Here is a 144179-nt window from a genome sequence, read left to right as displayed (position 1 = left end):
GTTGCCCCATCACGAACGCTCTACCACCGACTTACACGGTGACACAGACGAAGTTGCGCACGAGCTAGAAGAGGAGGTTATAGATGACCCAGTTGTTGACCCCGATTGGCAGCCATTGGGGGAACAGGGTGCAGGCGGCAGTAGTTCTGAAGCGGAGGAGGAGGGGCCGCAGCAGGCATCAACATCGCAACAGGTTCCATCTGCCGGGCCCGTATCTGGCCCAAAACGCGTGGCAAAGCCAAAAACTGTTGGAGGACAGCGTGTCCATCCGGTTAAAGCTCAGTCTGCAATGGCTGAAAAGGGATCCGAGGCTCGAAAGAGTGCAGTCTGGCATTTTTTTAAACAACATCCAATTGATCCGCACAAAGTCATCTGTCAAAAATGTTCAACTAGCTTAAGCAGAGGTCAGAATCTGAAAAGTCTCAATACAAGTTGCATGCATAGACATTTAACCACCATGCATTTGCAAGCCTGGACAAACTACCAAACGTCCCTTAACCCCTTTACCCCCAAGGGTGGTTTGCACGTTAATGACCGGGCCAATTTTTACAATTCTGACCACTGTCCCTTTATGAGGTTATAACTCTGGAACGCTTCAATGGATTCCAGTGATTCTGACATTGTTTTCTCGTGACATATTGTACTTCATGACAATGGTAAAAATTCTTTGATAGTACTTGCGTTTATTTGTGAAAAAAACGGAAATTTGGCGAAAATTATGAAAATTTCGCAATTTTCCAACTTTGAATTTTTATGCAATTAAATCACAGATATATGTCCCACAAAATACTTAATAAGTAACATTTCCCACATGTTTACTTTACATCAGCACAATTTTGGAACCAAAATTTTTTTTTGTTAGGGAGTTATAAGGGTTAAAAGTTGACCAGCAATTTCTTATTTTTACAACACCATTTTTTTTTAGGGACCACATCTCATTTGAAGTCATTTTGAGGGGGTCTATATGATAGAAAATACCCAAGTGTGACACCATTCTAAAAACTGCACCCCTCATGGTGCTCAAAACCATATTCAAGAAGTTTATTAACCCTTCTGGTGCTTCACAGGAATTTTTGGAATGTTTAAATAAAAATTAACATTTAACTTTTTTTCACAAAAAATTTAATTCAGCTCCAATTTGTTTTATTTTACCAAGGGTAACAGGAGAAAATGGACCGCAAAAGTTGTTGTACAATTTGTCCTGAGTACACCGATACCCCATATGTGGGGGTAAACCACTGTTTGGGCGCATGACAGAGCTCGGAAGCGAAGGAGCGCCATTTGACTTTTCAATGCAAAATTGACTGGAATCGAGATGGGACACCATGTTGCGTTTGGAGAGCCCCTGATGTGCCTAAACATTGAAACCCCCACAAGTGACAACATTTTGGAAAGTAGACCCCCTAAGGAACTTATCTAGAGGTGTGGTGAGCACTTTGACCCACCAAGTGCTTCACAGAAGTTTATAATGGAGAACCGTAAAAATAAAAAATCATATTTTTTCACAAAAATTATCTTTTCGCCCCCAATTTTTTATTTTCCCAAGGGTAAGAGAAGAAATTGGACCCCAAAAGTTGTTGTACAATTTGTCCTGAGTACGCTGATACCCCATATGTGGGGGTAAACCACTGTTTGGGCGCATGGGAGAGCTCGGAAGGAAAGGAGCGCCGTTTGACTTTTCAATGCAAAATTGACTGGATTCGAGATGGGACACCATGTTGCGTTTGGAGAGCCCCTGATGTGCCTAAACATTGAAACCCCCCACAAGTGACAACATTTTGGAAAGTAGACCCCCTAAGGAACTTATCTAGAGGTGTGGTGAGCACTTTGACCCACCAAGTGCTTCACAGAACTTTATAATGCAGAACCGTAAAAATAAAAAATCATATTTTTTCACAAAAATTATCTTTTCGCCCCCAATTTTTTATTTTCCCAAGGGTAAGAGAAGAAATTGGACCCCAAAAGTTGTTGTACAATTTGTCCTGAGTACGCTGATACCCCATATGTGGGGGTAAACCACTGTTTGGGCGCATGGGAGAGCTCGGAAGGGAAGGAGCGCCGTTTGACTTTTCAATGCAAAATTGACAGGAATTGAGATGGGACGCCATGTTCTGTTTGGAGAGCCACTGATGTGCCTAAACATTGAAACCCCCCACAAGTGACACCATTTTGGAAAGTAGACCCCCTAAGGAACTTATCTAGATGTGTGGTGAGCGCTTTGACCCACAAAGGGCTTCACAGAAGGTTATAATGCAGAGCCGTAAAAATAAAACAAACATTTTTTCCCACAAAAATTATTTTTTAGCCCCCAGTTTTGTATTTTCCCGAGGGTAACAGGAGAAATTGAACCCCAAAATTTGTTGTCCAATTTGTCCTGAGTGCGCTGATACCCCATAAGTGGGGGGGAACCACTGTTTAGGCGCATGGGAGGGCTCGGAAGGGAAGGAGCTCCATTTGGAATGCAGACTTAGATGGAATGGTCTGCAGGTCTCACATTGCGTTTGCAGAGCCCCTAATGTACCTAAACAGTAGAAACCCCCCACAAGTGACACCATTTTGGAAAGTAGACCCCCTAAGGAACTTATCTAGATGTGTGGTGAGCGCTTTGACCCACCAAGGGCTTCACAGAAGTTTATAATGCAGAGCCGTAAAAATAAAACAAACATTTTTTCCAACAAAAATTATTTTTTAGCCCCCAGTTTTGTATTTTCCCGAGGGTAAGAGGAGAAATTCGACCCCAAAAGTTGTTGTCCAATTTGTCCTGAGTACGCTGATACCCCATATGTGGAGGAAACCACCGTTTGGGCGCATGGGAGGGCTCGGAAGGGAAGGAGTGCCATTTGGAATGCAGACTTAGATGGAATAGTCTGCAGGCGTCACATTGCGTTTGCAGAGCCCCTAATGTACCTAAACAGTAGAAACCCCCCACAAGTGACCCCATATTGGAAACTAGACCCCCCAGGGAACTCATCTAGATGTGTTGGGAGAACTTTGAACCCCCAAGTGTTTCACTACAGTTTATAACGCAGAGCCGTGAAAATAAAAAATCTTTTTTTTTTCCCACAAAAATTATTTTTTAGCCCCTAGTTTGTTTTTTCCCAAGGGTAACAGGAGAAATTGGACCCCAAAAGTTGTTGTCCTATTTGTCCTGAGTACGCTGATACCCCATATGTTGGGGCAAACCCCTGTTTGGGCACACGGGAGAGCTCGGAAGGGAAGGAGCACCGTTTTACTTTTTCAACGCAGAATTGGCTGGAATTGAGATCGGACGCCATGTCGTGTTTGGAGAGCCCCTGATGTGCCTAAACAGTGGAAACCCTCCAATTATAACTGAAGCCCTAATCCAAACACACCCCTAACCCTAATTCCAACGGTAACCCTAACCACACCCCTAACCCTGACACACCCCTAATCCCAACCATATTCCCAACTGTAAATGTAATCTAAACCCTAACCCTAACTTTAGCCCCAACCCTAACTGTAGCCCCAACCCTAACTGTAGCCCCAACCCTAACCCTAGCCCTAACCCTAGCCCTAACCCTAGCCCTAGCCCCAACCCTAGCCCTAGCCCTAACCCTAGCCCCAACCCTAGCCCTAACCCTAGCCCTAACCCTAACCCTAGCCCTAACGGGAAAATGGATATAAATAAATTTTTTTAATTTTTCCCTAACTAAGGGGGTGATGAAGGGCTTTTTGATTTACTTTTATAGCGGGTTTTTTAGCGGATTTTTATGATTGGCAGCCGTCACACACTGAAAGACGCTTTTTATTGCAAAAAATATTTTTTGCGTTACCACATTTTGAGAGCTATAATTTTTCCATATTTTGGTCCACAGAGTCAAGTGAGGTCTTGTTTTTTGCGGGACGAGTTGACGATTTTATTGGTAACATTTTCAGGCACGTGACATTTTTTGATCGCTTTTTATTCCGATTTTTGTGAGGAAGAATGACCAAAAAACAGCTATTCATGAATTTCTTTTGGGGGAGGCGTTTATACCGTTCCGCGTTTGGTAAAATTGATAAAGCAGTTTTATTCTTCGGGTCAGTACGATTACAGCAACACCTTATTTATATCATTTTTTTATGTTTTGGCGCTTTTATACGATAAAAACTATTTTACGGAAAAAATAATTATTTTTGCATCGCTTTATTCTCAGGACTATAACTTTTTTATGTTTTTGCTGATGGTGCTGTGTGGCGGCTCGTTTTTTGCGGGACAAGATGACGCTTTCAGCGGTACCATGGTTATTTATATCCATATTTTTGATCGCGTGTTATTCCACTTTTTGTTCGGCGGTATGATAATAAAGCGTTGTTTTTTGCCTCGTTTTTTTTTTTTTCTTACGGTGTTTACTGACGGGGTTAACTAGTGGGCCAGTTTTATAGGTCGGGCCGTTACGGACGCGGCGATACTAAATATGTGTACTTTTATTGTTTTGTTTTTTTTTATTTAGATAAAGAAATGTATTTATGGGAATAATATTTTTTTTTTTTTTTCATTATTTTGGAATATTTTTTTAAATTTTTTTTTACACATTTGAAAATTTTTTTTTTAACTTTTTTACTTTGTCCCAGGGGGGGACATCACAGATCGGTGATCTGACAGTTTGCACAGCACTCTGTCAGATCACCGATCTGATAGGAGTGCAGGCTGCTTCACAGTGCCTGCTCTGAGCAGGCTCTGTGAAGCCACCTCCCTCCCTGCAGGACCCGGATCCGCGGCCATCTAGGATCCGGGGCTCGAGCAGGGAGGGAGGGAGGTGAGACCCTCGCAGCAACGCGATCACATCGCGTTGCTCCGGGGGTCTCAGGGAAGCCCGCAGGGAGCCCCCTCCCTGCGCGGTGCTTCCCTGCACCGCCGGCACATCGCGATCATCTTTGATCACGGTGTGTCGGGGGTTAATGTGCCGGGGGCGGTCCGTGACCGCTCCTGGCACATAGTGCCGGATGTCAGCTGCGATAGGCAGCTGACACCCGGCCGCGATCGGCGGCGCTCCCCCCGTGAGCACTGCCGATCGCATATGACGTACTATTGCGTCCTTGGGAAGTAAAGCCCACCCCACATGGACGCAATAGTACGTCTAATGGCAGAAAGGGGTTAAGGTTGTAGCACCCTCGGCCAATGAAGCTAGTCAGCAACGCTACATCCCTTCCGTCACTGTAAGGCCACCATTTTCCGCACCACCAGCAGTATCTGTGCAGGTTTCTTTGCCAGCCCAAAGCAGTCAGGTTCAGGGAATCACCAGTTTCATAGGAGGAAATACTGCATCTAGGGCACCGGCGGAAACAATACCGTCTCCAACCGTCTCTCAGTCTGCCATGTCCACCGGCACACCCGCTAGTTCCACGATCTCCAGCTCTCCAGTCCAGCTCACCCTACATGAGACTCTGGTTAGAAAAAGGAAGTACTTATCCTCGCATCCGCGTACACAGGGTTTTAACGCCCACATAGCTAGACTAATCTCGTTAGAGATGATGCCCTACCGGTTAGTTGAAAGCTAAGCTTTCAAAGCCCTGATGGAGTACGCTGAACCACGCTACGAGCTACCCAGTCGACACTTCTTTTCGAGAAAAGCCATCCCAGCCCTGCACCAGCATGTTAAACAGCGCATCGTCCATGCACTCAGGCAATCTGTGAGTACAAAGGTGCACCTGACTACAGATGCATGGACCAGTAGGCATGGCCAGGGACGTTACGTGTCCATCACGGCACACTGGGTGAATGTGGTGGATGCAGGGTCCACAGGGGACATCAATTTCGGGACAGTTGTGCCTAGCCACGGTCTAGGAAACAGTTGGCTGTAGGCGTTCGCACCCCCTCCTCCTCGTCCTCCTGCAGAAGCGAGAGCTCTTCCACAGACCGCAGTCGCCCAACCACTCCATCGGCAGCTGTCACTGTTGCACACCAGTTGTCCCATTATGGCCCAGCTACTGGCAAGCGTCAGCAGGCTGTATTGGCTATGAAGTGTTTGGGCGACAACAGACACACCGCGGAAGTTCTGTCCGAGTTCTTGCAGCAAGAAACGCAGTCGTGGCTGGGTACAGTAGATCTTGAGGCTGGCAAGGTAGTGAGTGATAACGGAAGGAATTTCATGGCTGCCATCTCCCTTTCCCAACTGAAACACATTCCTTGCCTGGCTCACACCTTAAACCTGGTGGTGCAGTGCTTATTGAAAACTTATCCTGGGTTCTCCGACCTGCTCCTCAAAGTGCGTGGAGTTTGCTCACATATCCACCGTTCGCCTGTACACTCCAGCCGTATGCAGACCTATCAGCGGTCTTTGAACCTTCCCCAGCATCGCCTAATCATAGACGTTGCAACAAGGTGGAACTCAACACTGCACATGCTTCAGAGACTGTGCGAACAGAGGCGGGCTGTTATGTTTTTGTGGGAGGATACACATACACGGGCAGGCAGTAGGATGGCAGACATGGAGTTGTCAGGTGTGCAGTGGTCGAAGATACAAGACATGTGTCAAGTCCTTCAGTGTTTTGAGGAATGCACACGGCTGGTTAGTGCAGACAACGCCATAATAAGCATGAGCATCCCCCTAATGTGTCTGCTGATGCAAAGTTTGACGCACATAAAGGATCAGGCGTCTGCACCAGAGGAAGAGGAAAGCCTTGTTGACAGTCAGCCATTGTCTGGTCAGGGCAGTGTACAGGACGAGGTAGCGGGCAAAGAGGAGGTGGAGGACGAAGAGGATGATGGGGATGAGTATATTTTTAATGAGGAAGCTTTCCCGGGGGCACTGGAAATTGGTGGCGTGGCAAGGCCGGGTTCTGGTTTTTTGAGGGACACAAGTGACGTAGATTTGCCTGAAACTGCCCCTCAACCAATCACAACCGCAGATTTGACAACTGGAACTTTGGCCCACATGGCGGATTATGCCTTACGTATCCTCAAAAGGGACACACGCATTACTAAAATGATGAACGATGACGATTACTGGTTGGCCTGCCTCCTTGATCATCGCTATAAAGGCAAATTGCAAAATATTATGCCACATGAAAACTTGGAACTAATATTAGCAACCAAACAATCAACTCTTGTTGACCGTTTGCTTCAGGCATTCCCAGCACACAGCGCCCGTGATCGTTCTCCCACGAGCTGCAGGGGGCAGCAGACCAGGAGTGTTAGGGGTGCACACATCAGAAGTGGCGTTGGGCAGAGGGGTTTTCTGACCAGGTTGTGGAGTGATTTTGCTATGACCGCAGACAGGACAGGTACTGCTGCATCAATTCAAAGTGACAGGAGACAACATTTGTCCAGTATGGTTACAAACTATTTTTCATCCCTTATCGATGTTCTCCCTCAACCGTCATTCCCATTTGATTACTGGGCATCCAAATTAGACACCTGGCCAGAATTGGCAGAATATGCATTGCAGGAGCTTGCTTGCCCGGCAGCTAGTGTCCTATCAGAAAGAGTATTCAGTGCTGCAGGTTCAATATTAACCGAAAAAAGGACTCGTCTGGCTACCCAAAATGTTGATGATCTAACATTCATTAAAATGAACCACAACTGGATTTCGAATTCTTTTGCCCCACCTTGCCCAGCCGACACCTAGCTTTCCTATGAAAAGCTCTTGCCTGTGGAGTACTGTGAATTACTTTTCTAATGTCTTAATTTGCTGCAGCTGATTGTCCAGCATACGACATGTTTAGACCTCCCTAAATGGCCAAACTCCCCACACGGGGGCATGGTATCGCGACTTGGCGCAAGCACCCGTGAGAGTGCTGTTTGTCTGAATAGGTGGGTGTGCCCGCTTTTGGTCGACAGCACTGCCACAGGGTCCCTCATAGTACAATAAAGTGTCTCTGGCGGTGGTGGTGCGCACCCAACGTCAGACACACTGTTGTAACATAAGGGGCCCTGGGCCTGTACCGCCGGCCACAAAAGAGTTCACCCACCCCCAGGTCAAACATTGCTCTACCACTTCCACAATTATTTCTCACACTTCCACCAATGTTTAGTCTATGCGCTGACATCCTTCCATTCCTGCCACTGACAATACCATTGTGTTGACATGTATGATGGTACTTAACATAGTCAGGGGCAGTGTCCTCTCTTTCCCCAAGTAAATACTTTGCGCCAAATTAGTAGGTCTGAAACTACGCAGAGGATCCCACCCCTGTACCTAATGATTGCACCCTTTAGTGTTTTCGTTTTGTTTTAATGCGAGACATTCACATTTATGTATTGTTTTGGACTACTAACTGGCAGACACTCATTACAATCGGCCTCCGCTGACCAGACCACTGCTGCCCGTGTACCCCTGGAACCAATTGTAAAGTGCCTACAGCCAGCCCAATTTTATTATGTTAGGCCTTCGAAGCCTGTCTGCGGCCCGTTCTTTCTACTACTCCTCCACTGACCAGACCACTGCTGCCCGTGTACCCCTGGAACCTATTTAAAAGTGCCTACAGCCCAATTTTATTATGTTAGGCCTTCGAAGCCTGTCTGCGGCCCGTTCTTTCTACTACTCCTCCACTGACCAGACCACTGCTGCCCGTGTACCCCTGGAACCTATTTAAAAGTGCCTACAGCCCAATATTTTATTATGTTAGGCCTTCGAAGCCTGTCTGCGGCCCGTTCTTTCTACTACTCCTCCACTGACCAGACCACTGCTGCCCGTGTACCCCTGGAACCTATTTAAAAGTGCCTACAGCCCAATTTTATTATGTTAGGCGTTCGAAGCCTGTCTGCGGCCCGTTCTTTCTACTACTCCTCCACTGACCAGACCACTGCTGCCCGTGTACCCCTGGAACCTATTTAAAAGTGCCTACAGCCCAATTTTATTATGTTAGGCGTTCGAAGCCTGTCTGCGGCCCGTTCTTTCTACTACTCCTACACTGACCAGACCACTGCTGCCCGTGTACCCCTGGAACCTATTTAAAAGTGCCTACAGCCCAATATTTTATTATGTTAGGCCTTCGAAGCCTGTCTGCGGCCCGTTCTTTCTACTACTCCTCCACTGACCAGACCACTGCTGCCCGTGTACCCCTGGAACCTATTTAAAAGTGCCTACAGCCCAATATTTTATTATGTTAGGCCTTCGAAGCCTGTCTGCGGCCCGTTCTTTCTACTACTCCTCCACTGACCAGACCACTGCTGCCCGTGTACCCCTGGAACCTATTTAAAAGTGCCTACAGCCCAATATTTTATTATGTTAGGCCTTCGAAGCCTGTCTGCGGCCCGTTCTTTCTACTACTCCTCCACTGACCAGACCACTGCTGCCCGTGTACCCCTGGAACCTATTTAAAAGTGCCTACAGCCCAATTTTATTATGTTAGGCCTTCGAAGCCTGTCTGCGGCCCGTTCTTTCTACTACTCCTCCACTGACCAGACCACTGCTGCCCGTGTACCCCTGGAACCTATTTAAAAGTGCCTACAGCCCAATTTTATTATGTTAGGCGTTCGAAGCCTGTCTGCGGCCCGTTCTTTCTACTACTCCTACACTGACCAGACCACTGCTGTCCGTGTACCCCTGGAACCTATTTAAAAGTGCCTACAGCCCAATTTTATTATGTTAGGCGTTCGAAGCCTGTCTGCGGCCCGTTCTTTCTACTACTCCTCCACTGACCAGACCACTGCTGCCCGTGTACCCCTGGAACCTATTTAAAAGTGCCTACAGCCCAATATTTTATTATGTTAGGCCTTCGAAGCCTGTCTGTGGCCCGTTCTTTCTACTACTCCTCCACTGACCAGACCACTGCTGCCCGTGTACCCCTGGAACCTATTTAAAAGTGCCTACAGCCCAATTTTATTATGTTAGGCGTTCGAAGCCTGTCTGCGGCCCGTTCTTTCTACTACTCCTACACTGACCAGACCACTGCTGCCCGTGTACCCCTGGAACCTATTTAAAAGCGCCTACAGCCCAATATTTTATTATGTTAGGCCTTCGAAGCCTGTCTGCGGCCCGTTCTTTCTACTACTCCTACACTGACCAGACCACTGCTGCCCGTGTACCCCTGGAACCTATTTCAAAGTGCCTACAGCCCAATATTTTATTATGTTAGGCCTTTGAAGCCTGTCTGCGGCCCGTTCTTTCTACTACTCCTCCACTGACCAGACCACTGCTGCCCGTGTACCCCTGGAACCTATTTAAAAGTGCCTACAGCCCAATTTTATTATGTTAGGCGTTCGAAGCCTGTCTGCGGCCCGTTCTTTCTACTACTCCTACACTGACCAGACCACTGCTGCCCGTGTACCCCTGGAACCTATCTAAAAGTGCCTACAGCCCAATATTTTATTATGTTAGGCCTTCGAAGCCTGTCTGCGGCCCGTTCTTTCTACTACTCCTCCACTGACCAGACCACTGCTGCCCGTGTACCCCTGGAACCTATTTAAAAGTGCCTACAGCCCAATTTTATTATGTTAGGCGTTCGAAGCCTGTCTGCGGCCCGTTCTTTCTACTACTCCTCCACTGACCAGACCACTGCTGCCCGTGTACCCCTGGAACCTATTTAAAAGTGCCTACAGCCCAATTTTATAATGTTAGGCGTTCGAAGCCTGTCTGCGGCCCGTTCTTTCTACTACTCCTACACTGACCAGACCACTGCTGCCCGTGTACCCCTGGAACCTATTTAAAAGTGCCTACAGCCCAATATTTTATTATGTTAGGCGTTCGAAGCCTGTCTGCGGCCCGTTCTTTCTACTACTCCTACACTGACCAGACCACTGCTGCCGGTGTACCCCTGGAACCTATTTAAAAGTGCCTACAGCCCAATATTTTATTATGTTAGGCCTTCGAAGCCTGTCTGCGGCCCGTTCTTTCTACTACTCCTCCACTGACCAGACCACTGCTGCCCGTGTACCCCTGGAACCTATTTAAAAGTGCCTACAGCCCAATTTTATTATGTTAGGCGTTCGAAGCCTGTCTGTGGCCCGTTCTTTCTACTACTCCTACACTGACCAGACCACTGCTGCCCGTGTACCCCTGGAACATATTTGAAAGTGCCTACAGCCCAATATTTTATTATGTTAGGCCTTCGAAGCCTGTCTGTGGCCCGTTCTTTCTACTACTCCTCCACTGACCAGACCACTGCTGCCCGTGTACCCCTGGAACCTATTTAAAAGTGCCTACAGCCCAATTTTATTATGTTAGGCCTTCGAAGCCTGTCTGCGGCCCGTTCTTTCTACTACTCCTCCACTGACCAGACCACTGCTGGCCGTGTACCCCTGGAACCTATTTAAAAGTGCCTACAGCCCAATTTTATTATGTTAGGCGTTCGAAGCCTGTCTGCGGCCCGTTCTTTCTACTACTCCTACACTGACCAGCTCACTGCTGCCCGTGTACCCCTGGAACCTATTTAAAAGTGCCTACAGCCCAATATTTTATTATGTTAGGCCTTCGAAGCCTGTCTGTGGCCCATTCTTTCTACTACTCCTACACTGACCAGACCACTGCTGCCCGTGTACCCCTGGAACCTATTTAAAAGTGCCTACAGCCCAATATTTTATTATGTTAGGCCTTCGAAGCCTGTCTGCGGCCCGTTCTTTCTACTACTCCTACACTGACCAGACCACTGCTGCCCGTGTACCCCTGGAACCTATTTAAAAGTGCCTACAGCCCAATATTTTTTTTATGTTAGGCCTTCGAAGCCTGTCTGCGGCCCGTTCTTTCTACTACTCCTCCACTGACCACACCACTGCTGCCCGTGGACCCCTGGAACCTATTTTTAATTGCATAGAGCATCCTTTTTTTAATAGTAGGCGTACAAAGTCTGTCTGCGGTCCAATATTGAAATTGTCCTCCACTGCCCAGAGCAATGCTGCCTGTGTACCCCTGTAACCTTTTTTAAACTGCAGTGAGCCACATTTTTGGTTTAAGGCCTACTACCTGTGTCTGTCTGCGCCACTCAATACAGCTGTGTTCCTTTGAAAAAAGCTGAGCGTCAATAGTCTTGTTTTCAGCCTCTAGGAATTTTAAAACTGCATTGGGGCTACAACTTTGGTAGGGCCTACTAACGGTGTCTGCCGCCCCAAGGTGTGCCCCAGGTTTCGTCCACATTGCTTCGATCTTCCTACTCTCGTTTAGTAGTTGTTGCAAACTACACTGCATTAGGCCTACAAATTTGGTATGGGGTGTAGAGAGACGGTGTGTTACACTCCAAGGTGTTCCCCAGGTTTCGTCCACATTGCTTCGATCTTACTACTCTCGTTTAGTAGTTGTTGCAAACTACACTGCATTAGGCCTACAAATTTGGTATGGGGTGTAGAGAGACGGTGTGTTACACTCCAAGGTGTTCCCCAGGTTTCGTCCACATTGCTTCGATCTTACTACTCTCGTTTAGTAGTTGGTGAAAACTACACTGCATTAGGCCTACAAATTGGGTATGGGGTGTAGAGACGGTGTGTTACACTCCAAGGTGTTCCCCAGGTTTCCTCGCCATTGCTTCGGTCTTCCGACTCTCGTTTAGTAGTTGTTGGAAACTACACTGCATTAGGCCTACAAATTGGGTATGGGGTGTAGAGACGGTGTCTTCCGCTCCAAGGTGTTCTCCAGGTTGCCTTTCCTGAGCTTCTATCTTCAGGCTCTTGTTAAATAGTGGTTAAATGGAACAACTGCATTTGGCGTACTAGTTGGTTTGGGGCCTACTAACAGTGTCTGCCGCTCCTTGCTGTTCTCCTGGTTTCCTGTCCTGAAATTCCATTTTCAGGCTCTCGTTAAGTAGTTGTTAATGTTAGACTGCATTTGGCCTACTAGTTGGGTTGGGGCCTACTATCGGTGTCTGCCACTCCTTGCTGTTCTCCTCCACTGAACAAAGCTGTGCCGCCTGTTTACTACTGTTGCCAATTTTGAACTGCATTTCGACTACTTACTGATTTGGGCCTACTCTCTGTGTCAGCCTCTCATTCCAGTTGTCCTCCACTGCAATGCCCCCTGGTTAGTCCTGTGTTACCAATTTTGAACTGCATTTAGCCCACTTTATTCTTTGGGCCTATATCTGTGTTTCCTCCTCATCCTGCCCATTGCCCAGCCAGTGATAGATGAGTCTGCTGGTACATTGACCCATAACGCAACATTTCCCGTGCACGCTACACTGCAAGATTGTGACCCTGCTGAAAGTCAGGTCCCCCTTCCCGCATACCATACCACCTTACACGGGGACAAAGAGGAAGGTGCAGATGAAAGTGCAGGTTCCTTCATCAGGTGGGGGGAGGAATACTAGTTGGCGACGTCACTGGCACAGGGCCTCTCATAGTACGCAAAAGTGTTGCTGCCGGTGGGAGGCGCCCCCACCGTGCAAACACACCGCTGTACTTTGAGGGGCCCTGTGCCAGTGCCAATGCCAACGAGTGGGCCCTCCCTGCTTGCTCAGGATCACAGCACTTGCAAAGTTGAAATACTTACCTCTCCCTGCTCCACTGCCGTGACGTGGTCCAGATTTACTGGGCCCACTAATTACTTGAACCAGCCCTACCCCCCACAACTTTAGCCAAATGACCCCCAATTTCAAATGCCTTCCAATTATTATAAGCTAAATTACGATTGACAAGCTTCTGTAACAAGAATGGATGTTTTTGCCATTAAAATGGGCAGTGTAGGTGTTTACCTGGCCTCCACTCACTGCCGACTATGCTCCCCCATTGACTTGCATTGGGTTTCGTGTTTCGGTCGATACCCGACTTTTCGCGATAATCGGCCGATTCCACTCGACTCGACTTCTAAGATAGTCGGGTTTCGCGAAACACGGCTCGACTCTAAAAAGGTCAAGGTCGCTCAACCCTACCCATTTATATTCATGGACTACCCGGTAAGCCCCATGTTTCTGGTGTGATGGGGTAGAATCTGTGCCCACGTGTAACTCCTGGCACCAATCTTCCATCTTTTCTGCAGAGCCATTGTCCTCCACCTGATAGGACGGGACCAAGGGTTCTGTTGCCTTTATTACATTATTATCAACAGTAAACAGTTTGACAAGTGTGGCATATCTGGTTAGGTGAACCTCCTTGTCTCCACAGTTAAGGACACGTACTGGTACCCTCCCCTTGCTGACTTCAACCACCCCTCTGGCTGTCAGGATTGCCTGGTAGTCTTTATCTCTGAGGCCTATTGCTGCCCGACACCATATTAACATTTCACTCCTAGGGGGTATTGCAATGGGGATCGGATCAGTCACTGTGACACGGCCAATTTCTCCACCAGATAGTTCTACCTGCTCTCTCTGCACCAGAGCTCTGATTTCTTTTTGCAGGACTCTCTGCTCACTGGAACCAGCAGTTTCAGCCACCTGTTGTAACCGGACAATAGCCTCTGCAAGCTCTGCAAGACAATTTTAAATGACATTAGTACCAGTGGTCATCATAGGGTTACATGCACATCGATCAATATCAACAATCACCATTCCTTGGGCCTTCAATTCTACCCGCCCCACCTTAATGGTGACCTCCTTGTACCTCACCTGTGGCAAAGGCTGACCATTACTGGCAACTATTGTTAAGTCACTATCTGGGCCACGGGTAATGTCTGTTTCAGCCCAATGACATTTATAGAGAATATGAGGCATAGTTGTAACCTGAGAGCCAGTGTCCAACAAAACGTTCATTGAGATGCCGTTTATCACAATGGGGAGAACTGGTCGTCCTCCGACGTACGTGGCTCACCAGTTTTGTGGGCCTGGTCATCCTATTCCTGGGGGTTGGCCCTCTGCCCCAGGAGTCGCTCATTTAAATGACAGTACCTTGCAATGTGCCCTGCCTGGTTGCAGCGTCGGCAGATGGTTCATCCGTCCTGATGATTGCGATCGTTGTCTCTTCCTCTGGTCGGCGGAATCCTCTTTTGTTGTCTCCAGAGGATGTCCTCTGGTCTGGAAGCCAGCTTGATCTTCTCTTTCGGAGAGTCCTGCAGGGACTGCACAGTTTTAGCTAGTGCAGCTACGCTTTTAGTCAGTTCCTGGACCTCGAGGCGCAGCCAGAGGAAGGATCATCATCCAGGATCTGTGCGTCAGCCTCAATGGGGTCCTGAGGCAAGGATGCCACCTCTTGGTGGTACGTGAGGGATGGACACCTTTGGGGCACTGTGCGGCTGGGTTGAGGCTCATACAGCACCCAGATGGCCTTGTCCTTAAATTGCGCAAAGTCCAGGTCAGGGTTTTGCATGGCCAAGATACGCAGCTGTGTCCTGTAGGTGTTGGACTGGAGACCCTCAATGAACTGTTCCTTTAAGAATTTATCTCCGCCCTGTACTCTGTTAGGGTCAATCTGTTTGATGGCCCGCAGTGCCTTTTGCAGATTAAGGGCATAGTCCCATATGCTATCCTGTGCTTTCTGCTTGCACCCTTTAAACTTCATTTTGATTTCTGCAGCAGTGCGCGTGTCAATGGTGGTTTTTAGTTTGGCAAATATCGGCTGCACCGTTCCTTTTTCCACCTTTGGCCAGGATTTCACTTCTCTTAGGGCTGCGCCTATCAATTGTCCAGTTAGAATGTTGACTTTCTGATGCTCGGTCAGAGGATATACCTCAAACAAGCTGCAAAGCCTTTCCTTAAAGTCAATTAATGTATTGGACTCTCCGGAATACTGTGGAAGCCAGGCTCCTCCAGGAACATAGGGCATGGACAGCGGCATGATGGGCGCCATAGCTGCAGCGAGATCCGGTTGGCTTGTTGGGACTGCGGGCACTGCAAGGTCTGGTAGCGGTATGGGGCCTGCGGCTGCATCCACCGCGGGGCCTAGGGGTATCACTGGGCCTGCAGGTGCGACGGCTACGGGGCCTAAGATGTGAATGCACAGACCACTCATACTGACCTTGAGAAAGACGCCTTGAGCGTCGATACGCGTGGGTCTCTGCACCCACACAGCTATCAGGATTCTATGAGCCTGCCGTTCTATGACCACTGAGTACGCTGATTACACTAGGTTGGGTAAGAGCCTCCCTGGGATCTAGGAGGATAGTATGTGGGAGGATTATCGAAAGCATGTTTATTCTGCGGCTCCCCCTCTGGGGATAGCTTGTTGATATTATCATAGGACATAGTATTTGTCATGCACTTACCAACCTGGTGGTACTCATTTAGTAACAGCACATTTTGTGCGTCTATATGCATATTTCGGGTCATTAATGGTCAGGTGTGATCTGTGTTATATTATGACTTGAGTATTAGAAATAGCTGTGTTATGTGCAATTCTTGTTGGTATTTAACCTAATATTGTTGTGGACCCGTCACCCTAATTCACGTTATGGGCTTTTAAGTGTTTTTAATTATGTTCTGTGTACAGTTCACAAATAAAGATTTTTTGATACATTGAAATTATTGCTGTGGTGATCCCAATTTCTATGCATACACTGTTGTCTGTCTATTGGCTACGGGGCCTAAGGGTACAATGGGGCCTGCGGCTGCGACCGCCGCCAATCCTCCTCCCGGGTCAGACATGGCTTTTTTCCCTTGGTAGCCTGGTAGAAGCTGGCGTCTCTCCTCTGGAGTCTGTAGCGGTTCCTCCTCTGCGCAGTTTGCAGTGGTTACGCTTCCCTCAGGTGAAGCAGGGTCCCCAGGGGTCCTAGGGTGTATGGCGATGATGGTGTATGCCGGTGAATGAGTAAAGGACACTGCGTTGTAGTCTTAACCTGGTTTACTGTAGTTGTAACAGGTCTCAGTCCAGGGTACCGGCAACAGGTACATTAGGAGTCCAGGCAGCCCGGAAACAAGTGGAATCCCCTTGGCAAGTCAGGTTGGGAGCCTTCCACTTTGCGCTTGATATAGTCCCTTGCTGCCTGAAGTGTCCTAACAAGGTCCCGAATCTTTCCCCTGTCCTGGGACAGGTACCTGTATGGTAGGCAGCTTGAGCCGTTCCTTCTGGGGTCCCTGCACGGTGACTCCAGGCTCTAGGGTGCTGCTGTACCACAGGCTTAGTTTGGGCAGTATACGTGTAGTCCTTCACCCTCTGGTTCTGCTAAGTGTCCTACAGTTCCACTCTAGCCTCGTGCTTCCGGTACCTGATTTTGGGCTCTGGCTCCTCGGAGGCCCACTCGCAGCCTCCTTGAGCCCTGAAATCTCTCCTCTGCTCCTTCCCTTTCACTGTCTGCTCCAGACTGAACTGAACTGAACTCACTGGTCTTCTGGGACCAACTGTCTAGCTCCTCCTCCAAACTAGGATCTTTATCCAGGGAAGCTGTCCTAAAACAGGGTTTTGAGCTATCCTGGCCTGGATTCAGAAGGTGTTGTGTGTGTGTGTGTGTTATTTACCTGTCAAAGAGACCCCTTTTGTTTCCAGGCATAGCACTGCCCTCCCCGAGAGGAAGGCAGCACTACCGTGGTACCTGAACTCCTGGGGTGACACATTAGCGCCAGACATAGCGTGGACCTTGGTGGCCACAGCACCTTCTTCCATACTGTTAGGGCTAGCGGAACAGACATTCAATAGGGTAGGGGTATCCAAGGACGACTTGCACTCACAACATACACACATTAACAATTGTACACTAGCGCATGGCCGTGCGGTCATGCGCAGTTTATATAGTTGCAGCACAGGAAGTGGCCACAGAAACTTTGCCCTTCCAAGACCTGCCAAGAGGACCAATGGAATGTGCTGCAGAGCCTGAGCACATGACCCTCGATCTCCAACGGGAGATCTTGCCCTGGGCATGCTCAGTGTGTGCAGACAAGGACTTAGTCCCAGAGAAGTCCGCTCGCTGCTGACCAGCACTGGCTTTAATGGCAGAAGCTGAAGAAGTAGCAGTAACTCTCTGTACAGAGTGAGACTGAGCAAGATGCTGGGACCGACATCCCTGCTGAGCAGACTCCACTGCGGCTGGATAAGAATGGGAGATCGCAGTGGAGATGGCTCGAGATTCCCCCTGTGCAGAAGCGGGAACTCGAGACCTAACACATACATTTGGGGAGTCTTCCACATGTCTTCTGGTAAACTCAAAACGAACCTTAAAATTTTTGTGTATAAGTAAAGGATGTTTTTTATGCCTACTCTTCCATAAAGGCAACCTCTATGGAGTGTACGGCTCATTGTGGTAGTATGGACATATATTCTAGTCTCTGTTTGGGAACTCTGTGTCACATCGGATTAAGGAAATGCCCGGTGTGTGTGGCACAAAAGAGGAGAAAAATCCAGGAAAAAAAGGTAAATGGAGCCCTGACAACAGGGAGATGGGAGGAGGTACATCTCTAAACACTCGACTGAGACTGCACCGTGCTCCCTATCATCCTTAGACAGGTCCTTCAATATGTGACGATCACGTGCCAAAGCCCTGACTAGTCCTGAGCTAACCCTGACTATTGTGTAGGGCAGCAAGACACTAGTCTCACTACTACAGTAAAAAACACAGGGAGGGAGACAAACAGGGAGAAATTAAACAACAAATGGAACACCACAACTTTAACAACTTCTCCAGGGAGGTCAGCATAGAAAACATATAAATGGCATAGGAGAGAGCTAGGAGTGAGTTTAAATAATGGAAGGCAGTGGCAGCAAGGTGCAGCAGCTGAGATTAGAATCCCAGCAGGATCAAAAAGGAAATCTTAACACTTTCACCACAAAGTGAAAATCAATTTGAATCACTCAAGTAAGGCTAGGGTCACATTGCGTTAGGGCAGTCCGTTTAACGCATAGCGCTACGGACTGCGCTAACGCAATGTCCCGAAAGGGATCTCGTTTGCCGATCCCGCTAGCGCAGATGCCCGATCTGCGCTAGCGAGGAACGGACCAATGTGGGCATGCGCTAGCGATGCGTTCGCCATTACAAACAATGGCGGCGTTAACGGACTACGTTACAGCGCGTTATGCCGCGGTGTAACGTAGTCCGTTAAACGGGTTCACATAACGTAATGTGAACCTAGCCTTAAATGCTGAGCATACTCCAAAGAGGACCTGCGATCTGCCAATCACAGGGGCCCTCTGATCCCAGATACCCCAAAGGTCTCAGCAGGACGCTCTACATTCTTGACAGTCTGCAGCTCCTTCAGGGTTACCTTTGGTCTGTGTGCTGCCTCCTTGCCCGTGTTGAGAGCTTTGGTGGGAGGCCTTCTATTGGCAGGTTTATTGTGGTACTATGTTCTTTCTATTTGATGATAATGGATTTGATGGTGGTCCGGGGGAACATCAGAGATTGGGATTTTTTTTTATAACCAAACCCTGACTTGTACTTCTCAATTACTTTGTCCCTAACTTAGTCTTCATGGTGTTCTTGGGAGATCTTCTTGGTCTTCATGGTGTTGTTTGGAGATCTCCTTGGTCTTCGTGGTCAGGGCCATCATCAGGGCATTACTGCCCTGTCTGGCGTATAGGGCCCAATATGCAGAGGGGACCCACATCAGGCCCCGTCTCTTCTGCTCATCGGGCCCCAGCGACAGGGTTCTACCGGTGCAGAAACTGAACCAGCATCCGGGACGCAGGTTCAGTTAAACTCTATTGAGGTGCGGGCCCACACGGCAATAGTTAAAAGCCGCCAGCTTATCAAAGGCTGGCAGCTGACGTCAGCGCGCACGTTGCCGTTGTACAACGTCATTGTCATTTGCCGGCGAGTAAGCGCTTGAAATGCCTGGGGTGGACGTCAGCGCTGGAGAAAGGTATGGAGAAAGTTTTTATTTTTATTGAAAGCGGTAAGCCACAATATGTTTTGCCAGCAGGATTGAAACACATGGACCATGTGTCTCCATCCTGCCCGGGGCAGAATAGAGACACGGGGCAGGATGGAGACACAGGGGGCAGGATGGAGGCAGATGGGGCAGGAATATGGGGCAGGATGCAGACAGATGGGGCAGGAATATGGGGCAGGATGCAGACAGATGGGGCAGGAATATGGGGCAGGATGCAGACAGATGGGGCAGGATGGAGATATACGGTGCAGGATCATGGGGCAGGATGGTGACACATGGTGCAGGATCATGGGCCAGGATGTATACGATGGAAACAGATGGGGCAGGATCATGGGACAGATGGGTCAGATTCATGGGACAGATGGGGCAGTGTGATGGTGTGATATGCTATGTGGGTATTATTTTGTGTATATTTATATTTTACTGATCATGGTGTTCTCTTGTAGTATGAGTTATTTGCCAATTGATGAATTGCTGTTATTTGCCATCTGATATCAGCCCCACATTCCTGTACTGTTATCTCTCCACAGGGTCAGTGAATAAACCTGTTTGCTAATATGCTAATGACATATTGAACTAATAACTTGTTGAAACAATGACCCCCTGTAGTGTCTTATTCCACCAGGCACCTTTGTCAGGTGTGGGAGGCCTGAAAACCACCCCAACCTGTCTGACTACTTCTGGACATAAGGAGAGGACAGGAGCTGGGGGGAAGTCAGTCCTGGGTGGAACCATGATGTGAAGAGCAAGTCAGAGAGAAAGAAGAGTATATGGACTATGTGATCCTCTGTCTGCTGGATTGTTAGACTTTAATTCTGTAACTGAACTGCATGCATGTTCTGGAATATTTTATCCTTTGTGTGGTGGATCGTATATGGACCTTTCGTATTTTTGCCTAAATAAAGGTTTTGGGATTGTTCACTCTTCACTGGCTCTGTTGATTGTGTGGTACCGGAGAAGGAACCTGTGACAGGCAGGATAGGACATCACATGGGGGCAGAATGGATACTCATGAGGGCAGGATGGGAGAACATATGGCTGTAGCCAGGAATTACACACATGGTGGCCAGGATGGGGGATATTATTATTATAGGGGCTTATTGAGGGATATTATTACTGCAGTGATGTATTTATTTTATTTTTTGAGGATACTGTTTTAACCCCTTTACCCCCAAGGGTGGTTTGCACGTTATGGACCGGGCCAATTTTTACAATTCTGACCACTGTCCCTTTATGAGGTTATAACTCTAGAACGCTTCAACGGATCCCGGTGATTCTGACATTGTTTTCTCGAGACATATTGTACTTCATGATAGTGGTAAAATTTCTTTGATATTACCTGCGTTTATTTGTGAAAAAAATGGAAATTTAGCGAAAATTTAGAAAATTTCGCAATTTTCCAACTTTGAATTTTTATGCAATTAAATCACAGAGATATGTCACACAAAATACTTAATAAGTAACATTTCCCACATGTCTACTTTACATCAGCACAATTTTGGAACCAAAAATTTTTTTGGTTAGGGAATTATAAGGGTTAGCAATTTCTCATTTTTACAACACCATGTGGGGGTAAACCACTGTTTGGGCGCATGACAGAGCTCGGAAGCGAAGGAGCGCCATTTGACTTTTCAATGCAAAATTGACTGGAATTGAGATGGGACGCCATGTTGCGTTTAGAGAGCCACTGATGTGCCTAAACATTGAAACCCCCCACATGTGACACCATTTTGGAAAGTAGACCCTCTAAGGAACTTATCTAGAGGTGTGGTGAGCACTTGGACCCATTAAGTGCTTCACAGAAGTTTATAATGCATGACCGTAAAAATAAAAAAATTGTTTTTTTCACAAAAATTATCTTTTCGCCCCCAATTTTTTATTTTTCCAAGGGTAAGAGAAGAAATTGGACCCCAAAAGTTGATGTACAATTTGTCCTGAGTACGCTGATACCCCATATGTGGGGGTAAACCACTGTTTGGGCGCATGGGAGAGCTCGGAAGGGAAGGAGCGCCGTTTGACTTTTCAATGCAAAATTGACAGGAATTGAGATGGGACGCCATGTTGCGTTTGGAGAGCCACTGATGTGCCTAAACATTGAAACCCCCACAAGTGACACCATTTTGGAAAGTAGACCCCCTAAGGAACTTATCTAGATGTGTGGTGAGCACTTTGACCCACCAAGGGCTTCACAGAAGTTTATAATGCAGAGCCGTAAAAATAAAACAAAAATTTTTTCCAACAAAAATTAATTTTTAGCCCCCAGTTTTGTATTTTCCCGAGGGTAACAGGAGAAATTAGACCCCAAAAGTTGTTGTCCAATTTGTCCTGAGTGCGCTGATACCCCATATTGTTGTGAATTCCACTCTTGGGCTCCCTCCGGTGGTTGTTAGTGGCATTTTTGTGAGTTCTGCTCTTTGGCTCCCTCCTGTGGTTTTGAGTGGTATGGCTGCTTCTTGGATTTAGCTTCAGCAGCTGTTTTCTCTGATCGTCTTTCTGGCTCGGCTATATTAGTCTGGCCTTATCCCTCATTCAATGCCGGTTGTCAATTGTTCCTGCCTGGAGTCATTGCTCTTAGGACTTTCCTGACACTCTGACCAGTTCATCAAAGCTAAGTCCTTGCTTGTCCTTTTGCGGTTCTCTTGTTGTGGACTTGTTGTTCAGCACTTTCTTTGTTTTTGTTCTTTTGTCCAGCTTTTCAGTATGGATCTATTCAGCTAAGCTGGAAGCTCTGGGCAGCAGAGTTTGCCCTCCACACCTTTAGTCAGGTGTGGAGATTTTTGCATTTCTCTGCGGTGGACTTTTTCTAGTTTTTATTACTGACCGCACAGCGTTCTGTCCTGTACTATTTTCTATCCAGCTAGAAGTGGCCTCCAGTGCTAAATCTTGTTTCATACTACGTATGTCATTTCCTTCTCCTCTCACAGTCATTATTTGTGGGGGGCTAATCTATCCTTTGGGGATTTTCTCTGAGGCAAGATAGTTTTCCTGCTTCTATCTTTAGGGGTAGTTAGCTCTTAGGCTGTGACGAGATGCCTAGGCAGAGTTAGGAGCATTCCACGGCTGCTTCTAGTGTTGTGTTGAGCTTAGGGACTGCGGTCAGTATAGTTGCCACCTGCTCAGAGCTAGACGCATGTCGCTCCTTAATCACCAGATCATAACACCATATGTGGGGGGGAACCACCGTTTGGGCACATGGGAGGGATCGGAAGGGAAGGAGCGCCATTTGGAATGCAGACTTAGATGGAATGGTCTGCAGGCGTCACATTGCGTTTGCAGAGCCCCTAATGTACCTAAACAGTAGAAACCCCCCACAAGTGACACCATTTTGGAAAGTAGACCCCCTAAGGAACTCATCTAGATATGCTGCGTGAGCTTTGAACCCCCAAGTGTTTCACTACAGTTTATAACGCAGAGCCGCGCAAATAAAAAATATTTTTTTTTCCACAAAAATTATTTTTTAGCCCCCAGTTTTGTATTTTTCCAAGGGTAACAGGAGAAATTGGACCCTAAATATTGTTGTCCAATTTGTCCTGAGTACGCTGATACCCGATATGTGGGGGGGGGGGGTTTGAGCGCATGGCAGAGCTCGGAAGGGAAGGAGCATCATTTGGAATGCAGACTTAGATGGATTGGTCTGCAGGCGTCACATTGCGTTTGCAGAGCACCATATGTACCTAAACAGTAGAAACCCCCCACAAGTGACCCCATATTGGAAACTAGACCCCCTAAGGAACTTATCTAGATGTGTGGTGAGCACTTTGACCCACCAAGGGCTTCACAGAAGTTTATAATGCAGAGCCGTAAAAATAAAACAAACATTTTTTCCCACAAAAATTATTTTTTAGCCCCCAGTTTTGTATTTTCCCAAGGGTAACAGGAGAAATTGGACCCCAAAAGTTGTTGTCCAATTTGTCCTGAGTACGCTGATACCCCATATGTTGGGGTAAACCCCTGTTTGTGCACACGGGAGAGCTCGGAAGGGAAGGAGCACTGTTTTACTTTTTCAACGCAGAATTGGCTGGAATTGAGATCGGACGCCATGTCGCGTTTGGAGAGCCCCTGATGTGCCTAAACAGTGGAAACCCCCCAATTATAACTGAAACCCTAATCCAAACACACCCCTAACCCTAATCCCAACAGTAACCCTAACCACACCTCTAACCCTGACACACCCCTAACCCTAATCCCAACCCTATTCCCAACTGTAAATGTAATCTAAACCCTAACCGTAACCTTAGCCCCAACCCTTACCCTAACTTTAGCCCCAACCCTAACTGTAGCCTTAACCCTATCCCCAACCCTAGCCCTAACCCTAGCCCCAACCCTAACCCTAGCCCTAACCCTAACCCTAGCCCTAACCCTAGCCCTAACCCTAGCCCCAACCCTATCCCTAGCCCTAACCCTAGCCCTAGCCATAACCCGAGCTCTTACCCTAGCCCTAACCCTAGCCCTAACCCTAGCTCTAACCCTAGCCCTAACCCTAGCCATAACCCTAGCCCTAACCCTAGCCCTAACTCTAACCCTAGCCCTAACCCTAGCCCTAACCCTAATGGGAGAATGGAAATAAATACATTTTTTACATTTTTTAATTTTTCCCTAACTAAGGGGGTGATGAAGGGGGGTTTGATTTACTTTTATAGAGGGTTTTTTAGCGGATTTTTATGATTGGCAGCCGTCACACACTAAAAGACGCTTTTTACCACATTTTGAGAGCTATAATTTTTCCATATTTTGGTCCACAGAGTCATGTGAGGTCTTGTTTTTTGCGGGACGAGTTGACGTTTTTATTGGTAACATTTTCGGGCACGTGACATTTTTTGATCGCTTTTTATTCCGATTTTTGTGAGGCAGAATGACCAAAAACCAGCTATTCATGAATTTCTTTTGGGGGAGGCGTTTATACCGTTCCGCGTTTGGTAAAATTGATAAAGCAGTTTTATTCTTCGGGTCAGTACGATTACAGCGATACCTCATTTATATCATTTTTTATGTTTTGGCGCTTTTATACGATAAAAACTATTTTATAGAAAAAATAATTATTTTTGCATCACTTTATTCTGAGGACTATAACTTTTTTACTTTTTTGCTGATGATGCTGTATGGCGGCTCATTTTTTGCGGGACAAGATGACGTTTTCAGCGGTGCCATGGTTATTTATATCTGTCTTTTTGATTGCGCGTTATTCCACTTTTTGTTCGGTGGTATGATAATAAAGCGTTGTTTTTTGCCTCGTTTTTTTTTTTTTTTCTTACGGTGTTTACTGAAGGGGTTAACTAGTGGGCCAGTTTTATAGGTCGGGTCGTTACGGACGCGGCAATGCTAAATATGTGTACTTTTATTGTTTGTTTTTTTTATTTAGATAAAGAAATGAATTTATGGGAATAATATTTTTTTTTTTTTCATTATTTAGGAATTTTGTTAAATTTTTTTTTACACGTGTGGAAATTTTTTTTAAATTTTTTTTTACTTTGTCCCAAGGGGGAAATCACAGATCGGTGATCTGACAGTGTGCAAAGCACTCTGTCAGATCACCGATCTGACTTGCAGCACTGCAGGCTTCACAGTGCCTGCTCTGAGCAGGCTCTGTGAAGCCACCTCCCTCCCTGCAGGACCCGGATGCCGCGGCCATCTTGGATCTGGGCCTGGAGCAGGGAGGGAGGTGAGCAGACCCTCGCAGCAACGCGATCACATCGCGTTGCTGCAGGGGGCTCATGGAAGCCCGCAGGGAGCCCCCTCCCTGCGTGATGCTTCCCTGTACCGCCGGCACACCGCGATCACGTTTGATCGCGGTGTGCTGGGGGTTAATGTGCCGGGGGCGGTCCGTGACCACTCCTGGCACAAAGTGCCGGATGTCAGCTGCGATAGGCAGCTGACACCCAGCCGCGATCGGCCGCGCTCCCCCCGTGAGCGCGGCCGATCGCGCTGGACGTACTATTCCATCCTTGGAAAGTAGGGCCCACCCCACATGGACGGAATAGTACGTCCATTGGCAGAAAGGGGTTAAATGGAGGGCGCAGTCCTGTTACTGTGTAGAGCATCACTGTCACCTTTTTTTCTTCTTCTGGTGTAGTGTAGAAGTTGCGAAAAAAATTAAGTAATGTGTTCTGCAAGTGGTGCTCTAGATAACTGTTATTTCCTGCAGAGGTGAGCACTGGCTCGAAGAAGTGATCGCGGTCTGTGCTGGATGAAGATGAAAAGTGAAGATGAAGGACTTCACCCAGAGATGTCACTGGTGATTCAGTGTGTTACCTGTACACTGACACTATACACTGTATACTATACACAGAGGTCCTGTGTACAATGTCACTGGTGATCACTGTACTACCTGTACACTGACACTATATACAGAGGTGCTGTGTACAATATCACCAGTGATCACTGTATTACCTTTACACTGACACTATATAAGAGCTCCTGTGTATAATGTCATTGATCACTGAATAACATGTGCACTAATACTATATACAGAGCTCCTGTGTATAATGTCACCAGTGATCACTGTATTACTTGTACCAGGACACTGCATACTCACTGTATTACCTGTACCAGGACACTGCATACTAAGTACAGATCTCCTGTGTATAATGGCGCTTAAGGTGATATTAGTATTGTGTTTTTTTTAAATTAATGATCAGTATTGTAGTATTCAGTCACTATGTGGTGGTAATATGTTGTCTGGCCATGGTGTTACTGTATTTGTTCCTTGTATGTGCTGTTATTTGGTCACTATGTGGTGGTAATATGTGGTCTGGTCATGGTGTGGTGGTATTTATTCCCTGTATGTGGTATTATTCCGTCACTGTGGTGGTAATATGTGATCTGGTCATGGTGCAAAGGTATTTGTCCCTTGTATGTGCTATTATTGATCGTTTTATAAAGTTAAATAAAAATATACCTAAATTGTATTGCATATTTTAGCAAATGTTTAATAGGTTAAAGTAGAGTAGGACCTGGCCAAAAGAGTGCACCTTGTTGTGGTGGCGGCTTAAAAAATCTTTTGTCCAAATCAAAAGCTGCTGGCTATGTATGTGATCTGGTGATGGGAACTGTTAATGTGAGATTGGTGAGCATGTGGTGCAGATGTGGAGTTTTTCTATGAGTGGGCAGTGAGACTGTGGAAGGTTCGAAGGGCGGAGGTGGGGCTGGGATGGAACCTGGGTGGCGTCTCAAGGGGGGCCTGAAAATTTTGCCAGCATGGGGCCCCGAAATTCCTAGTGGCAGCCCTGTCCATGGTGGTGTTTGGAGATCTCCTTGGTCTTCATGGTGGTGTATGGTTAGTGGTGCCTCTTGTTAATACTGTTTCAGCCTCTGTGGCCTTTCAGAAAAGGTAAAGTGTATATACTGATAGACATGTGACACTTACATTGCACACAGGGGGATGTTCTGTCACATGCAATTCATGAAGGGAATTGTTTGTCAGGGAGTGACGAAACGAAACGTGCATTGTGGTGTGTGGGGGCAGTGGTGTGTCACTTTGGTTGGTATCAAGCTTTTACAATGGATTTCTTTTGACCGTTAATTTATTTTTCATCAAGTTGTACTGTGTGCTGATCATACAGGCTGCAGGGCTAGTGTGTTGCACTATACACTTTTTTTGGTGATTAATATTAATTTCTACTATAAATTTTCCGTTCTGATCATCTAACATTTAAGCCATATGCATGTTCATTCACATCCTTTCTATATTATATGAGCCACATTGGTACTTACATCACAGATATATATATTTTTTCCTGCATTGTGCACTTTATTTATTCCTATTTTTCAATAAGTGAATACGGTAATTAAGTTCAGCAGTCTCAATTATTTTTGTCCTTTATTTTGGATATTTAATTTATTGCTTTATCTACCATGTGCCAATTAAGCTGACATATCATGCCCCCTGCATACGTTGTGATTTTATATTTCGTTTTTTACCCTTCTCCCTTGTTTTGTGATATCACAAACTGTGATGTGAACTGTTGTGTAATCATGTTTTATGTATATTAATAAAGTAGTATTTTGCATATTTATTTCTTTGAATACTTCTTTTGGGTTATATATTCTGTGCATGGTATTCATTGTATTGTTAATTACTTTTTATTTATGGTACTCCTTTGCTATATAGGTTTTTTCGTCGTCAAACAGAGCCTGGATGATGCCAAATGAGATCCAGAGACCCGACTACACTGGTCAAGACCCAAAGAATTGATCTGTGCCAGTCAAGATCCAGAGCCCATACTGCGCCGGTCGAGATCAGAATCTTTGCCCTACGCCAGTCAAGATCCAGATCTCAAACAATGCCCTTTGAGAGCCGGGACACAGCCCCCTCTTTCTCAGACCTAGGAGATACTCGCTGTCAGTCAAGCATCGAAGATCTCAGAAGAGACGTCAACTGGAGAAGGATGACTGCGTTTAACACAGGGACAACACAAGTGAGTTGGGCCGTCATTTCCAGCGATAATGTACGGTACAGGGGTCAACCTGGGTTAAGACAACAGGTGGGGTGGGGGCCAGTTGGCACACAGGAAGCTCAATGTTCCTTGATAGACTTTGTTAGAAGAACTTGCGGCCAAGCAGGAAAACCTGGTGACCCCCTCTAGGGCCATTGTTGCAGGAAGAACTAACGTAGTAGCTCCCCAGGAATGTGTAGCACTCTTGTAGGAAGGACACAAGTATAATTCCTGAGAGACTTTTCCGATAATCATATTGTAATCCAAAATCTATTATATGTTTATCATCGTATGATTTACTGCTGCATTTATATTATTAACTGTTTCATAACCGCTGTAAATTCTCACGATATCAGAAGAAAATAAATAGGCCATTGACTGTTCCCGCCTCATGCCTACTGTGCATTGCATTCGGTCACCTGCTTGCATATGTACCGGTATATGACAAACAGACAGCCTAGGATTGTATTGTACTGAGTGATGATCTGATCTCGGTCCCATAATTGTGCAATAGTAATAATATCCATCTTCATTCTTCATACTCGATGATTGTACAACGCTTCCTCTCTGCACTATTAGTCACTTCCCCAGATGGCCACATCAACCGTTAACTGATGTATTTTTATAGCATTTTCCAGTTTTATCTGTTATAAAAATTTGCTCATTAAAACAGAACTTTTCTCACCTCCGATTATACATCTATAGACATTAATATGGAGTCGTTCCCTTTGCAGATATAACAGCAATGATTTTGGAGAGGCCAGTGGGAATTTTTTTCCATTTGTGAGGTCGAACACTGATGTTGGGGAGAAGGCTGGGCTCACAATCTCAGGTCTAGCTGTTGGTCATGTTCTTCCACCAAACTACCTTGACTATGTTTTTATGTAATAGAAAAGGGCCTTCCCCAAGCTGTTCCTACAAACCTGGAAGCTGCAATTGTCCACAATGACATTAATATTTTCCTGCAGTGGAACTAATAAGTGTCTGAGTCCCGCCCATGAGGAACAAGTCCATAGCATTATCCCTCCTCCACCAACGGACACAATGCAGTCAGGCAGGAAACGTTCTCCTGGCATTCACCAAACCCAGACTCGTCCATCAAGTGTGATCCATCACTGCACAGAACCTGTCTCCTTCAGAGTCTAGTGGTGGTGGCATTACACCATTTACACGCTCGGCATAGTGCTTGGTGATGTAAGGCTGCATGCAGATTCTCAGCCATGAACTCTTTTATGATTATACTAGATGGCAGCCCGATTCTAAAGAATCGGGAGTCTAGAATCCATATATACTTTATTTATTCAAATGTAAAAATAATACAATTAATAAATAATAGTAAGAAAGAACAAAAAATGGCTGCACTCACCAGCTCTTGACAATTCTTGTTATTTAAGGTACAGTTACACAGGATCCATGAACATGCTTATGAGGGGAGGGATGAAAGACATCAGACGACAACTTTGCGTGTTGTGGCAAATGCCACAACAACGGTTCTTTGCTTAAGAACAATGTCAGGTAGTAGGAAAATAGCCAGTTAATAATAGGCAATAGTTCTTTGCAGGAATGCAGATATTAATAAATAGGCAGTTTATATTGCAGAGAAATTGCTGGGCAATAATGGACAATGTCCTTATGTGGCAAATAATAGAGCAATATACCCAATGTGGCAAAGAAGAGGTTAATAAACGGCAGTCTCTCAGTATAACAGTCAGTGAATAATAGGCAGTATATGGAGAAAACACCAAACAAAAGTTCAAAATTGGTGTGAGAATGTCACTGAACCACTTCACAACTAAATATATATAGTTTTGGTAAATGGTATTATCATTTTTTTGACGAAATTCAGCAGGAGCTTGAAGAGCAATGTCACTGGGCCCGCCTCCACGCAGTAGAAACTTGCTGTGAGGTAAAAATTCAAAAATCACAACAAAATGGCGGGCGGAGTGTGTCACAGTACGGCACGTTTCTGATTGGTCGCTCGCAGCAGGCGGCAACCAATCAGACACTGGACACTGTTGACGTCACTTATCTCCGGACATTAGCTCCGGACATTAACTCCGGACATTAGCTCCGGACAGGAAGTTGGCACAAATTGCAGGAAGTAGTATTCTAGGCAATTATATATTAGATAATGATATGATTGTTTGATCATATGACTAAATTCCCTGCCTAACAAGTCTGACCTGCTCTTCAGAACTTCCGGTCATTCGCAGTTCACCTCTGAAGCTGGAAAGCGTGCACCCAATTACAGAGGCGCAGTGACGCTGCCGAAATGAGTGACGTGCATGCGTGAGATTTGCATAACCTGGTGGTGATGCAGGCTTGTGAAAATTATGTTATCACGCCCACAGGGGAGTGATACCATATAAAGAGGGCCAACTAGTCTGGGGAACTAGCGCCCCATCGACTATTTAACGTCCTAATTAGCAAAAAGCCGACCTTATAAATGCTTTTTAAAACCATTTATATGGGGATGGTTAGGCAGGGAATTTAGTCATATATATGTGAATGCTGCTGGGTTGAGAGCATGGGGGACCAGAGAAGTTCCCTTTAACATAAAAAAGCCAAGTGTCTAAAAAGATAAAGGAAACTTTTACAGGCATCAAACATACAGGAACATCTGTGATTGTGATGTGTAACGTACAACATCTAACCACACAGGAACTCATTTGTATATAGGATTTTTTTAACTTTATGCAAAATTGTGACATAAACCATAGCAAAAAGTCACAGGCTAGTGTACAATATAGGACAGCTCAATAATACAGCATAGGAGACATTCTGTCATACTCGTAAAGGAATTGTCTACTTTGGGTTGTGAGAGGTTCCCAATAACTGGATGATTTCATACATTCCTACTGATCCCGTTACCAATTAATCTAATTAGAGTGAGCAGATACTTAGGCACTAGTGATGAGCGAGTATACTCGTTGCTCGGGTTTTCCCGACCACGCTCGGGTGCTCTCCGAGTACACTCGGGTGGTCTCCGAGTATTTGTTAGTGTTCGGAAATTTAGTTTTCATCCCCGTAGCTGAATGATTTACAGCTACTAGCCAGCCTAAGTACATGTGGTGGTTGCCTGGTTGCTAGGGAATCCCCACATGTACTCAGGCTGGCTAATAGCTGTAAATCATTCAGCTGCAGCTATGAAAACTAAATCTCCGAGCAGTCATAAATACTCGGAAATCACCCGAGCGTGCTCGGGAAAACTCGAGCAACGAGTATATTCGCTCATCACTTTTGGTCACATAATGTAACGTGCAATAATTGCCTCCGAACGTAAAGTGGAATTCCTCTATTCCCCTCTTTAAATACTAGATGAAAATATATATTTTTTATTTGCTTCCACAATAAATTACATATAAAATTTTTCCTAAAATGCATTAAAAAAAGGAAAAATATCATTTTTTACACATTTCACACTGGTTTTGGACCTGGAGTCCATTTTCATGGATTTTTTTGTTAGTAGTGCCGTTTGGTCCAACATCCGTTTTTGGTTCACCTATTGAAAAATCTGATGATGCCTCTTTTCTCTGAAATAGTAAAAAAAAAAAAAAAAAGCATTCAACGATTATTATCATGCAGAGACTAATAATATACAGTAAAGGGGAACTCTAGCAATAAACTGCTGAGGGAGGGTGGGGGACGGCTTTGCTTCTTAGATTCCTTATGGTAAGGAGAACTAGAAAATGTCTAAGGCCCTTCAGAAAAGAGGACCACTTCGAAAGTGTCTTCTTGGCTTCATGGAATCAAGCCACCTTCTTCCATTGCTTCATGATCCAGTTTTGATGATCACTTTTGGTGGTGGACATATATGGACACACTGACATAGCCCAATATAGATATCAGTAATTTGTGGTACCTTTGATGCCCATCACCTTGCTGTTGGTTCACTGGTTGTCCTTCCTTAGATGGACTTTGGTATGTACAGAGGATGCGGAAAATATTCATACCCCTTTAAATTTTTCACTCTTTGTTTGATTGCAGCCATTTGGTAAATTCAAAAAAGTTCATTTTTTCTCATTAATATATACTCTGCACCCCATCTTGACTGAAAAAAACAGAAATGTAGAAATTTTTGCAAATTTATTAAAAAAGGAAACTGAAATATCGCATTGTCATAAGTATTCAGACCCTTTGCTCAGTATTGAGTAGAAGCACCCTTTTGAGCTAGTACAGCCATGAGTCTTCTTGGGAATGATGCAACAAGTTTTTCACACCTGGATGTGGAGATCCTCTGCCATTCTTCCTTGCAGATCCTCTCCAGTTCCGTCAGGTTGGATGGTGAAAGTTGGTTGACAGCCTTTTTGAGGTCTCTCCAGAGATGCTCAATTGGGTTTAGGTCAGGGCTCTGGCTGGGCCAGTCAAGAATGGTCACAGAGTTGTTCTGAAGCCACTCCTTTGTTATTTTATCTGTGTGCTTAAGGTCATTGTCTTGTTGGAAGGTGAACCTTCGGCCAAGTCTGAGGTCCATAGCATGATGCTGCCACCATCATGTTTCACTGTTGGGACTGTATTGGGCAGGTGATGAGCAGTGCCTGGTTTTCTCCACACATACCGCTTAGAATTATCACCAAAAAGGTCTATCTTCGTCCCATCAGACCAGATAATCTTATTTATCATAGTCTGGGAGTCCTTCATTTGTTTTTTTTAGCAAACTCTGCGTACTTTCATATGTCTTGCACTGTGGAGAGTCTTTCGTCGAGCCACTCTGCCATAAAGGCCCGACTGGTGGAGGGCTGCAGTGATAGTGGACTTTGTGGAACTTTCTCCCATCTCCCTATTGTATCTCTGGAGCTCAGCCACAGTGATCTTGGGGTTCTTCTTTACCTCTCTCAGCAAGGCTCATCTCCCACGATTGCTCATTTTGGCTGGACGCCCAGGTCTAGGAAGACTTCTGGTGGTGCCAAATTTCTTCCATTTAAGGATTATGGAGGCCACTGTGCTCTTAGGAACCTTGAGTACTGCAGAAATTCTGTTGTAACATTGGCCAGGACTGTGCCTTGCCACAATTCTGTCTCTGAGCTCCTTGGCCAGTTCATTTGACCTCATGATTCTCATGTGGTCTGACATGCACTGTGAACTGTGAGGTCTTATATAGACAGGTGTGTGCCTTTCCAAATCAAGTCCTATCAGTATAATTAAACACAGCTGGACTCCAATGAAGGAGTAGAACCATCTCAAGGAGGATCACAAGGAAATGGACAGCATGTGACTTAAATATGAGTGTCTGAGCAAAAGGTCTGAATACTTATGACCATGTGATATTTCAGTTTTTCTTTTTTAATACATTTGCAAAAATTACTACATTTCTGGTTTTTTTTTAGTCAAGATGGGGTGCAGAGTGTATATTAATGAGGAAAAAAATGAACTTTTTTGAATTTACCGTATATACTCGAGTATAAGCCGACCCGAGTATAAGCCGACCCCCCTAATTTTGCCACAAAAAACTGGGAAAACTTATTGACTCGAGTATAAGCCTAGGGTGGAAATGCAGCATTTACCGGTGAATTTCAAAAATAAAAATAGATCATTATTTCCCCATAGCTGTGCCATATAGTGCTCTGCACCGTTCATATTTCCCCATAGGTGTGAACCATATAGTGCTCTGCACCGTTCATTGTGCCCCCTAGCTGTGCCATATACGGTGCTCTGCACCGTTCATTGTGCCCCATAGATGTGCCATATACGGTGCTCTGCACCGTTCACTGTGCCCCATAGCTGTGCCATATACGGTGCTCTGCACCGTTCACTGTGCCCCATAGCTGTGCTGTGCCATATACGGTGCTCTGCACCGTTCACTGTGCCCCATACATAGCTGTGCTGTGCCATATACGGTGCTCTGCACCGTTCACTGTGCCCCATAGCTGTGCTGTGCCATATACGGTGCTCTGCACCGTTCACTGTGCCCCATAGCTGTGCTGTGCCATATACGGTGCTCTGCACCGTTCACTGTGCCCCATAGCTGTGCTGTGCCATATACGGTGCTCTGCACCGTTCACTGTGCCCCATAGCTGTGCTGTGCCATATACGGTGCTCTGCACCGTTCACTGTGCCCCATAGCTGTGCTGTGCCATATACGGTGCTCTGCACCGTTCACTGTGCCCCATAGCTGTGCTGTGCCATATACGGTGCTCTGCACCGTTCACTGTGCCCCATAGCTGTGCTGTGCCATATACGGTGCTCTGCACCGTTCACTGTGCCCCATAGCTGTGCTGTGCCATATACGGTGCTCTGCACCGTTCACTGTGCCCCATAGCTGTGCTGTGCCATATACGGTGCCCTGCACCGTTCACTGTGCCCCATAGCTGTGCTGTGCCATATACGGTGCTCTGCACCGTTCACTGTACCCCATAGCTGTGCTGTGCCATATACGGTGCTCTGCACCGTTCACTGTGCCCCATAGATGTTCCACATAAATTTGTGCCGCCGCTGCCGCAATAAAGAAAAAAAAACACATACTCACCTCCCTTGATTGCAGCTCCCGGCGTCTCGTTCCGGCGCCTCCATCTTCCCGGCGTCTCTGCTCTGACTGATCAGGCAGAGGGCGCCGCGCACACTATATGCGTCATCGCGCCCTCTGCCTGAACAGTCAGAGAGCAGAGACGCCGGGAAGATGGAGGCGCCGGCCGGGAAGATGGATCGGCGCCCGGCGGCTGGAACGAGGACAGGTGAATATGCTATACTTACCTAGTCCTGGCGATCCTCGCGCTGTCCCCTCCTGTCTTCGGTGCCGCAGCTTCTTTCTCTATCAGCTGTCACCGGCACCGCTGATTAGAGAAATGAATAAGCGGCTCCGCCCCTATGGGAGGTGGAGCCGCTTATTCATTTCTGTAATGAGCGGTCCCACGTGACCGCTGAAGAGAGGAAGAAACTGCAGCGCCGAAGACGGGGAGGAAGGCAGGGACAGCGCGAGGATCGCTGGGACTAGGTAAGTATACCCCAGCGCCCTCAGCCCCTCACCTGCCGACCCCACCGCTACCGTGACTCGAGTATAAGCCGAGGGGGGCACTTTCAGCCCAAAAATTTGGGCTGAAAATCTCGGCTTATACTCGAGTATATACGGTACCAAATGGCTGCAATGAAACAGAGTGAAAAAATGTAAAGGGGTTTGAATACTTTCAGTACCCACTGTACTAACAAATGTATACTGGGAACACCCCACAAGACCCGTGATAAACCAGGAGCACCCCAGAAGACCTGCCGTATACCGGGAACACCCCACAAGACCTTCCGTATACTGGGAACACCCCACAAGACCTGCTGCATACCAATAATGCCCCACAAGACCTGCTGTATAACGGAAACAACTCACATGACCTGCTGTATCCCAGGAAGAACCCACAAGCACTCAGGTATACCAGAAACAACTTACAAGTCCTGCAGTGTACAGGGAACACCCCATACCTGCCATATAACAAGAGCATCCGACATGACCTGCCATATATCAGGAACACCCCACAAGACCTGCCATATACCATGAACACCCCACAAGACCTGCTGTATACCAGGAACATCCCACAAGACTTGCTCTATACCAGGAACACCTTACAATAGCACCATATACCAACAACACCCCACAAGACTCTCCGTATATTGAAAACCTCCCACAAGATCTGCCGTATACCATGAACACTTTATAAGACCATCATATACCAGGAACACCCCACAAGACCTGCTGTATACTAGGAACATCTTCCAAACTTACAAGACCGCCATATACCACGAACACCCCACAAGACATGGAGTATACCAGGAACATCTTACAAGACTGCCATACACCAGGAACACCCCACAAGATCTGCTGCATACCAGGAACACCTGACAAGACCATCATATACCAGGAACACCCCACAAGACCTGCTGTATACCAGGAATATCTTACAAGACCATCATATACCAGGAACACCCCACAAGACCTGCCATATACCAGGAACACCTGACAAGATTGCTGTATACCAGGAACACTCCAAAAGACCCGTTATTTTGTAGATCACTGACCCAGTTGTTTAAACATCACATTTTGGCCATCCCAGATCCTTACATTTACTGATTTTCCCATTTCCAACAAGAACTGACCGATCATTCTCTGCATAATATATCCCATCCCATACAGACGCCATTGTCACCTGACAATGTTATTCTCTTCACCTTTCTGTGGTTTTAATGTTATGGCTGCTCAGTGTACATTACCAAGGAATTTGAGAATAGTACAGGACTTCACTGACATTCAAAGAAAACAAATGGGAACTATTCTGCTGCATGCGTCCGGTGATTCCTCCCCTGCCAGCAATGGAGACAATCGCTCAGATACTGGTAGTTGCGCCGGTGGAGCCATTCACCTACGCGCTGTATTATGCAGGTTGTATTGTAGTAGGAGACGTGTTTTGAAAATCAGAGGATGTGGCTGATGTCTTATTTCCTGAAGCGACGCTTTGAAGCCGCCTCCGTCAGTTCTTTCAGTACGGAAAATAATATTCCCCAAGTGAATAACATCACTGTATCAGTAATGTGGGGACTTATAAAACTGTCTCGGATGAGATCATATATGCTGCATGGAAATATGGATTTGACTGCATGTTGGGATCCAGTTCATTGAAAATGGATAGAGCGGACAGTCATTCTAAAAAGTGTCTGTGAGAGCCCTGGTATAGATAATTGTCATTCTTCTGGATTCGAATGTAATGACTAATGATGAGTGAAAATACTCGTTGCTCGGGTTTTTCCAAGCACGCTCGGGTGGTTTCTGCGTAGTTGTGAGTGCTCGGAGATTTCGTTTTTGTTGACGGCAGCTGCATGATTTGCGGCTGCTAGACAGATTGAATTCATGTGGGGATTCCCTAGCAACCAGGCAACCCCCACATGTACACAGGCTGTCTAACAGCCGTAAATCATGCAGCTGCATTGACAAAAACTAAATCTCCGAGCACTTACAAATACTCGGGAGACCACCCGAGCGTGCTTGGGAAAACCTGAGCAACGAGTATACTCGCTCATCACTAGTGGGCTCCCCTAGTGGTGGTTGAATACAACCAGAATTTTAGGATTTATCAAATCATCTGTTTTAGTTGTTATTTGGGCCGTCTACCATCTGGTTGCCTTTTACATTGCCCATGATGCATTTTTTCAAAGGGGGAAGAGCCTCATTACATTGTTCCTGCTCGTACTAATTGCCAACTAATGATAGATCATTTATAATTGGTGGAGTAAAGTTGATCTTGATGGACCTAGGTCTTTTTTAAACCTATGTAATGATGTAACTAACACTACTTCCAGAATGGATTGCATCCTGTACTTTACAGGAAGTCATTGCTTGACTTCCTGTCTGCACAGTGTAGCTTGTGCTGGACTGGTAGTTACACTGGGGATGGCATGACACATGGTCACCGTTATATAATAACAGGGCATCATTTTACTTACACACTCTGGTCTCCTCATTGCTTATATTCTGTGATTGAGCATCATCTCTGCAAGGACCGGCCAGCTCATACACTGATGAAAAAGGCTGACTATTGGATTCAATAGCGTATGCACTTCGATTCTTAAAAATGTAAGAAAAACAGAGAAACCAAGATGAAGATATAAGGACAGTTGCACTTGTTTTGCTGCCACCCTTCTTGGCTACTTTCTTTGCCGCATAGGCAGCCATCTCTTCCTTTCCTCATATTCTATGTAGGTGCATGTCAAAGAGGTGTGACTCCCATCTAAGGGACATAAATATCCAAGGTGGGACAAGCCTTTATCTCTATTCTGTCTGACATTTTCCAATACTGTAGTGGAGCAAAATATTTGAAGGGTGTTGTCAACATCAACATTAAGGTAGTGTGAGCTTTCTTAGCCTAGTGACTAGGTCTAAAGTGATATGATGATGTTGCGAGGGCCTGGTAATCCCAAGAGGCACCCTGGATGCCGGTATTCAAACTTCCTTGGCTTGCAGTTGTATACGCAAATACTGGATGCCTCTTGTGACTACTAGGCCTATCGACCTTATGGCATCACATGAGGTTTACTCAAATGCCAGCATAATGGATGTCTCTTGTGATTACCAGGCCCTTATAATGCCATAAAGTCTCATGCCAGCATTCTAGGTCCCTGTTGTGATTGAAAGGCCCCAGCGATATCATGATGTTGCAGCATTCGAACACCCTTTAGCAATGACTCGAATGCCAGCATTCTGGTTGCATCTAGTGATTAAAAGGCCCAACCCATGACATCACAACGTCACATGAGATGTTAAAGACTGGACTTCATGCAATGTCATGAAGTCGGGAGGCCTAGCAATCAAAAGAGGTGATCAAGCTCACAGCATTTGAGTAATCATCATGTGATGTCATGACATCAAGTGGGCTTAGTAATCACAAGAGGCACCCATATGTCAGCATTTGAAGTTCCTTGGTTAGCACTCAATTGCTGGCATCATGAATGTTTTCTTCTGATTATTAGGCCCTTATAATATCATGACGTCTCATGAGGCTTAGTTGGATGCCAGCATCCTAGTTCTTTGTTGTGATTACCAGGCCTTGTGACATCATGACGTTGTAATGGGCTAGAAATCGCAAGAAATGCACAGGATGCCGACATTTGAGCCTCCGTGGCGTACCCTTGAATGTTGTCATCCTTGGCAGCTCTTATGATTATTAAGCTCCATCCGTGACGTTATAGCATCACATGAGGCCTAGTATTCACCAGAGGCTTCCAGATCCCAGACTTCAAACTTCTTTGGTTGGCACTTGAATGCTGGCATAACGGACGTCTCTTGTGATTACTAGACCATTATAATGCCATGACGTCTCATGCTGGCATCCTTAGTCCCTTTTGTGGTAAAAGGCCCCAAGAACATCATGATGTTGCTGTGGCTAAAGTTCACTAGAAGTGCTGAGGATGCCAAAATTTGGACCTCCTTGTTCAGCACTCAAATGTTGGTATTTTAGGCACCTCTACTGATTTCTGGGACCAGGCCCGTGACATCATAACATTGCATGAGATCCAAACTAGACCTCATGCAATGTCATGTAATCGTGGAGGCCTAGTAATCACAAGAGGTGCCCTGGAGGTTGGCATTTGAGTTGGCCTCATGTGATGTCATGACGTTGTGGAAGCCTAGTAATCACAATAGGTGCCGAGGATGCCAGAATTCGAGTAAGCCTCATATGATATCATTATGTCAAGGTGGCCTAGTAATCACAAGAGGTTCCCAGGATGGAGGCATTCAAAGATTCTGGTTGGCACCCGAATGCTGGCATAATAGACTTCTCTTGTAACTATTAAGCCCTTATAACGCCATGAGGTCTCATGAGGCCTACTTAAATGCCGGCATCCTAGTTTTCTGTTATGAATACCTGCCCTCCCGCAACATCATGACATTGCAGTGGCCAGAAATTTACATAAATGCCCATGATACCGGCATTCGAGCCTCTATGGCCAACACTTGAATGTCGGCATCCTTGGCGCCTTTTCTGATTACTAGTTCCCTCGCCCATGACATCATAACGTCGCCTGAGATCGACTAGACCACATACGATGTCATGAAATCACAGAGGCCTAGTAATCATAAGAGGTGTCTAGGATTCTAGAATTCAAGAAGGCCTCATGTTATGTCATGTCATTGCAGAGGCCTGGTAAACACAAGAGGCCCCTAAAGTTTCAGGAATCAAGAAGTCATGTGATGTCATGATGTAAAGGGGGCCTAGTAATCACAAGAGGTGCCCATGATAGGGGCAATTAAGTAAGCCTCATGATATCATGGGGGCCTAGCAATAACAATAGCTGTCTAGTATGCCAGCATTCAAGAGCTGCTCAAAAAAGTTGGCATTGCCATCGCCAAGGTGCCATAGAGTATGAACATTAATCCCAATTCTTTTTCCATCATCAATTTCTACAATACCATATTTTGGTGAAACCAATGATCCATGTGAGTTAATGGTAGATCTCAAGGGGGTCAAAAATGTTTTTTTTTTTTTTTACAGCACCATATGAATTAATATACCCCACATACCTCAGGTTTCTGGACTGTGGAGTACAATGTGTGGGTGGTTTCATGTGTTTGTTCTGATACTGGTTCAGGGGCTGGTGGTCTACTTTGAGGACAAGTTTGTGGATTGCTGTATTGTTTTGAGGACATGCCTGTCATGATTAAATAAAAAAAACAAAAACACAAGCATTTTATTAGTTTTGCTCTGAACATGGTGCCAATACAAACGGTATGATTTTCCACGATGGTATTGACGCACTTCACTCTATATTTTAAAGAGAACGGATGGTGCTGTTAACCATAGGGCATAATATGGACACTCATGACACTTTGCTATGCGGTGAATTTGATAACATTTTTATAAAAAATAAAAAAAACAAAGCAAAAAAAAAACCACGTATAGGAGACATAGGAGTAGTGAGTATACTAATAGTAGTCATAGGAGTAGTAGGTATACTAATAGTAGCCATAGGAGTAGTAGATATACTAAGAGTAGGCATAGGAGTAGTAGATATATTAAAAGTAGGCATAGGAGGAGTAGGTATACTAATAATAGGCATTAGAGTAGTAGGTATACTAACAGTATTCATAAGAGTACTAGGTATACCAATAGTAAGCCCAGGAGTAATAGGTAGACTAATAGTAGCCATAGGAGTAGTAGGTATACTAATAGTAGGCATAAGAGTAATAGGTATAGGAGGAGTAGGTATACCAATAGTAGGCATAGAAGTAGTAGGTATACTAATAGTAGCCGTAGGAGTAGTAGATATACTAAGAGTACGTATAGGAGTAGTAGGAAATCCAGGCAGGTGGGGAGCTGGAGGGTGCAAAGACGACGGCCATATCGCGCTCTGTTGCTCTTCTATGGGTCTTTGAAGTGAAGGGGGAGGATGGGGATTATATACCCGAAAAGAGGGTATAGCTCGCCCACCAAACCTCACTTAAAATACGACAAAATACGGAGGAGAGACGCCGGCTTCTGCAAGGTTAGCAAAGGGGAAAAGCCATGTCTGACCCGGAAGGAGGATTGGTGGCGGTCACACCCGCAGGCCCAGTGATACCCCCAGGCCCCGCGGTGGATGAAGCCGCAGGCCCCATAGTACCCCAGGCCCCGCAGGGCCCGCAGCTCCAATAAGCCGGATGGACCCCGCCGCAGCTACAGCTCCCATAATGCCGCTGTCCATGCCATATATTCCTGGAGAGGCCTGGCTGCCACAATATTCCGGGAGTCCTAATACATTATGTGACTTTAAAGGGAACCTGTCACCCCCAAAATGGAAGATGAGCTAAGCCCACCGGCATCAGGGGCTTATCTACAGCATTCTGAAATCCTGTAGATAAGCCCCTGATGTATCCTGAAAGATGAAAAAAAGAGGTTAGATTATACTCACCCAGGGGCGGTCCCGCTGAGGTCCAGGTCCGATGGGTGTAGCGGTCCGGTCCGGGGCCTCCTATCTTCTTACGATGACGTCTTCTTCTTGTCTTCATGCTGTGGCTGTGGCTCCGGCGCAGGCGTACTTTGTCTGCCCTGTTGAGGGCAGAGCAAAGTACTCCAGTGGGCAGGTGCCGGGAAAGTTCAGAGAGGCCCGGCGCCTGCGCACTGCAGTGCTTTGCTCTACCTTCGACAGGGCAGACAAAGTACGCCTGCGCCGGAGCCACAGCATGAAGACAAGAAGAGGACGTCATCCTATGAAGATGGGAGGCCCCGGACCAGACCGTGACGCCCATCGGACTGGACCGCAGCGGGATCGCCCCTGGGTGAGTATAATATAACCCTTTTTCTCATCTTTCAGGATACATCGGGGGATTATCTACAGCATTCCAGAATGCTGTAGATAATCCCCTGATGCCGGTCGGCTTAGCTCATCTTCCATTTTGAGGGTGACAGGTTCCCTTTAAGGCTAAGCTCTGCAGCCTATTTGAGGTATATCCCCTCAAAAGGTCAGCATCTTAACTGGCTAACTGATTGGCGCGGCCCTAAGAGAGATAAAATCCTGGCCAGATACGGAAAAAGGAACTGCGCAGCAGATCTTTGCCAAACTTAAAACCCTCACTGCTGTAGAAATCAAAATGAAGTTTTTCGGGTGTAAGCAAAGAGCACAAGATAGCATACGGGACTATGCCCTTAATCTGCAAGAGGCACTATGGGCCATAAAACAGGTGGACCCTAACAGCATACAGGACAGGAATAAACTCTTAAAGGAATAGTTCATTGAAGGGCTCCTGTCCAACACCCACAGGTCTCAGCTACGCATCTTGGCCTTGCAAAACACTGACCTGGACTTTGCACAATTTAAGGACAGGGCCACCCAGGTGCTGCATGAACCTCAGCCCAGCCGCACAGTGCCCCCTAGGCGTCCAGCCCTCACGTACCACCAGGAGTTGGTATCATATCCTCAGGTCCCCTTTGAGGCCCACACACAGATCCTGGATGATGACTCCTCTGCAGGACTGCGCCTCCAGGTACTGACTAAAAGCAAAGCTGCACTAGCCAGGACCATGCAGTCCCTACAGGAACCCCCAACGGAGAAGATCAAGCTGGCTTCCAGATCGGAGGACGTCCCCTGGCAAAGACAGAAGAGGATCCCACCGACCAGAGGAAGAGACAACGACCGCCATCATCAGAACGGACGACTCATCTGCCGCTGCTGCAACCAGGCAGGACACATCGCAAGGTACTGTCATTTAAACGAGTGACCCCTGAGGCAGAGGGCCAACCCCCAGGAATAGGACGACCAGGCCCACAAAGCTGGAGAGCCAAGTACGTCGGAGGACGACCAGTCCTTCCCATTGTGATCGACGGCACCCCGATGAACACTTTTTTGGACACCGGCTCTCAGGTTACAACTATGCCTTACATTCTCTATAAACGTTATTGGGCTGACTCAGACATTACCCGTGGCCCAGATAGTGATTTGACAATAGTGGCCAGTAATGGTCAGCCTTTGCCGCAGGTTGGGTACAAGGAGGTCACCATTAAGGTTGGGCGGGTAGAATTGAAGGCCCAAGGAATGGTGATTGTTGATATTGATCGACGTGAATGTAACCCCATGATGAGCTTAGGTACTAATGTCATTGAAAATTGTCTTGCAGTGGTTATTGTCTTGTTACAACAGGTGGCCGAAACTGCTGGTTCCAGTGAGCAGAGAGTCCTGCAAAAGGAAATCAGAGCCCTGGTGCAGAGACAACAGGTAGAATTGTCTGGTGGAGAAGTTGGACGTGTCACAGTGAGTGACCCGATCCTTATTGCAATACCCCCAGGAGTGAAATGTTAATATGGTGTCGGGCAGCAATAGGCCTCAGAGGTAGAGACTACCATGCCCTGGTAGAACCTGTGCATTCAGACAGTAGGCCCACAATCCTGACAGCCAGAGGGGTGGTTGATGTCCGCAAGGGGAGGGTACCTGTATGAGTCCTTAACTGTGGAGAGAAAGAGGTCCACTTACCCAGATATGCCAAACTTGCTAAACTGTTCACTGTTAATAATAATAATGCAATACAGGCAACAGAACCCTTGGTCCCGTCCAACCAGGTGGAGGACAATGGCTCTGCAGGACAAATGGAGGATTGGTGTCAGAAATTACACGTGGGCACAGACTCTACCCCACCACACCAAAAACAAGGGGCTTACCGGGTGGTCCATGAGTATGAGCGGGTATTCAGCAAACACCCACTAGATTTTGGGCAGGTAAAAGGGGTTCAACATCATATCCCCACGGGAAATCATCTGCCCATTAAAGATAGGTACCAGCCTGTACCACCAGCTCACTACAAGTGTGCTAAGAGTATGTTATGAGAAATGAAGGAGGCTGGGGTAATCAGAGATAGTTGAAGCCCCTGGGCAGCTCCATTCGTTCTCGTCAGGAAAAAGGATGGTACAATGAGGATGTGCGTTGATTACAGGCAGATAAACCGCATTACACATAAGGATGCATACCCGTTGCCCAGAATTGAAGAGTCGTTAGCTGCTTTAAAATCTGCTAAGTACTTTTCCACCTTAGATATCACTAGTGGGTATTGGCAGGTTCCCGTAACAGTGGCGGATAAGGAGAAGACGACCTTCACGACACCGATGGGTCTCTCTGAATTTAATTACATGCCGTTCGGACTGTGCAAGGCACCAGGAACATTCCAGAGAACGATGGAGTGCTGTCTCGGGCACAAGAATTTTGAAATCATCCTGTTGTACCTGGATGATGTCATCGTCTTCTCCAAGACACATGAAGACCACCTGAAACACCTGGCCGAGGTGTTTGAAGCTCTGTCTAACTTTTGACTGAAGGTAAAGCCATCTAAGTCTCATCTGTTAAAACCCAAAGTATAATACCTGTACCATGTAGTAAGCGCCGAAGGAGTGGCACCAGACCCTGACAAGGTCACCGTGATCAGGGACTGGCCAAAACCCAGCAACATCCACGAAGTCCGGCAGTTCCTCGGGTTGGTAGGCTACTACCGAAGGTTTATCAAAGACTTCACTAAGGCCTCTTTCACACTTCAGTTGTTTGGCGTCAGTCTAAAACCGCCATTTTCCTCAAATAACGGATCCGTCAATTTTTTTTGACAGATCCGTTATTTTCCCATAGACTTGCATTAGCGACGGATTGTGACGGACGGTCGTCCGTTCCATCCGCTATGCGACGGATCCGTCGAAATTTGGCGGACGTTTTCTGAAAATAGACGGACATTGAAACGTTTTTTGTCAACGCTGAAATGGCGGATCGCGACGGATCCGTCGCATCCGCCATTCCATAGAATGGCCGCCTATGGGCGACGGATCCGCCGCAAACATTTTTTCGGTGGATCCGTCGCCCCAATCCGTTTTTTCAATTGCGCATGCTCCGAAAAGTAGATACTTTTCCCAGACAACCCCCAAGTAACGGATCTGTCAAAAAAACGGATCCGTTAGAACCGTTTTCTCAACAATTGTGACGGATCCGTCAATCCGTCACTATGTCGGTAGTGACTGACGCCAAACAACTGAAGTGTGAAAGAGGCCTAAGATAGCCACACCACAGCAAGACCGGTTACTGAGCCAATCCAAAAAGACCAGGAGCAAGGATCCTCCGTTTGGGTGGAGCGACAGGCTGGAAGGATCCTTCACTCAGTTGAAGTTGGCTCTCACGGAAGATGAGGTACTGGACTACCCTGAATATGACCAACCGTTTGTGCTGTACACAGACGGCAGCAATGTGGTACTGGGAGCAGTGTTGTCCCAGGTGCAGAAAGGCAAAGAAAGAGTAATTTCCTACGACAGCAGGAAGCCTCATCCCACTGAAAGGAACCCTGAAAATTACAGTTCCTTCAAGCTGGAGTTCCTCGCCATAGTCTGGGCGATAACCGAGCGCTTCAAACACTACCTGGCCTCAGCAAGATTCACAGTTTTCACGGACAACAATCCGCCGATACACCTGGAGACGGCAAAACTAGGTGCCTGGAGCAGCGATGGATGGCCTGGTTGTTCAAGTATTAATTCACCATCAAGTACCGTGCAGGGCACAAGAATGCAAATGCCGATGAGCTGTCCAGGATGCCCAACTTACCAGAGGTGAAAGAGGATCCAGAGGCACTTGAAGAGATAGAGTTGCCAGCCTTCCATCGCCCCGGAGCGACTCAGTATTCCCATTATGTGAGGAACAAGCACAATAACAAGGAAGAAGACACGCTGAACCCATTGCCCCACCATGGATCGGCAGAGACGCAGGATAGTGACCCAGCAGTCCATCTGGTAAAAGAGCTGCTGACACATGCCGATTCACACCCTGGTCCAGATGCTCCACAAGAGACTCAACAGCTGTGGAAGGAGAGGGCAAATTGTTTATCTATGACGGTAAGCTGTGCCAGTGGAATATCAACCCACGCACTCACGAGTTGGTCTGGCAGATAGTGGTCCCAAGATAAGATGTGCCAATGGTTCTGGAAGCGTACCACGATGGAGCAGGACACTTCCGATGGAAAAGTTAGAGATCCTACTCCGTGGAAGGTTCTATTGGATTGGCATTAGAAATGCGATTGAAAAGTGGTGCCGAGAGTGTGGCCCTTGCAACCTGCGCAGAAAGGACTGTGACCATAGTCACCAAACAGCCGCTTGAACTGGTGGTCTTAGACCACGTGAAGCTAACTCCAAGCTGGTCAGGCTATGTCTATACTTTGACCATAGTGGATCATTACTCCAGATTCCTAGTAGTCGTACCTGTCAAGGACCAGACAGGGAAGACGGCAGCCAAAGCCTTCCAACAACACTTTTGTCGACCACATGGTTATCCTGAGAAGGTACTAACCCACCAAGGCCCAGCCTTTGAAGCGGAAGTGATCCAGGAGTTCTTCAACCTGTATGGATGCAAAAAGATAAGAACAACACTATATCACCCACAAATCAACGGTATGTGTGAAAAGATGAACCAGGTGGTAATCGATCTGTTAAAAACTTTGCATTTGCATGAAAGAAACTTATGGCCAGAGAAGTTACTATACTTTGGTAGAATTGTACAATCACATCCCAGTGAATTCCACCAACTGCACTCCAGCCTACCTGATGAGAGGAAGATCTAGCAAATTACATGTTGATCTTGAAATAGGAGTCCTCACACCAGAAGCAACATCACCAGATGCAGATTGGGATAATGAGTGACAACAAAAATACCGCCAAGTACAAGAGTGTGTAGAAAGAAGCTTGTCTCAGGCAAGACAAAAACCAGAAAGAAACTGCAATTCCCTTGTCACCAGGTGAACAAGTGCCAAAGCGTAAAAGGAGAATGCACAAACTTGATGACCAGTGGGAAGCAGAACCATATACCATCTTACCCTCAAACTTTGACAATACAAAAGTGTGCCTTATAAGACGGAGGAGAAACTTCGACCATGGTATCAAGAGATCACCTTAAAGTATGCCCTGATGAATTGAGAGACAAAGAAAGAGACCAAGGTACTTTTCAACTTATGGAAGAAGAGGAAAAGAGAATCCATACTGTTCTTGGAGATTTTCCCCAGTCTTGGACTCAAGTACATCAAGCCATACTGGTGCCTGTCTTGACTTTTCCCCAGTTGGAAATACCAGAAGAAGTGACTCAGAACTGTACTGAAACAGAAGAGACTTCACACCAGCGGGCTTAAGCAGCAAACGTCACCCCAGCAGCGGAACCAGAGAATCCACCCTCCGCTATCAGTGAATCTGTCATGCCCACAGTGAGTAGAAATAGTCCCAGAAGGTCTAGCATACCTGTGTTACGTAGACTCACCAGAAGTGTAGCCATAAGAGAGTGCACTACACCAGTGGTAGTGAGAATAGTGAATCCTGTCAGGTCACTATCAATCCCTGTACTGCATAAGTCAATCCGTAGTACTAGAGGTCAAACACCAGCTTGTTTCAGGGACTAAAGATGTCAATAATTGCTGTTACCTGTTTTAAAAATGTTTGTTTATGATGTTTACAGGTTTAAAGATGGATAATAGGGTAATGGACAGTGAATTACCCAAAAACTTTCATTGTACATAGTTGGCACCCTCTAGGTGCACACTGGTTCTGCCCACTTTGCCGGCGTGGGTAGGACCTTGTTTCTTCAGACCTGAAGCTAAAACCGTCTGGCGTGGCGAACACCAGGTCTGGATATGCCTTGTAGCCCACCCAAGCCTACGTTGGGGGTTTATAACGGATCTCTTGCATCGGTACTGTTTTATATGAACAAGGACACCCTGGTATAAGACCAGTTGTACATTTATAAAATGTTTATTTGCAACGTTCAAGCCAAAAGTGCCTCCCATAAGGGAAGAAAAAATTATTAACCCGTTCAAATGTATTTCAAAATGTTTGCACCTTTGTAACCTGATGTTTATGTTTCCTCTTCCCAGTCCAGGAGTACTGGATTTAATGGGGGGGGGGGTAGTAATGCGGCACCCCAGGAATCCGGGTACCACAGTAGTGCTGCCTTCCTAGTGCTGCCTTCCTCTCGGGGAGGGTAGTGCTATGCCTGGAAACAAGAGGGATCCTTTCGGCAGGTAATCTCACACACAACACCTTCTTACTCCAGGCCAGGAGGGGGAGCTCTTAACCCTGTTTTACGGTAGCTACCCTGAATAAAGATCCTGCTCTGTGGGAGGAGTCGGTTCAGCTTAGTCTGGAGCAGACAGTGAAAGGAGCAGAGGAGAGATTAAAAGCTCAGGGAGACTGCAATAGGGCTTCCTAGGAGCCAGTGTGCAGAAACCGGGCACCGGGAGCCCGAGGCTGTGAATTACTGCAAGGGCCACAACAGAGCCAGAGGGCACAGGACTATAAGGATATTGCCCATACCATACCTGAGGCAAAGCAGCAGTTAAAGCCTAGAGTCACCAAGTAAAAGACCCCAAGACCCCACCATGCAGGTTCTGTCCCAGGACAGGAGAGAGAAAGGAGTACTTTGCCAGCAAACTTCTGGTAGCAAGGTACCAGAAACCCAGCGCATAGAGGAAGGCTCCCAACCTGACCTGCCAAGGGGACTTCTTGTTTCCGGCTGCCTGGACCCCTTCTGTACCTGTTGCCGATGCCCTGGACGGTGGCCTGCTACCAACAGTAAACCTGGTAAAGACTGCAACACTGAGTCCTTTGTTATTTACTGGCGACGTATCATCCTTGCCGTATACCTTGGGAGCCCTGGGAACCCCGCTTCACCTGTGAGAGGCGTCACCATCCAGCCTCCATACCATCAACCCAGAGGATCCCTTTAAGCGGCGTCGGTCCCTACTGACCAAGAACCACAGGTGGCATCACGAAAATACACTTTCACAATACCCCTTAAAAGACCGTTCCCATTTAATTGAGCGCCCAGGGCACGGACCGGGTCGCAGCCACCGTGACATCCCCTTTAAGACCGAAACCTGGAGGCCGACTCATATACTAATAGTAGGCATAAGAGTAGTAGATATACTAATAGTAGGCATAGGAGTAGTAGGTATACTAATAGTAGGCATAGGAGTAGTAGGTATACTAATAGTAGGCATAGGAGTAGTAGGTATATTCAATTCAATTCAAAGAAGCTTTATTGGCAGGACCAAATAAACATTAGTTTTGCAAAAGCACGTGTACAGTAGGGAACAGGGAGTAGGCACTGTAGGGATAATGGATGGGGACTGTTGGGACAATGAATGGGTTACAGGGTGGGGACTAAGGAAGTCCATGGCATATCATGGTTGTCTTTCTCGCAGCCTATGGCACGCACTCACATACTGCGCTGCTCTTCTTCTCCCAGCAGCATGTGTTTTTTCTTCCTCCTTCATTGAGCTGAAATCCGGGAAGAGATCGAATATTCTCCTGAAGTGAGTATCTCTCACTGCTGAGTATTTGATGCAGTGTAGCAAGAAGTGGGTCTCATCCTCCAGGACCTCCAGGTCACAGTGTAGGCACAGTCAGTCAATCCTCCCTGGTCTGTGCTGGCTTACCTCGATGGCAAGATTGTGGGCACTGAGTCTATACCGGCTCAGGATCTGGCGGGCTCTGGGGTCCGAGAGTTTCTCCAGATATGGAGCCAGTCTGTAGTCTCTCTGTAGACTCTGGTACATGGTCAGTTTCTGTGAGCTGCTGATCTCGTTCCTCTAGTCACTGACACACCTCTCCTGCTCCTCGTCTACCATGTTCCTGATTGTGGCTTTTGTCAGGTTGTTTTGGTTGATGGTTCGGCCAGGTTGGGTTTGAGTGAGCTGTTTTAGGGGTCCTGGTTTGTGGGGACCATCTATATGTATTATGGCTTTATGGTGATGGGAGCTTGGGTGGCTACTCTGTAGGTGAGCATGGAAGGACAGCGCCCTCTTCAGAACTGCTAGATGCAGTGGGAATCTGCCCAGCTCAGTCCGACAGGCACTGTTGGTGGTGTTCTGTTGGACTTGAAGAAGGTGCTTACAGAATTCCAGGTGGAATATTTCTGTTGGACTGGAATCCCACTTTGACCATTCTGGGTATGTGTGAGGGCTCCAGACTTCACTGCCGTACAGGAGGATTGGGGTGATTATGGCATCGAAGATTTTTAGCCAGACCCTCACTGGCAGTTTCAGATGGTAGAGTTTCCTTTGGATGGCAAAGAAGGTTTTGCAGGCCTTGTCTTTCAGGGTCTCTATGGCTTGTTTGAAGCTTCCTGACTGGTGAATTTCCAGGCCCAGGTAGGTGCATTTGTTTGTTTCTGCAAGAACGCAGTTGTTTAGCACAAATGGAAGGTGCTGGTTCGGTCTTGGCTTTCTCTTCTGGAACACCATGATGTTGGTTTTCTTTGCATTGATTGATAGTGCCCATGTGGAGCTGAATTTCTCCAAGATTTTCAGGTTTTCTTGGAGACCTTTCTGAGTTGGTGACAATCGCAGTAGGTCATCTGCATATAGCAAAAATTTCACCTGGGTGTCATGGAGTGTGAGACCTGGTGCCGTGGAAGATTCCAAAGTGGTGGCCAGCTTAATGATGTAAATATGGAAAAGCGTGGGGCTTAGGGTGCAGCCCTGTCTGACTCCGTGGTTCTGCTGGAAATCAGCCATTCTTCTACCGTTCATGCTCACGCTGCAGCGGTTCTCGGTATAGGAGCTATTGATGACATCCTATTCCACTCTCTAGCAGTTTCAGTAACAGCCCCGGGTGCCACACTGAGTCAAAATCCTTTCTAAAATCCACAAAACAAGCGTACATCTTCCTGTGCTTTGTGTTGTTGACATTGCTCTGAATGAGGCTGTGCAGGGTGTAGATGTGGTCGGTCATGCCGTGGTTTGGCATGAACCCTGCTTGAAATTTGCTGAGGACTTTATGCTCCGTGAGGAAATTAAGGATCCTTTTGTTCAGGATGCTGTTGATCAGTTTCCCCAGGTTGCTGCTGACACATATTCCCCTGTAGTTGGCAGGGTCGTACCTGTTCCCACTCTTGTGAATGGGTGAGATGAGGCCTTGAGTCAGGGCTGGCGTCAGCACCCGGGCAAGTGCTGGGGCCCTGAGCAGGTAGGGGGCCCACTCACCGTCGGGGACACTGGCGCGCTATAGTGCCAGTCCCCACGAGTGGACCCCCACCTGCTCCGGGGCCCGGCACTTGCGATACTTACCTCTCCCGGTCCCAGCGCTGCAGCGTCTTCCATCCTGTAACTGTGACGTTCAGGTCAGAGGGCGTGATGACGTCACCAGTGCGCACCCTCTGCCTGAGCAGTCACAGCACAGAGAGCAGGAAGACGCTGACGGTGAGGAGTCCAGAGCAGGGCAGCGACAAGCAACGAGAGGTGAGTATTTTTTTTTTTTCATATATTTGGAGCAATATATGGGGACCATCAGAAGGGGCCCATATATGGAGCATTATATGGAGTTAATTCTATATGGAGTATCTTATGGTGCCAATAATATAGTTAGCATCTTATGAAGCCAAATCTATAGGGAGCATTATATGGGGCCAATTTAATATGGAGCAGTATATGGGGCCAATAATATATGGAGCAGTATATGGGGACAATTACATATGGAGCAGTATATGGGGCCAATAATATATGAAGCATCTTATGGGACTAATTATATATGGAGCATTATATGGGGCCCATTATACATGGAGCATCTTATGGGACCAATTATTTTTGGAGAATTATATGGGACCCATTCTGTAAGGAGTATTATATGGGGCCCATTCTGTATGGAGCAATATATGGGACTCAGTATACTGTATGGGGCCAATCATATACTGTATGGAGTATTATATGAGGCCCATTATATATGGAGCAATAGATGGGGCCCATCATATACTGTATGGAGAATTATATGTGGCTCACTATACTGTATGGAGCATTATATGGGGTCAATTCCATATGGAGCAATATATGCGGCTCATTATGTATGGAGCACTCTGTGGTGCCCATTATACTGTATGGAGCATTATATGAGGCTCATTATTCTATATGGAGCATAATATTGGGCTCATTATTCTGTTTGGAGCAATATATGAGGCTCTTTATTCTGTATAGAGGACTATGTGGTGCCAATTATACTGTATGGAGCACTATATGGGGCCATTATACTGTATGGGGCAATATATGGGGCTTATTATTCTGTTTGGAGCAATATATGGGGCTCATTATTCTGTATAGAGGACTATACTGTCCGGTTTCTGAGCTAATGTAAAATGTACAATAGATATCACTCATGTAATGTAAGAAGTAAGTGAAATCTTTGGCATTGTACTATACCTATATTTCTCTGGTGCATTATGAATTGTGGTATGTGTTAAAGGGGCCCACCGGGACTCTTTCGCCCAGGGCCCATGAAAACCTGGAGCCGGCCCTGCCTTGATTCCAGGTACGAGGGAAGTAGCCAGCACTCAGCACAATATTGAACAGTTTAACCATTGCTTCCTGTATTTCCGGTGAGCTGTATTTCAGCATTTCTGGTGGGATTCCATTCAGGCCAATGGCTTGTCTACACCTTATGGAAGAGATTCTCTCTCTAACTTCCTGTAGTGTGATTGGTGTATCCAGTGGGTTTTGGAAATGTTTGAGTTTTTCCTCCATTGCTTTTCGTTTTTCTGTTATGTTTTTCTGTTCTTGGTTTAGTTCTTCCTTCGGGATGTTTTTGTAGAGGTCTCTAAAGTACTGAAGCCAGATATTGCCATTTTGCATATGGATGTTGTTTTCTTGATTTTTGTGCCCATGTTGTTCAATAGTTCCTAGAAGGAGTTTTCTTAGAGGGCATCTTGGAGTTGGTTAAGTTTCGTGGAGATGTAATTCTGCTTCTTCCTCTTGAGGGTGGTTTTGTATTGACTTTGTATGGTGTCATAGGCATCCCTCAGGCCCGGATGGTTGGGGTCTCTGTGTTTCTTGTTTGAGGCTGTTCTCAGGGTCTTCCGTTTGGCTTTATAGTCTCTGTCAAACCAACCATTGGTCTGTTTTTCTTTTGGCCTTCTATAGTTGACTTTTTTAAGGTCGGACAGTTCGGCAATGGTGTAGAATATATCATTGTGTTTTTTTGTAGCTTGGTTTACTCCGTCTGGGTTAGGCTTGTACTCGTAGTTGTAGGTGGAGCATCTCCTGTATTCTGGGTCTGCTGGGAACCTCTTGATATTTTATTGCTGATGTCTTGCACCATTTATAGGATGGAGGCAGGTTGAAGAGACTGCTCTGTTGAGGCTTTTGTGCCAATGGTTTCTTTGTAGATTTCATGCATAGGAGAAGTTGACTGTGATCAGGTGCATTTGTGGGTGACTATGAAGCCGTAGATATTTACCATGTCCATATCTATAAGTCTACTACACTCCTTCCTACATGGGAGTTTAATGTGTATCTTCTTAGGGAGTCTTCCTTAGCCATTAAGAATATGAATTCCTAAACTTCAACATAGGTTCAGGATCTTTTTTGCCACTCTTGTAGACTGACAGCTCATAGAATCTCATGGCTTTCAGTATCACCTCTATGCTGATGACACACTGATCTACATCTCTGGACCAGATATCACCTCCCTACTAACCAGAATCCCTCAATGTCTGTCCACTATTTCATCCTTCTTCTCCACTAGATTTCTCAAACTTAACATGGACAAAACAGAATTCATCATCTTTCCCCCATCTCATGCGACCCCCTCAGCGAACCTATCCATTACAGTAAATGGCTGCCCACTCTCCCCAGTCTCACAAGCTCGCTGCCTTGGGGTAATCCTTGACGCTGATCTCTCCTTCAAACCACATATCCAAGCCCTTTCCACTTCCTGCCGACTTCAACTCAAAAATATTTCACGAATCCGTTGATTCCTAAACCATGAATCTGCAAAAACCCTAGTCCATGCCCTCATCATCTCTCGCCTTGACTACTGCAACCTCCTGCTCTGTGGCCTCCCCTCTAACAGGGCCGGCTCCAGGTTTTTGAGGGCCCCGGGCTAGAGTCTCAGTGGGCCCCCCTTTAACACATACCACGATTCATGATCGCATATAACACAGCCCACCTAGTATATAGCACAGCCACATAGCATAAAACACAGCCATATAGTATATAGCACAGTTCACGTAGCATATAACAGCCCATATAGTATACAGCACTTCCACTTATATAACATAGCCCATATAGTATATAGAACAGCCATGTAGTATATAGAACAGCCCACATAGCATATAACAGCCCATATAGTATATAGCACAGCCACATATTATATAACACAGCCCATGTAGTATATAGAACAGCCATGTAGTATATAGCACAGCCCACGTAGCATATAACAGTCCATATAGTATAAAGCAGGGGTGTCAAACTGCATTCCTCAAGGGCTGCAAACAGGTCATGTTTTCAGGATTTCCTTGTACTGCACAGGTGATAATGTAATCACCTACACACATCATGATTACAGCACGTTATGCAATGCTAAGGAAATCTTGAAAACACACATGGTTTGCGGCCCTCGAGGAATGCAGTTTGACACCCCTGGTATAAAGCACAGCCACATATTATATAACACAGCCCACGTAGTATATAGAACAGGCATGTAGTATATAGCACAGCCCACGTAGCATAAAACAGTCCATATAGTATATAGCACTGCCACATATTATATAACACGGCCCACGTAGAACAGTGACATAACAGCCCACGTAGTATATAATGCGGACCACGTAGTATATAGCACAGCCATGTAGTATATAGAACAGCCAAGTATTATATAGAACAGCCGTGTAGTATATAGCACAGACATGTATTATACAGCATAGCTCCCTTCCCCCCAAGAATGGCCCCATAGTCCAGTACTCACTTATAGCTAAAAAAAAACAAAAAACACACTCCTCACCTCTCAAAGTTCCCGCGCGGCGCTGCTCCCTCCCCGCTCCGGTCTCGGCGGCTGCCGCTGCAATGCCTGACACATAGAGAGTGCGCGATAATGTCATCGCGCACCCGCAGTGGCAGTGTAAGAGGCAGAGTGGGTAATGATGGGAGAGGGAGCGTCAGGTGACGCTCTCTACTCCATCACTTGCTTTGAACTTTACCGGGAGCAGCCGGTAAGGCCGGAGTCACACATGCAAGAAACACGTCCGTGTCTCGCATGTGAAAAGCAAGCTCTGGCGCCGGCACTGTGGAGCGGAGCGTGCGGCCGCATAGCAACACATGGAGCCGCACGCTCCGCTCTGAAGTGCCGGCGCCAGAGCTTGGATTTCACATGCGAGACACGGACGTGTTTCTCGCATGTGTGACTCCAGCCTAAAGTTCAAAGTGGCGACGGGGGAGTTGGAGCTTGTGACAGGCGGGCCCCCCTGCCTCACAGGATCCCCATAGCAGCTGCGTGATGTGCCGTTAGCTGAGGGCCCCTGGGGGGGGCGGGGCCCTAGGCACTGGCAGCTGCCTGCCCCTAACGCCGGCCCTGAATGGGCCCCCCTGTCTCGCCAGGGCCCCGGCACTTGCCCAGGTATGCCGGGTGCTGACGCTGGCTCTGCCCTCTAACACTCTCGCACCCCTACAATCTATTCTAAACTCTGCTGCCCGACTAATCCACCTGTCCCCCCGCTATTCCCCGGCCTCTCCCCTCTGTCAATCCCTTCACTGGCTCCCCATTGCCCAGAGACTCCACTACAAAACCCTAACCATGACGTACAAAGCCATCCACAACCTGTCTCCTCCATACATCTGTGACCTCATCTCCCGGTACTTACCTACACGCGACCTCCGATCCTCACAAGATCTCCTTCTCTACTCCCTGTTATGATCAGGTGACCTTGGAGCAGCATGAAAACTTTCACTGGAGTAGGTGGTAACTATACTGACCGCAAACTCTGATCTTAACACAGCAACTAGAAGTAGCCGTGGGGTGTGCCTAACAAAACCTAGACACCTCGACACAGCCGGAGGACTAAATACCCCTATAGATGGAAATAGGAATTCTACCTTGCCTCAGAACAGAACCCCAAAGAATAGACAGCCCCACACAAATAATGACTGTGAGTAGTAGAGGAAAAGACACACGCAGGCAGAAAACAGGATTTAGCAAATGAGGCCACAATAGCTAAATAGGAAAGGATAGGACAGGATACTAAGCGGTCAGTATTAAAAATCCTTCCAAAAATATCCACAGAAGAAAATACAAAAACTCCACCATCTAACTAAAGATGGGGAGCGTATATCTGCAACTCCAGAGAATCCAACAAGACTGAGAAAACATTGACACAGTCTAAGCTGGACAAGAGAAAAACAAATGAATAGCACAGAATATAAGCACACTGCATGTGTGCCACAGAAAAAGAAACAGACACTTATCTTTGCTGAATTGGCAGCTAAGCAGGAGAAGCCAGAAAGTGATCCAACACTTCCCAAGAAACATTGACAACTGGCAAGGACTAATGAATCCTGCTCACCTAAATATCCCAGTCAGAACTGCAATCAGCAGAAACACCTGGCCAGGACTGCGACTCAGAGACAACTGCATTCCCACCTACAACCACTGGGGGGAACCCAAAAGCAGAATTCACAATAACTCCCCTCTTATCTCCTCTTCCCACAATCGTATACAAGATTTCTCTCGCGTATCACCCCTACTCTGCAACCCTCTACCACAACACATCAGACTCTCGCCTACCATCAAAACCTTCAAAAAGAACCTGAAGACCAACCTCTTCCGACAAGCCTACAACCTGCAGTAACCACCGATCGACCAAACCACTGCACGACCAGCTCTACCCTCACCTACTGTATCCTCACCCATCCCTTGTAGATTGTGAGCCCTCGCGGGCAGGGTCCTCTCTCCTCCTGTACCAGTTATGACTTGTATTGTTTAAGATTATTGTACTTGTTTTTATTATGTACACCCTGTTAGGGCTAGCGGAACGCACCAAATAATAAGACAGATAGAGTATGGTGCGTTCGCAGCCCGGGGTCCACCGTGCAGAGATGGAACCTGCTGCCAAGTAACGATGGACTATATGGCGGTACTCATAAATATACACACGTGGGTTAAACTTCACCCAGCGTGAAGGAAGCGATCCAGGATCGCGGTACCGCACATAGAGCGCGAGCAAGTAGTTAGCGAACTCAACCCCGACCAGGATTGAAGTCCGATTAGACCCTTGCTGGCACAACACCGCAACTGGGTGTGTAAAGAAGCTAAATAACAATATTAGGGCACAAGAGTGCATGCGGTGCCGCACTGACGAACGCCACTTTCCACCCAGGCTTGGGTAAGGAAAGCACAGAGGAAGTGCATGGCGCCGTACTGGCGGTCACAGCAACTGGGCGCTGTAATGTGTGATACGTGCTGTAGGATAAGTCGGGCGCTAGATAGCAACCATACACCTTCCGCGAACAGACATTCAATAGGGAAGGGGTATCCAAGGACGACTTGCACTCACAACAAACACACGTATGCAAATGTACACTAGCGCATGGCCGTGCGGTCATGCGCAGTTTATATAGTTGCAGCACAGGAAGTGGCCACAGAAACTTTGCCCTTCCAAGACCTGCCAAGAGGACCAATGGAATGTGCTGCAGGGCCTGAGCACATGACCCTCGATCTCCAACGGGAGATCTTGCCCTGGGCATGCTCAGTGTGTGCAGACAAGGACTTAGTCCCAGAGAAGTCCGCTCGCTGCTGACCAGCACTGGCTTTAATGGCAGAAGCTGAAGAAGCAGCAGTAACTCTCTGTACAGAGTGAGACTGAGCAAGACGCTGGGACCGACGTCCCTGCTGAGCAGACTCCACTGCGGCTGGATAAGAATGGGAGACCGCAGCGGAGATGGCTCGAGATTCCCCCTGTGCAGAAGCGGGAACTCGAGACCTAACATTACCCCCCCTCCTAGGGCCCTCCCCTCCTTGGGCCTCACTACGCTCGAAGGCAGCAATGAGCTGTGGGGCCCGAATGTTTTCAGCAGGCTCCCATCACCTGTCCTCTGGGCCATAACCCTTCCAATCCACCAGATAGAACTTTTTGCCGCGTACCACCTTACACCCCAAGCGTTCACCTCGTAATCGTCCGTAGACGAACCCGATGTCCCGGCAGATGACTCAGAAAACCGGGACATGTATACGGGTTTCAAGAGGGACACATGAAAGGTGTCGGTGATACCCAAGCGTGGAGGAAGAGCCAAACGGTAGACCATAGGATTAACCCGTTCGAGAACCTTGAAGGGACCCAAGTAGCGAGGAGCAAACTTAGTGGACTCAACTCGCAGCCTTATGTTACGGGCGGAGAGCCACACCAAGTCGCCTGGAGCAAAGGTCAGAGCGGGGCGCCGATGAACATCGGCGGAGGACCTCATTCTCTCCTTGGAGGCCCGAATGGCATCCTGCGTGCGGTCCCAAATGTCCCGTGCCTCCACAGCCCAGTCTGCCACCCTGGAGTCAGCAGAGGACACAGGCATGGGCACAGGGACACGCGGATGCTGGCCGTAATTTAGGAGGAATGGAGTCTGACTGGTGGAGTCGGCTACGGCATTGTTAAGTGCAAACTCTGCCCACGGTAGCAAGGATGCCCAGTCATCCTGCCTGGCAGAAACAAAATGTTGTAAATATGTGACCAAGGTCTGGTTGGCCCTCTCTACCAACCCATTCGTCTCGGGATGATATGCCGAAGAGAGATTCAACTCAATACTGAGTAGACGACAAAGCTCTCTCCAGAATCGAGACGCAAACTGGGGACCCCGGTCACTAACAATTTTGTCTGGCATACCGTGTAGGCGAAAGATATGCTTGACGAACAAGACAGCCAACGCCCGTGCAGAAGGTAGCCGTGGAAGAGGCACCAAGTGCACCATTTTGGAAAAATGGTCGGTGATCACCCAGATAATGGTGCAGTTACGAGACTTGGGTAAGCCCACCACAAAGTCCATCCCGACCATCTCCCAGGGCCTGTCCGCCACCGGCAGAGGATAAAGCAAACCAGCTGGCCGTTGCCGAGGAGTCTTGTTCTTGGCGCAAGAGACACACGCCCGAACATACTCTGCGACATCACGAGCCATATGCGGCCACCAGTATGTCCTCGCCATTAACTCAGATGTCCTTTTGGTACCAAAATGTCCACCCACCCTGGACGAGTGTGCCCAAGAGAGAACCTCCAATCGCAAACTGGATGGAACAAAAGTCTTGCCCGGAGGCACAGACTCTAGCGAAACCGGGGCCACAGTTCTCAAGCTCTCGGTGGGGACAATAAGCCGAGGCTCCTCCTCCTCCTCCGCAGATGACACAACGGAGCGAGAGAGAGCGTCGGCCCGAATGTTCTTCTCCCCAGAAAAAAAATGGAGGGTGAAATGAAACCGGGAGAAAAATAAGGACCATCTGGCCTGGCGAGAATTCAACCACTGGGCTGTCTGCAGGTACACCAAATTTTTATGGTCTGTGAAGACTTGGAAGGGAAAACGTGCTCCCTCCAAGAGATGTCTCCACTCTGAGAAAGCCAACTTCATGGCTAGCAACTCCCTGTCCCCGATGGAATAATTCCTCTCTGCTGGTGAGAAGGTCTTGGAGAAAAAGAAGCAAGGATGCTTCCGACCTTGAGCATCCTTTTGGAAGAGGACTGCTCCAGCACCAACAGAAGAGGCATCCACCTCCATGATAAATGGCTTATCAACATCGGGGCGATGTAGGATGGGAGCGCTAGCGAAGTGTGACTTTATAGAGTTAAAGGCCTTGGAGACCTCCTCAGACCACAATTTGGGATTCGCCCCCTTCTTGGTGAGGGCAACCAAGGGAGCTACCAAAGTTGAGAAGTGTGGAATGAACTGGCGATAATAATTAATGAACCCCATAAAGCGCTGCACCGCTTTAAGAGAATGGGGTTCCTGCCAGTCCATCACAGCCTGTAGTTTGGCAGGATCCATAGCCAATCCCTGGGCAGAGATGATGTAGCCTAGGAAAGGTAAGGACTCCTGCTCAAACATACACTTCTCCAACTTGGCATAGAGGGAGTTTGCCCGTAGGAGGTCGAAGACTTTGCAAACATCTCTCCGGTGGGAGTCAATATCTGGAGAGTAGATGAGAATATCATCCAGATAGACTACGACCGAGGTGGAAAGCATATCCCGGAAGATATCGTTCACAAAGTCTTGGAAAACGGCTGGGGCATTACAGAGCCCGAAGGGCATCACCAGATATTCATAGTGCCCATCCCTGGTGTTAAAAGCCGTCTTCCATTCGTCCCCCTCACGGATGCGAATCAGATTGTAAGCACCCCGCAGATCTAGTTTAGTAAATACCCTTGCTCCCCGAAGCCTATCGAAGAGCTCAGATATCAAGGGCAAAGGATACTTATTTTTAACGGTGATGGCGTTAAGACCCCTGTAGTCTATGCATGGACGTAGTTCCCCATTCTTCTTCTGCACGAAGAAGAACCCTGCCCCAGCAGGTGACACTGACTTCCTAATGAATCCTCTTGCCAGATTTTCCTGGATGTACTGTGACATGGCCTCCGTCTCCGGGAGAGATAGCGGATAGACTCGACCCCGGGGAGGCTCAGCACCAGGCAAGAGATCAATAGGACAGTCATAGGGGCGATGGGGCGGAAGGATCTCCGCCGCCTTTTTGGAGAACACGTCTGCATAAGACCAATACTGCTTGGGGAGAGAGGAAAGATCTGCGGGTACCTCTGTAGTAGCAACCTGAACGCACTCCCTCTGACACCTACCCCCACAAGATTCGCCCCATCCCAGGATTCTGCCAGAGGACCACTCGATATGAGGAGAGTGGTACCATAGCCAAGGTATTCCCAACAGGACCTCATCAATTCCCTCAGGAATGACGAGCAGAGATATAATCTCCTGATGAGATGGCGACATGGACAGAGTAAAAGGGATGGTCTGGTGTGTTATCTGTGAGGGCAGTGTCGACCCATTCACCACTCGTACCGTTACTGGTTGAGCTAGCATAACCAGGGGTATTGCGTGACGTTGGGCGAAGGCAGAAGACATAAAATTGCCCTCCGCCCCAGAATCCACGCAGAGCTCTACCGAGTGGGAGAATGAGCCTATAGTAATTGTCCCCTTAAAGGACAATTTAGAGGCAAACGTCACCATGTCTAGTGTACCTCCACCTACTACCACTAGACGCTGACGTTTCCTCGACCGCTGAGAACATCTGGTGGCTAGATGTCCTGACTGCTGGCAAACATGACAGACCTTGAGTGCACAAGCGGTCCGGGACTTAGATCCTGCTTGTGACACTTCCCTGGCCTCATGTGACTCAGGAACCAGGACCGGAGATTCCAGAGGTTTGGCGAAGGTAGGAGCCAGCCGAAACCTCTGCCTACACTGGGCTCGCTCTAACCTCCGCTCGTTAAAACGGAGGTCAATTCGAGTGGAGACAGTTATTAACTCCTCCAGTGTGGCAGGAATCTCCCTAGTGGCCAGAGCGTCCTTAACGTGGTCAGTCAGGCCCCTCCAAAATATGGGGATAAGAGCTTTATCCGACCAATCCAGCTCAGAAGCTAAAGTGCGGAATTGGACGGCAAAATGACTGACCAAGGACTCACCCTGAGTTAATGCCAGCAGTTGGAGCGCAGTATCATGGGTGATTTGAGGTCCTAAAAAGACCTGTTTCAGAGTGCTCAGAAACAGCGAAGCACTCTGCACCACATGATCGCCACGCTCCCACAGCGGCGTAGCCCATTACAACGCCCTGTCCGACAAGAGAGACACTATAAATCCCACCTTAGCCCGCTCTGTGGGAAAACGTGCAGCCAGGAGCTCGAGGTGAATAGAGCACTGACTCACAAATCCCCTACAAAATTTGCTATCACCAGAAAATTTTTCTGGCAGCGGGAGGCGAGAAAATGTCGGAGCAGGGGTGGCAATGGACAGGGTTGCTGCAGCCACGCTAGCAGCCTGTACAGCAACTGCGGTAACATCCACAGCTGAGGTTGCGCTCTCAAGAGCCGCCAACCTACCCTCCAGCTGCTGGATATACCGCAAGGATTGCTGTTTGTCCGTCATTACTAGCCAGACCCTGGCGCTAGTGTAATGTTAGGGCTAGCGGAACGCACCAAATAATAAGACAGATAGAGTATGGTGCGTTCGCAGCCCGGGGTCCACCGTGCAGAGATGGAACCTGCTGCCAAGTAACGACGGACTATATGGCGGTACTCATAAATATACACATGTGGGTTAAACTTCACCCAGCGTGAAGGAAGCGATCCTGTTGCGTCACAGGATCGCGGTACCGCACATAGAGCGCGAGCAAGTAGTCAGCGAACTCAACCCCAACCAGGATTGAAGTCCGATTAGACCCTTGCTGGCACAACACCGCAACTGGGTGTGTAAAGAAGCTAAATAACAATATTAGGGCACAAGAGTGCATGCGGTGCCGCACTGACGAGCGCCACTAACCACCCAGGCTTTGGTAAGGAAAGCACAGAGGAAGTGCATGGCGCCGTACTGGCGGTCACAGCAACTGGACGCTGTAATGTGTGATACGTGCTGTAGGATAAGTCGGGCGCTAGATAGCAACCATACACCTTCCGCGAACAGACATTCAATAGGGAAGGGGTATCCAAGGACGACTTGCACTCACAACAAACACACGTATGCAAATGTACACTAGCGCATGGCCGTGCGGTCATGCGCAGTTTATATAGTTGCAGCACAGGAAGTGGCCACAGAAACTTTGCCCTTCCAAGACCTGCCAAGAGGACCAATGGAATGTGCTGCAGGGCCTGAGCACATGACCCTCGATCTCCAACGGGAGATCTTGCCCTGGGCATGCTCAGTGTGTGCAGACAAGGACTTCGTCCCAGAGAAGTCCGCTCGCTGCTGACCAGCACTGGCTTTAATGGCAGAAGCTGAAGAAGCAGCAGTAGCTCTCTGTACAGAGTGAGACTGAGCAAGACGCTGGGACCGACGTCCCTGCTGAGCAGACTCCACTGCGGCTGGATAAGAATGGGAGACCGCAGCGGAGATGGCTTGAGATTCCCCCTGTGCAGAAGCGGGAACTCGAGACCTAACACACCCCTCCTCACATGTAAAGCGCCATGGAATAAATGGTGCTATAACAATAAATAATAATAATAATAATAGGAGTAGTAGGTATACTAATAGTAGCAATAGGAGTAATAGGTATATTAATAGTAAGCATAGGAGTAGTAGGTATACTAATAGTAGGCATAGGAGTAGTTGGTATACTAATATTAGGCATATGAGGTGTGAGGTGGTCCCTAAAAAAAATGGTTATGCAAATTTTGTTGTAAAAATGAGGAATCGCTGGTCAATTTTTAACCCTTATAACTTCCTAACAAAAAAATTATGTTTCCAAAATTGTGATAATGTAAAGCAGACATGTGGGTAATGTTATTTATTAACTATTTTGTATGATATGACTCTATTTTAAGGGCATAAAAACAAAAATTTAAAAAATTGCAACATTTTCGCCAAATTTCCATTTTTTTCACAAATAAACGCAAGTCAAATCGAAGAAATTTTACCACTATTATAAAGTACAATATGTCACGAGAAAACAGTCTCAGAATCACCAGAACCCGTTGAAGCGTTTCAGAGTTACGGTATGACCTCATAAAGTGACAGTGGTCAGAATTAAAAAAAAAATAGCCTGGTCAGGAAGTTGAAAACAGGCTTCTGGGTGAAGGGGTTGATATATATATGATTGATTATATGATTACTATGTTAATTACGAATCTATTCTTCTTTTTCAGGGAATTAACGTAGTAATATGATTGATTATATGAGAATTTCCCTGGTATAAGGATTTGTTAATCGTCTGTTTTCCATGAACTTTGACATTAGACGTCATTTGATTGTTTGGCGCCATTTTTTGAATCTGACATATACTTAAACATTGTTAGCACATTGTCCTTCTATGTTGTATGTGGTAATTCCTGAAGAAGGGGCCATAAGAGCCCTGAAATGTGTTGAATAAACCACTGTTTTAAGTCTGCTATCAACTGGAACCTCATCATTATTGCGGCAGCGCGGATTTAATCCACACATCCACACATCCTATAGTATACTGCTTCATATGGTCGGTGACCGGCTTGTGGATCTGCGGCAGCCGAAATCTTTACATGCCTGCTTTCAGCTTCACCAGGTGAGCGATTTTCTTGGTGATTCCTCCATTCTTTTTGTGAGATAAGACTCTATTTGCGCTTTGTGTCTCCCTTTTTCCCTTCAAATATTAGTATATTAATAGTAAGCATAGGAGTAGTAGGTATACTAGTAGTAGGCATAGGAGTAGTAGGTATATGCTAATAGTAGGCATAGGAGTAGTAGGTGTACTAATAGTAGCCATAGGAATAGTAGGTATACTAATAGTAGCCATAGGAGTAGTAGGTATACTAATAGTAGGCATAGGAGTAGTAGGTGTACTAATAGTAGCCATAGGAGTAGTAGGTATACTAATAGTAGGCATAGGAGTAGTAGGTGTACTAATAGTAGCCATAGGAGTAGTAGGTATGTTAATAGTAGTAGGTATACTAGTAGTAGGCATAGGAGAAGTAGGTATAGTAATAGTAGACATAGGAGTAGTAGGCATGCTAATAGTAGCCATAGGAGTAGTAGGTATACTAATAGTAGGCATAGGATTAGTAGGTATATTAATAGTAGGCATAAGAGTAGCAGGTATACTAGTAGTAGGCATAGGAGGATTAGGTATACAAATAGTATGCATAGGAGTAGTAGGTATAGGGAGAGTAGTAGGTATACTAGTAGTAGGCGTAGAAGTAGTAGGTATAGTAATAGTAGGCATTCGAGTAGTAGGTATACTAATAGTAGCCATAGGAGTAGTAGGTATACTAATAGTAGGCATAGGAGTAGTAGGTATACTAATAGTAGCCATAGGAGTAGTAGGTATACTAATTGTAGGCATAGGAGTAGTAGATACTAATAGTAGCCATAGGAGTAGTAGGTATACTAATTGTAGGCATAGGAGTAGTAGGTATACGAATAGTAGGTATAGGAGTAGTAGGTATACTAGTAGTAGGCATAGGAGAAGTAGGTATAGTAATAGTAGACATAGGAGTAGTAGGCATGCTAATAGTAGCCATAGGAGTAGTAGGTATACTAATAGTAGGCATAGGATTAGTAGGTATATTAATAGTAGGCATAAGAGTAGCAGGTATACTAGTAGTAGGCATAGGAGGATTAGGTATACAAATAGTATGCATAGGAGTAGTAGGTATAGGGAGAGTAGTAGGTATACTAGTAGTAGGCGTAGAAGTAGTAGGTATAGTAATAGTAGGCATTCGAGTAGTAGGTATACTAATAGTAGCCATAGGAGTAGTAGGTATACTAATAGTAGGCATAGGAGTAGTAGGTATACTAATAGTAGCCATAGGAGTAGTAGGTATACTAATTGTAGGCATAGGAGTAGTAGATACTAATAGTAGCCATAGGAGTAGTAGGTATACTAATTGTAGGCATAGGAGTAGTAGGTATACGAATAGTAGGTATAGGAGTAGTAGGTATACTAGTAGTAGGCATAGGAGGAGTAGGTATAGTAATAGTAGGCATAGGAGTAGTAGGTATACTAATAGTAGGCATTCGAGTAGTAGGTATACTAATAGTAGCCATAGGAGTAGTAGGTATACTAATAGTAGCCATAGGAGTAGTAGGTATAGGCATAGGAGTAGTAGGTATACTATTAGTAGGCATAGAAGTAGTAGGTATACTAAGAGTAGGCATAGGAGGAATAGGTATAGTAACAGTCAGCTTAGGAGGATTAGGTATACTAATAGTATGCATAGGAATAGAAAGTATACTAATAGTAGGCATAGGATGTGTAGGTATAGTAACAGTCAGCATCGGAGGATTAGGTATACTAATAGTAGGCATAGGAGTAGTAGGTATACGAATAGTAGGCATAGGAGTAGTAGGTATACTAGTAGTAGGCATAGGAGGTGTAGGTATAGTAACAGTCAGCATCGGAGAATTAGGTATACTAATAGTATGCATAGGAGTAGTAAGTATACTAATAGTAGGCATAGGAGTAGTAGGTATACTAATAATAGCCATAGGAGTAGTAGGTATACTAATAGTAGGCATTGGAGTAGTAGGTATACTAATAGTAGGCATAGGAGTAGTAGGTATACTAATAGTAGGCATAGGAGTAGTAGGGATACTAATAGTAGGCATAGGAGTAGTAGGTATACTAATAGTAGGCATAGGAGTAGTAGGTATACTAATGGTAGGCATAGGAGTAGTAGGTATACTAATAGTAGGCATAGGAGTAGTAGGTATAGGAGGAGTAGGTATATTAATAGTAGGCATAGGAGTAGTAGGTATAGGAGGAGTAGGTATATTAATAGTAGGCATAGGAGTAGTGGGTATAGGGGGTAGTAGGTATACTAATAGTAGGCATAGGAGTAGTAGGTATAGGAGGAGTAGGTATATTAATAGTAGGCATAGGAATAGTGGGTATAGGGGGTAGTAGGTATACTAATAGTAGGCATAGGAGTAGTAGGTATAGGAGGAGTAGGTATATTAATAGTAGGCATAGGAGTAGTAGGTATAGGAGGAGTAGGTATATTAATAGTAGGCATAGGAGTAGTGGGTATAGGGGGTAGTAGGTATACTAATAGTAGGCATAGGAGTAGTAGGTATAGGAGGAGTAGGTATATTAATAGTAGGCATAGGAATAGTGGGTATAGGGGGTAGTAGGTATACTAATAGTAGGCATAGGAGTAGTAGGTATAGGAGGAGTAGGTATATTAATAGTAGGCATAGGAGTAGTAGGTATAGGAGGAGTAGGTATATTAATAGTAGGCATAGGAGTAGTAGGTATAGGGGGTAGTAGGTATACTAATAGTAGGCATAGGAGTAGTGGGTATAGGGGGTAGTAGGTATACTAATAGTAGGCATAGGAGTAGTAGTATACTAATAGTATTCATATGAATGCTATGTGGACATATTGTCAATAAGATATTTTGATATTTAAAATATTTTCACTCAGCCATATGAGAATAGAAATGATAGGTGGAGAAGAGCTGTGTCCCACTTACCCCTGTTGCATTTTTTTGTTATCAAAATTAGCACCACAATTACTATAATAACACCGATCAATGTTGGAACCAAAATGTAAAGAATTAGGCCATGTCTGGTACCTACAGGGGAAAAAAAGAAGACAAAAAGCATTATTAGCGGCACCTTTTATGAGCACTGATCTCTTTAAAGGGATTCTCCCAAAAGAGAAAGCTTTCTTCAAGTCATAGGACATCCTGAGCGATATATGTTCCTCATAGCCACTTTCTATCACCCCTACTTATATATATATGTTCCTCATAGCCACATTATATCATCCCTACATATATATATGTTCCTCATAGTCACTTTCTATCACCCCTACATATATAAATGTTCATCATAGCTACTTTCTTTCATCCCTACATACACAATTGCTTCTCATAGCCACTTTCTATCACTGCTACATATACATACAGTGGGGCAAAAAAGTATTTAGTCAGTCAGCAATAGTGCAAGTTCCACCACTTAAAAAGATGAGAGGCGTCTGTAATTTACATCACAGGTAGACCTCAACTATGGGAGACAAACTGAGAAAAAAAAATCCAGAAAATCACATTGTCTGTTTTTTTAACATTTTATTTGCATATTATGGTGGAAAATAAGTATTTGGTCAGAAACAAACAATCAAGATTTCAGGCTCTCACAGACCTGTAACTTCTTCTTTAAGAGTCTCCTCTTTCCTCCACTCATTACCTGTAGTAATGGCACCTGTTTAAACTTGTTATCAGTATAAAAAGACACCTGTGCACACCCTCAAACAGTCTGACTCCAAACTCCACTATGGTGAAGACCAAACAGCTGTCAAAGGACACCAGAAACAAAATTGTAACCCTGCACCAGGCTGGGAAGACTGAATCTGCAATAGCCAACCAGCTTGGAGTGAAAAAATCAACAGTGGGAGCAATAATTAGAAAATGGAAGACATATAAGACCACTGATAATCTCCCTCGATCTGGGGCTCCACGCAAAATCCCACCCCGTGGGGTAAGAATGATCACAAGAACGGTGAGCAAAAATCCCAGAACCACGCGGGGGGACCTAGTGAATGAACTGCAGAGAGCTGGGACCAATGTAACAAGGCCTACCATAAGTAACACACTACGCCACCATGGACTCAGATCCTGCAGTGCCAGACGTGTCCCACTGCTTTAGCCAGTACATGTCCAGGCCCGTCTGAAGTTTGCTAGAGAGCATTTGGATGATCCAGAGGAGTTTTGGGAGAATGTCCTATGGTCTGATGAAACCAAACTGGAACTGTTTGGTAGAAACACAACTTGTCGTGTTTGGAGGAAAAAGAATACTGAGTTGCATCCATCAAACACCATACCTACTGTAAAGCATGGTGGTGGAAACATCATGCTTTGGGGCTGTTTCTCTGCAAAGGGGCCAGGACGACTGATCCGGGTACATGAAAGAATGAATGGGGCCATGTATCGTGAGATTTTGAGTGCAAACCTCCTTCCATCAGCAAGGGCATTGAAGATGAAACTTGGCTGGGTCTTTCAACATGACAATGATCCAAAGCACACCGCCAGGGCAACGAAGGAGTGGCTTCGTAAGAAGCATTTCAAGGTCCTGGAGTGGCCTAGCCACTCTCCAGATTTCAACCCTATAGAAAACCTTTGGAGGGAGTTGAAAGTCCGTGTTGCCAAGCAAAAAGCCAAAAACATCACTACTCTAGAGGAGATCTGCATGGAGGAATGGGCCAACATACCAACAACAGTGTGTGGCAACCTTGTGAAGACTTACAGAAAACGTTTGACCTCTGTCATTGCCAACAAAGGATATATTACAAAGTATTGAAATGAAATTTTGTTTCTGACCAAATACTTATTTTCCACCATAATATGCAAATAAAATGTTAAAAAAACAGACAATGTGATTTTCTGGATTTTGTTTTCTCAGTTTGTCTCCCATATTTGAGGTCTACCTATGATGTAAATTACAGACGCCTCTCATCTTTTTAAGTGGTGGAACTTGCACTATTGCTGACTGACTAAATACTTTTTTGCCCCACTGTATGTTCCTTGTAGCCACTTTCTATCACTCCTATCATTTTCTACTTATGCATATGTTCCTCATGACCGCGTATAGCCCATTTGGGATTTTTCTCCCCAACATACCCCCCAAACTAGCCACTTGTAGCCAAACAAAAATCCGCCACCCCCCCACTTAACGCTAATTATGCAATAAAGACATAACACATTAAATTCTTTGGATAATTTTGGCCACAGCAGCCAGTTTATTAACAAACAACAATTAATTATTATAATTATAACAAAAATATCTGAAAACTTGAGGGGGAGGGTTCCTGGAGCTAAAAGATCTTGTATCATATATATAGGCAAAAAATGCCCCCAAACTTTTTTAACCAATACTTTTTTACCCTCCGCCGTGACCACCAGCTCGAGGGCACCATGTAACCCTTTTCAGGGCAGACCAAAAAACCCCAAAGCTCCCAAGGCCAATCCCCGCAACCACAAGCCAGACCCACCCCCATCCAATTGACCTTCCTCCAATAAAACATCACCAACTCCAAGAACCCCGCCGCCCGCCCCACTTGCTACTGTGACAATGAACAATATCATGAGAAATATAAAACAAACAACATCACCCGTCCCTTAAGAATGGTTAAACGACCATCAAAACACTACTACTGTAAATATCCCTGAAAAAGAGGGAGGGTGGGTGGTCTTTTCCTGCCGTCTTCTCCTTGTGAATGGCAATTTTCCCGCACTTTCCCCCCCTTGTTGCCCGACTCCAGCCCCCAAACTCCTCCCCCATTCCCCTACAGCCAATCCCCTCACGGTGTTTCAAAAAGCAATATGGAAAAACCCCTCCCATGACAACGCAGTCATGGGGGGCCTCCATCCAGCCCCATCTTGATCACGTTCTATCACCCCTACATATATAATTGTGTCTCGTGGCCACTTTCTATCACCCCTACATATACATATGTTCCTCATAGCCAGTTTCTATCATCCCTACATATATAATTGTTTCTCATAGCCACGTTTTTATCATTCCTACAAATACATATGTTCCTCAAAGCCACTTTCTATCACTCCTACCATTTTCTACTTATACATATGTTCCTCTTGATCACGTTCTATCACCCCTACATATATAATTGTTTCTCATGGCCATTTTCTATCACCCCTACATATACATATGTTCCTCATAGCCAGTTTATATCATTCCTACATATATAATTGTTTCCCATAGCCACTTTTTATCATTCCTACAAATACATATGTTCCTCAAAGCCACTTTCTTTCACCCCTACCTATACATATGTTCCTCATAGCCACTTTCTATCACCCTTACATATACATATGTTGCTCATAGCCACTTTCTATCACGTGTACATATACATATGTTCCTAATAGCCACTTTTTATCATCACCCCAACATATACATATGTTTTTCAAAGTCACTTTCTATCACCCGTACAAATATATATATATATATATATATATATACTATATACTATATATTTTTTTCCAAAGATTCCTAGAAATGACAAGAAATATATATTTATTCCTCCAAATATTTGAACACCTCCACTGTCCACACCAATATTGTGACACCTAAAACACTCTGTGCTGCTGTAATTATTTTTACACAGCGTCTGTAATAACTCCAATGTGATAATTTTTTCCGCCTTATGCATATTTTCACTGGGTCTTACCCTGATCTGGATTGCACACAGATGATAATTTATGCTCGCTTGACTCCTCGCTTACAATATTTTTGGCGGTGCACCGGAAGGTGCTGTTAGCGTTCTCATTGGTGATGCTGATCTCTAATGTGCTGTCATCATGACTCAGGAGCTTATCATCTCTCATCCAGCTGAACGTCACGTTGGTCCCGGTGTGCATCAGACACGTCATGGTGACCCTACAGGTGTTATTCTGGGAATCCTCCGTTACACTCACTGTCAAATTGGAGATCTGTTCTGTTCCAATAAAATGTAATACTATATTAAGTAAACAGTAAATAATTTTATTTTAGATTTTGCAATATTCTCCTCTTTTACAAAGTTTTCCCTACCTGCCATCCATAGTAAAAATCAGTTACCTGCAGCAGGACAGTAAGAATAAAGGTGTCAGATCTATTCGGACAATTTTAGGCTCTATCATGAATCGCTGTACCCAACAGAAACTTTAAGAGTCAGTTTAGACCAGCATAATTTCAGTCTGTGCACATCAGATTACACATAGACAACACAAGGACTAATTCGCAACAGTGATCATCTCATATGTTTTGCCAAAGCGACAATGCGACTTTTAATTGTGTATGTACACATAGTGTATACTTGCCAACATTAGAGTTGGGAGTAAATGGATATTTAAAGGTTAGGGTGAGAACTGAAATGCTTGAGTGCCCGAATTGCGCGTCGGATGCTCGGATGTGCTCGAATCGAGAAGCGAACATAATGGAGCTGAATGGGAGATTCAAGCATTTTTCCGGTGAACAGTAAAATTCTCTATCTTTCACTACCTGGCTCAGATAATTCATATGACCGAGCACTAGAACACCACACAATACTCAGCACTCCTCAACACACAAAAGAGCACCCCGATGCTCCATCGAATATTGAGCAGTGCCGAGCACGCTCAACCATCACTGGTGGCTATCATTTCCAAACAGATTTGATATATGGGCTGCAAAAGGCTGCTGATCAATAGGGTCCAGATTCCAAGACCCCCACAGATTGCTCAAAACATGGATCTGAAGCTCTCGCAGATTGAAGCACAGCTCGAAACGCACAGAGCGGTGTACGGCAACAGACTCAATAGGGCATCTGGTCTATATTCTAGGATAGTACCTGAAAAATTGGGATAGCCCTTCAGGACTGCTTATGGTGTGTACCTGTTCACAATCTGAATGAGAGCACAGAATTCACACACTCTTGTGAACTTGATTTAAGAGTATACAAGTTTTTTTGCTACATTTTTGTAGAGGAAACTAAGCCAAAACGCTAAGATTTTGAGGATGATTTGGAGAGTTTCTGTTCTGTGTCTATGTGCACACAGAGTCTTTTTTGCAGAGTTTTCAAAGCAGAAACTGAGCAGAAATGGCAAGTTTTTTAGAAGTTTTGCATTTTTTATGATGATTTAGAGAGTTTCCACTCTGTTTTTGCGCCCAAAACTTCTCAAAAAAGTATGTGTGCATACAAAGAGTGTGGATGGCATCAGACAACTTTGTGCCCACAGTCCCATTGCAGGTCATTTGATTTTGTCCGCCAGGGCTCTGGGGAGTGATAAAGGGCACATTCTTAGGATTTGATGGGTCTCAACCTCTTCCTTGCACATGCCATGCACCTAATTGTCTGTTCCTTAGATTCAGTTGCATCCACTTACACCATCGGTAGGAGTATGCACTGGATACATGCGTGTTTCACAGATGAAGAAGGCTGTACACCTCACCTTGCTACACATGTGCCATGAAGAAAGTTGTACTGTCCTTGGCTCTATCTGCACGTACTGGAGTCTCACCAGTGACATAAATTAATTTACTACCTAATGCCAGCTTTTTGACATTGACATCTTTGGACCAGTAAACTCCTCGGTGGTTTAGAAGTCCCAATACTACTGATGACTTTCCTTTAAGTAGGAAACATTCAAATTTGTCATCGCCATGCACCCATCTTTCTCAGCCTCGCCACATCTTATTAGATAAGATAAGGAGGATAGGACTCACCATAGACTTTCACCTCAAAGTGACAAATGTCCTCATATTTGTTTGTCTTTTGCAACGTGAGCTCGTAATCGCTCTCATCCTCCTTCTGTAATGTCTGGATCACAACAGATAAATCTTTTGTATTAAACTGGTATCTACTGTGGGAATTATTTTGGTCATTTTCTTTGAGGGTCTTTAAATTGTGTTCCAGTACCATCTTCTTTGATGTGTAATTTGTGCTCCTCAGGTACAGTTTTTCATAATCTGGGTTGCTTTGTAATTTATATAGAACCAAAGATTTTCCAAGGGTCCCATTCCAGGTCTTCGTATCTCCACATAGATTGGAGTCACCTTCAAGAAAAACAGACATCAAGTCAGACCCACCGAAAGGATGATAAATATGTGATCGCTGGTAGTCTGATTGTTGGGCCCCCCCCGCCGTTTTCAAGAACAGAGGTCCCAAATTTCTATGCATGACTGAAACAGACCTCCATCGACATGGGATCCAAACAGGCTGTATGCTCACATTGGGATATGGTTCATATAGGGATTTACCAACAAACCTATTAAAAATGCTTAAATCTGATATGCAAATTGCCTCTTAAGAGAAGAAGAGGACTTAGCACCACCTGTTGGAAGCAGCGATCCTACAAGTCACTATCGAGGGGGCAACACTCCGAAACACCTTGTCTGCAAATTGAGATTCTGATTTGGCTTTTATCCTAAGTTACCGTATATTGCAAGACTCGTTAAGGGTCAATAGTGACTCGTAGGATCTAACCGTGCCCTGCATAAGTAATCTCACAGCAGTAATGTACAATGTGTACATAACACCACCATACAAATAATATTAAAGGGTAGATTGCGCTGCATGGAGTATCCAAAATATTCACAAACCCCAACTCCAAGTACATATACACAGGGAACCCTAAGCTAAAAAGACACAACAGCAGTAGATTATAGAAAATCAAAACTTACCAAAATGGTAAAAACACATACAAAATACCACGCACAACAAGACAGACATGCTTCAGAAGTCGCCTCGAACAAGTCTACAGAGGTAATGCTTTAAAGTGCATCGCTCAGCTAAAATTCTGTAAACGGAAACTTTTTTTTTCTTTTGTCAAACCACTGAAGTGAAGCAAACATTCTATAAATTTCAGGTGAAAAAAAAGTAAAATCTCACAGTCCCATATTCTGCTTGGTCGGTAGAAAAATAAGAGAAAAAATTGACAAATATTTTTATTACTGATTTTTTTTTTATAGCAATTGTCCTCTGCTCCATTTTGCGATATTGTGAGAAAATACATCATGGAGTGATGAGGTTTGAGAGATTATTTAGTTAGGATCTGTGTCCTTTAAAAAATGAGTGGACTGTGTTGCTTGTGACACAGCTGGGTCACATGGCTGAATGGGGGTAACCACCATACACGCATCCACGACCCAATAGTGTTGCACACACCATAAAAGTTTACCGTTTTCTACCAGTAGAGGTGAGAAATGAACATACTGAGTAGAACAGCAAAAGGAGGAAAAGTACCTGCATAGTAACTAACTAGAAGTAGGGGTGAGTAACACTAGATACATGTGCTGTACTACCACAAGGCTGCATTATTGGCCACAGAGGAGTAGGAACCCTCAGTTAATACAACTTTTGATGTAGTTTGTTCCACGTAAGAGAGACCAACCTACCTACGAGAGAGTACTACCATTGTGAAGAAGAATGAGCAAAGTCAGTAGTTTTCCAGGAGGTGATAGATCCACTTTAAAGCTTGCTGAAGCAAGTAAAATGGAAACAATCTGTAAGCTCTAAATGTGGAGCTGGAAAGCCAGAAGGTCTGGGCTACAGGAATATGAAGACCCACCAAAAGGGCTGCCAGAAGCAATCCTCCCATTTACTGGGACTATAGATGTCAACTCTGCAGAATTGGAACAATTGGTTTGACAAACAAATAGGCTTAAAGAAGAAGAAGCCAAAAGAGTGGAAGAAGAGCCTCCATTCCCACACTGCCTCAAACGCCAAGTGAGAAACAGGGTCCAAAGCAAAACCATTTAAAGGCCTATTTCTCAGCCCATATGTCAGGCCCATGTTCCGTAGGAGGATGTAAGTGTACGGCCAATCCAAAGGTCTGTGCAAGCTCCAGAAGTGAAGTCTGCTCCGTTCGGAGGTCACAGGACATTGCTGCTTGTAATTGTCTGAAGTGGTCAGGTTACCAGAAGAGCACTTGATTAGATGTTTCTATGATGATGCATTATTATATTCACCTGCAGTCAATAATATGGAGCAGCAGTCTATGAATTCTGAATGGAGCAGAGGATATCTATGGAGTAATTATTATTATTATTATTTATTGTTATAGCGCCATTTATTCCATGGCGCTTTACATGTGAGGAGGGGTATACATAATGAAAACAAGTACAATAAGCTTAAACAATACAAGTCATAACTGGTACAGGAGGAATGAGGACCCTGCCCGCGAGGGCTCACAATCTACAAGGGATGGGTGAGAATACAGTAGGTGAGGGTAGAGATGGTCATGCAGCGGTTTGGTCGATCGGTGGTAGCTGCAGGTTGTAGGCTTGTCTGAAGAGGTGGGTCTTCAGGTTCTTTTTGAAGGTTTCGATGGTAGGCGAGAGTCTGATGTGTTGTGGTAGAGGGTTCCAGAGTAGGGGTGATACGCGAGAGAAATCTTGTATACGATTGTGGGAAGAGGAGATAAGAGGGGAGTAGAGTAGGAGATCTTGTGAGGATCGGAGGTTGCGGGTAGGTAAGTACCGGGAGACGAGGTCACAGATGTATGGAGGAGACAGGTTGTGGATGGCTTTGTACGTCATGGTTAGGGTTTTGTAGTGGAGTCTCTGGGCAATGGGGAGCCAGTGAAGGGATTGACAGAGGGGAGAGGCCGGGGAATAGCGGGGGGACAGGTGGATTAGTCGGGCAGCAGAGTTTAGAATAGATTGGAGGGGTGCGAGAGTGTTAGCGGGGAGGCCACAGAGCAGGAGGTTGCAGTAGTCAAGGCGAGAGATGATGAGGGCATGGACTAGGGTTTTTGCAGATTCATGGTTGAGGAATGAACGGATTCGTGAAATATTTTTGAGTTGCAGTCGGCAGGAAGTGGAAAGGGCTTGGATATGTGGTTTGAAGGAGAGATCAGCGTCAAGGATTACCCCGAGGCAGCGAGCTTGTGGGACTGGGGAGAGTGGGCAGCCATTTACTGTAATTGATAGGTTCGTTAGGGGGGTCGCGTGAGATGGGGGAAAGATGATGAATTCTGTTTTGTCCATGTTAAGTTTCAAAAATCTAGCGGAGAAGAAGGATGAAATAGTGGACAGACATTGAGGGATTCTGGTTAGAAGGGAGGTGATATCTGGTCCAGAGATGTAGATCTGTGTGTCGTCAGCATAGAGATGATACTGAAAGCCATGAGATTCTATGAGCTGTCCCAGGCCAAAGGTGTAAATGGAGAAGAGCAAGGGCCCAAGGACTGAACCTTGTGGGACTCCGACAGATAGAGGGCGAGGTGAGGAGGTGGTGTGTGAGTGGGAGACGCTGAATGTCCGGTCTGTTAGGTATGATGAGATCCAGGATAGGGCCAAGTCTGCGATGCCAAGGGATGAGAGGGTTTGTAATAATAGGGAATGGTCCACTGTGTCAAAGGCAGCCGACAGGTCGAGGAGGAGGAGGACAGAGTAGTGTCGCTTGCTCTTGGCGGTTAAGAGGTCATTGGTGACTTTAGTTAGGGCAGTTTCGGTGGAATGGTGTGACCGGAAGCCAGATTGTAGGCGGTCAAAGAGGGAGCAGGAAGAGAGATGGGAGGACAGTTCAAGGTAAACGTGTTGTTCCAGTAGTTTGGAGGCATAGGGGAGAAGTGATATAGGGCGATAGCTAGATACAGAGGATGGGTCAAGAGAGGGCTTTTTGAGGATAGGTGTGATGGAGGCATGTTTAAAGCTTGAGGGGAAAACACCAGTTGTTAGAGATAAGTTGAAGAGATGGGTTAGGGTTGGGATGAAGATTGTGGTGAGGTTTGGGATGAGGTGGGATGGGAGTGGGTCAAGTGCACAGGTGGTGAGATGTGATCTTGAGAGTAGAGTGGAGAGTTGATCTTCTGTAATGGTGGAGAAGTTGGTTTTGGAGGTGGAGGGCTGTGAAATCGGGAGGAAGAGCTCTGGGGGTTGTTGACCAAAACTGTCTCTAATGCTATCAATCTTCTGCTTGAAAAATGAGGCAAAGTCTTCAGCAGAGATAAGTGGGGAGGGAGGAGGTGCTGGGGGACGGAGGAGAGAATTGAAGGTGTTGAATAACTGTTTAGGGTTGTGAGAGAGGGAGGATATGAGAGATGAGAAGTAGGTTTGTTTAGCTGTGGCAAGTAGAGGATATCTATGGAGTGACCTGCACTGGAAGCCAAGAATCGGAGATTATTATTTTAAAACCATCTGTCATGATCCAGACCGGGTTTTGAGTCCTGTTTTCCCTTTTTCCTGGACTGGTCATGTCAAGAGTTAACCTTTCTCAGCCTCTGTCTAGGTTCAGGTTGGCTATTTATTACTGCTGCTTCCTGCAGGCGATGTCAGTTATAGTTTTTACCTAGTGTTGCTGTAGCTGACTCTGATTGCTCTGATTTGTACTGCTGTGTTGCTGTCTGAACCCGTGTCTCTGTTTTCCCCTATTCCCGACTTAACTCCATGTTTCCCGTTAGTGGGCTGACTCCCTGGTTTTGACTTGGCTTGTATCCTGACCTGCTTCTGTCTTTTGGCTTATCCGCTCCTGACTGTTAGTGACTCCCTGGCTTGTCTCTGACTGTGAGTTTGATAACTCGTTTGGTACTGCACTACATTCTAGGATTTGACCCTGGATTGTTTGACTTTCTGCTGCCACCGGTGGCAGCCTCACTGCTGCACTGCAGGCCAGCTCTGTATAGGTGCAGTCCTGCTTCCACTCTACTGCCATCTAGTGGAGTCTGCACCTACCTGCATTGCAGCAACGTGACACCATCTATACCTAAGAAAAAAAAATTGGTGTTGGACAACCCCTTTAACAATCTTCCTTCATTATCCCATGCCATTCCCTAGGTGCATATTATACATACCAGTGTGACAAAAGCCAAAATGACACTTAAAAGTCTAATTGTCCTGTGGAAAAAGCTTCTATTTGTAGAATGAATATTATGAAGCGGAGTTGGGTGGAAGACATTTCCCATTCCATAGAAGCTGGTGAGAACTTGTCACATCCCTGGAGGGTTAGATTTGGACATCAGCCATGCAGGAAACTTTGGAGCTTTTCCTGCTTTTTATGATAAGAAAGAAGATTTTTTTTTCTTTCTAGGACACTTGAGGAGAGAGGATCGCGGCAGAATATATCAGGGGATGGTGGTGCTCCTTCTCTTGCTGATGCCGGCATGGGGTAAGTGCAATTTTATCCAAAGCTCCGAATTGATGGTCCAACCCCCTACTCAAAGCAGGATTCACTAAATCATCCCAAACAGATGTCTGTCCAGCCTCTGTTTGAAGACTTCCATGGAAGGAGAACTCACCACCTCTCATGGCAGCCTGTTCCACTCATTGATCACCCTGTAAAAAAGTTTTTTCTAATATCTAATCTGTGTCTCCTCCCATTCAGCTTCATCCCATTGCTTCTAGTCTTCCCTTGTGCAAATGAGAATAAAGATAATGCTTCTACAATGTGACAGCCCTTGAGATAGTTGTAGACAGCTATTAAGTCTCCTCACAGTCTTCTTTTTTGCAAGCTAAACATTCCCAGATCCTGTAACTGTTCCTCATAGGACATGGTTTGCAGATTGGTCACCATTCTGGTCACTCTTCTCTGAACATGCTCCAGTTTGCTGATGTCTCTTTTTTTAAATGTGGTGCCCAAAACTGGACACAGTATTCAAACCAAGCACATGTTCTCAGTGCACTCATGGCATGGCCAAACACTAGCCACCTACTTTTTTCCATCTAGCTTTGCACTCCTCTGGCTATTTTAAAGGTAGAGCTGTCAATCAATGAAGAGGAGGGCGGAGATTGATGGAAAATAACTGTTTGGCCGCTACGAGGGTGTATCAAGCAAGCACCTATTCTTGGTTGGAACAGTCATTTTGTGCTGTCAGGCACCCATTAAATACTCAAAGGATTATAAGCAGTTTTGTTTTGGAGCATAGTAACACAGTTATTAAGGTTGAAGGAAGACTTTAAGTCCATCTAGTTCAACCCATAGCCTAACCTAACATGCCCTAACATGTTGATCCAGAGGAAGGCAAAAAAAAACCATGTGGCAAAAAGTAAGCTCCACTTTGGGGAAAAAAATTCCTTCCCGACTCCACATACGGCAATCAGACTAGTTCCCTGGATCAACGCCCTATCAAGGAATCTAGTGTATATACCCTGTAACATTATACTTTTCCAGAAAGGTATCCAGTCCCCTCTTAAATTTAAGTAATGAATCACTCATTACAACATCATACGGCAGAGAGTTCCATAGTCTCACAGCTCTTACAGTTACTGCTCTCAGAATCTGCGTCTGTTATTATTATGCTTAAACCTTAAACCATAGATGACATGAAGCTCTGATTTTGTAGATACATTACAGAATGTCTTATCAGTCCCGTGTGATCCAGAGAAACCCTGCTAAATAGGCAGCAGATGATATTCAATGCTGATAATTTGGGTGTAACTGTTGATAGCACTCAATGCCAGTGTGCTGTATCAAAAGCCACCATTATTGGCTTCTAGAGGAGAATATTATTTTACCCCTTTGTAAAAGCATGACATTTCTTTGATGTTTTCAAAGACAGGATGGAAGATGAAAATCTCCATGGTCGAGTAGTTCTATCTCATCCCTTTTATGCATACCGCCTCTTCTAAACACATGACTTCTTTACAAATACTCCCTAATCTAATATATAAAGCTGAATGTGTGTGGTGTGTATGTCCGGGATTGGCATCTGAACTGTCGCAGCTACAGCTGCAAAATTTTGCACAGTCACACATCTGGACCCCGAGAGCGTCATAGTCTATGTTGTGAGGCGAAATTTTAACCCCGCGCGTTCCAATTCACCAAATAATTTTGCCCCTATCTACATAATGGGAAAAAAGTGAAAGGAAAAGTGTTGGAGGCAAATTGACAGCTGCCAGATATGAACAAAGGGGACTTAAAGAATGAGAGCGATGGCGCCAAAGAGTATATACCGTACAGTTGCTAAGGTGGGGCCCCGACATGGGATACTCACCACACACAGGGATATGAACACACAAACAAAATGCGCCACACACTACCACGTGCTTGAACACATATCACCCTCAGCACACATTTCACCACACATACACCAACCTCGCCACATAAAAGTCGAAACACAAAAGTCGCCACTCAAAACTCACCACGCGCAAAACTCGCCACATGCAAAACTAGGCTCATGCAAAACTAGGCTCACGCAAAACTAGGCTCACGCAAAACTCGCCACACGTGCAAAACTCACCTCATGGAAAACTCGCCACACGTAAAACTTGCACACGCGGAAAAATTGCCACTTGCACAAAAGTTGCAACACATGCAAAAGTTGCCTCACACAAAACTTGCACATACTCAAAACGCACCACATATAAAACTCGCCATGCGCAAAACTCGCCATGCGCAAAACTTGCTGCACACAACTTGCTACAAAAACCTGTCACATGCAACTCGACACACAAAAAGTTGCTACACGCGTGTCGCCACACAAAACTCATCTCACAAAAGTCGCTACATGCATGTCGCCAGACGCAACTCAACACACACAACTTGACACATGAAACTCGCCCTAAAACACACACAAATCTGGTATTATCCTTCAAAAATAAAAAGCTGATTAATAAGCAGACAAACTACAAGAGCAACAAATGTACCATATAGGAAATACGGCAGCTGTCAGTCACATGACCTGTCTATAATGTGTATGTGTGAGCTAATATATACTGCCTGGGGGGAGGGCTTCCTGTTGGCTTGGGATTTATCAGGCTGCCAATTTAGCTTACAAATACTGAGGTAAAAATACTGACCAAATAACGTGTGAACGAGGTCTAATACAGGAGGAGATGACATACAGGTACATACTATATACAGGGGAGATGACACACAGGTATATACTATATACAGGAGCAGATGACACAGGTACATACTATGTACAGGAGGAGATGACATACAGGTATATGCTATATACAGGAGGAGATGACATACAGGTATATAGTATATACAGGAGGAGATAAATTACAGGTTTATACTATATACAGGAGGAGATGACACACGTATATACTATACACAGGAGGAGATGACATACAGGCATATACTATATAAAAGAGGAGATGACACATAGGTATATGCAGGAGGAGATGACATACAGGTATATACTATATACTGGAGATGACATACAGGTATATAATATATAAAAGAGGAGATGACACATAGGTATATACAGGAGGAGATGACATACAGCAGGTATATACTATATACAGGGGAGATGACATACAGGTATATACTAACACAGGAGATGACTTACATGTATATACTATATATAGGAGATGACATACAGGTATATACTATATACAGAAGAGATGACATACAGGTATATACTATATACAGGAGGAGATGACACATAGGTATATACAATATACAGGAGGAGATGACATACAGCAGGTATATACTATTTACAGGGGAGATTACATACAGGTATATACTATATACAGGGGAGATGACATACAGGTATATACTATATACAGGAGTTGACATACAGGTGTATACTATATACTGTATAAGGGAGATGACAAACATGTATATACTGAGGGGAAAATGAGAGGTGTGAGGTGCAAATGAGAGGTGTGAAGTGAAAATGAGTGGTGTGAGGTGAAAATGAAAAGGTGTGAGTGCAAAATGAGAGGAGTGAGGGAAAATAGTGGAGTGATCAGAAAATGACAGAAGTGAAGTCAAAATGACAAGTATTAGGGGGGAATGAGAGGAGTGAGGGGGAATGAGAGGAAGTGAGGGGGAAAATAAGAGGTGTGAGGGAGAAAATGAGAGAAGTGAGGTGCTATAACTAACCCACAGATATTTACTATGCCCAGATAATGCCGGGCTCTTCAGCTAGTATACTGGATATATACAGTATATAACTGCACCACTTCTTTTCCCTTTTCAACCAATCAGAACTTAGCTTTCTAGACAGCACCGGATAAAGAGTGGATGGCTGTCAATCGGGACCTGTGGTCAATACCAGCATTTTCTTTGTTTTGGAAGCAATGCAAATTCCTTGGAGCCAAGTGGAGCTATTATAGGAATTACACTGCAAAAAAAAAATCGAGTTTATACTCATACTTATGCAGATCCCTAACGTAATTCTTACGATAATTCTAAATGACTGTGATGTGTGTTTATGGCCATAATCCTCAGCACCGCCAAAGACAAATCTGCACTTATGTTTTCGGCCATTAGGAAACAACAGCTGAAAAACCAATTCCAACGCCTCTTTGAAGTCAGATTCAGAGAATTTGTGTATTGTTCCCGGAGAGAATTTCTCAGCAGAGAAACACCATCATCACACAATGGAGATCAGACTTTCCCGTAATAGATCATTGTGCGAAGGCTGCATTTAGAGATAACCTTCGGTAGACATCGTCTCGCCTGCTGCTCCGACCCCATGTATTAAAAAAGGAAAAAAATAAAATTGTGGTATCTAATACTTCCTGCAAATCCCACATCCAGGGCAAGTGCAGGTGCAGCAGTGCAGGAGGTGGGAAAAACAGAGTTGGATAGCTAGATGTGGACCAAGAGCAACATAGGCTCCTGGTCATTGATGGTCAAAGTGCCTTTACCAACCACTTTAGCCAGGGTTCTCTTAAGATCTTCAGTGATTTGGGCTATAGGGGGTTCCTATGGCTGTAACACAGGTGTACGGATGCAGGGAGACAGAAGCACAGAGCAGGTGTTAAGAATTACTTATTTTTATCAATACAGGACTAACTTCCTTGCAGGGAGCAACAGGAAATAAACTAATAAAGGATAAGGGGTAAACAAGGGAAACAGTAACTCAGAATGGCAGTCTACATATTAATTCCACTTAGCGTGACTCCGCTGTCTGTTTCTTCTCCTGAGTCAGATGGTTGATCAGTTGCTGGCTGAGGCCGGTGCTGAGTTCTTCTGGCTTCCCCGCCTAACTAGTTGTCATCACTTCTGGCGGCAGCGGGCAGTCACCGGTCTTACCCGCTGAGCCCCTAATCCATTATGCTGCAGCTCAGCAAAGTCGTATTCACCACAATCCTCCACTTGGCGTGCGTTACTCCGTACGCTTGTCAAAAACTGGGAGTCCTCACTGATCACCGGCCATGATCGCTACTATGCTGCCTATCTTTCCCTGTAGCCCAGCGCCGGTTCCCTCTGACTCCTCTCTCTGGCAGGAAGCCCTGTTCTTTTCCCGCCTAAACCCTTTTATACCCCCTGGCTCATCACGCCCCTTCAACCCAGGTTAAGGGTTTGCTCCGTCTGCAATCTCCTTCGCCCTGCAACAGTAGGTTTGGCCCCAGCAGTTCCGGACCCGGTGTTCTGTTGGCATCCACAGCCCGGTCTTCTCCTTTACACTTCTACGAGATAAAATTCTGACATCGAGTCCCCACAACTATTATGTTACCAGCTGTGGCAGTATAAACAGTGTACGGTGTGGAACACAGCTCTGTACACTGTTTAATAGCATGCTTCCCTTTTCCAGGACAGCACCATGAAATCTCACAGCCCAAACGTCAAGACCTACTTCACGTCTCTGAATTACGAGGCTTTTATTAAGGCCTCGACACACATTAGAATAATGTTGGCTGAACCCTCTGATATCAACAGATTCGGCTGATGGTCTAATGTGTATGGGGCTGCCGGCCAACTAATCTTCGGAAGAGATACCCACTGGACAAGTCCGATTTGAGACTGCCGAGTGCAATGTTAAGCTGCCAAATGACATGTCCTTCAGCCAAACAAATGCTCTTGTGTACGGGATAAATGGTTGAGATGGCAGTTGGCAAAATAATTGGTTTAAGCATCGTTCGGTCAAAAGCCATCTAATGTGTATGGCAGGCAGTACAGTTCCTCACCAATCCCCAGAGAACTGGCTTCTTTCCTAGCTACTTGGCTACTCCAAGTTTATCATCAGCACCACCCAGCCTTCCTTAGTTCTCTCCACTGGGACATCTCCACAGATACAGCAAAGGGTTAAAGGGTTATCTCCCTTCTTCATAAATGGATATTGTTGGATAGAGTTTGTAAAAAATGATGCAATTGCAATTTACTGCTTATTCACAATTACAGTTAGGGCCAGAAATATTTGGACAGTGACACAATTTTCGCGAGTTGGGCTCTGCATGCCACCACATTGGATTTGAAATGAAACCTCTACAACAGAATTCAAGTGCAGATTGTAACGTTTAATTTGAAGGGTTGAACAAAAATATCTGATAGAAAATGTAGGAATTGTACACATTTCTTTACAAACACTCCACATTTTAGGAGGTCAAAAGTAATTGGACAAATAAACATAACCCAAACAAAATATTTTTATTTTCAATATTTTGTTGCAAATCCTTTGGTGGCAATCACTGCCTTAAGTCTGGAACCCATGGACATCACCAAACGCTGGGTTTCCTCCTTCTTAATGCTTTGCCAGGCCTTTACAGCCGCAGCCTTCAGGTCTTGCTTGTTTGTGGGTCTTTCCGTCTTAAGTCTGGATTTGAGCAAGTGAAATGCATGCTCAATTGGGTTTAGATCTGGAGATTGACTTGGCCATTGCAGAATGTTCCACTTTTTGGCACTCATGAACTCCTGGGTAGCTTTGGCTGTATGCTTGGGTTCATTGTCCATCTGTACTATGAAGCGCCGTCCAATCAACTTTGCAGCATTTGGCTGAATCTGGGCTTAAAGTATATCCCGGTACACTTCAGAATTCATCCGGCTACTCTTGTCTGCTCTTATGTCATCAATAAACACAAGTGACCCAGTGCCATTGAAAGCCATGCATGCCCATGCCATCACGTTGCCTCCACCATGTTTTACAGAGGATGTGGTGTGCCTTGGATCATGTGCCGTTCCCTTTCTTCTCCAAACTTTTTTCTTCCCATCATTCTGGTACAAGTTGATCTTTGTCTCATCTGTCCATAGAATACTTTTCCAGAACTGAGCTGGCTTCTTGAGGTGTTTTTCTGCAAATTTAACTCTGGCCTGTCTATTTTTGGTATTGATGAATGGTTTGCATCTAGATGTGAACCCTTTGTATTTACTGTCATGGAGTCTTCTCTTTACTGTTGACTTAGAGACAGATACACCTACTTCACTGAGAGTGTTCTGGACTTCAGTTGATGTTGTGAACGGGTTCTTCTTCACCAAATTAAGTATGCGGCGATCATCCACCACTGTTGTCATCCGTGGACGCCCAGGCCTTTTTGAGTTCCCAAGCTCACCAGTCAATTCCTTTTTTCTCAGAATGTACCCAACTGTTGATTTTGCTACTCCAAGCATGTCTGCTATCTCTCTGATGGATTTTTTCTTTTTTTTCAGCCTCAGGATGTTCTGCTTCACCTCAATTGAGAGTTCCTTTGACCGCATGTTGTCTGCTCACAGCAACAGCTTCCAAATGCAAAACCACACACCTGGAATCCACCCCTGACCTTTTAACTACTTCATTGATTACAGGTTAACGAGGGAGACGCCTTCAGAGTTAATTGCAGCCCTTAGAGTCCATTGTCCAATTACTTTTGGTCCCTTGAAAAAGAGGACGCTATGCATTACAGAGCTATGATTCCTAAACCCTTTCTCCGATTTGGATGTGGAAACTATCATATTGCAGCTGGGAGTGTGCACTTTCAGCCCATATTATATATATAATTGTATTTCTGAACATGTTTTTGTAAACAGCTAAAATAACAAAACTTGTGTCACTGTCCAAATATTTCTGGCCCTAACTGTATGGCAGAAAGTGTTGGCATCCTAGAAATTTTTCCAGAAAATGAAGTAAAATTATTGCAATTACACGTTTTATTATACACGTCTATTTCCTTCATGTGTATTGGAACAATACAATAAAAGCAGATAAAAAAGGGCAAATTGGACATAATTTCACACACAACCCCACAAATGGGCCAGATAAAATTGTTGGCACCCTCAACTCAATATTTGGTTGAACCCTTTTTGTAATAAATAACTGCAATCAATCGCTTCCTATAACCATCAACAAGCTTCTTACACCTTTCAACTGGAATTTAGAATTTTGGACCACTGTTCCTTTGAAAACTTCTCCAGATCTCTCATACTTGAAGGTTGCCGTCTCCCTACAGCAATTTTAAGATCTTTCCACAGGTGTTCAATGGGATTTAGTTTCAGACCCATAGCTGGCCAATTCATAACTCTCAAACGCTTTGTGTCCATCCATTTCTGGTGCTTCTTGAAGTATTTTTGGGGTAATTGTCCTGCTGGAAGACCCATAACCTAGGACGCAAATCTAGCTTTCTGACACTAGGCACTGCATTGCGATCCAAAATCCTTTGGTAATGTTCAGATTTTATGATGCCTTGCACACAGTCACGGCACCCAGTGCCAGAGGCAGCAAAACATCTTTGAACCTCCACCATATTTAACTGTAGGTACTGTGTACTTTTCTTTGTAGGCCTTACTATTTCATTTTTGGTAAAAAAGAATGATGTGCTTTATCAAAAAGCTCTTTCTTGGTCTCATCTGGCCACAAGATGCTTTCCTAGAAGGATTTTGGTTTACTCACGTACATTTTGGTAAACTGCAGTCTAGCTTTTTTTATGTCTCTGTGTCAGCAATGGGGCCCTATTGGGTCTCCTGTCATAGCGTTTTATTTCATTCAAATGTCGATGGGTAGTTCGCGCTGACACTGATGCGCCCTAAGCCTGCAGGACAGCTTCAGTTTCTTTGGAACTTGATTGGGGCTGCTTATCCACCATCCATACTATTCTGCGTTGCAACCTTTCATCAATTATCCACATCCAGAGAGATTAGCTACAGTGCAATGGGTTGTACAGTTCTTGATTACGTTGTGCACTGTGATGATTCACAAGGAAAAACAAAAAGTGGACCCACTGGACCGTGACGACGATCCCCTTATGGACCAGCTGGCGTGATGGAACACCCCCTATAGGGAGAGTTAGGGGCAGGCCCACGAGGGACTATCGCCACGGAGGCTGGAGGACCAGGATGAAATGGATAGACCAAAGGAAATACAGGACCAAAGGAAGAGAAGGAGGTACAAGACTGGCAGGAGCGGAAGAGACACAGGATAGGCGAGAGTACCACAGAGAAGCAGAACTAGAGAGGCTCGGGACTGTAAAGGCACGGTACTGAAAAGAGGACTGCAGAGACACAGGAGTGGCGAGTGGACTGCAGAGATTCTGGAACGACAAGTGAGGCTACAGAAGCACAGGACAGCAAAGGCACCGGAATGGCGAGAAGCTCAGCAGCGGCACAGTACTGTAGAGACCCAGGAAATGGCGAGTGAGATTGCAGAGATACCGGAATGGCGAGTGAGGCTGCAGGGATACCGGAATGGCGAGTGTGGCTGCAGAGACACCGGAATGGCGAGTGAGGCTGCAGAGATATAAAAAGATCCGAGGTCAGGAAGCTGGGAGTACACGGAAAGGCGTACGGCCAAGAGCACTTGTAGGCACAAATGATCATCAGGCACAGGGGGGCGGCAGGAAGCGGTTTACATACCAGTGCAATGAGCACTTCCGGGTAACAGTCCTCCAGGATGAGAGAGAGGACGAGAAGGAGCGACAGCAGGAAGATTAGAGGTGTGCACGCGCAATGCTGAATCTGGCGTGCGCGCCCGACGAGCAGCAGAGGCCGGGGGCGAGCGCAGAGAGGAAGACACCGCAGGAGAGGAGGCACGCCGGAACGCCGAAGACAGGTGAGCATGACAGGGCGCGGGACGCGGCAGCGGCATGACATGCACCGTGGACTAAGGAACATAAAGATCTCTGGAGATGGACTTGTGACCTTAAGATTGTTGATATTGTTCAACAATTTTAGTTCTCAAGTCCTTTGACAGTTCTCTTCTCTTTGTTCTCCATGCTTAGTGTGGCCTATCGCAGCTGACATCCGGCACTATGTGCCAGGAGCGGTCACGGACCGCCCCCGGCATATTAACCCCCGTCACACTGTGGTCAAACATGATCGCAGTGTGCCGGCGGTATAGGGAAGCATCGCTCAGGGAGGGGGCTCCCTGCGGGCTTCCCTGAGACCCCCGCAGCAACGCGATGTGATCGCATTGCTGCGAGGGTCTCTTACCTCCTCCTTGCAGGCCCGGATCCAAGATGGCCGCAGCCTCGGGGTCCTGCAAGGAGGTGGCTTCACTGCGCCTGCTCAGAGCAGGTGCCGGGAAGCATAGGAAAAGTGCACGTCAGATCGCTGATCTGACACTGTGCACAGCAAAGTGTCAGATCAGCGATCTTACACTATAACATGATGCCCCCCCTGGGGCAATGTTATAGTGTAAAAAAAAAATATTCCAACGTGTAAAAAAAATTTTTTTTAAATTTCAAAAAATAAATAAATAAATATTGTTCCTATAAATACATTTCTTTATCTAAATAAAACAAACAAAACAATAAAAGTACACATATTTAGTATCGCCGCGTCCGTAACGACCCAACCTATAAAACTATATCACTAGTTAACTCCTTCAGTGAACACCGTAAAAAAAAAAAAAACGAGGCAAAAAACAACGCTTTATTATCATACCGCCAAACAAAAAGTGGAATAACACGCAATCAAAAAGACGGATATAAATAACCATGGTACCGCTGAAAACATCATCTTGTCCCGCAAAAAAACGAGCCACCATACAGCGTCATCAGCGAAAAAATAAATAACGTTATAGTCCTCAGAATAAAGCGATGCAAAAATAATTATTTTTTCTATAAAATAGTTTTTATTGTATAAAAGCGCCAAAACATAAAAAAATGATATAAATGAGGTATGGCTGTAATCGTACTGACCCGAAGAATAAAACTGCTTTATCAACTTTACCAAACGCGGAACGGTATAAACGTGCCCCCAAAAGAAATTCATGAATAGCTGGTTTTTGGTCATTCTGCCTCACAAAAATAAATAAAAAGCGATCAAAAAATGTCACGTGCCCGAAAATGTTACCAATAAAAATGTCAACTCGTCCCGCAAAAAACACGACCTCACATGACTCTGTGGACTCAAATATGGAAAAATTATAGCTCTCAAAATGTGGTAACGCAAAAAATATTTTTTGCAATAAAAAGCGTCTTTCAGTGTGTGACGGCTGCCAATCATAAAAATCCGCTAAAAAACCCGCTATAAAAGTAAATCAAACCCCCTTCATCACCCCCTTAGTTAGGGAAAAATTTAAAAATTAAAAAAATGTATTTATTTCCATTTTCCCATTAGGGTTAGAGTTAGGGCTAGGGTTAGGGCTAGGGATAGGGTTAGGGCTAGGTTAGGGCTAGGGTTAGGCCTAGGGCTAGGGTTAGGGTTAGGGCTAGGGCTCGGGTTAGGGTTAGGGCTAGGGTTAGGGCTAGGGCTAGGGTTAGGGCTAGGGTTAGGGTTGGGGCTAGGGTTAAGGCTACAGTTAGGGTTGGGGCTAAAGTTAGGGTTAGGGTTGGGGCTAAAGTTAGGGTTAGGGTTTTGATTACATTTACGGTTGGGAATAGGGTTGGGATTAGGGTTTGGGGTGTGTCTGGGTTAGAGGTGTGGTTAGGGTTACCGTTGGGATTAGGGTTAGGGGTGTGTTTGGATTAGTGTTTCAGTTATAATTGGGGGGTTTCCACTGTTTAGGCACATCAGGGGCTCTCCAAGCGCGACATGGCGTCCAATCTCAATTCCAGCCAATTCTGCGTTGAAAAAGTAAAACAGTGCTCCTTCCCTTCCAAGCTCTCCCGTGTGCCCAAACAGGGGTTTACCCCAACATATGGGGTATCAGCGTACTCAAGACAAATTGGACAACAACTTTTGGGGTCCAATTTCTCCTGTTACCCTTGGGAAAATACAAAACTGGGGGCTAAAAAATAATTTTTGTGGGAAAAAAAAAATTTGTTATTTTCACGGCTCTGCGTTATAAACTGTAGTGAAACACTTGGGGGTTAAAAGTTCTCACAACACATCTAGATAAGTTCCTTGGGGGGTCTAGTTTCCAATATGGGGTCACTTGTGGGTGGTTTCTACTGTTTAGGTACATTAGGGGCTCTGCAAACGCATTGTGACACCTGCAGACCAATCCATCTAAGTCTGCATTCCAAATGATGCTCCTTCCCTTCCGAGCTCTGCCATGCGCTCAAATGGTGGTTCCCCCCATATATTGGGTATCAGCGTACTCAGGACAAAGTGGACAACAACATTTAGTGCCAAATTTCTCCTGTTACCCTTGGAAAAATACAAAACTGGGGGCTAAAAAATAATTTTTGTGGAAAAAAATATTTTTTATTTGCACGGCTCTGCGTTATAAACTGTAGTGAAACACTTGGTGGGTCAAAGTGCTCACCACACATCTAGATAAGTTCCTTAAGGGGTCTACTTTCCAAAATGGTGTCACTTGTGGGGGGTTTCTACTGATAAGGTACATTAGGGGCTCTGCAAACGCAATGTGACTCCTGCAGACCATTCCATCTAAGTCTGCATTCCAAATGGCGCTCCTTCCCTTCCAAGCCCTCCCATGTGCCCAAACGGTGGTTTCCCCCCACATATGGGGTATCAGCGTACTCAGGGCAAATTGGTCAACAACTTTTGGGGTCCAATTTCTCCTGTTACCCTCGGGAAAATACAAAACTGGGGGCTAAAAAATAATTTTTGTGGGAAAAATTTTTATTTTTATTTTTACGGCTCTGCATTATAAACTTCTGTGAAGCCCTTGGTGGGTCAAAGTGCTCACCACACATCTAGATAAGTTCATTAGGGGGTCTACTTTCCAAAATGGTGTCACTTGTGGGGGGTTTCAATGTTTAGGCACATCAGTGGCTCTCCAAATGCAACATGGCGTCCCATTTCAATTCCTGTCAATTTTGCATTGAAAAGTCAAATGGTGCTCCTTCCCTTCCGAGCTCTCCCATGCGCCCAAACATTGGTTTACCCCCACATATGGGGTATCAGCATACTCAGGACAAATTGTACAACAACTTTTGGGGTCCAATTTCTTTTCTTACTCTTGGGAAAATAAAAAATTGGGGGCGAAAAGATAATTTTTGTGAAAAAATATGATTTTTTATTTTTACGGTTCTGCATTATAAACTTCTGTGAAGCGCTTGGTGGGTCAAAGTGCTCACCACACCTATAGATAAGTTCCTTAGGGGGTCTACTTTCCAAAATGGTGTCACTTGTGGGGGTTTCAATGTTTAGGCACATCAGTGGCTCTCCAAACACAACATGGCGTCCCATCTCAATTCCAGTCAATTTTGCATTGAAAAGTCAAATAGCGCTCCTTCGCTTCCGAGCTCTGTCATGCGCCCAATCAGTGGTTTACCCCCACATTTGGGGTATCGCCGTACTCAGGACAAATTGTACAACAACTTTTGGGGTCCATTTTCTCCAGTTACCCTTGGTGAAATAAAACAAATTGGAGCTGAAGTAAAGTTTTTTTTGTGAATAAAAGTTAAATGTTCATTTTTATTTAAACATTCCAAAAATTCCTGTGAAACACCTGAAGGGTTAATAAACTTCTTGAATGTGGTTTTGAGCACCTTGAGGGGTGCAGTTTTTTGAATGGTGTCACACTCGGGTATTTTCTATCACATAGACCCCTCAAAATGACTTCAAATGAGATGTGGTCCCTAAAAAAAATGGTGTAAAAATGAGAAATTGCTGGTCAACTTTTAACCCTTATAACTCCCTAACAAAAAAAATTTGGGTTCCAAAATTGTGCTAATGTAAAGTAGACATGTGGAAAATGTTACTTATTAAGTATTTTGTGTGACATATCTCTGTGATTTAAGGGCATAAAAATTCAAAGTTGGAAAATTGCACAATTTTCTAAATTTTCGCCAAATTTCCATTTTTTTCACAAATAAACGCAGGTAGTATCAAAGAAATTTTACCACGATCATGAAGTACAATATGTCACGAGAAAACAATGTTAGAATCACTGGGATCTGTTGAAGCGTTCCAGAGTTATAACCTCATAAAGGGACAGTGAAAGGAATTGTAAAAATTGGCCTGGTCATTAACGTGCAAACCACCCTTGGGGGTAAAGGGGTTAAATCTTCTGGTGTTGTGTGGTTTTTAATTTTCATTTTCTTTTTTTAATTTTATTGTGGGTGTACAGTACAGACCAAAAGTTTGGACACACCTTCTCATTTAAAGATTATTCTGTATTTTCATGACTATGAAAATTGTACATTCACACTGAAGGCATCAAAACTATGAATTAACACATGTAGAATTATATACTTAACAAAAAAGTGTAAAACAACTGAAAATATGTCTTATATTCTAGGTTCTTCAAAGTAGCCACCTTTTGCTTTGATGACTGCTTTGCACACTCTTGGCATTCTCTTGATGAGCTTCAAGCGTTAGTCACCAGGAATGGTTTTCACTTCACAGGTGTGCCCTGTCAGGTTTAATAAGTGGGATATCTTGCCTTATAAATGGGGTTGGGACCATCAGTTGTGTTGTGCAGACGTCTGGTGGATACACAGCTGATAGTCCTACTGAATAGACTATTAGAATTTGTATTATGGCAAGAACAAAGCAGCTAAGTAAAGACGCCATCAATACTTTAAGAAATGAAGGTGAGTCAGTCCGAAAAATTGGGAAAACTTTGAAAGTGTCACCAAGTGCAGTGGCAAAAACCATCAAGCACTGCAAAGAAACTGGCTCACATGAGGACCGCCCCAAGAAAAGAAGAACAAGAGTCACCTCTGCTTCTGAGGATAAGTTTATCTGAGTCTTCAACCTCAGAAAGCACAGGTTAACAGCAGCTCAGATTACAGACCAGGTCAATGCCACACAGAGTTCTAGCAGCAGACACATCTCTACAACAACTGTTAAGAGGAGATTTTGTACAGCAGGTCTTCATGGTAAAATAGCTTCTAGGAAACCAGTGCTAAGGACAGGCAACAAGCAGAAGAGACTTGCTTGGGCTAAAGAACACAAGGAATGGACATTAGGCCAGTGGAAATCTGTGCTTTGTAGAGTTGAGTGACTTTTACTTTTTTCGGATCGAGTCGGGTTTCGCGAAACCCGACTTTGTCAAAAGTCGGGTCGGGTGAAATTGGCCGATTATTGCGAAAAGTCGGGGGCCGACTGAAACACGAAACCCAATGCAAGTCAATGGGGAATCAAAGTCGGCAGTCAGTGGAGGCCAGGAAAACACCTACAGTGCCCATTTTAATGCCAAAAACATCAATTCTTATTAATTAAGCTTGTCAATCTTAATTTACTTTATAATAATAGTTAGGCATTGAAAACTTAGGGTCATTTGGCTAAAGTTGTGGGGGGGTAGGGCCCAGGAAACGCGGAATACGTCACGGCGGTGGAGCAGGGAGAGGTAAGTATTTAAACTTTGCAAGTGCTGTGATCCTGAGCAAGCAGGGGGGCCACTCGTTGGCACTGGCACAGGGCCCCTCATAGTATGGCGGTGTGTTTGATGGCGGGTGGCATCTCCCACTGGCAGAGACACTGTTGCGTACTATGAGGGGCCCTGTGCCAGTGACGTCGTCAAAGAGTATGCCCCCCCACCTGATGAAGGAACCTGCACTTTCATCTGCACCTTCCTCTTTGTCCCCGTGTAAGGTGGTATAGTATGCGGGAAGGGGAACCTGACTTTCAGCATGGTCAGATTCTGGCTGTGTAGAGTGCAAGGGGAATGTAGTGGTCTGGGTCAATGTACCAGCAGACTCATCAAGCCATCAAGCAATGGCTGGGCTAGGGGCAGGATGAGGAGGAAACACAGATATACAGTTAGGTCCATATATATTTGGACAGAAACAACATTTTGCTAATTTTGGTTATAGACATTACCACAATGAATTTTAAACAAAACAATTCAGATTCAGTTGAAGTTCAGACTTTCAGCTTTCATTTGAGGGTATCCACATAAAAATTGGATGAAGGGTTTAGGAGTTTCAGCTCCTTAACATGTGCCACCCTGTTTTTAAAGGGACCAAAAGTAATTGGACAATTGACTCCAAGGCTATTTCATGGACAGGTGTTGGCAATCCCTTCGTTATGTCATTCTCAATTAAGCACATAAAAGGCCTGGAGTTGATTTGAGGTGTGGTGCTTGCATTTGGAAGGTTTTGCTGTGAAGTAAACATGCGGTCAAAGGAGCTCTCCATGCAGGTGAAACAAGCCATCCTTAAGCTGCGAAAACAGGAAAAAAAAACATCCGAGAAATTGCTACAATATTAGGAGTGACAAAATCTACAGTTTGGTACATCCTGAGAAAGAAAGAAAGCACTGGTGAACTCATCAATGCAAAAAGACCTGGGCGCCCACGGAAGACAACAGTGGTGGATGATCGCATAATAATCTCCATTGTGAAGAGAAACCCCTTCACAACAGCCAACCAAGTGAACAACACTCTCCAGGAGGTCGGCGTATCAATATCTAAATCTACCATAAAGAGAAGACTGCATGAAAGTAAATACAGAGGGTTCACTGCACAGTGCAAGCCACTCATAAGCATCAAGAATAAAAAGGCTAGACTGGACTTTGCTAAAAAAACATCTAAAAAAGACAGCACAGTTCTGGAAGAACATTCTTTGGACAGATGAAACCAAGATCAACTTCTACCAGAATGATGGAAAGAGAAAAATATAGTGAAGGCGTGGTACAGCTCATGATCCAAAGCATACCACATCATCTGTAAAACACGGCGGAGACAGTGTGATGGCGTGGGCATGCATTGCTGCCAGTGGCACTGGGTCACTAGTGTTTATTGATGATTTGACACAGGACAGAAGCAGCCGAATGAATTCTGAGGTATTCAGAGACATACTGTGTGCTCAGATCCAGCCAAATGCAGCCAAACTGATTGGTTGTCATTTCATAGTACAGATGGACAATGACCCAAAACATAAAGCCAAAGCCACCCAGGAGTTTATTAAAACAAAGAAGTGGAATATTCTTGAATGGCCAAGTCAGTCACCTGATCTCAACCCAATTGAGCATGAATTTCACTTATTAAAGACTAAACTTCAGACAGAAAGGCCCACAAACAAACAGCAACTGAAAACCACCGCAGTGAAGGCCTGGCAGAGCATCAAAAAGGAGGAAACACAGCGTCTGGTGATGTCCATGAGTTCAAGACTTCAGGCAGTCATTGCCAACAAAGGGTTTTCAACCAAGTACTAAAAATGAACATTTTATTTAAAATTATTGAATCTGTCCAATTACTTTTGGTCCCTTTAAAAACAGGGTGGCACATGTTAAGGAGCTGAAACTCCTAAACCCTTCATCCAACTTTAATGTGGATACCCTCAAATGAAAGCTGAAAGTCTGAACTTCAACTGAATCTGAATTGTTTTGTTTAAAATTCATTGTGGTAATGTCTATAACCAAAATTAGAAAAATGTTGCCTCTGTCCAAATATATATGGACCTAACTGTAGGCCCAAATAATAAAGTAGGCTAAATGCAGTTCAAAATTGGCAACAGGACTAAACAGGCGGCATTGCTTTGTTCAGTGGAGGACAACTGTAATGAGTGGCAGACACAGTTAGTAGGCCCAAATATTAAAGTAGGCTAAATGCAGTTCAAAATTGGTAACAGGACTAAACAGGCGGCATTGCTTTGTTCAGTGGAGGACAACTGTAATGAGTGGCAGACACAGTTAGTAGGCCCAAATATTAAAGTAGGCTAAATGCAGTTCAAAATTGGTAACAGGACTAAACAATCGGCATTGCTTTGTTCAGTGGAGGACAACTGTAATGAGAGGCAGACACAGTTAGTAGGCCCAAATACTAAAGTAGGCTAAATGCAGTTCAAAATTGGTAACAGGACTAAACGGGCGGCATAGCTAGGTACATGGGTGGGCTCCTCTGCTGAGTAGCAGACAGTGGTAGTAGGCGCAAAGTATTAACTGGTCTAAATGGAGGCCAGGGCCCCTGTATATTTTAATTATCATCTATCATTTCAACAAATTTGTATTCGCCGTGCCATTGAAGGATTTAACAGCACAGACTACACAGTGTTGGAGCAGGGAGAGGTAAGTATTGCAAGTGGTAGAGCACTGTTCGAGCTGGGGGGGAACATTCTCGTGGGTGGCGGTACTGGCACAGGGCCCCACATATTACGACGGTGTGTCTGACGTTGGTTGTGCACCACCACTGTCAGAGACACTTCATTGTACTATGAGGGACCCTGTGCCAGTGCCGTTGCCTAAGAGTGGGCACACCCACCTGTGCAGGCAAACGGCACTCGCACGGGTGCTTGTTCCAGGTGGTGACCACGGCCCTGTGGGGGGAGTCAGTCCATTTAGGGAGGTATAAAAATGGCCTATGGTGGACATTCAGCAGCTGCAAATGGAGGAATTGGAGAAGTCAGTAAGAGGAGGTCAAAAGCAAGACATTTTTCCGGCAAGCTACGTGTCAGCAGGGGAAGGTGGGGCAAAATAATTTGAAATCCATGATTGGTACATTTTAATGAAGGTTAGATCATCAACATTCTGGGTAGCCAGACATGTCCTTTTTTCGGTCAGTATTGAACCAGCAGCACTGAAGACTCTTTCTGATAGCACACTAGCAGCAGGGCAAGCGAGCTCCTGTAATGCATATTCTGCCAATTCAGGACAGGTTTCTATTTTTGATGCCCAGTAATCAAAGGGGAATGACCTGTGAGGGAGAATATTGATAAGGGAGGAAAAGTAGTTCGTAACCATACTGGACAAATGCTGTCTTCTGTCACTTTGAATCGATGCAGCAGTACCTGTCGTGTCAGCGGTCATTGCGAAATCACTCCACAAACTGGTCATAAAACCCCTCTTTCCAACGCCACTTTGGATTTGTGCACCTCTAACACCTCTGCCATGTTGCCCCCTATGGCTTGTGTGAGAACCATCCCCGCCGCTGTGTGCTGGGAATGCCTGAACCAAACGGTCTACAAGAGTTGCTTGTTTGGTAGCCAATATTTGCTCAAGGTTCTCATGTGGCATGATTTTTTGTAATTTTCCTTTATATCGTGGATCCAGGAGGCAGGCCAACCAGTAATCGTCATCGGTCATCATTTTGATAATGCGAGGGTCCCTTTTAAGGATACGCAAGGCAAACTCAGCCATGTGGGCCAATGTTCCAGGTGTCAATTCACTGCTTGTGCTGGGTTGAGGAGCACTTTCTTGCAAATCAACATCAGTTGGGTCCCTCAAAAACCCTGTACCTAACCTTGCAATGCCACCAGTTTGTATTGCCCCCTGAGAAGCATCCTCCTCCCATAAATATTCATCCCCATCATCCTCCTCCTCTTTGTCCACCACCTCGTCCAGGGGAGTTCCCTGAGCAGACAATGGCTGACTGTCATCAAGGCTTCCCTCCTCCTCGACTGCAGACGCCAGCTGCTTAATTTGCATCCAAATTTGCATCAGCAGACGCATTAGTGGGATGCTCATGCTTAAGATGGAGTCGTTTGCACTTACCAGCCGTGTGCATTCCTCAAAACACTGAAGGACTTGACAGAGGTCTTGTAGCTTCGACCACTGCACACCAGACAACTCCATGTCTGCCATCCAAGTGCCTGCCTGTGTATGTGTATCCTCCCACAAATTAATTACATCACGCCTCTGTTCGCACAGCCTCTGAACCATGTGCAGTGTGGAGTTCCACCTTGTTGCAACGTCGATTATTAGGCAGTGCTGGGGAAGATTCAGCGATCACTGATGGTTCAGCATACGGCTGGAGTGTACGGGCAACCGGCGGATGTGCGAGGAAAGTCTTCGCACCTTCAGGAGCAGGGCTGGTAACTCCGGATAATTTTTGAGGAAACACTGCACCACCAGGTTCAAGGTGTGAGCCAGGCAAGGTATGTGTTTAAGTTCTGAAAGGGCTATGGCAGCCATAAAATTCCTTCCGTTATCGCTGACTACCTTGCCTGCCTCAAGATGTACACTGCCCAGCCATGACTGAGTTTGTTACTGCAAGTACTCGGCCAGTACTTCCGCGGTGTGTCTGTTGTCGCACAAACACTTCATTTATAACACAGCCTGCTGACGCTTACGACTAGCTGTTCAATAATGGGACACCTCGTGTGCAACACTGGCAGCTGCGGATGGAGTGGACGTGCGACTGCGCTTTGTGGATGAGCTTTCGCTTCTGGAGGAGGAGGAGGAGGAGGGGTGGTGAACGCCTACAGCCAACTGTTTCCTAGACCGTGGGCTAGGCAGAACTGTCCCACTATGGCTGTCCCCTGTGGACCCTGCATCCACCATATTAACCCAGTGCGCCGCGATGGACACGTAACGTCCCTGGCCATGCCTACTGGTCCATGCATCTGTTGTGAGGTGCACCTTTCCACTGACTGATTGCCTCAGTGCATGGACAATGCGGTCTTTGACATGCTGGTGGAGGGCTGGGATGGCTTTTCTCGCAAAGAAGTGCCGACTGGGTAGGTCATAGCGTGGTACTGCGTAGGACATCAGGTCTTTGAAAGCTTTGCTTTCAACCAACTGGTAGGGCATCATCTCTAACTAGATTAGTATAGCAATGTGGGTGTTCAAACCCTGTGTACACGGATGAGAGGATGAGTACTTTCTTTTCCTAACGAGAGTCTCTTGTAGGGTGAGCTGGACTGGAGAGCTGCATATGGTGGAACTAGCGGTGGTGGTGGTGGACATGGCGGATTGAGAGAGGGTTGGTGATGGTATTCTTGATGTTGGCCTACATACAGTGTTTCCTACCAATAACCTTGTGATTCCCTGACTGCTTTGACCTTGCGACGATACCTCCATATTTGCTGCTGGTGGTGTCCTAACCGGTGGCCTTACAGTGAGGGGAGCAATGTAGCGTTGCTGACTACCTTCATTCTGAGCAGGTGCGCCAACGGTACGGGACGTTTGGTAGTTAGTCCAGGCTTGCAAGTGCATGCTGGTTAAATGTCTAAGCATGCACGTTGTATTTAAATTTTGAAGATTCTTCCCTCTGCTAAAAGTCTTTGAGCATTTCTTACAGATAACTTTTGACTGATCATTCGGATCTTGGTTAAAAAATTGCCACACTAGACTCTTCCTACTATGGAATACCTTTTCAGGCATTGCACGCTGTGCTACTTTCACCGGATGGCCAGGCTGTCCTAAAACTGTTTTTGTTTTTGACAAACGTTTTTGGCCTGATATGGGCCTGCCAGATGACAGCTGTTGCGATGTAGATGGCTGCTGCGGATCATCTTCCTCCGCTTCTGAGCTACTGGCAGCGGCACCCTCTTCCCCCAATGGCTGCCAATCTGGGTCAATAACTGGGTCATCTACCACCTCCTCTTCAATGTCATGTGCACCTTCCTCTGTGTCACCGTGTAAGGTGCTATAGCGTTCGGGACGGGGCACCATAGTCTCAGCAGGGTCAGATTCTGGCTCAGTACACTGCGAGGGCAATGTAGTGATCTGAGTCAATGGAACAGCATAATAATCTAGCTGTGGCTGTGCATCAGTGCACTCCATGTCCGATTCATCTTGTAATGGGCAGTTAACAATTTCCCTTTCTAACCCAGGCACGGTAAGTGTAAAGAGCTCCATGGAGTAACCTGTAGTGTCGCCTGACGCATCCTTCACTTTTGGTTTGGGTGAAGGACACAAGGAAACGTCTTGTTCTTGACCGGGATCATCCACTGACGACTCGCTGCTTTTATATTTGAAACTTTCTGAAGAGGAGGCGAAAGAGCTAGAGGATGAGTCAGCAAGGAAAGCCCCAACTTTTTCCTGCTGCTCTGGCTTTAAAAGCTGTTTTCCTACTCCCAGATAAGGGAGCCTTCGAGGCCTTGTGTAGCCAGACGATGACCCTGGCTCAACACCTCCAGCCTTAGGTGCTATTGTGCTTTTGCTACTACCACCAGATGCACTACCACCACCACCACCATCACTAACAGCTGGCAACCACCGCCCACGGGCTCTTCCACCAGACTTCCTCATTTTTTGGAAAATCTAACCAAAAAAACAACCGTTATATGGTACTGTAAAACAAGGTAGAGGGTGTATATAAACTTGTTGAGAATTTAAATCTCCCTTTTTTTTTTGGGGGGGGGGCTGAACCAAACCCCAGGCCCTGTGCATAAAACAACACAATGTAAGTGGCAGAAACTGGCTGGCTGATATACTACAAACTAACAGGACTGAAGTATATCTACTTTGTGATAATTTGAATCTCACTTTTTTTTTTGGGTGACTGAACCAAACCTCAGGCCCTGTGCATAAAACAACACAATGTAAGTGGCAGAAAGTGGCTGGCTGATATACTAGAAACTAACAGGACTGAAATATATCCACTTTGTGATAATTTGAATCTCACTTATTTTTTTTGGAGACTGAACCAAAACTCAGGCCCTGTGCATAAAACAACGCAATCTAAGTGGCAGAAAGTGGCTGGCTGACATACACCAAACTAACAGGACTGCAGTACATCCACTTTGTGAGAAGTTGAATCTCACTTTTTTGGGGGAGAGACTGAACCAAAACCTCAGGCCCTGTGCATAAAACAACACAATGTAAGTGGCAGAAAGTGGCTGGCTGATATACTACAAACTAACAGGACTGAAATATATCCACTTTGTAATAATTTGAATCTCACATATTTTTTTGGGAGACTGAACCAAACCTCAGACCCTGTGCATAAAACAACACAATCTAAGTGGCAGAAAGTGGCTGGCTGATATACTACAAACTAACAGGACTGAAGTATATCCACTTTGTGAGAATTTGAATCTCCCTTTTTTGGGGGGGAGACTGAACCAAAACTCAGGCCCAGTGTATATAACAACGCAATCTAAGTGGCAGAAAGTGGCTGGCTGACATACCACAAACTAACAGGACTGCAGTATATCCACTTTGTGAGAATTTGAATCTCACTTTTTGGGGGGGAGACTGAACCAAACCTCAGGCCCAGTGCATAAAACAACACAATGTAAGTGGCAGAAAGTGGCTGGAAGATATATGAAAAAAATACAAGGACTGTAGTACAATTTCACTCTCCCTACAATGATCTCAGGAAAAGTATTGCAGCAATAAAAAGGACTGCTGCACACAAAAGTGTGGACAAATAAACAAGATAACTGTGCAGAAAGGAGCAACAGGATTTTTGCTTTTAAAAAAGCAGTTGGTTTGCCCAGCAGCGTACAAACAGCAATGCAGCTATCAGGGAGCCTTATAAGGCAGCCTAATAAGCTACAGAGCTGATGCACAAAAATATAGCCTCCACTGTCCCTGCAAACAAATGGTGGTGTTGGACAGTAGAAATCGCTACAGCATAAGCGGTTTGGGGGTTAATCTTCCCTCCCTAACTATATCCCTTCTTCTGATGAAGCTGCAGCAACCTCTCCCTATGCTACGATCGGCAGAAGATGGCGGTCGTCGTGCATGCCCCTTTATAGCCCCTGTGACGCCGCAGAAAGCAAGCCAATCACTGTCATGCCCTTCTCTAAGATGGTGGGGACTGAGACGCTGCCCACACTCTGCGTCCTCCTTCATTGGCTGAAAAATGGCTCTGAAAGCGTCATACGAAATGCGACTTTTGCACGCAGATTGCCGACCTCATGGCAGATCCCACACTAGGATCGGGTCGGGTTTCATGAAACCCGACTTTGCCGAAAGTCGGCGATTTTTTAATTTGTCCGATCCGTTTCGCTCAACCCTAGTGCTTTGGTCTGATGAGTCCAAATTTGAGATCTTTGGTTCCAACTCCGTGTCTTTGTGCGATGCAGAAAAGGTGAACGGATGGACTCTACATGCCTGGTTCCCACCGTGAAGCATGGAGGAGGAGGTGTGATGGTGTGGTGGTGCTTTGCTGGTGACACTGTTGGGGATTTATTCAAAATTGAAGGCATTCTGAACCAGCATGGGTACCACAGCATCTTGCGGGGGCATGCTATTCCATCCGGTTTGCATTTAGTTGGACCATCATCTATTTTTCAGCAGGACAATGACCCCAAACACACCTCCAGGCTGTGTAAGGGCTATTTGACCAAGAAATAGAGTGATGAGGTGCTACGCCAGATGACCTGGCCTCCACAGTCACCAAACCCATTCATGGTACAGACAGGACACAGTGCCGGTGTTAGGGGCAGGCAGCTGCCTAGGGCCCCCACTCCCCAGGGGCCCTCAACTAGCGGCACATCATGCAGCTGTTATGAGGCCCCTGTGAGGCAGGGGGGCCCGCCTGCCCGCAGCGCCGACTCCCCCGCCGCATTGAACTATACTGGCGTGTGCCGGTACAGTTCAAAGCAATGATGGAGGAGGGAGCGTCAGATGACGCTCCCATCATTCCCTGCTCTGCCTCTGACACTGCGGGTGCATGATAACATTATCGCGCACTGACTGTGTGCCAAGCAGTGCAGCGGCAGCTGCCGAGACAGGAGCAGGGAACAGCACGGGAACGAGGAGAGGTGGGGAATGTTTTTTTTTTACTATAACAGTGAGTACTGGACTGTGGGGCCATTCTCGGGGGGTGGCATGCGGGCTGTGTAATACACTACATGGCTGTGCTATATACCACATGGACTGTGCAATATGCTATGTGGGCTGTGAAATATGCTACAGGGGCTGTGCTACATACTACATGACTGTGCTATATACTATGTGGCTGTGTTATATACTACGTGGCTGTGCTATATACTACATGGCTGTGCTATATACTACATGACTGTGCTATATACTACATGGACTGTGTTATATACTACATGGCTGTGTTATGTACTATGTGGGCCGTGCTATATACTACGTGGGTTGTGTTATATACTATGTGGGCTGTGTTATATACTACGTGGCTGTGCTATATACTACGTGGCTGTGTTATATACTACGTGGCTGTGATATATGCTACGTAGGCTGTGTTATATACTACTAGATTGTGGCCCGATTCTAATGCATCGGGTATTCTAGAATATGCATGTCCCCGTAGTATATGGACAATGACGATTCCAGAATTCGCGGCAGACTGTGCCCGTCGCTGATTGGTCGAGGCAACCTTTATGACATCATCGTCGCCATGGCAACCATTATGACATCTACGTCGATACTGTGCCCATCGCTGAATCAGAAACATGGGATTTCTACGTCCTTTATGACATCATCGTCGCTGTGCCCGTTGCTGATTGGTCGAGGCCGCCAGGCCTCGACCAATCAGAGACGCGGGATTTCTACGTCCTTTATGACATCATCATCGCTGTGCCCGTCGCTGATTGGTCGAGGCCTGGCGGCCTCGACCAATCAGAGACACGGGATTTCCAGGACAGACAGACAGACAGACAGAAAGACAGACAGACGGAAAAACCCGATCAATCAGCGACGGACACAGTCTGCCGCGAATTCTGGAATCATCATTGTCCATATACTACGGGGACATGCATATTCTAGAATACCCAATGCGTTAATGGCAACCATTATGACATCTACGTCGATACTGTGCCCGTCGCTGAATCAGAAACGTGGGATTTCTACGTCTTTTATGATATCATCGTCGCTGTGCCCGTCGCTGAATGGTCGAGGCTGCCAGGCCTCGACCAATCAGCGACGGGCACAGCAACGATGATGTCATAAAGGACGTAGACATCCCGCGTCTCTGATTGGTCGAGGCCTGGCAGCCTCGACCAATCAGCGACGGGCACAGCGACGATGATGTCATAAAGGACGTAGAAATCCCACGTTTCTGATTCAGCGACGGGCACAGTATCGACGTAGATGTCATAATGGTTGCCATGGCGACAATGATGTCATAAAGGTTGCCTTGACCAATCAGCGACGGGCACAGTCTGCCGTGAATTCTGGAATCATCATTGTCCATATACTACGGGGACATGCATATTCTAGAACAATGGACAATGGACAATGATGATTCCAGAATTCGCGGCAGACTGTGCCCGTCGCTGATTGGTCGAGGCAACCTTTATGACATCATCGTCGCCATGGCAACCATTATGACATCATCGTCGCTGTGCCCGTTGCTGATTGGTCGAGGCCTGGCGGCCTTGACCAATCAGAGACGCGGGATGTCTACGTCCTTTATGACATCATCGTCGCTGTGCCCGTTGTTGATTGGTCGAGGCCTGGCGGCCTCGACCAATCAGAGAGCAGGGATTTCCAGGACAGACAGACAGACAGAAAGACAGCCATGGCAACCATTATGACATCTACGTCGATACTGTGCCCGTCGCTGAATCAGAGACACGGGATATCTACGTCCTTTATGACATCATCGTCAAGTGTCAGGAGGACTGATCAATATAGAAGTGTCAGGAGGACTGATCAATATAGAAGTGTCAGGAGGACTGATCAATATAGAAGTGTCAGGAGGACTGATCAATATAGAAGTGTCAGGAGGACTGATCAATATAGAAGTGTCAGGAGGACTGATCAATATTGAAGTGTCAGGAGGACTGATCAATATAGAAGTGTCAGGAGGACTGATCAATATAGAAGTGTCAGGAGGACTGATCAATATAGAATGTCAGGAGGATTGATCAATATAGAAGTGTCAGGAGGACTGATCAATATAGAATGTCAGGAGGACTGATCAATATAGAGGTGTCAGGAGGACTGATCAATATAGAAGTGTCAGGAGGACTGATCAATATAGAAGTGTCAGGAGGACTGATCAATATAGAAGTGTCAGGAGGACTGATCAATATAGAAGTGTCAGGAGGACTGATCAATATTGAAGTGTCAGGAGGACTGATCAATATAGAATGTCAGGAGGACTGATCAATATAGAAGTGTCAGGAGGACTGATCAATATAGAAGTGTCAGGAGGACTGATCAATATAGAAGTGTCAGGAGGACTGATCAATATTGAAGTGTCAGGAGGACTGATCAATATAGAATGTCAGGAGGACTGATCAATATAGAAGTGTCAGGAGGACTGATCAATATTGAAGTGTCAGGAGGACTGATCAATATAGAAGTGTCAGGAGGACTGATCAATATAGAAGTGTCAGGAGGACTGATTAATATAGAAGTGTCAGGAGGACTGATCAATATTGAAGTGTCAGGAGGACTGATCAATATAGAAGTGTCAGAAGGACTGATCAATATAGAAGTGTCAGGAGGACTGATCAATATAGAAGTGTCAGGAGGACTGATCAATATAGAAGTGTCAGGAGGACTGATCAATATTGAAGTGTCAGGAGGACTGATCAATATAGAAGTGTCAGGAGGACTGATCAATATAGAAGTGTCAGGAGGACTGATCAATATTGAAGTGTCAGGAGGACTGATCAATATAGAAGTGTCAGGAGGACTGATCAATATAGAAGTGTCAGGAGGACTGATCAATATAGAAGTGTCAGGAGGACTGATCAATATAGAAGTGTCAGGAGGACTGATCAATATTGAAGTGTCAGGAGGACTGATCAATATAGAAGTGTCAGGAGGACTGATCAATATAGAAGTGTCAGGAGGACTGATCAATATAGAATGTCAGGAGGATTGATCAATATAGAAGTGTCAGGAGGACTGATCAATATAGAATGTCAGGAGGACTGATCAATATAGAAGTGTCAGGAGGACTGATCAATATAGAAGTGTCAGGAGGACTGATCAATATAGAAGTGTCAGGAGGACTGATCAATATTGAAGTGTCAGGAGGACTGATCAATATAGAAGTGTCAGGAGGACTGATCAATATAGAAGTGTCAGGAGGACTGATCAATATAGAATGTCAGGAGGATTGATCAATATAGAAGTGTCAGGAGGACTGATCAATATAGAATGTCAGGAGGACTGATCAATATAGAGGTGTCAGGAGGACTGATCAATATAGAAGTGTCAGGAGGACTGATCAATATAGAAGTGTCAGGAGGACTGATCAATATAGAAGTGTCAGGAGGACTGATCAATATAGAAGTGTCAGGAGAACTGATCAATATTGAAGTGTCAGGAGGACTGATCAATATAGAATGTCAGGAGGACTGATCAATATAGAAGTGTCAGGAGGACTGATCAATATAGAAGTGTCAGGAGGACTGATCAATATAGAAGTGTCAGGAGGACTGATCAATATTGAAGTGTCAGGAGGACTGATCAATATAGAATGTCAGGAGGACTGATCAATATAGAAGTGTCAGGAGGACTGATCAATATAAAAGTGTCAGGAGGACTGATCAATATAGAAGTGTCAGGAGGACTGATCAATATAGAAGTGTCAGGAGGACTGATCAATATAGAGGTATCAGGAGGACTGATCAATATAGAGGTGTCAGGAGGACTGATCAATATAGAAGTGTCAGGAGGACTGATCAATATAGAAGTGTCAGGAGGACTGATCAATATAGAAGTGTCAGGAGGACTGATCAATATAGAAGTGTCAGGAGGATTTATCAATATAGAGGTATCAGGAGGACTGATCAATACAGAAGTGTCAGGAGGATTTATCAATAAAGTGGTGTCAGGAGGACTGATCAATATAGAAGTGTCAGGAGGATTTATCAATATAGAGGTGTCAGGAGGACTGATCAATATAGAAGTGTCAGGAGGACTGATCAATATAGAATGTCAGGAGGACTGATCAATATAGAAGTGTCAGGAGGACTGATCAATATAGAAGTGTCAGGAGGACTGATCAATATTGAAGTGTCAGGAGGACTGATCAATATAGAATGTCAGGAGGACTGATCAATATAGAAGTGTCAGGAGGACTGATCAATATTGAAGTGTCAGGAGGACTGATCAATATAGAAGTGTCAGGAGGACTGATCAATATAGAAGTGTCAGGAGGACTGATCAATATAGAGGTATCAGGAGGACTGATCAATATAGAGGTGTCAGGAGGACTGATCAATATAGAAGTGTCAGGAGGACTGATCAATATAGAAGTGTCAGGAGGACTGATCAATATAGAGGTGTCAGGAGGACTGATCAATATAGAAGTATCAGGAGGACTGATCAATATAGAAGTGTCAGGAGGACTGATCAATATAGAAGTGTCAGGAGGACTGATCAATACAGAAGTGTCAGGAGGATTTATTAATAAAGTGGTGTCAGGAGGACTGATCAATATAGAAGTGTCAGGAGGATTTATCAATATAGAGGTGTCAGGAGGACTGATCAATATAGAATGTCAGGAGGACTGATCAATATAGAAGTGTCAGGAGGACTGATCAATATAGAAGTGTCAGGAGGACTGATCAATATAGAAGTGTCAGGAGGACTGATCAATATTGAAGTGTCAGGAGGACTGATCAATATAGAAGTGTCAGGAGGACTGATCAATATAGAAGTGTCAGGAGGACTGATCAATATAGAAGTGTCAGGAGGACTGATCAATATAGAAGTGTCAGGAGGACTGATCAATATAGAGGTATCAGGAGGACTGATCAATATAGAAGTGTCAGGAAGACTGATCAATATAGAGGTATCAGGAGGACTGATCAATATAGAAGTGCAGCGCTGGGGTCCTGGGTTCGAATCCCACCCAGGACAACATCTGCAAAAGAGTTTGTATGTTCTCTCCGTGTTTGCGTGGGTTTCCTCCGGGTACTCCGGTTTCCTCCCACATTCCAAAGACATACTGATAGGGAATCTAGATTGTGAGCCCCATTGGGGACAGTAATGATAATGTGTGCAAAACTGTAAAGCGCTGCGGAATATGTTAGCGCTATATAAAAATAAAGATTATTAAGTGTCAGGAGGACTGATCAATATTGAAGTGTCAGGAGGACTGATCAATATAAAAGTGTCAGGAGGACTGATCAATATAGAAGTGTCAGGAGGACTGATCAATATAGAGGTATCAGGAGGACTGATCAATATAGAAGTGTCAGGAGGACTGATCAATATAGAATGTCAGGAGGACTGATCAATATAGAAGTGTCAGGAGGACTGATCAATATAGAAGTGTCAGGAGGACTGATCAATATAGAAGTGTCAGGAGGACTGATCAATATAGAAGTGTCAGGAGGACTGATCAATACAGAAGTGTCAGGAGGACTGATCAATATAGAAGTGTCAATCAGACTGGCGGCCTCGACCAATCAGAGACGCGGGATTTCTACGTCGATGCTATGCCGGTCTCTGATTGGTCGAGTCCTGGCGGCCTCGACCAATCAGAGAGCCGGGATTTCCAGGACAGACAGACAGACAGACAGACAGACAGAAAGACAGACAGACAGACAGACAGACGGAAAAACCCTTAGGCAATTATATATATAGATGTGGCTGTGCTATATACTGCGTGGCTGTGCTATATACTACGTGGCTGTGTAATATACTACGCGGGATGTGTTATATACTACATGGCTGTGTTATAATACTGTGTGTTATGTGTTAAAGGGGGGCCCTCAAAACCCTGGAGCCGGCCCTGCCAATCGAGATGGTTTGGGGTGAGCTGGTTCCGCAGAGTGAAGGCAAAAGGGCCAACAAGTGCTAAGCATCTCTGGGAACTCCTTCAAGATTGTTGGAAGACCATTCCTGGTGACTACCTCTTGAACCTCATCAAGAGAATGCCAAGAGTGTGCAAAGCAGTCATCAAAGCAAAAGGTGGATACTTTGAAGAACCTAGAATATAAGACACTAGATCGTGGCCCGATTCTAATGCATCGGGTATTCTAGAATATGCATGTCCCCGTAGTATATGGACAATGATGATTCCAGAATTCGCGGCAGACTGTGTCCGTCGCTGATTGGTCGAGGCAACCTTTATGACATCATCGTCGCCATGGCAACCATTATGACATCTACGTCGATACTGTGCCCGTCGCTGAATCAGAAACGTGAGATGTCTACGTCCTTTATGACATCATCGTCGCTGTGCCCGTTGCTGATTGGTCGAGGCCTGGCAATCAGAGACGCGGGATTTCCAGGACAGACAGACAGGCAGAAAGACAGACAGACAGACAGACAGAAAGACAGACAGACGGAAAAACCCTTAGACAATTATATATATAGATAATTTCAGTTGTTTCACACTTTTTTGTTAAGTACAGGTCCTTCTCAAAAAATTAGCATATAGTGTTAAATTTCATTATTTACCATAATGTAATGATTACAATTAAACTTTCATATATTATAGATTCATTATCCACCAACTGAAATTTGTCAGGTCTTTTATTGTTTTAATACTGATGATTTTGGCATACAACTCCTGATAACCCAAAAAACCTGTCTCAATAAATTAGCATATTTCACCCATCCAATCAAATAAAAGTGTTTTTTAATAACAAACAAAAAAACCATCAAATAATAATGTTCAGTTATGCACTCAATACTTGGTCGGGAATCCTTTGGCAGAAATGACTGCTTCAATGCGGCGTGGCATGGAGGCAATCAGCCTGTGACACTGCTGAGATGTTATGGAGGCCCAGGATGCTTCAATAGCGGCCTTAAGCTCATCCAGAGTGTTGGGTCTTGCGTCTCTCAACTTTCTCTTCACAATATCCCACAGATTCTCTATGGGGTTCAGGTCAGGAGAGTTGGCAGGCCAATTGAGCACAGTAATACCATGGTCAGTAAACCATTTACCAGTGGTTTTGGCACTGTGAGCAGGTGCCAGGTCGTGCTGAAAAATGAAATCTTCATCTCCATAAAGCATTTCAGCCGATGGAAGCATGAAGTGCTCCAAAATCTCCTGATAGCTAGCTGCATTGACCCTGCCCTTGATGAAACACAGTGGACCAACACCAGCAGCTGACATGGCACCCCACACCATCACTGACTGTGGGTACTTGACACTGGACTTCAGGCATTTTGGCATTTCCTTCTCCCCAGTCTTCCTCCAGACTCTGGCACCTTGATTTCCGAATGACATGCAAAATTTGCTTTCATCAGAAAAAAGTACTTGGGACCACTTAGCAACAGTCCAGTGCTGCTTCTCTGTAGCCCAGGTCAGGCGCCTCTGCCGCTGTTTATGGTTCAAAAGTGGCTTTACCTGGGGAATGCGGCACCTGTAGCCCATTTCCTGCACACGCCTGTGCACGGTGGCTCTGGATGTTTCCACACCAGACTCAGTCCACTGCTTCCTCAGGTTCCCCAAGGTCTGGAATCGGTCCTTCTCCACAATCTTCCTCAGGGTCCGGTCTCCTCTTCTCGTTGTACAGCGTTTTCTGCCACATTGTTTCCTTCCAACAGACTTACCATTGAGGTGCCTTGATACAGCACTCTGGGAACAGCCTATTTGTTGAGAAATTTCTTTCTGGGTCTTACCCTCTTGCTTAAGGGTGTCAATGATGGCCTTCTTGACATCTGTCAGGTCGCTAGTCTTACCCATGATGGGGGTTTTGAGTAATGAACCAGGCAGGGAGTTTATAAAAGCCTCAGGTATCTTTTGCATGTGTTTAGAGTTAATTAGTTGATTCAGAAGATTAGGGTAATAGGTCGTTTAGAGAACCTTTTCTTGATATGCTAATTTATTGAGACAGGTTTTTTGGGTTATCAGGAGTTGTATGCCAAAATCATCAGTATTTAAACAATAAAAGACCTGACAAATTTCAGTTGGTGGATAATGAATCTATAATATATGAAAGTTTAATTGTAATCATTACATTATGGTAAATAATGAAATTTAACACTATATGCTAATTTTTTGAGAAGGACCTGTATATAATTCCACATGTGTTAATTCATAGTTTTGATGCCTTCAGTGTGAATGTACAATTGTCATAGTCATGAAAATACAGAAAAATCTTTAAATGTGAATGTGTGTCCAAACTTTTGGTCTGTACTGTACATATTATTACAGTAATTACTTTTTTATATTTTCAGTATCTTCTCTTGTTTACGTCAATCTGCTCCTTGTGCTTGTGATGAAACAATATTTGTTCGGACATCAAGTATGGATTTAGCTTGGACTCAACTAACCCTATCATCCAGCTTCTCTATTGGGATGTCATCACGGAGGGATCTCACCTACCGTATATACTCGAGTATAAGCCGAGATTTTCAGCCCAAATTTTTGGGCTGAAAGTGCCCCTCTCGGCTTATATTCGAGTCAAGGTGGGTGGCAGGGTCGGCGGGTGAGGGGGAGAGGGCACTGAGGTATACTTACCTAGTTCCAGTGATCCTGGCGCTCCCCCTGCCGTCCCACGGTCTTCTGTGCTTCAGCTCTTCCCCTCTTCAGCGGTCACGTGGGACCGCTCATTAGAGAAATGAATAGGCGGCTCCACCTCCCAAAGGGGTGGAGCCGCCTATTCATTTCTCTAATCAGCGGTAACGGTGACCGCTGATAGAGAAAGAAGCTGCGGCACCGAAGACCGTGGGACGGCAGGGGGAGCCGGACGTCAGGACCAGGTAAGTATGTCATATTTACCTGTCCCCGTTCCAGCCGCCGGGCGCCGCTCCATCTTCCCGGCATCGCTCCGCTCCGCTCTGACTGTTCAGGTCAGAGGGCGCGATGATGCATATAGTGTGCACGGCACCCTCTGCCTGATCAGTCAGAGCAGAGAGACGCTGGGACCGGACGCCGGAACGAGACGCCGGGAGCTGCAATCAAGAGAGGTGAGTATGGCTTTTTTTTTTTTTTTTTTTTAATTGCAGCAGCGGCACAGATTTATGTGGAGCATCTATGGGGCAGTATGAACGGTGCAGAGCACTATATGGGGCACAGATATGGGGGCAGTATGAACGGTGCAGAGCACTATATGGGGCACAGATATGGGGGCAGTATGAACGGTGCAGAGCACTATATGGGGCACAGATATGGGGGCAGTATGAACGGTGCAGAGCACTATATGGGGCACAGATATGGGGGCAGTATGAACGGTGCAGAGCACTATATGGGGCACAGATATGGGGGCAGTATGAACGGTGCAGAGCACTATATGGGGCACAGATATGGGGGCAGTATGAACGGTGCAGAGCATACAGGGCACAAATATGGGGCAAAATGAACGGTGCAGCGCACTATATGGCAGAGCTATGGGGAAATATGAACGGTGCAGAGCACTATATACTTTACACGTGCTGCGCCGATTCTTTGGAATGCACTACCTAGGTTAATACGATTAATCCCCAATCCCCACAGTTTTAAGCGTACCCTAAAAACTCACTTGTTCAGACTGGCCTACCACCTCAATGCATTAACCTAACGATCCCTGTGTGGCCTATTTATATAAAAAAAAAAAAAAAAAAAACAGGTTCCTCGCATCATGTTCTCATTCACTTTATGCAGTTAATAGCCCTCTGTGTCTGTACTGCTACATACTTAGGCAGGTAACTGGTTCATGCAGCTTTACATGAACACCTGAGCCTTACACTATGGCTGGTCCAAACAACGAAAGCAATTGTTACCATCCACCTCTCGTGTCTCCCCTTTTCCTCATAGTCTGTAAGCTTGCGAGCAGGGCCCTCATTCCTCCTGGTATCTGTTTTGAACTGTATTTCTGTTATGCTGTAATGTCTATTGTCTGTACAAGTCTCCTCTATAATTTGTAAAGCGCTGCGGAATATGTTGGCGCTATATAAATAAAATGTATTATTATTATTATTATTACTATATGGCAGAGCTATGGGGAAATATGAACGGTGCAGAGCACTATATGGCAGAGCTATGTGGAAATATGAACGGTGCAGAGCACTATATGGCACAGCTATGGGGAAATAATTAACGGTGCAGAGTACTATATGGCACAGCTATGGGGCAATAATGAACGGTGCAGAGCACTATATGGCACAGCTATGGGGAAATAATGAATGGTGCAGAGCACTATATGGCACAGCTATGGGGAAATAATGATCTATTTTTATTTTTGAAATTCACCGGTAAATGCTGCATTTCCACCCTAGGCTTATACTCGAGTCAATAGGTTTTCCCAGTTTTTTGTGGCAAAATTAGGGGGGCCGGCTTATACTCGAGTATATACGGTAATTGCTATATTGTATATTTCACATAAGATTTTTAATGGCTGTATGATTCACTCTCATCATTCAATTGTTATTTATATATTGGCAGTTTTGTATCTGTATATACCCCAGATTTGGGGTCTTATATTTATATTTTTATATCACTATTACTGTATATTCTTGTATACATCTCCATCCCTTGGGGTCCCATTATATTAGTCAAGTTTTGACTCTTATATAACACTGTAATTCCATTCAGTATTGCACCTTACTATATTGTATGTCACTTCAATTAGTTGTTATTAATGTTCTCTCATTGTTATTATTTATTTATATTGATATTATCTAGATTTTTTTTTCACCATATACTTACATGTTACTGCTGATGCGCATGTGCGCTTGCCCCTGGTGGCTGGGTGCCAGTGATAGCGTCTTTCTCCAGCCGGGCCTTTCCTGCGCTCGGAGCTCCAGTCACATGATCTCGTGTGGGCGGTGCCTCGTGCGTGGACTGGCTTGCCCGGTGACACGCTCGTTGGCACCTGCTTCCGGGAGTGTCGGCGTCCACATGCGCCATGCATATGCAGTACTTTTATGGTTCGAATCTTGCAATAGGGCAGCCCGGCATATATAAGGTCCTGGTAATCTCTGGATGCCATCCCCCGGAAGAAGGCAAAGCGCCGAAACGCGAGATGGGGACGGTGGCACCTCAGAGCTCCAGATACTGTTCAGGTAATATTTACATGTCATCCTTTTTGCTCTCCTTCTAGTTGTGGCACACAGCCCTTCTGGGAACACTATAATTTGGTTATAGCATGTATTAGATTTAAAAAATTAATATGCTGTTTTTCAGAATTAGCACCGACCTGTTTCACTCTTTTTGCACCTTCCCTACTGGGTAGTGGGTGCGGGCCTTTATTATTGGTTTTATAAGTAAACATGTCTAGGAACTGGATTTAAGCCACCCCCCAAACAAACCTTATAAAAGAAGGTGTCGGCAGTGGAAGTACATTACTCTCAAGACCAGGGCCCCCTCCAGGGTTTTGAGGGCCCCGGGCGAAAGAGTCTCAGTGGGCCCCCCCTTTAACACATACCACGATTCATGGTGCACAGATACAGCAGAGCAATATACGTATAGTACAGGTCCTTCTCAAAAAATTAGCATATAGTGTTAAATTTCATTATTTACCATAATGTAATGATTACAATTAAACTTTCATATATTATAGATTCATTATCCACCAACTGAAATTTGTCAGGTCTTTTATTGTTTAATACTGATGATTTTGACATACAACTCCTGATAACCCAAAAAACCTGTCTCAATAAATTAGCATATCAAGAAAAGGTTCTCTAAACGACCTATTACCCTAATCTTCTGAATCAACTAATTAACTCTAAACACATGCAAAAGATACCTGAGGCTTTTATAAACTCCCTGCCTGGTTCATTACTCAAAACCCCCATCATGGGTAAGACTAGCGACCTGACAGATGTCAAGAAGGCCATCATTGACACCCTCAAGCAAGAGGGTAAGACCCAGAAAGAAATTTCTCAACAAATAGGCTGTTCCCAGAGTGCTGTATCAAGGCACCTCAATGGTAAGTCTGTTGGAAGGAAACAATGTGGCAGAAAACGCTGTACAACGAGAAGAGGAGACCGGACCCTGAGGAAGATTGTGGAGAAGGACCGATTCCAGACCTTGGGGAACCTGAGGAAGCAGTGGACTGAGTCTGGTGTGGAAACATCCAGAGCCACCGTGCACAGGCGTGTGCAGGAAATGGGCTACAGGTGCCGCATTCCCCAGGTAAAGCCACTTTTGAACCATAAACAGCGGCAGAGGCGCCTGACCTGGGCTACAGAGAAGCAGCACTGGACTGTTGCTAAGTGGTCCCAAGTACTTTTTTCTGATGAAAGCAAATTTTGCATGTCATTCGGAAATCAAGGTGCCAGAGTCTGGAGGAAGACTGGGGAGAAGGAAATGCCAAAATGCCTGAAGTCCAGTGTCAAGTACCCACAGTCAGTGATGGTGTGGGGTGCCATGTCAGCTGCTGGTGTTGGTCCACTGTGTTTCATCAAGGGCAGGGTCAATGCAGCTAGCTATCAGGAGATTTTGGAGCACTTCATGCTTCCATCGGCTGAAATGCTTTATGGAGATGAAGATTTCATTTTTCAGCACGACCTGGCACCTGCTCACAGTGCCAAAACCACTGGTAAATGGTTTACTGACCATGGTATTACTGTGCTCAATTGGCCTGCCAACTCTCCTGACCTGAACCCCATAGAGAATCTGTGGGATATTGTGAAGAGAAAGTTGAGAGACGCAAGACCCAACACTCTGGATGAGCTTAAGGCCGCTATTGAAGCATCCTGGGCCTCCATAACATCTCAGCAGTGTCACAGGCTGATTGCCTCCATGCCACGCCGCATTGAAGCAGTCATTTCTGCCAAAGGATTCCCGACCAAGTATTGAGTGCATAACTGAACATTATTATTTGTTGTTTTTTTTGTTTGTTATTAAAAAACACTTTTATTTGATTGGATGGGTGAAATATGCTAATTTATTGAGACAGGTTTTTTGGGTTATCAGGAGTTGTATGCCAAAATCATCAGTATTAAAACAATAAAATACCTGACAAATTTCAGTTGGTGGATAATGAATCTATAATATATGAAAGTTTAATTGTAATCATTACATTATGGTAAATAATGAAATTTAACACTATATGCTAATTTTTTGAGAAGGACCTGTACAATGCCAGATTTCACTTCTTACCTGAGTGATAGCTATTGTAAATTCTACAATACCATACAGCAGAGGGGCTTTATATAAGTCAACCCCTTATACGCCAATTATTTTGACCTCCTCCCTCTTCCAAAGCCCGAAACACGTGTCCACAGGTAGGAATTGGTTGGCTGTGTAAATTTAGAAACTAATCCGCAGCATTGCACGCTTGGCGATTCCAAGCGCTGTGGATTAGACTGGGGTGGAAAGAGATGATTTGCATAGCTCCGCCTACTGCAAAGGATTCTGGGTAAACCTGCTATTCTTTGTATTATGCTGCTTGCAAGTACTTTCCGTTTCAGGAAAGCAGCCACTATGTATTTCCTTTAAGTAGAGGGCTTTTCGGTCTCTTTCGTCCCGCTACATTTAGCCCAACTTGGGTCTCTCCCTAAGGTGGCTAGCATGTATGTATCAGTTACCAATAGGCATTTTATTGTTAGCTGCACTTGCTGCAAAGAAAAAACTCCATACATTGAATATGACAATTTTTTAATGGAAAACTTTTTAAAGTAAACATTAGAAAGTATTAACGTAGAACATATGCAAAAGTGCAAAATGGGTAGCATATAGCACAGCCACGTAGTATATAGCACAGCCACGTAGTATATAGCACTGCCACGTAGCATATAGCACAGCCATGTAGCATATAGCACAGCCATGTAGTATAGAACACAGCCATGTAGTATATAGCACAGCACACATAGCATATAGCACAGCCATGTAGTATATAACATAGCCCACGCAGCATATAGCACAGCCACGTAGCATATAACACAGCCATGTAGTATATAACACAGCCCACGTAGCATATAGCACAGCCACATAGTATATAGCACAGCCACGAATATAGCACAGCCACGTAGCATATAGCACAGCCACGTAGTATATAGCACAGCCATGTAGTATATAGCACAGCCCATGTAGCATATAACACAGCCATGTAGTATATAACAGCCCACATAGCATATAGCACAGCCACGTAGTATATAGCACAGCCATGTAGTATATAGCACAGCCACGTAGCATATAACACAGCCATGTAGTATATAACAGCCCACATAGCATATAGCACAGCCACGTAGTATATAGCACAGCCGCGTAGTATATAGCACAGCCACGAAGCATATAGCACAGCCACGTAGTATATAGCACAGCTACGTAGCATATAACACAGCCAAGTAATATATAACACAGCCCACATAGCATATAGCACACAGTATATGGCACAGCCACGTAGTATATAACACAGCCGATGTAGCATATAACACAGCCACGTAGTATATAACACAGCCACGTAGTATATAGCACAGCCCACGTAGTACATAACACAGCCATGTAGTATATAGCACAGCCCACGTAGCATATAACACAGCCATGTAGTATATAACACAGCCCACATAGCATGTAGCACAGTCACGTAGTATATAGCCAGCCACATAGTATATAGCACAGCCACGTAGCATATAGCACAGCCACATAGTATATAGCACAGCCACGTAGCATATAACACAGCCATGTAGTATATAACACAGCCCACGTAGCATATAGCACAGCCACGTAGTATATAGCACAGCCATGTAGTATATAGCACAGCCACGTAGCATATAGCACAGCCATGTAATATATAAAACAGCCACATAGTATATAACATGGCCACATAGTATATAGCACAGATACATAGTATATAGCACAGCCACGTAGTATATAACACAGCCATGTAGTATATATCACATCCCGCGTAGTATATAACACAGCCACGTAGTATATAGCACAACCATGCAGTATATAGCACAGCCATGTAGTATATAACACAGCCCATGTAGCATATAACACAGCCACATAGCATATAGCACAGCCACGTAGCATATAACACAGCTATGTAGTATATAACACAGCCCACATAGCATATAGCACAACCACGTAGGATATAGCACAGCCACGTAGTATATAGCACAGCAACGTAGCATACAGCACAGCCACATAGTATATAGCACAGCCACGTAGCATATAACACAGCCATGTAGTATATAACACAGCCCACGTAGCATATAGCACAGCCACATAGTATATAGCACAGTTACTTAGTATATAGCACAGCCACTTAGTATATAGCACAACCACATAGTATATAGCACAACTATGTAATGTATAACACATCCCGCATAGTATATAACACAGCCACGTAGTATACAGCATAGCCACACAGTATATGGCACAGCCACGTAGTATATAACACAGCCCATGTAGCATATAGCACAGCCACATAGCATATAGCACAGCCACATAGTATATAGCACAGCCACGTAGCATATAACACAGCCATGTAGTATATAACAAAGCCCACGTAGCATATAGCACAGCCACGTAGTATATAGTAGAGCCATGTAGTATATAGCACAGCCACTTAGCATATAGCACAGCCATGTAATATATAACACAGCCACATAGTAAATATCATGGCCATGTAGTATATAGCACAGCCACATAGTATATAGCACAGCCACGTAGTATATAACACAGCCATGTAGTATATAACATATCCCGCATAGTATATAACATAGCCACGTAGTATATAGCACAGCCACACAGTATATAGCACTGCCACATAGTATATAACACAGCCCATTTAGCATATAACACAGCCACATAGCATGTAGCACAGCCACGTTGTATAGAGCACAGCCACATAGTATACAGCACATCCATGTAGTATATAGCACAGCTCACGTCACATATAACACAGCCATGTAGCATATAACACAGCCCACATAACATATAGCACAGCCACATAGTATATAGCACAGCCACGTAGCATATAGCACAGCCACATAGTATATAGCACAGCCATGTAATATGTAACACAGCCACATAGTATATAACACGGCCACGTAGTATATAGCATAGCCACATAGTATATAGCACAGCCACGTAGTATATAACACAGCCATGTAGCATATAACACAGCCACATAGTATATAGCACAGCCACTTAGTATATAGCACAGCCCACGTAGTACATAACACAGCCATGTAGTATATAACACAGCCCATGTAGTATATAGCACAGTCATGTAGTATATAGCACAGCCACATAGTATATATAGCACAGCCACGTAGTATATAACACAGCCATGTAGTATATAGCATAGTCATGTAGTATATAGCACAACCCATGTAGCATATTGCACAGCCCACGTAGTATATAGCACAGCCATGTAGTATATAGCACAGCCCGCATCCCCCCGAGAATGGCCCCATAGTCCAGTACTCACTGTTATAGTAAAAAAACACTCCCCACCTCTCCTCGTGCCCGTGCTGCTCCCTGCTCCTGTCTCGGCAGCTGCCGCTGCACTGCTTGGTACACAGTGAGTGCGCTGCCTCACAGGGGCCCCATAACAGCTGCATGATGTGCGGCTAGCTGAGGGCCCCTGGGGAGTGGGGGCCCTAAGCAGCTGCCTGTCCTTAACACCGGCACTGTGTCCTGTCTGTACCATGAATGGGCCCCACGTCTCGCCAGGGCCCCGACACTTGCCCGGGTGCACTGGGTGCTGACGCCAGCCCTGTTCAAGACACTACTAGGATTGGAAGACTTTTTTGGAAGCATTGGAAGACTCTGAGTATAATGTGAGTATACAAGTTATATGTCTGCCTGTCTGTTTTTCTCCCTGCAGTCTGCAATCATTTCTGTCTCTCTTGCAGCATTCCTCATCATGTCCTCCAGTGAAGACCAGACCTCACAGAATGGACAGGAAACTGAAGTGAATACATTTGCTACTGATTGGTAAGTATTCACTGTCACTATTACCCATGTGGCACAATATTTCTTTTTCTTTTTGCAGAACCATTCCAGTGCAGATGAAAAGGAGCAGCAGGCTCAGGGCCAAGTTCCGGTGACAAGACGGCGTATAAGCATTCTTGACTGTTTTTATTTATTCTTGACTGTTTTTGGTACTCTTGCTTTTTTTTATTATTTTTGCTTTTTTTTGTTTTAAGGGTTTTATCTTTCCAACATGGATGTCTTTGTTTCATTTCTAGGTTCCACAACGGGAGGAGGAATTCCTTGACAACCACCTCCTCATCACCTTGGTGCAGGAGCGAGTTGTGTTGTGGGACACCCGGGAGCAGCAGCACTTGGAGACTGTGGTGATTTGGCGGCTGTGGAATGAGGTGGCCCAAGCGCTGATGGATGTCAGGGACAACGCCACGCCACGAGTCAGAAAGGCTTTTCGTAAGTATTGCTTTGTAGTCTGATGCCTCAGTGAACCTGAAGGCCGGGATCACACAACCGTGTGTGATGCAAGAAACTCCTGCGAGGGTCTCGCATCACACATGGTTGTGTGATCCCAGCCTAAAGTGCATTGCTTAACAATTTTTTTTCCATATTCACAGTGAACAAAGTCAAAACCCCTTGGCGTTCAATGAAGGATCTCTTCAACAAGGACCTGAGATAGAAGATCCAAGTTCGCAGTGGTGCTGCAGCAAGGATCTGGAAATACAAATACCACCGGGGGCTGTCTTTCCTGAAGCCAGTCCTTGCTCAGAGAACATAAGTATTTTTGTGTTGTATTCTATTGTGTTGTATTCACTAATCTGAATTTTTCTATTCCACAGGAGTTGGCGCTTTTACAATGTACAATGTATTACTTTTCTTTTCTTTTCTTTTCACAAAACCTGTAGCAGCACCCTTGAACTTGGATCGTCCTCTGGAGCAGTCCCTCATCGAACAGCCATGAACCAGTCCCAGCCATCCACCAGCGAAGCAGCAAGTGGGCCGGCGTCACAGTCTGGAGAACAGGCAGCTGGTTCTTCAGGTGTTCCCCTGTCCCAGTCCTCTACCTCTTTTTTTTTGTTTCTTCCCGCCAGCGGCAGAAGGCCTCAGACAGGTCACTCATGCCCAAGTTTATTCACTTGAGCTCGGTCTTCCAGAATGGCTTGAAGGCGCTGGGAGATAGACTGGAAAGTGATCTAACCCATATTAACACACTTTTCCAGGATGTCAAGTAACGCCTTAACGGTCTGGAAGCCGACCTCCAGAGACCAGCACACCATTTTTTTAATAAGATAGAGCAGGGCATGTCGGAACACCTTACGCCTGAACTCCAGCTCAAAGTGATGCAGGCCTGCAAGGCTGCTTACATTCAAGCTATGCAGCAGACTCGGTATTTCCAGCAGCCACAGGTGGTATTTCCACCTGTGCCACAAGATACACACATAACCTCAATTCCGGGTTCTGCTGCACACCACAACACTGCCACCACCATGCCAGGTGCTGCTGAAAGCCACTGCACCACCACCATGCCGAGTCCTGTTCCTGCATGGCTGTCCACCGCCACCAGCATAAAGCCGCCTCAAGATCCTGAATGGCTGTCCACCGCCACCACCAGGCCGGGTCCACATTCTGAACGACCTGCTGACCCCACCACTCCCACCCTCCCAAGGAGACAAAAAAAGGAAGCTTCCACATAAAACGGGACAAAAAGCCAAAACACTCGTGCCAGCAGAAGTGTCGTAATTCCTTCACCCTCACCTCCCAATGTGTCTGTGTTGTCCAGTTTTTCTCTCCCTTCCAATGTGTCTCTCCCGTCCCATGCTTCCACTCCTAATGTGTTTACTTCCATCCTTGACCTCCCAGACTCCACAAGTTTAGTTAGCCCTTCCCCTGGAACCCCTTCATCCTCCACCCGTAGCAAATCCTCCCAGCTCCACAACCCCCAGGTCCATAACATTTCCTCCTAATTGGTTCATAAAAGTAATTTTTTTTTTTAACTAAATTTGTGTTATTTTTTCCCCAATCACTGCTTGTTCTTGGTCTCTTTCGTCGCCGGCAACACACACCGTGCGCCATCAACACACATGTTGCCGTGTACACACGCTGTGTTTTTGCCACCTCATAGCTCCATGGCACACAATCTACTGCCCCTCTTCTCTATTTGCTTTACACTGCAGCTTTGCTTCTTGTGTCTGTCATAGAGCTATGAGGTGGCAAGAACAAAAAGAGGGCTGAAAATCCTCCAAAAATATATATTAATACAGTAAAAAAGGTCAGGGGTCATCAATGCTCACCTGCCCAGGTGTCAGCACTAGTGCACTCAGGATGCAGTGTTTTCCGCATCTTGAGTGCACTAGTTGTGACACATGGGCAGGTGAGTAAAGATATGAGGTGGATTAGCTCCATCATCTCTTCAGTCTGCATTAATATATAGAACTATAGAAATGCAGACTGAAGAGACGATAGAGCTAATCCAACGTCACCTACCATAGCACTGACCTCAGAGAGAAGAGGTGTAGTGTAAAGCATGGGTTACATAACCCAATTTGGTTATAATCCAATCCCTGTCTCATGCAATCTGCAAGTGGATTTTATAAAAACTGTAGTTGTGAACCGGTGATCACCTTATTAAACTTAAAAAAAAATTATTCTAATATACACTTGGAACAGGTGTTTAACTAGAGGTGTTTTATTGTCAGCAACATTAAAATACATTTTAATAACATTACACAACATTACAAGAACACTAAACCATTTCATCTTGCCAGGACATACGTCCACTCTCAGAGGCAAAGTAGGGCGCAAATGTTTCCTCATTTGGGCAGCTTCAACTGTTGTCCTGAGAGGGTGATGATGGTAATCTGGCAATGGGTTAGAAATAGGTTCATCAAGTTCAACGTTGGGTCGTTCTTTAGCCATTATTTAGTTGTGCAGAACCACACACTCCTTGACAACCTCATCGACTGGCTGAATTTTGAGATTAATGGCAGTCCCTAAAATGCACCATTTTGAGACAAGGATACCAAAGGCACACTCAACTGTTCTTCATGCCTTGGTCAGTCTGTAATTAAAAATCCTTTTTTTGTGTGTCAAGTCCTGACTGGAGTATGGTTTCAGTAGGCTTCCACACATTTGAAAGGCCTCATTCCCAACCACAATAAATGGCATTGGCGGGGCCTTGAGTGTTGGGAAGAGGTTGTGGCAGGGGGAAATTGAAATGATTGCAATACAAACGTTGGCTCATATCTGAGTTTTTAAATATCTGGGAGTCATTACCACGGCCAAAATATCCAATGTCCACGGCGACAAACCTACAGTCCACAGCTGCTATCGCCATGAGCATTATAGAAAAATATTTTTTATAATTAATGTACTCGGATCCAGTTCCAGCTGGTTTGGTAATTCTAATATGTTTTCCATCCACTGCTCCCAAACAGTTGGGGAAATTACAAGTTTGCCAGTATTTATCGGCATTTTCCTGCCAGATTTCCGTAGGGGGATAAATTCCTCGTCGAGAACATCCCACAAAGCCCAGCAGGTGTCTGCGATAATCCCAGATAGTGTGAATTCCTATCCGGAACTGGAAATGGAGCGATGATAGGCTCTCTCCGGTAGCCAGAGAAAGAAAAAAAAAATCAGAACAATAATATTTATGACTGGGGTTTTGCAAAGCAGAGAAAGAAAAAAAAAGTAAAGGACATGGCTTTTATAACAATAACATTTAGGACAGTTTTTTTGCAGAACAAAAAAAGGAAAAAATATTAAGTACATTGCAGAACAATAAGAATTATGACAGGCGTTAATGTTTAAATATTATTTACCTTAGTATCACCAGCAGACGTTCCTCAGCAGGAATCGCTCTACTGAGCTGGGTGTCCTGCCTGCTGATGGCTCCTTGTACATGGACCAGCAATTCCATGAAGCTATCTTGAGACATCCTCGTGAACTCAAAATATTTCTCCGGGTTTTCATGGAGCTCACTGAATAAGGGGTGGTAGGCTCCACGGCTCTGTCGGAGTTCAAGAATCAGGTGCTGCCAAAAGCGCCTACGGCGTCTTCTCTGTTTTTCTCTTTTCCGTTCTTGCTCACAAGCAAATGGAAGGGAAAGAAAAAGGTTGACATCCAAATCCAGATTCCCAAGGAAACTCACCATGCAAAGATCCATCTTGACGCAGGATACAGGAGCAAAATGCGAGGATTTCATCTGAACAAGGGTTTATATACAAAAATGCCATGAGCCACGCCCATTTGGCATGCCTTGTTTCAAGGAAATTCTCATTGAAAATGTTTTTCCTATCAAACGCATGCGCATTAAAAACGCAATGCATGCAAAAACGCATAGTGTGTAAGTCTTTTTATTTTTCCTTTCTTTCAAGTCTATATTTTGTAAAGCATAAAAATCTTGCAGAAAAAAATTACAATTAAAAAGCCAGTTCAAACTATTGTTACCATTTTGCGCGTCAGTGTAAGTAAAAACAAAATCAATGGTCGATCTGCACAGGCATATGGTTCTTGTCTAGTCCACACAAGGATTCTCCTCTCAAATAATCCCCTTATGTATGAGCATACCTTTAGGCCATATTTACATCACCTTTGCCTGCTCCTTCATGACTCTGTCATGGGAGCTTCAGTCTGAATCACCTCAGGCATACCTTAGTCGGAGCTATTGACTATCATTTTGCTCATCCTCTACAGCCGCACATGAGCACGGTCTAAGATGCTATAGTGTCTGAATGAACAGACGGACACTGCAGAAAAGATGATAAGAAGCTAAGGTTTCTTGTCATGGATGCCATTTATGTACGTGAAGTTGATGGTTCAATTAGGGGCATGTCTAGTTTTTGGGGAGTTAGATGGAGCTTACAAAAAAATGTCATGAACCCACCCTTAATCTAAATTGTTTCATTCAAATTTTGTTTTTAGGTGTCCTCTCAGATACGACCAGACAGACACTGTCGGCAAAGTTTGGTGGCTCCATCTTGTTCCAAGTCAACATACCAAAGAATACCGAGATCACCAGTGTATTTTGGTCTCACATGCAGAAAATGGTCGCCATTGACAAATCAGACCATCTTAATGTTATCAATCCAAGGTTCCTTAAGCGGCTGACTTCTCAACAGCCTAGTTTTTCGTTAAAGTTGAGTAATCTCACTGAAGAAGACAGTGGGATTTATGATGCTAAAATATACACTAATGGGCCAACTATCGAAAGAAGCTTCAAACTGCAAGTGTGCGGTAAGTAGATGGAGGAGGGTGCAACATTAGAATTGGCAAATGGGCAGCAAAATGTGAAATTCCTATGTAGACCATTGAGAGAAGCTGTCATGCAAAAATATAGTACTTCTCCAAGTAGGGTAGTACACATGGCCACATATTTAGCAGATGTCTTTGTGATTTTTTTTTTTTTCAGGAAAATACCAGACATGTGGAGTCCAGTGGACAAAGAGTAGCATCCAGCTAATCATCATCCTGGGGACTCTTGCCACCTTCTTCAATGCAATGACGTAATGGCTTTGTAACATCACAGATGCTTAGCATGCTCATCTGCTGACAGCTAGGACTGCAGATAAGATTAGTCACAAAAACAATGTGGAATAAAGAGAACAGCCGCACGCTGCTGAAAATCGTACTGTAACGATGACAGTGCAAAACTGTAAAAAAATTGTGCAAATAAAGCCAAAACTGTAGATCACAATTGCTAATTTGTTTTTAAATGCCCCTGAGAAAGACTACACAGTGTGGTGAGCCAAAAAACTGAATATAGTTACATAGATTGAGAAAAGGCCCAGGTCCATCAAATTTAACCTTCCTCCACCAATTGTATATTTAAGACCCTCCTACTTGTAATTCCCCTTTGATGTCCCCATTCCCACCCTGAGTTGGCTCCAAATGATAGCAAAACATTACGGCACCATGAACAGTAAAGACCCCCATATACATTGGAAGATAGTTGTCTGAACCCATCAATTTCGGCAACTATCAGATGTGTATGGGTAACACGAAACGCTCGCCAACAGATGATAAAGGATGATCACGCTCTTTATATGTCAATGGATAATCCCTTTGTTTTCAGCTGTTTCCAGAGGTTTCTGGCATTGGCCTTCTCTCCTTTCCCTGTTGAACACAAGGGAATGCTCAGTGCTCATACATAAGAGTTAATGGCCTACGGAATGAACAATTGGCCAGCACCTATCTCATATGATTAGACAGCATCAGGAACATGGCTTTCCATGTGTTTCTAGGAGGCTTAGGTGTCAATACTTCTGGTAGCCTAGGAGGTCTCCATTTTTGTTCCGGAGCCTCCCAAACATTCTAGGAGATTTGGTAAAGATGCTATTGATGTATGGTCGTCAACATGTGACTGATGCTACAGCTTTGCTATTGGGCACCACACTGGCAGCTTGACCCTGAAGATCCAAAAGCCCCCAGCATAGCATCTCCTCAAATACAACGTAACCTGCTCTCGCCTCCAGCCCAACCATGGACAAAGAGGTCCAGCCCTGGTCACAAAGAACATAGTTCATAACGAATGGACCAACAACACTGAATTTTGTGCGGAACCACATTCTGATGCCTTGGTCAGCCTGGGCTGATGTCATAGTTACCAACAGTTGCAATATTTTTTTAGAACTAATGCTGCCAAATTTTAGGAAGTTCCAGACAGGAAGAGTGCTATGTTATGTAAACGCTGGTTTGGGGGGCAATCCTGTGTCAATATCATCTTCAGTTTTGTTAGGTATGGGATACTGACAACTGCAGTCAGCTAACATGACAAGATATGGTGGTTCTACTGAAAACTACAGCCCATCAGTCCATGCAACCTCAGACCTTGAGGTGAGGAGTCAATGAAGGCACAAATTGTGAATATACATTACTTGCAGGGTATACAGTATATACAACGCATATAATAAAGCAATACAATCAAATCGTCTCCGAAGCTGATAAATGTCTTATTCTGGAAATTTAACGCCTGTCCCCCTAATGGACAAGTACACTCTCCAATGATGCAAAAAGCAGAAAAGTAGGAAGAGATTTATGGGGCCATGAGGTTTAGTTTCATGCATTATATGCAAAGTTCTAGTCGGAGAAATCTGCTCACCGCTCTACAGGAAGGGTGGAGGCGGCTCTGAAAAGTCTAGAGTAACATTTTTCACTTTTTAGCCACCTGGCAAAGAATGACACTTAAGCACAATGCTCTACATGTGTGTTGCATCCTAGAATAAAGGTGCCTATACACATTAGTTTAATCCCGGTGATCCCATCATTTCTAGGATGATCAGGTGGGCATCTCTGATGGTAGATGGCAGAAGAGGAATCAGTTGGATTTATTTCTGAGGTATAGGGCTTAACGAAAGAACAAGGAGGGAACATCTGAGGGCCTTTATTAGTCGCTCATATGTCAAGGCAACTCATTGAAACTTCACAATCATGTTCCAGGAGTGCCGAGGGGCCAATATTGACTGCAGCATCTTAGGGATGAAATTGCTTATGGGAAGGAGTTCGAACATACTAAGGCCGGGGTCACACTTGTGAGTATGATGCGAGAAACTTGCGCGAGTCTCTCGCATCAAATATTAGGCCACGCCTCTGACCACACCAATTTCACAACTAGTCACACCCATATCCACGCCCCAACCACACCCCTTTAACACTGCTGATCACACTGTTTCATAAATAATAATTATAAGCAAAAAAATATGGCCACACAGTGCTCCATACTGTGTAACGGCTACACATGATGCTTAATACTGTATAATGGCCACACAGTGCTCCATATAGTATAATGGCCACACATGATGCTCTATACTGTATAATGCGCCATATAGTGCTCCATACTGTGTAATGGCTACACATGATGCTTAATACTGTATAATGGCCACACAGTGCTCCATACAGTATAATGGCCACACATGATGCTCAATACTGTATAATGGCCACACAGTGCTCCATACTGTATAATGGCCCCACATGATGCTCAATACTGTATAATGGCCCCACATGTGGCTCAATACTGTATAATGGCCACACAGTTCTCCATACTGTATAATGGCCCCACATGATGCTGCGTACAGTATAATGGCCCCACATGATGCTCAATACTGTATAATGGACACACAGTGCTCCATACTGTATAATGGACCCACATGATGCTGCACACAGAATAATGGCCCCACGTGATGCTCCATACAGTATAATGGGCCCACATGACGTTGCATACTGTATAATGGCCACACATGATGCTCCATACAGTAAAATGGGCCCACATGATGCTCCATACTGTATAATGGACACATATGCTCAATACTGTATAATGTACACACAGTGCTCTATACTGTATAATGGACACACATGATGCTCAATATTGTATAATGCCACAGAGTGCTCCATACTGTATAATAGTTCTACATGATGCTGCGTACAGTATAATGGCCCCACATGATGCTGTGTACAGTATAATGGGCCCACATGATGCTCCACACAGTAAAATGGCCCCACATGATGATCCATACTCTATAATGGCCACACATGATGCTCCCTACTGTATAATGGCCACACAGTGCTCCATACTGTATAATGGCTGCAAATGACGCTGCATACAGTATAATGGCCCCACAAGATGCAGTGTACAGTATAATGGCCCCACGTGATGCTTAATACTGTATAATGGCCACACCGTGCTCCATACAGTATAATGGCCACACATGATGCTCAATACTGTATAATGGCCACACAGTGCTCCATACTGTATAATGGCCCCACATGATGCTCAATACTGTATAATGTCCACACAGTGCTCAATACTGTATAATGGACCCACATGATGCTGCGTACAGTATAATGGCCCCACATGATGCTCAATTCTGTATAATGGACACACAGTGCTCCTTACTGTATAATGGCTCCACATGATGCTGCACACAGTATAATGGCCCCACATGATGCTGCACACAGTATAATGGCCCCACGTGATGCTCCATACAGTATAATGGGCCCTCATGATGCTCCATACAGTATAATGGCTCCACATGATGCTCAATACTGTATAACTGCCACACAGTGCTCCATACAGTATAATGGCCCCACATGATGCTCCATACTGTATAATGGACACACATGATGCTCAATACTGTATAATGGCCACACAGCGCTCCATGCTATATAATGGCCCCACATGTTGCTGCTTACAGTATAATGGCCCCACATGATGTTGTGTACAGTATAATGGGCCCAAATGATGCCCCATTCAGTAAAATGGCCCCATATGATGATCCATACTGTATAATGGCCACACATGATGCTCCATACTGTATAATGGCCTCACATGATGCTGCGTACAGTATAATGGCCCCACATGATGCTCCATAGAGTATAATAGGCCCATATGATGCAGCATGCTGTGTAATGGCTCCACATGATGCTGGGTACAGTATAATGGCCACACATAGTTACTCCACCCCCATCATTGCCTTCTCCCCAACCCCCATCATTGCCTTCTCCATCACCACACACACACCACACACACTCACACCTCTCTAACCGTGCTCCCTTGCAGCAGCCGGCAGCTTCCTCTCCCATGGCACTGACTGATGTCATCTAGCTGCGCCACACCACTGACTGCTCACGTCACTGCAGCTCTGGTACGCCACTGATAAAGACCTCTCCGTGTCTCCTGTGCCAGTCAGTGTTAGAGCGAGGAGCAATATCTGCTCCGATCCGACACAGCTAGCGATCGCACTAGCAGTTTAAAGTGGTGGTACATTTGGTCTGAGGCTATGTGGGAAAAGGAGGATCCTGGCCAGGACAGCGGGACAGAGTCTCAAAATCGGGACTGTCCCGCTGGGTCAAGGATGGTTGGGAGTTATGCACACGTGACTCCGCTCCATACACACACACAGCTCCGCTCCGTACACCTCGTAACATGCAGCTCTGCTCTGTAGACCTCGTAGACACTCAACTTCATGCCGTACACCTCATACACACGCGGCTCCGCTCCACACACCTCGTACACACGCAGCTCCGCTCCATACACCTCCATACACCTCGTAGACATGCGGTTTTGCTCCATACACATTGTACACACGGCTCCACTCCGTACATCTCATACACACATGGCTCCTCTCCGTACACCTCACACATACGCGGATCTGCTCTGTACACCTCGTACACACGCGGCTCCTCTCTGTACGCCTCATACACATGCGGCTCCTCTGTGTACACCTCGCAAAGACGTGGCTGCGCTCCGTACACCTCGTACACACGTGGCTCCGTACACCTCGTACACACACGGTTCTGCTACATCCACACTATAAACCCCCCTGACCCCACACATAAACTTACCCTCATCCAGCACCATGACAACCAGCACAGCAGAGTCCTGCATACATGGAGGCCCCTGATCATGTGACCCCCTGACTCCTGCCCTCATGTGACCTGTGACCAACTTGGCGTCACGAACAGGAATCATAACCCGGCATCGCCAGGTACTGTGTGCCATAGACTGTGTTGAATTTGTATGCGAGTTGACATTGCCGCGCCGCGTGGAGCGCGAGAAGAAGGAGGTGGACCTTCGTGGGCGGAGCCTGGAGAAAAGAGCGCGAAGAGGAAGTGAGCACCGTGCAGAGAGATCCACAAGTGACGAAGCCGGAAGCCCCCAGAAAGTGACCCAGGAGGAACACCGTACCGAGCGCAGGCGGAACCGATGCAGACTCCAGTGACAGGAAGTCAGGCCTGCTTGAGGTTAGCATGGGGAAGGGATATGTCCGACCCGGGAGGAGATCTAGCGGCGGTCGCAGCCACAGCCCCATGATGCCACCAGGCCCCACAGCGGATGCAGCCGCAGGCCCCATGATACCACCAGGCCCCGCGACTGACGCTGCTTCTGTAAACTGGCTGGACCCAGATGCAGCTACAGCTCCCATAATTCCGTTACCCATGCCCTATATACCAGGAGCCGCCTGGCTACCACAATATTCAGGGGTGTCCCACATGCTGAGTGTCTTTAAGGAAAGGCTCTGCAGCCTATTTGACGTATACCCCCTGACGGAACATCAAAAGGTCAGCATTCTAACTGGTCAACTAATTGGCACAGCACAAAGGGAGGTAAAATCCTGGCTGGACATTGAAAAAGGAACTGTAGAGCAGATATTAGCCAAATTGAAAAATACGTTTGACACCCGTACTGCTGCAAAAATTAAGATGAGGTTTTTCAGGTGCAAACAAAGCGCAAAGGATAGCATACGGGACTATGCCCTTAATCTCCAGGAAGCACTGCGGGCCATTAAGCAGGTTGACCAGAACAGCGGGACAAGCTATTAAAGGAACAGTTCACTCCTGTCCAGCATCCACAGGACACAGCTGCACATCCTGGCCTTGCAAAATCCTGACCTGGACTTTGCACACTTCAAAGACAGGGCCATTCGGGTGCCACAGGTGCATCCTGTACCCCCTGCTATGCAGGCAGAGATTGCTCTGATGACCCTTGATGGTGAGGCTAGATGTTCTGTGCAGGGGTGGATTAAGGGTAGCCAGGGCCCCGGGCTGTTCACACACTGTGGGCCCCCCCAGTCATGTGACGGGGGTCATGTGACGGGGGTCATGTGACGGGGGTCATGATATACCCGAACCAGATTATTCCAGAAAAATGGCCGGGCTCTACTCTACTGTAACCTATTAAATATTTGTTAAAATCTGCAATACAATTTAGGTATATCTTGACCAATAATATCACATACAAGGAACAAATACCACCGCACCATGACCAGACCACAAATTACCACTTGGTGACCAAATAGCACATACAAGGGACAAATACCACAACACCATTTCCAGACCACATATTACCACCACATAGTGACTGAATACTACAATACTGATCAGTAATGAAAAAAAAACAAAAAACACAATACTATCACCATAAGTGCCAGTATTCACAGGAGATCTGTAATTAGTATGCAGTGTCTGTGTAGAGGTAATACAGATATCACTGGTGGTATTATACACAGGAGCTCTGTATATAATGTATAGGTAATACAGTGATCACTTTTGGCATTGTACACAGGACCTTTGTATATAGTATACAGTGTATAGTGTCAGTGTATAGGTAACACTGACTCACCAGTGACGTCTCTAGGTGAAGCCCTTCATCTTTCATCCAGCACAGACCGCCATCATTTCTTCCAGCCAGGACTCGTTTCTGCAGGAAATAACACAGTTATCTCGAGCACCGCTTGCAGAACACATTACTTAATTTTTCACAACTTCTACATTACACCACATGAAGATAAAAAGTCGATATAGTGTCACTCTGCACAGTAACAGGACCGCCACCCCATTTAGAACAGTATACTCAAAAAATAAAATAAATACATCACTGCAGTAATAATATCCCTTAATTAGCCCCTATGGTAATAATATCCCCCATCCTGGCCCCGTTTATCTCATTCCTGGCTCCAGCCATATGTTCTCCCATCCTGCACTCATGAGTATCCATTCTACACCATATGATCTCCCCATCCTGCCCCATCTGTCTCCATCGTATCCATCCTGCCCCATGATCCAATCCTGCCCCATGTCTCCAATCATGCCCCGTGTCTACATTCTGCCCATGCCTCCAGTCCTGCCCCCAGTGTGTCCAGCATATTACCCCCAGTGTGTCCAGCATATTACCCCCAGTGTCTCCAGCAATCTGCCCCAGTATGTCCAGCATATTGCCCCCAGACAGTGTGTCCAGCAATCTGCCCCAGTGTGTCCAGCATATTACCACCAGTGTGTCCAGCAATCTGGCCCAGTGTCTCCAGCATTGCCCCAGTGTGTCCAGCAATCATCTGCCCCAGTGTCTCCAGCATTGCCCCTGTGTGTCCAGCAATCATCTGCCCCAGTGTTTCCAGCAATCTGCCCCACTGTCTCCAGCAATCTGCCCCACTGTCTCCAGCATTGCCCCCCAGTGTGTCCTCCAGCAATCTGCCCCACTGTCTCCAGCATTGCCCCACTGTCTCCAGCATTGCCCCACAGTCTCCAGCATTGCCCCACTGTCTCCAGCATTGCCCCCAGTGTGTCCTCCAATCTGCCCCACTGTCTCCAGCATTGCCCCCCAGTGTGTCCTCCATCATTGCCCCCCAGTGTGTCCACCGATAACTGATCCAAAAAAAAACAAAAAAAAAAAAACAAGCAGTCTCCTCACCTGTCCGCGCTCCAGGCGGGGAGCTCCCTGCAGCAACGCACACTCGCCGGCGACTGACAATGACGTCAGACGCCGGCGACATGTGCGCTGCGGCCGACTTCAGCTGCCAGCCTCCAATTGGCTGGCGGCTGTTGTTGTTAACTATTGACGTGCGGGCACGCGCCCGCACGTCATTAGGAAACCGCCGCAGCGCCGGAAGGGGCCCGGTGAGCAGATGAGAAGGGGCCCGATGCGGGCCCCCTCTCTCTGCCCACCGGGTCCGGGGGCACATAAACGCCGCCCGGCGGGCAGTCACAGACACAGACGATTAGCGGAGGGTTAATCTGTGCGGTAGCCCAGGGCCCCCCAGGGAGTAATATGCTGTGGGATTGGACTGAGCGGGTTAAAGGCATGTTAAGGATGTTCTGTGATGTTTCGCCTCCTCATGAACAGGACATGCTGACTAAGGTGTTACAGATTCTGGAAGAGACGCATGGGGATCCCACCAATGTTGGAGAACCAACCAATTCTTTACATAATGATCCTCAGTTTTAGGAAGTTGTGCCCATTGCCATACGTTTTTAACACCAGGTGGCACCATACTATATGAAAAAATATCATAACTTTGCACTGGATCATTTTTTCTGAAACCATGTAAATTGATAATGTTTATTAGTATCTCTGTTATGGGTGTAATACTGTATAAAACAAAGCGACAAATAAAGCTGTAATTTTTTTATCTGGTGTAAATGCAGCTTTTCTCCTGAATTCGGCGATGTTTTTCTTTTGCTTCAGCGCCTCTCTGTTCATGAGCTATGGTCCTCTATTCACTGTATATAAATCTAGTATTGCTATCCAAGTGGGCATGGTCCTCAAAGTATACGCCCACAAAGAACTGTTGTGGGCTACGCCCACTTTAGTGACACAACAAGGTTTATACACAGGGAAAAGGAGATCATATCTCAAGAACGGAGAGGTGCAGGAAGAAAAGAAAGACATCTCTGGATTCAGGAGAATGGTGGCATTTACGCCAGGTAAAGGTAGATACTTATGGCAAGTGACAGGTCCTCTAACTACATGGAAATGATCACAATGTAAGACGTTAAAGAGGAATGTAGATAAAAAAAATTGAAAGTAAACAAGCACAAAGCTGAGAGGCATAGAAATGAAATAAGGACATGACTGAAAGGTATGACGTGAGACACGGAAATACATGGGCTTTATAATAGGAATATGGCTGATATGCATGGAAATGATAGGTCGTGGCTGAGAGGCATGGAAATAATTTGCATGGAAATAATTCTGGAAAAAGCACAGAAATGATGATGTAAAGGCATGGCTGAAAATCATGAAACTAGTCGAAGTAGTACATTTTGACCAATTTATTTCCAGAGTAGGAAGCAATAAAATAATGTTCTATAAAGGTTTAGCGCTCCCAAAGGTCTTGTTCTGAGAAAATCCATATTGCCTGGATAATATAGCACATGATCAGAGATTATTACGCTGTCCGACTAATAGAATATATTTCCTGCAAAGGAGGATATTTTCTAGAGAGGTTTTGGAAGAAGCTAATAATGCCTAATGGCCACTGTCAATTACGCCGCCTGCCTCCTCTGCCCATACATCTTACTCCGTGTCCGCAGGGAGTCACAGGGACCAATACTGGTTGGCACAGAGTCATTTTTTTTGCTGCTCTAACCTACGTCTGGGGAGCCGGTGACTGTTTGACAAATGGGACAACTCGTTCTGGTCTTCATTGATCTCCGTCTGGCCGGAATAGAATCCATCATGGGCTGGTATTGTTAGCTGGCTCAGCAAAGTCTCGGCAAAACTACTCTATAGTTGCATCCGCCGCCCTAGACTCACAATTCAACTAAAGTTGAGTAAAAAGATTTCCAGGATCCTGGTTTGGCGGCCATGCCGGTTGCTCATGGCTACTGAATTAGAGCCTTGCAAACCTTCTACCTTCCGGCATCTCTTCTCAGTAGTTGGCCTGGCACAATGTCATACATGACTAATCAGAAGAAGACTCTGGTGAGGAGGCCACAGGCTACTGGGAATCTTTTTGCTCAACTCTACAAACTACACTCACCAAACTTATCATCCACAATAAAAAACATCTCTTCCTACAGTCCTGGGGCTTGTGGAAAAAAAGAAGACCCCCTGGCCTGGACTACTGGTACTGGAAAGGGTGGAAGAGGGTGTCACTGTTCTGCAAGAGTTCTTGTGCTTGATGCTAGTATGTGCTGACATCACAGAGAACCCTTTCAAACACCTCCAGAATGCCCATCCTGGGAAAATGACAAGAGAAGAGAGGACACACTGAGGGTAAGGATGGACCCATTTTAAAAGTTAAAATGGGGCCGAGGTCTTGTGCTAAGGCTTCGGAATAATTTTGGAGGCATAGACCATACTTGGTACATTTTTAGGCAAGAAAAACATAGATGGAGGAGAAGTAGATGGAGGAAACCTTCCAGGAATCTCATGGACGCCAATAAGCCACATACCCTCTGGAGCACAAGGAATGGGGGCAAAAAAACTGGATCACAGGCACTAGAGATGAGCCTGGGGCAGGGACGCTGAAAAGGAAGGAAGGAGGAAGTTATTGAGGGTGATGGCACTAAGGTGGCAATGGCACCAAAGCACTTGAGCAGAAGCACCGAAGAGAAGGATCCTGTACGGGGGTCTCTGCCAACACCCTAGATGAGAAAACAAAGAACGACACCTGACTTAATGGAATAGTGAGCAGAAGACCATTCCTGCCCCTAGATGAACATCTGGATGTCCAGGAATGTTTTTTTCCGAGAACACTTTTTCCGGGAGTCTAGAACTTTACTGCTTTTTCCTGGGTGTTTTGTGTGAGCTGGCAAGTATGAGCTAAGGTGTAACTGACATTGTAGGTTTACTTCTGTCCACCAAAGGGAGCCAGAGTATTAGAGTAGAATTCCAGAAATCACAGCCTGCAATATCAACATTATCCAGCAGAGGCCAACATTAAAATAAATAAGAAAAAAAATCTTTAGTAGCTGCAGCAACAGCAAATAGATTAGTGAGGACACCTCCAGTTCTTCACACAATATGGAGGAGACATCTCTCCACCAGGTTCATGTATTGCTCACTGATAATAGGGTTAGGAGGAATTAAATGCTTCTACTTGTAGATCTTCAAGTATACCCCCACCCCCACCCCAAATAAAGGCTGCAATTTATGCTGCAGACCCCTAAAAAATTAGGACATCATGAAGATGGAATATGTTTAGGTGGCTTTAGAAATATCGTTCGTTTCTAGTCCAAGACCAATATTTCATCCACAGATCTCAAAACTATTTTTTAGTTTCTATAGTTTTTTTAAGTAGTTAAGTAGCTAAAGGGTTGATTGTGACTTGTAGGATCGCTACTTCCAACAGGTGGCGCTATAGAGTTCAAGTCCTCTTTTTCTCTGAAGAGGCAATTTGCATATTAAATTTCCCAGAGGAGCATTCCATGGCGACTAAGCCTCCTTACCTTAACAAGCCAGAGGTGGTACGTCACTCTCCATAAGGTGAAACGTTACCCCTTAGGCCGGCGTCACACTAGCGAGTTTTGCGGACGTATGAGAGGTGCAGAAAATACGGATTGCACACAGTGCAATGATTCTCTATGGCCCAGCTCCTATCTGCCGTATTTTACTGATCCGTATTATACGGTCTTCTAGGGCCGTAGAAAATCGCAGCATGCTACGTTTGTCACCGTATTGCGCAAAAAATACGCCAATGGAAGTCTATGGGGCGACAAAAATACGGATTACACATGGACCAACAGTGTGATTTGCGAGAAATACGCAGCGGTGTTCTGGCGAAAAGCCGGCAATTCAGTGCGATGTACAGCAAAATCACACTGACAGGTTAGAATAGAACAGATAAAATAAATGTCTACACATAGTATAGAGGTATATATATATATATATATATATATATATATATATATATATATATATATATATATATATATATATATATACAGGTCCTTCTCAAAAAATTAGCATATAGTGTTAAATTTCATTATTTACCATAATGTAATGATTACAATTAAACTTTCATATATTATAGATTCATTATCCACCAACTGAAATTTGTCAGGTCTTTTATTGTTTAAATACTGATGATTTTGGCATACAACTCCTGATAACCCAAAAAACCTGTCTCAATAAATTAGCATATCAAGAAAAGGTTCTCTAAACGACCTATTACCCTAATCTTCTGAATCAACTAATTAACTCTAAACACATGCAAAAGATACCTGAGGCTTTTATAAACTCCCTGCCTGGTTCATTACTCAAAACCCCCATCATGGGTAAGACTAGCGACCTGACAGATGTCAAGAAGGCCATCATTGACACCCTTAAGCAAGAGGGTAAGACCCAGAAAGAAATTTCTCAACAAATAGGCTGTTCCCAGAGTGCTGTATCAAGGCACCTCAATGGTAAGTCTGTTGGAAGGAAACAATGTGGCAGAAAACGCTGTACAACGAGAAGAGGAGACCGGACCCTGAGGAAGATTGTGGAGAAGGACCGATTCCAGACCTTGGGGAACCTGAGGAAGCAGTGGACTGAGTCTGGTGTGGAAACATCCAGAGCCACCGTGCACAGGCGTGTGCAGGAAATGGGCTACAGGTGCCGCATTCCCCAGGTAAAGCCACTTTTGAACCATAAACAGCGGCAGAGGCGCCTGACCTGGGCTACAGAGAAGCAGCACTGGACTGTTGCTAAGTGGTCCCAAGTACTTTTTTCTGATGAAAGCAAATTTTGCATGTCATTCGGAAATCAAGGTGCCAGAGTCTGGAGGAAGACTGGGGAGAAGGAAATGCCAAAATGCCTGAAGTCCAGTGTCAAGTACCCACAGTCAGTGATGGTGTGGGGTGCCATGTCAGCTGCTGGTGTTGGTCCACTGTGTTTCATCAAGGGCAGGGTCAATGCAGCTAGCTATCAGGAGATTTTGGAGCACTTCATGCTTCCATCGGCTGAAATGCTTTATGGAGATGAAGATTTCATTTTTCAGCACGACCTGGCACCTGCTCACAGTGCCAAAACCACTGGTAAATGGTTTACTGACCATGGTATTACTGTGCTCAATTGGCCTGCCAACTCTCCTGACCTGAACCCCATAGAGAATCTGTGGGATATTGTGAAGAGAAAGTTGAGAGACGCAAGACCCAACACTCTGGATGAGCTTAAGGCCGCTATTGAAGCATCCTGGGCCTCCATAACATCTCAGCAGTGTCACAGGCTGATTGCCTCCATGCCACGCCGCATTGAAGCAGTCATTTCTGCCAAAGGATTCCCGACCAAGTATTGAGTGCATAACTGAACATTATTATTTGATGGTTTTTTTGTTTGTTATTAAAAAACACTTTTATTTGATTGGATGGGTGAAATATGCTAATTTATTGAGACAGGTTTTTTGGGTTATCAGGAGTTGTATGCCAAAATCATCAGTATTTAAACAATAAAAGACCTGACAAATTTCAGTTGGTGGATAATGAATCTATAATATATGAAAGTTTAATTGTAATCATTACATTATGGTAAATAATGAAATTTAACACTATATGCTAATTTTTTGAGAAGGACCTGTATATATATATGTCAGTGAGACATATATATATATATTAATATATCATACAGCGCTAGATAGCAGAAAAGCCGGTAATTCAATTGCCGGCTTTTGCTATCTCCTTCTGAAACCCAACATGATATTAGACATGGTTTACATACAGTAAACCATCTCATATCCCTTCTTTTATTACATATTCCTCTTTAGTAATGTAAGAAGTGTCTGTATGTTAAATTTGGTGGCTCTAGCTATTAAAAATAAAGGGTTAAATCGCGGAAAAAATTGGCGTGGGCTCCCGCGCAATTTTCTCCGCCAGAGCGGTAAAGCCAGTGACTGAGGGCAGATATTAAAAGCCTGGAGAGGGTCCACGGTTATTGGCCCCCCCCTGGCTAAAAACATCTGCCCCCAGCCACCCCAGAAAAGGCATATCTGGAAGATGCGCCTATTCCGGCACTTGGCCACTCTCTTCCCACTCCCGTGTAGCAGTGGGATATGGGGTAATGAAGGGTTAATGTCACCTTGCTATTGTAAGGTGACATTAAGCCAGATTAATAATGGAGAGGCGTCAATTATGACACCTATCCATTATTAATCCAATAGTATGAAATGGTTAAAAAAAACACACACATTATTACAAAGTATTTTAATGAAATAAATACACAGGTTGTTGTAATATTTTATTATACTGGTAATCCATCTGAAGACCCTCGTTCTGTAAAAAAGGAAAAATAAAAAATCAACAATATCCCATACCTTCCGTCGTTCTGTCACGTCCCACGATGTAAATCCGTCTGAAGGGGTTAACTAATTTTACAAGCAGAAGCCTGCTAATGCAGCCGCCCCTGCCTGTAAAAACCCAGGGAATGAATGGAATGTAGGTGAATGACCTGTAGTTACCTCGAGTTGCGGTGATGCGCCCTCTGCTGGATGTGCTCATATGAACTCGAGTGTGGGAAAATATTCTGAAAAGTTTTGGTCACTTTTGAATGTTGGTTGCGCTTTCACACTCGTGGTAGCATGAGACGAACTCTACAACCCACACAAGTGGCTCAGGTTGTGCAGCTCATCCTGGATGGCACATCAATGTGAGCTGTGGTAAGAAGGTTTGCTGTGTCTGTTAGCGTAGTGTCCAGAGGCTTGAGGCACTACCAGGAGACAGGCCAGTACACCAGGAGACGTGGAGGGGGCCATAGGAAGGCAACATCCCAGCAACAGGACCGCTACCTCAGCTTTTGTGCTAGGAGCAACAGGAGGAGCACTGCCAGAGCCCTGGAAAATGACCTCCAGCAGGCCACAAATGTGCACGTGTCCGCACAAATGGTTAGAAACCAACTCCATGAGGATGTTCTGAGTGCCCGGTGACCACAGATGGGGGTTGTGCTCACAGCCCAACACCGTGCAGGACGCTTGGCATTTGGCACAGAACACCAGGATTGGCAAACTTGCCACTGGCGCCCTGTGCTCTTCACAGATTAAAGCAGGTTCACACTGAGCACATGTGACAGACATGACAGAGTCTGGAGACGCCGTGAAGAGCGATCTGCTGCTTGCCACATCCTTCAGCATGACCGGTTTGGCAGTGGGTCAGTAATGGTGTGGGGTGACATTTCTTTGGACGGCCACACAGTCCTCCATGTGCTCGCCAGAGGTAGCCTGACTGCCATTAGGTACCGAGATGAGATCCTCAGACCCCTTGTGAGACCATATGCTGGTGCAGTTGGCCCTGGGTTCCTCCTAATGCAGGACAATGCCAGACCTCATGTGGCTGGAGTGTGTCAGCAGTTCCTGCAAGATGAAGGCATTAAATCTATGGACTGGCCCGCCCGTTCCCGAGACCTGAGTCTGATGGAACACATCTGGGACATCATGTCTCGCACCATCCACCAACGTCACGTTGCACCACAGACTGTCCAGGAGTTGGTGGATGCTTTAGTTCAGGTCTGGGATGAGATCCCTCAGGAGACCATCCGCCGCCTCATCAGGAGCATGCCCAGGCATTGTAGGGAGGTCATACAGGCACGTGGAAGCCACACACTACTAAACATCTTTCCTTGTCTTGAGGCATTTCCACTGAAGTTGGATCAGCCTGTAACTTCATTTTTCACTCTGATTTTGAGCATCATAACAACTCCAGACTTCTGTGAGATATTAGTTGTGATTTATGTTGATAATTTTTAGGTTTCATTCTTCTCAACACATTCCACTATGTAATGAATAAAGATTTACAACTGGAATATTTCATTCAGTGATATCTAGAATGTGGGATTTTAGGGTTCCCTTTATTTTTTTGAGCAGTGTATATAAAATATTTAATGTTTTCTTTTTTTTTCATTTTTTCCATTACTTTTTCAGTCCCCCTGACCCAGCGATGGTTTCATAAGTACATACTGCATTAATATGTTATTGCTGTATGTGGTAAAATTAATCAATTCTTCCTTGGCCAGACTTCATAAGAGTTCAAAGATGACAGCAACGGGGGGCTTCAGTAGACTCCCTTCTGACATGTTAACGCATGGAGGTTTATTAGCATCAGAATAACCCCCCCCCCCCTCCTATGATTGCACCACTTGGTCACTTTGGGTCTAGATCCATATTTGATCCATGCACCAGAGAAAGCAGGATGAGCAGTGCTACAGTTTCTTCCCAGATGTGAACCGATTGAGGAAATTTGTTAAAACAACTTTTTTGTCCTCATTGAGTCGCACTTTAAATGCTCGTGCCATAGGAACATCCATGGATATGTACTTGTACATGTCTCTCTATATCTAGAGTAACACTACCACCTCATCTCCTCATATATAATGGATGCTGCGGGCCTCCGCGCGGGCTCATGTCTGCCAGATGCATGGCTGACCAGGCTGCTCTTAATAGCCATCTATCCCCCCCGGCTTATGAATGAGGAAACTTCTCAATATCCAGTGACAAGCAAGGAATGGAAGTGCGAGCATACTGGACAGATTAACCCAGACATCCCTCCTGCCAGCCTCCAGAGAGCTCACATCCATTTTGGCAAGTGGCAGAAATCGTCAGGATCTACAAGAAGAAAGGAGCCAGGAGGGAGCAGTCACCGGGACGAGGTCCTGATTGATGGAGGGTGTCACCTTACTGTCAAGACACATCAGCGCCACTGTCTCTTCCTCTTCAGCCTAAGCCCTGTACTCGGGAAAAAGACAAAATGCCCCAAAACGGCCAACATTTGTAAAAGTGTGTGACATTAATACGATTATATTACCCGTTTATGGGGCTGATTCACATCTTACTCCACTTGGCCTTCTCGACAGGTCACCAGCACCGGTGCGCTATGGAGTTTTTTTCAGAACTACACCTCTACTTCAGACTAAAATTTAGACTTTCACAATCACCACCCAAAAAAAACGAGCAAGAAAAATATATGAAACCGAAAAGGAAAGATTAAAATATATATATTTTTTGTGTGTGAAATACAACCCTCTGAAACAAAGAAATACCAAACAATTCTTAAAGGAGACCTGTCATCGTGTCAAATGTGGCCAGTTTTGCGCCTATTTTATTTCTGCTGCTCCCCTGAGTTCTCCATTTATTGTTCTTTAGAAGTCCACCATACAGTTCCAGAGAAAGGGACCTTTTTATTTAGTACAAATTTTGATGGGCTTTACTAAGAGGGTGTGACTGATGGTAATTATGCATTCTAAAGACACGCCCCAGAGGATCCTGTAGGTAAAGAAGGCTCATATCTCGGGAACCGTATGACGGATTTGAAAAAAACAAATACTTGAATATGCAGGGGAGCGGCGGGAATTAAATATGTGCAAACTGGAAATTTTTAACCCAGTGATAGGCCATCTTTAAACGCCAAGTGCGAGAGCCCTAAAACCAAGTAGACCCTTTCAAGTTTAATTGCTTGTATAACACATACGGGTGTGTTTCTGCTCTGTGAGAACATACCCTTAAAGCTAAAATGAAGAAATGTTAATGTCATTCGATAGGGATGCCCTCCAAAAGTATCAAAATAGTGCACAAGGAAAAGTAAATCTCATCATAAATCGCCCTCTATTTTCCAAGTCACCATATTGAGCAACGTATCAGTACTGTTAGTAACAAACACATAACAGACGGTCCGTAAGCAGAAATCTGTGGATAATTGAGCGGTGTGCTCTCCTTTTAATCAGACGTGCAACAAAGGAATTGCGAGGTGAAGGGGCAAATGGAGCCCAGCACAGAAACGATTATTTCTTAACCTTCTATGTTTAGATCAACGACATTTTAGCCATTTTGGGTAAATATGTTGAAAAGAGGTTTTTTATTTTTCCTCTTTCATTTCCAGTGACCCCCATCCCACACCTCCGTATAACAAAGTGTCAGCTTCACAGGCGCCATATCCCTGAATGCCACGAAAATTGCCTGTCTTCTAATGACAGGAGATTAAAGCTTTCTGCAGGCGGCATATATTTAACGAGGGCTGTTTGAAATGTGACACAAATGATGGTTATGGAGGAATTACCACGGTCTGGCGTACTGATCTCGCATGATAATGTTGCAATAAATAAGCATTAACTAATGCGTTCAATTAATTTCTGCGGAATAACGCATCGCATCCGCATTAATACCTAATGAGCCTGTCGCCTCTGTTATATTGCAGGGTAATCTGTCAGGGCTGACTGCAATAGCTCATACTTATGCAGCCTGTATGGCCCTCGTCTGTTCCATCAGATGAGATTTTTCGTCTGCTGATGGGGATACGGAGAAAGATAATAGAGAGAAAGGTATTAACCCCTTGCTACCCTGGCACGGCTCCGTTTAGACAGCAGCAAAAATTCTAACTATGATCGTGGGAATTGCCAATGTCATCAGCGGCGCCTAGAATTTATGCATTGGTACTCACTGGCCTATGCAAGAAAACGGGGGGTTACACAATGGAAAATGTGCACTTCAAGACTAAGACGAGAGGCATTGATGATTGTAGCTGTGAGATGTGCGGCGCCCCAGGGTCCTGGTCGTTGCAGTAATGTCATTCTTCCACCAGGGGGAGTGGTGTTACATCTGAAGGCAATAAAGGAGATCACCTTACCAGGTATCACAAACCACACAACACACTTCACACTCCAGGCCGCCAGGGGGAGCAATGCTTCTATCTATTAGGGCACTCCTCACAATTAGGTAAAACTGGTAGTCTGGACAGGAAGTGAGAAGGAGAAGCTGGCTGGAGAGAGAGGGGGCCAGATGCAGACTGAGAAGCTCAGCAGGGAGGGACTACAATGCACAGGCACTAGAGGAAGGCTATTGAATTCCGCCTGGATAAGGGGAACTCTGGATTTGCCTTTGGACCGGCCAGACTCTGCCTACCCTGTGATCCGGTGCTCTGGACTGTAGACACTGAAGCTTCCAGTAAAGGTAAAGAGACTGCAACCTTGTGTCCTCGTTCTTTACTGAGCCTCTCACCATCCACCATCTATACACTGGGAAGCCCTGGGGACATACTTCACCTGTGGGAAGGTATAACATCTAGCTGCCATAACATCACCCCAGCGGACCCCTAAGCAGTGACGGTCACCCTGACCGAATACCACAGGTGGCGTCACGAACACTATTCTCATAGAAACTCTTCATTTCATTGGACGCGCCTCAAAGGGCCACGGGCCGGGTCCGGCCACCATGACATCCCCATCGAGAACCGAAGGACCCGGTACCGAGTACCCCATTGCCCTAACGTGGGGGCGCTCCAGATGCTCTTTGTCATTTTCACGAATTATGCATGAATCAATAGATCAGGTGAATATAAGAAACTTTGTAATATATCTTATTAGTGAAATAGGCTTCTTTATACACTTATGAGCCACTTTTCTTCCCCTTTTCCCAACCTCTTTCACTCTAAAAACAGCTAAAATCTTTCTTGGTCAAACAAAAAACTAATCCCCAGCTCACTGAGGAAACAGATTCCTGCTGCGTTTTCAAGTTGATGGAGGTGGGGGTGGAATGAGATGTTTTTAATCATCCTTGATCAAGAGGATTAGCAGTTTATTGAGGGACCAGGTTACAACTGCCTAATGAAGTCTAAAGGTACCGCCCCACTCAGCGACGCTGCAGCGATATAGACAACGAGCCGATCGCTGGAGCGTCGCTGTTTAGGTCGCTGTAGAGACGTCAAACACAGCAACTCCAGAACGATGCAGGAGTGATCCGTGACGTAACGGCGACTCACTTCTCGTTCTCGCTGGTTGTTAGCTCCATGTAAAACGTTGCTGGCGTCGTTGCTTTTGATGCCAAACATGACGATACACGCCGACCTGGCGACGAAATAAAGTTCTGTACTTCTAGCTCCGACCAGCGATGTCACAGCGGGATCCTGATCGCTGCTGCGTGTCAAACACAACGAGATCGCTATCCAGGACGCTGCAACGTCACGGATTGTTGTCGTTCTCTTTGCAAAGTT

General features: G+C 45.4%; 2 protein-coding genes across 3 annotated transcripts; one reads left to right on the top strand and one right to left on the bottom strand.

Moving 5' to 3' along the window:
* Positions 1-31308: 31308 nt before the first annotated feature.
* Positions 31309-73598, bottom strand: LOC138657992 (signaling lymphocytic activation molecule-like). Its single transcript, XM_069745575.1, has 7 exons — positions 73513-73598; positions 72556-72885; positions 70541-70807; positions 66828-66929; positions 39985-40112; positions 37410-37530; positions 31309-31522 (listed from the first exon to the last, which is right to left on the bottom strand). Coding segments are annotated over exons 1-7 (999 nt in total). The 5' UTR covers positions 73562-73598; the 3' UTR covers positions 31309-31520.
* A 4262-nt stretch (positions 73599-77860) lies between these two features.
* Positions 77861-124716, top strand: LOC138638615 (SLAM family member 9-like). Of its 2 annotated transcripts, XM_069728068.1 has the most exons (4): positions 77861-77938; positions 113084-113200; positions 123945-124256; positions 124432-124716. In XM_069728068.1, the coding sequence occupies exons 1-4, from the start codon at positions 77902-77904 to the stop codon at positions 124527-124529; spliced, it is 564 nt and encodes a 187-aa protein (XP_069584169.1). In that variant the 5' UTR covers positions 77861-77901; the 3' UTR covers positions 124530-124716. The 2 variants fall into 2 exon arrangements, with proteins under 2 accessions (XP_069584169.1, XP_069584178.1); XM_069728077.1 differs by lacking the exons at positions 77861-77938; positions 113084-113200 and adding an exon at positions 119921-120063.
* Positions 124717-144179: the final 19463 nt, after the last annotated feature.

This window comes from Ranitomeya imitator, chromosome 1 (genome assembly GCF_032444005.1).
Source record: "Ranitomeya imitator isolate aRanImi1 chromosome 1, aRanImi1.pri, whole genome shotgun sequence".
In the NCBI taxonomy this organism is placed as follows: domain Eukaryota; kingdom Metazoa; phylum Chordata; class Amphibia; order Anura; family Dendrobatidae; genus Ranitomeya; species Ranitomeya imitator.
The sequence above is the reverse complement of the archived record's forward strand: the minus strand, read 5'-3'. Positions and strand labels throughout refer to the sequence as shown.

What these genes read in the sequence shown, in the direction of transcription:
- LOC138638615 (XM_069728068.1), top strand. Translation starts at nt 77,902, where the DNA reads ATGGTGGTGCTCCTTCTCTTGCTGATGCCGGCATGGG. An exon ending in GAGCTCCAGATACTGTTCAG is followed by an intron (nt 113,201 to 123,944) that starts GTAATATTTACA and finishes TTTTGTTTTTAG; the next exon opens with GTGTCCTCTCAGATACGACC. An exon ending in CTTCAAACTGCAAGTGTGCG is followed by an intron (nt 124,257 to 124,431) that starts GTAAGTAGATGG and finishes TTTTTTTTTCAG; the next exon opens with GAAAATACCAGACATGTGGA.
- LOC138657992 (XM_069745575.1), bottom strand. Translation starts at nt 73,561, where the DNA reads ATGTCTGTCTTGTTGTGCGTGGTATTTTGTATGTGTTTTTACCATTTT. An exon ending in TGTGTGCAATCCAGATCAGG is followed by an intron (nt 66,930 to 70,540) that starts GTAAGACCCAGT and finishes TTTCCCCTGTAG; the next exon opens with GTACCAGACATGGCCTAATT. An exon ending in AACAAAAAAATGCAACAGGG is followed by an intron (nt 40,113 to 66,827) that starts GTAAGTGGGACA and finishes TAATCATGACAG; the next exon opens with GCATGTCCTCAAAACAATAC.